At 38.3% G+C, this 144,179-nt stretch overlaps 2 protein-coding genes and 1 long non-coding RNA gene across 5 annotated transcripts; all 3 read right to left on the bottom strand.

Annotated features, from left to right (window-relative positions):
• Nucleotides 1-27,128: 27,128 nt before the first annotated feature.
• Nucleotides 27,129-33,965, bottom strand: LOC118936041 (uncharacterized). Of its 2 annotated transcripts, none has more exons than XR_008995038.1 (2): nucleotides 33,423-33,965; nucleotides 27,129-29,243 (listed from the first exon to the last, which is right to left on the bottom strand). It is a non-coding gene; the product is annotated as an uncharacterized LOC118936041 (long non-coding RNA). The 2 variants fall into 2 exon arrangements; XR_005034096.2 differs by having other exon boundaries at nucleotides 27,129-29,177.
• A 29,942-nt stretch (nucleotides 33,966-63,907) lies between these two features.
• CENPI (centromere protein I) lies at nucleotides 63,908-130,332 on the bottom strand. Of its 2 annotated transcripts, none has more exons than XM_036932813.2 (21): nucleotides 130,267-130,332; nucleotides 128,310-128,542; nucleotides 127,530-127,667; nucleotides 124,156-124,274; nucleotides 123,764-123,871; nucleotides 109,605-109,653; nucleotides 109,290-109,336; nucleotides 105,402-105,491; nucleotides 104,935-105,063; nucleotides 104,533-104,700; nucleotides 104,263-104,383; nucleotides 103,048-103,139; nucleotides 101,428-101,545; nucleotides 101,278-101,342; nucleotides 87,228-87,322; nucleotides 83,971-84,106; nucleotides 82,990-83,114; nucleotides 78,974-79,022; nucleotides 78,628-78,846; nucleotides 65,016-65,057; nucleotides 63,908-64,320 (listed from the first exon to the last, which is right to left on the bottom strand). In XM_036932813.2, exons 2-21 carry the CDS (start codon nucleotides 128,527-128,529, stop codon nucleotides 64,219-64,221), a joined length of 2,232 nt encoding a protein of 743 aa, XP_036788708.1. In that variant the 5' UTR covers nucleotides 128,530-128,542; nucleotides 130,267-130,332; the 3' UTR covers nucleotides 63,908-64,218. The 2 variants fall into 2 exon arrangements, with proteins under 2 accessions (XP_036788708.1, XP_036788709.1); XM_036932814.2 differs by having other exon boundaries at nucleotides 130,180-130,310.
• A 1,492-nt stretch (nucleotides 130,333-131,824) lies between these two features.
• Nucleotides 131,825-143,224, bottom strand: TMEM35A (transmembrane protein 35A). Its single transcript, XM_036932812.2, has 2 exons — nucleotides 142,961-143,224; nucleotides 131,825-133,628 (listed from the first exon to the last, which is right to left on the bottom strand). The coding sequence occupies exons 1-2, from the start codon at nucleotides 143,078-143,080 to the stop codon at nucleotides 133,209-133,211; spliced, it is 540 nt and encodes a 179-aa protein (XP_036788707.1). The 5' UTR covers nucleotides 143,081-143,224; the 3' UTR covers nucleotides 131,825-133,208.
• Between the last annotated feature and the right edge of the window lie 955 nt (nucleotides 143,225-144,179).

Raw genomic sequence — 144,179 nt, 5'->3', positions numbered from 1 at the left:
ATCTACTGATGGACACTTAGGTTGCTTCTATATCTTGGCTCTTCTAAAAAGTGCTGTAATAAACATAGGGGTGCATATGTCTTTTTGAATCTGAGAAGTTGTATTCCTTGGGTAAATTCCAGGGAGTGGGATGCCTGGGTCAAATGGTATTTCTATTTTTAGTTTTTTTGAGGAGCCTCCATATTGCCTTCCACAATGGTTGAACTAGACTATATTCCCACCAGCAGTGTAGGAGGGTTCCCCTTTCTCCACATCCTCGCCAGCATTTGTTGTTCTTAGTCTCTTTGATGCTGGCCATCCTTACTGGTGTGAGGTGATATCTCATTGTGGTTTTAATTTGCATTTCCCTGATGATTAGTGATGAGTATCTTTTCATGTGTCTGTTGGCATTCTGAATTTCTTCTTTGGAGAACTGTGTCTTCATATCCTCTGCCCATTTGTTAATCCGGTTATTTGCTTTTTGGGTGTTGAGGCATGTAAGTTCTTTATATATTTTGTATGTTAACCCCTTGTTGGATATGTCATTTACAAATATATTCTCCCATACTGTAGGAGGCCTTTTTGTTCAGGTCAATGGTGTCCTTTGCTGTGCAGAAACTTTTTAGTTTGATTTAGTACCATGAGTTCATTTTTGCTTTTGTTTTCCTTTCTTGAGCAGATGCGTTCAGGAATAAGTTGCTCATGTTTATATTCAGGAGATGTTTGCCTATGTTGTCTTCTAAGAGTTTTATGGTTTCATGACTTACATTCAAGTCTTTAATCCATTTCAAGTTTACTTTTGTGTATGGGGTTAGACAATAATCCAGTTTCATTCTCTTGCATGTAGCTGTCCAGTTTTGCCAACACCAGCTGTTGAAGAGGCTTTCATTTCCCCATTGTATGTCCATGGCTCTTTTATCACCTATTAATTGACCATATATGGTTGGGTTTATATCAGGGCTCTCTAGTCTGTTCCAGTGGTCTATGGGTCTGTGTTGAGCCAGTACCAAATTGTCTTGATTACTGTGGCTTTGTAGTAGAGCTTGAAGTCAGGGAGCATAATCCCCCCCGATTTTATTGTTCCTTCTCAGGATTTCTTTGGCTATTAGGGGTCTTTTGTGCTTTCATATGAATTTTAGGATGATTTCCTCTAGTTCGTTGAAGAATGCTGTTGGTATTTTGATAGGAATTTCATTGAACCTATAGATTGCTTTAGGCAGGATGGCCATTTTGACAATATTAATTCTTCTTATCCATGAGCATAGGATGTGTTTCCATTTATTGGTATCTTCTTTAATTTCTCTCATGAGTGTCTTGTAGTTTTCAGAGTGTCTTGTAGTCTTTCACTTCCTTGGGTAGGTTTATTCCCAGGTATTTTATTCTTTTTGATGCAATTGTGAGTGGAATTGTTTTCCTGATTTCTCTTTCTGATAGTTTATTGTTAGTGTATAGGAATGCCACAGACTTCTGTGTATTAATTTTGTATACTGCAACTCTGCTGAATTCAGATGTTAAATCTAGTAGTTTTGGAGTGGAGTCTTCAGGGTTTTATATGTACAATATCATGTCATCTTCAAATAATGACAGTTTAACTTCTTCTTTACCAATTTGGATTGGTTGTGTTTCTTTGTTTTGTCTAATTGCCATGGCTAGGACCTCCAGTACTATGTTGAATAACAGTGGGGAGAGTGGGCATCCCTATCTTGTTCCTTATCTTAGAGGAAAAGCTTTCAGCTTCTCGCTGTTAAGTATGATATTGGCTGTGGGTTTGTCATATATATCCTTTATTATGTTGAGGTACTTGCCCTGTATACCCATTTTGCTGAGAGCTTTTATCATGAATGGATGTTGAATTTTGTCAAATGCTTTTTCAGCATCTATGGAGATGATCATGTGGTTTTTGTCTTTCTTTTTGTTGATGTGGTGGATGATGTTGGATTTTCGAATGTTGTACCATTGTTGCATCCCTGTGATGAATCCCACTCAGTCATGGTGTATGATCCTTTTGATGTATTTTTGAATTTGGTTTGCTAATATTTTGTTGAGTATTTTTACATCTACGTTCATCAGGGATATTGGTCTGTAATTTTCTTTTTTGGCCTGGTCTTTGCCTGGTTTAGGAATTAGGAAAATGTTGATTTCATAGAATGAGTTTGGGAGTATTCCCTCCTCTTCTATTTTCTGGAAAACTTTAAGGAGAATGGGTATTATGTCTTGTCTGTGTGTCTGATAAAATTCCGAGGTAAATCCATCTGGCCCAAGGGTTTTGTTCCTGGATAGTTTTTTGATTACCACTTCAATATCCTTCCTGGTAATTGGTTTGTTTGGATTTTGTGCTTTTTCCTTGGTCAGTCTTGGAAGGTTGTATTTTTCTAAGAAGTTGTCCATTTCTTCTAGGTTTTCCAGCATGTTAGCATATAGGTTTTCATAGTATTCTCTAATAATTCTTTGTATTTCTGTGGGGTCAGTCGTGATTTTTCCTTTCTCGTTTCTGTTTCTGTTGATGTGTGTTGATTCTCTTTTCTTCTTAATAAGTCTGGCTAGGGGTTTATCTATTTTGTTTATTTTCTCAAAGAACCAGCTCTTGGTTTCATTGATTTTTTTCTATTGTTTTATTCTTCTCAATTTTATTTATTTCTTCTCTGATCTTTATTATGTCCCTCCTTCTGATGACTTTAGGTCTCATTTGTTCTTCTTTTTCCAATTTCGATAATGTGACTTTAGATTATTCATTTGGGATTATTTTTCCTTCTTTAAATATGCCTGGATTGCTGTATACTTTTCTCTTAAGACTGCTTTTGCTGCGTCCCACGGAAATTGCGGCTTTGTGTTGTTGTCATTTGTTTCCATATATTGCTTGATCTCTATTTTAATTTGTTCATTGATCCATTGATTATTTAGGAGCATGTTGTTAAGCCTCCATATGTTTTTGGGCCTTTTTGTTTTCTGTGTACAGTTTAGTTGTAGTTTTATTCCTTCGTGATCTGAAAAGTTGGTTGGTAGAATTTCAATCTTTTAGAATTTACTGAGACTCTTTTAGTGTCTTAGTATGTGGTCTATTCTGGAGTATGTTCCATGTGCACTTGAGAAGAATGTGTATCCTGTTACTTTTGGATGTAGAATTCTATAGATGTCTATTAGATCCATCTGTTCTAGTGTGTTGTTCAGTGCCTCTGTGTCCTCACTTATTTTGTGTCTGGTAGATTTATACTTTGGAATGAGTGGTGTGTTGAAGTCTCCTAAAATGTATACATTGCATTCTATTCTCTCTAGTTCTGTTAGTATTTGTTTCACAAATGCTTGTGCTCCTGTGTTGGGTGCATATATATTTTAAATGGTTCTATCCTCTTGTTGGACTGAACCCTTTATCATTATGTAATGTCCTTCTTTATCTCTTGTTACTTTTTTGGTTTTGAAGTCTATTTTGTCTGATACTAGCACTGCAACACCTGCTTTTCTCTCCCTGTTGTTTGCATGGAATATCTTTTTCCATCCCTTGACATTTGGTCTGTGCATGTCTTTGGGTTTGAGGTGAGTCTCTTGTAAGCAGAAAATAGATGGGTCTTGCTTTTTTATCCATTCTATTACTCTGTGTCTTTTGATTGGGGTATTCAGTCCATTTACATTTAGGGTGATTATTAAAAGATATGTACTTATTGCCATTGCAGGCTTTTAGATTCGTAGTTACCAAAGGTTCAAGGTTAGCTTCTTTAGTATCTAACTTAACTGGTTTATTGAGCTATTATAGACCCTTTCTGGTGATTCTTTATTTCTCTCCCATCTTATTCCTCCTCCTCCATTCTTTATATGTTGGGTGTTTTATTTTGTGCTCTTTTGTGTTTCCTTTGACTGGTTTTGTCAGTATTTGATTTTATTTTTTGCCTTTATTTAGTATTTTGTTGGTCTGCTTTCTTTGCTGTGATTTTATTTTCTCTGGTGACATCTGTTTAGCCTTAGGAGTGCTCCCATCTAGAGCAGTCCCTCTAAAATACCCTGTAGAGGTGGTCTGTGGGAGGCAAATTCCCTCAACTTTTGCTTGTCTGGGAATTGTTTAATCCCTCCTTCTTATTTAAATGATAATCGTGCTGGATACAGTATTCTTGGTTCAAGGCCCTTCTCTTTCATTGCATTAAATATATCATGCCATTCTCTTCTGGCCTGTAAGGTTTCTGTTGAGAAGTCTGATGATAGCCTGATGGGTTTTCCTTTGTAGGTGTCCTTTTTCCTCTCTCTAGCTGCCTTTAAAACTCTGTCCTTGTTCTTGATCTTTGCCATTTTAATTGTTATGTGTCTTGGTGTTGCCCTCCTTGGATCCTTTCTGTTGGGAGTTCTGTGTATTTCCGTGGTCTGAACGATTATTTCCTCCCCCAGTTTGGGGAAGCTTTCAGCAATTCTTTCTTGAAAGACACTTTCTATCCCTTTTTCTCTCTCTTCTTCTTCTGGTACCCCTATAATGTGGATATTGTTCCTTTTGGATTGGTCACAGAGTTCTCTTAATAGTGTTTCATTCCTGGAGTTCCTTTTATCTCTCTCTGTCTCAGCTTCTATGTGTTCCTGTTCTCTGGTTTCTATTCCATCAATGGCCTCTTGCATCTTATCCATTCTGCTTATAAATCCTTCCAGAGATTGTTTCACTTCTGTAATCTCCTTCCAGACTTCATCCCTTACCTCTTGCATATTTCTCTGCAGGTCCATCAGCATGGTTATGACCTTTATTTTGAATTCTTTTTCAGGGAGATCAGTTAGGTCTATCTCCCCAGATTCCTTTTCAGGGGAGGATGTCTCGGTTAGTCTGGTCTTTATCAAATTCTTCTGCCTTTTCATGGCGATAGAGGTAGTTGTGAGGAGCTGGCACATGTGTTGGCTGGGAGAACGTCTCTTCTTGCTGGTTTGTGGCTTCCTCTCCTGGGAGAACGGTGACCCCTACAGCTTGTGCTGGGCAGCTGCCCGCAGATGGGGTCTCTGATTCTTGTCCAGCCACTGTGGTGTTAAGCTCTGTGGTCACTCTGGGTGTGGCTGGCCTGTGGCCGCTGCTCCACTATGGCGGAGCAGCTTCGGAGGGGAAATGAGCCAGAGGTTGTTTATCTCCATGAGGGGCCTCCACGCTGTGCTGCCACCCAGAGGGTTAGGGTGCCTGGAGTTCCCCAGGATTCCCAGCTGCTGGGCTAAGTGTCCCAGGACATTTCCGTCCAGCTGTGAGGTTCCTGTCCCTTTAAGTCTTTCAAAAAGCACATGCTTTTCTTTGTCCCAGGGGCACTGGCTGCGAGGACCCACTCACAGGTTTTACTGTCCCGTTTCCCTAGTATCCAGCACCCCAGGCACTGTGTGTTTGAGCTCCCAGTGTGGATGGCTAGGGTATTTAGCAGTCCTGGGCAGCGTCTCCCTCCCTTCTCTGACTCCTCTCCTCCTGCCAGGAGCTGGGGTGAGGGACACTTGAGTCCCGCCAGGCCACGGCTTGTATCTTACCCCCTTCACGAGGTGCTGGGTTCTTGCAGGTGTAGATGTAGCCTGGCTGTTGTCCTGTATCTTCTGGTCTCTCTTTTAGGGATAGTTGTATTTGTTGTATTTTCAAAAATATATATGGTTTTGGGAGGAGATTTCTGCCACTCTACTCTCGCCGCTATCTTGGCTCTGCCCCCCCCAGTTTGCTAATATTTTGTTGCATATTTTTGCATCTATGTTCACCAGGGATATTGGTCTGTAATTTTCTTTCTTTTGTGGTGTCTTTGCCTGGCTTTGTATTAGAATGATTCTGGCCTCATAGAATGAGTTTGGAAGTATTCCCTCCTCTTCTATTTTTTTGGAAATCTTTAAGAAGAATGGGTATTAGGTCTTCATTAAATGTTTGATAAAATTCAGCGGTGAAGCCATCTTGTCCAGGGGTTTTGTTCTTAGGTAGTTTTTTGATTACAAGTTCAATTTCGTTGCTGGTTATTGGTCTGTTGAGATTTTGTTTCTTCCATGGTCAGCCTTGGAAAGTTGTATTTTTCTAAAAAGTTGTCCATTTCTTCTAGGTTATCCAGTTTGTTAGCATATAATTTTTCATAGCATTCTCTAATAATTATTTGTATTTCTGTGGTGTCCATAGTGATTTTTCCTTTCTCATTTCTGATTCTGTTAATGTGTGTAGACTCTCTTTTTTTCTTGATAAGCTTGACTAGGGTTCTTTTCTCAAAGAACCAGCTCTTGCTTTCATTGATTCTTTCTATTGTTTTATTCTTCTCAATTTTATTTATTTCTGCTCTAATCTTTATTATGTCCCTCCTCTTACTGACTTTAGGCCTCATTTGTTATTCTTTTTCTAGTTTCATTAATTGTGAGTTTAGACTGCTTATATGGGATTGTTCTTCTTTCCTGAGGTAAGACTGTATTGCAACATTCTTTCCTCTTAGCACAGCTTTGGGTGTGTCTCACAGATTTTGCAGTGTTGAATTATTGTTTTCATTTGTCTCCATATATTGCTTGATCTCTGTTTTTATATGGTCATTGATCCATTGGTTATTTAGGAGCATGTTGTGAAGCCTCCATGTGTTTGTGGGATTTTTCATTTTCTTTGCGTAATTTCTAGTTTCATACCTGTGTGGTCTGAGAAACTGGTTGGTACAATTTCAATCTTTTCGAATTTACTGAGGCTCTTTTTGTGGCCTAGTATATGATCTCTTCTGGAAAATGTTCCATGTGCACTTGAGAAAAATGTGTATTCTGCTGCTTTTGGGTGTAGAGTCCTATAGAAGTCTGTTAGGTCCATCTGTTCTAAAGTGTTTTTCAGTGCCTCTGTGTCCTTACTTTTTTTCTGTCTGGTGAATCTGTCCTTCAGAGTGAGTGGTGTATTGAAGTCTCCTAGAATAAATGCATTGCATTCTATTTCCCATTTTAATTCAGTTAGTATTTGTTTCACATATGTGGGTGCTCCTTTGTTGGGAGCATAGATATTTATAATGGTTATATCTTCTTGTTGGATTGACCCCTTTATTATTATGAAATGTCCTTCTTTGTCTCTTGTGACTTTCTGTGTTTTGAAGTCTATTTTGTCTAATACAAGTACTGCAGCTCCTGCTTTTTTTTCTCTATTATTTGCATGAAATATGTTTTTCCATCCCTTCACTTTTGGTCTGTGTATGTCTTTGGATTTAAGTGAGTCTCTTGTAGACAGCATATAGATGGGTCTTGTTTTTTTATCCATTCAGTGACTGTATGTCTTTTGATTGGTGCATTCAGTCCATTTACATTTAGGGTGATTATCGATAGGTATGTACTTATTGCCATTGCAGGCTTTAGATTCATGGTTAACAAAGTTTCAAGGTTAACTTCCTTACTATCTAAGAGTTGAACTTAAATCACTTAATATGCTATTACAAACACAATCTAAAGGTTCTTTTCTTTTCTCCTCCTTTTTCTTCCTTCTCCATTATTTATTTATTATGTATCATATTCTGTACTCTTTGTCTATCCGTTGATTGACTTTGGGGATAGTTAATTTAATTTTGCATTTGCTTAGTAATTAGCTCTTCTTTCTTTACTGTGGTTTTATTACCTCTGGTGACAGCTATTAAACCTTAGGAACACTTCCATCTATAGAAGTCCCTCCAAAATAGACTGTAGAGATGGTTTGTGGGAGGTAAATTCTCTCAGCTTTTGCTTATCTGGAAATTGTTTAATCCCTCCTTCAAATTTTAATGATAATATCACCGGATAAAGTAATCTTGGTTCCAGGCCCTTCTGCTTCATTGCATTAAATACATCATGACACTCCCTTCTGGCCTGTAAGGTTTCTGCTGAGAAGTCTGATGTTAGCCTGATGGGCTTTCCTTTGTATGTGATCTTATTTCTCTCTCTGGTTGATTTTAATAGTTAACATTTGTTGTCTGTGAAGCTCCATGGCCTGAGAGACTGTCTCCTTCACCAGACTGGGGAAGTTTTTAGCCATTACCTCCTCAAAGACACTTTCTATCCCTTTTTCTCTCCTGCTTCTGGTACCCCTATAATGCAAATATTGTTCAGTTTGGATTGGTCACACAGTTCTCTCAATATTCTTTGATTCGTAGAGATCCTTTTTTCTCTCTTTGCGTCAGCTTCTTTGTATTCCTCTTCTCTAGTTTCTATTTTATTTATAGTCTCCTCCACTGTATCTAATCTGCTTTTAATGCCCTCTGTTGCGCTCTTCAGTGATTGGATCTCTGACTGAAATTCATTCCTGAGTTTTTGAATATTTTTCTATACCACCGTGAGCATGTTAATGATTTTTATTTTGAACTCCCTTTCAGGAAGATTCATGAGGTCCATGTCATTTAAATTTTTCTCAGGAGTATTATTAATAATTTTACTTTGAACCAGGTTCCTTTGCATTTCATATTTGTATATGGCGCCCTCTAGTGCCCAGAAGCTCTACTCTCTGGAGATGCTCAGCCCCTGATGCAATGTCGGGGGTCACAGGAGAGTGGTATTGGTGCCTGGGGGGAGGAAAGCTGTTTCTTGCTTCCCAGCCGCTATGCCTGTCCCCACTGCCTGAACCAGTGGGCCAAGCACACAGGCATAAGCTTCTATGCCTTGTGTTTTCAGTTGCTGTAGACAGATCTTCCCTCTGGCTGGCCTAACGCCAGGATACTATTTGCTGGTTTGCGAGCCAGGTGGGGCTGGCCGGGAGAAAGGCACAGTAGCCTGCCTATAATGGAGGGGGTCCCTGGAGCTTTGTAGGCAGCCAGGGATCTGGAGCACCTCAAAATCGTGAAAGTTCCCACCCTGCTGGGCAGAGTGCACCTGGACAATTTTGTCTACCTGTCCTTTCTCCTGTGCAGTAAGCTCTGTGCAATCCTTGTCCCTTTAGCAGCCCTCCTGCTAAGGGCTTCCTTGTTAGGAAGTCTCTTAGACTGCCTGCCCTTCCTTTGTCCCAGAGCAGCCAGATATGGATCCCTGCTTTCCACAAGCGGCTGGAATCTCAGTCTCTCCAGGAATTTTGCCTGTCCTAGCTTTCTAATCTCCCAATCACGAGAGTATCATGAAAGCACCATGAAATGTAGGTTTGTCTCCCAGAGCAGATCTCTGGAGTTAGGTATTCAGCAGTCCTAGGCCTCCACTCCCTCCCTGCTCTGTTTCTCTTCTTCCAGCCGGTGAGCTGGGTTGGGGGAAGGGCTTGGGTCCCACCGGGCCACAGCTTTGGTACGTTACCCTGTTCTGTGAGGTTTGCTCTTTTCTCCAGGTGTACTCAGTCTGGCACAGTCCTCCTTCCTGGTGCTCTTTCAGGATTAGTTGTATTAATTATATTTTCATTTTATATGTGGTTTTAGGAGGAAACCTCTGTCTTGCCTCTCACACTGCCATCTTTCCTACTGCATTCTTAGGGTACATTCCTAGTAGTGGAATTCCTGGGTCAAATGGTATTTCTATTTTGAGTTTTTTGAAGAACCTCCATACTGCTGTCCACAATGGTTGAAGTAATTTACATTCCCACCAGCAGTGTAGGAGGGTTCTCCTTTCTCCACAACCTCACCAACATTTGTTGTTGTTTGTCTTTTGGATGGTGGCCATCCTTACTTATGTGAGGTGATATCTCATGTGGTTTTAATTTGCATTTCTCTGATGATTAGCGATGTGGAGCATCTTTTCATGTGCCTGTTGGCCATCTGAATTTCTTCTTTGGAGAAGTGTCTGTTCAGATCCTGTGCCCATTTTTTAATTGGCTTATTTGCTGAGTTGTGTGAGCTCTTTATATATTTTAGATGTCAACCCTTTATCAGATCTGTCATTTATGAATATATTCTCCCATACTGTAGGATGCCTTTTTGTTCTATTGATGGTGTCCTTTGCTGTACAGAAGCTATTCAGCTTGATATTTCATTCCTTTGTATGGCTGAATAATATTCCATTGCATGGACAAACCACATTCATTAGCTGTTTCCACATATTGGAAACCCACTACTTGGTTTATTTCCACTTTTTGCCTGTTATGAGTTTTGCTGCTATGAATGTGTGTGTACAATTTTTGTATGACTATACATTCTCAGTTCTTCTGCGCATATACCTAGGACTAGAATTCTTGGGTTATATGGTAACTCTGTGTTTGACTTTTTGAGGAATTGCCAGACTGTTTATCCCACAAAGTGGGTGTACCATTTTACATTCCCACAACACTAATTCTTATTATTGTCATTTTTATGACAGCCATCCTACGGGGTATGACATAGTATCTCATTGTGTCAATCTTTTTCTGAAATATCAAATATCCAATTATTTTAAAAAAATCTTTAATACCTCCATTTGGCTGGTTTCCTAAGCGCATGCTTGATCTGCCTATTATCAAGCCACCCAGGAGTGGGATCAAGTTGAATTTATTTGGTTCCTGAGGTTGCAGGGTATGAAAGTGAGGGCCTGACATGTAAAACATTTCCAACACAAAACCAAAATACAAAAATGACTGAGCCACAATCCTTGTGTACTAGGGGAGGTAGACGCCTACTCAAACAACTAGAAAATGGCATAGAATGAGAGAAGGGCTGTAATGAGGCAATGGAAATACATAGGGGCGTTAGGGCAAAGCACATGCGGTTCTCCCAAAATACAGTGCAAGATGGCCCCAAACGTCTCCAAAGCAGCCAGCCCTGCTCTCCTCCCCCTGTCCAGTCACCGCATGAAACCAGAGTCCCCTTGGGAACAGCTCTAAGAGCCAAGAACAAGGTTCTTAGAGATACACTGTACTGGGCCTGAGAGGTAAATTTGTCATTTTCTCATTTCAATCACTATTTGTACTTACTGCCCACTGGCTGACTCTTTCAGACTTGGCCTCATTACTTCTAGTCCTATGTCAAATTGAAGGGCTGCACTGAAGAATGGCTATAAAGTGCTTTGTAATTCTAAAGTATATTATAAATAATCTCCCATTGCAGCCTTCTTACCAACAACAGTCAAATCCTACTCCAGCAGTTCCTCGTTGCCTCCCTCTGATTTACTATTTTACCGGAATTGTTCCTATTACGCTTCTTTGCTTCTGGAGATAATGCATACAATCAGCTAAACCCTCCGAGAGCTTTTACAGTCTTAGAAGCACTTTGATTCAATATTTTGCTCTGGAAATAGAAAGCAAGCTAGAGAGATTGTTCTGATTTTGTAACAGAGATGTTGCTTTCTATTTCTAGAGCAAAATATTGAATCAAAGTGTTGAGGCATATAGCGATTAAGTGACCCAATAATTTAAAATAAATCATGTTATCAGACTGAAGTTCTGTGTACCTTACCCCCACCTCTACCCACGAGAAAGCTGCAGCTACTAAGATTATGAGTTTGGGGAACCTATTATACCCCAGGTTTAAAGTGTTTCTCCTGAGAGTAGCTACGAGTAAGCAGGCTGCCTGAGCCCAGCTAACTCATGTTCAACAGACCAAAGAAGGTAATTTCACTTTCAAATGGCTCTCCACTTTTCTGAAGTGGGACTCAGTTGTGCTTGAAAATGTCAAGCACAACCTGATTGCCCTCCACCATCTGTCTAGACCCTGCTCAGAGCGATGTGCCAGGGCAACGTAAAAACATGCAATTCTGCCTGAGGGAGGCCTTGGGGGAAGCCCTTTAAAAAATAGAGGTCTCTAATCATTTATTTACTTATTCAAATACTTATTGAGCACTTACTAATTTTAATACTTCAGAATAGTAATAACATCGTGGTTAACAGCATGGGTTCTGAAGGCCAACTGCCCAGGCTCAAGTCCTGACCCTAATGCCTGCTTATTGACTTCAGTTTCCCTCTCGGTAAAATGAAAATAATCAAATTACTGATGCCATAGGGTAGGTATGAGGATGAAATGTGATGTGAATGGGAGGTGCCAAGCACATTGCCTGGCACATGGGAAGTAGCCCATAAATGTTAGCTATTATTGCATTCACACAGAATCAGAGCAAACCTGTCAGGGATCAATGGGTAGAAGTAAAATTTTATCACCCTTCAGCCAGTTTCATGTGCCCGTTGTTGGAAGTGCTCTGGGGAAAAAACAAGTGCTGAGGAAAGTGGTAAGCGATGTGACATGACAGGAGAAGATAAAATCGGATTCACACTTGGATGCCAGAGAACTGCTTGCCACACTACTGAAGTTTCAGAAGACTAGCGACACAAAAGAGGAAATTATTGCATGTCAGTATACTGTGTTCTAGGGGAAAATTATTCTTGCTGACACAGCTGAGCCCGTACAGGTTCTGTTTTCCATCCCACAACAAAGAACTGGCTTAGGGCAGTGGTTCTTAGGTGCATAACCCAGAACCTAATAAATTATTCTTTCTCCCAGCAGCTTTTTTCTTGGAATTAGTTCTGCAAGTTGGGGTGTCCCAATTAACCCCGAGAAAAGTCCGTATGGTGACAGAGAGAAAGTCCAATTGACGAGCTGAAGACAGGACTGATTTGGGACTACTTTGAGTGGGTAGGCGGGCTCTTGCTGGGGCAAAGCTCAAAAGGAGCTGGGGAGAGTGGGAAATGAAGGCAAGAATACTGTTTTGACTGTGCCCATGGCTGTCAAGCAGGAGTTCTTTAATCCCATTCCCGGCCCTCAGGCATATTGCATCTACGCTGCGCACAGTAGTGCTGACCATTGCAAGGGCCCCAAAAGAAGTAACAAATAAGCTTCCTGCTTTCAAACTGTGATTAAGCTGAAGTGAGAAAAACATTCTGCATTTTCTGCCTGTAACTTAATTCCAGATTGGAGAGTATAATGGTAAAGCTGCACTAACTGCTTTTATTTTACATACAGAGCTTAAAGTGGGGCCCTCTTGAACTCTGTTTACAAAGTGACATAAAACCATGCGTGGGAACTTCTGTTTGTTATAGGATTGCAGCCAGAATTGTATAAAATTCTATATTTATGTTCTCTCACTGGACTGGCATTCCATAGTCTTTAAACAACAACCAACTCAAGGAAATATCTCTGGTCCTCCCAGGGAAGGGCTGGAGGGCCCAAGGGTGTACACGCCGTGGGTTGACATCATTGGCCATTCCTGTGCCAGCTCTGCTGTTTTCTCTCCAGTCCCTTTGCCATTTGAAGGCTCTGTTTTGTTTTCCACTCTTGATGGACTGAACCTCATAAACAGTGGGCTGCTGAACAACATTTGTGAACAATCTAATTGTGAGGGAGCCAGGGCAATGGCAGGCTGAGCAGAATGAGCCCTGAGCACCAATGAGCTACCAATCCTAGGGTACACTCTTCACATTCCTGGGCTGAGTCCCTCCCACCTCCCACTTCGGGTAAAAAGACTCACAGTGAAGGGAAGTACCAGGCAAGACAAATAATTCTCTATGATTATTTTTCTCCTCTATAAGACACTTTCAAGAAGTTCTCCTTTGCTAGTCTGGGGGTGGGGGGGTTAAGGGTAGTTCTGTTGAAAGCAGAAATGGCCCCTTCCAGCCACGTGCATCTCCTGCATTCTTCCTGACTCCCACAGAGATGAGCCAGGTTTAGAGCCCATGCTGTCTAATCTTTTCTGCTCTTCAAACTGCTAAGCGCCAAGCTACCCAAAAGCTCTCCGCTTATTGAAAGCTTGCTGTTACTGCTCTCACTACTACTTTTATCACTGTTTCCTCCTCTTAGGGAAGCTTAGCCTGATAGCAGAGCCACAGGCAAAGCAATTCAGACCCTAGAGGGAAAAAGTCTCTGAGTCTTCCAAGAGGGGCTGCTATTTAAACTGGTCACCAGGAGAAGAAGGGTGTCCCAGCTGAGAGAGCAGGATCAGCAAGGGTGTGGAGGTATGTAAGTGCATGGCATGTTCAAGCAAGTGAACGGCTGAGTGAGGAGACAGTGGTGGTTATCAGGACAGTGAGTGATAACCAAGAGATTGGAACAAGGTAGAGTGGGGCAGACTGTGAAGGGCACTGAATGCCATATTAAGGGGAGTGACTTACTTCTCTAGGCAAATGGCTTGTATAAGCAGATAAAACACAATCCAATCCACATTTACAGAGACAGCACTGAAGGGAGCATGGAGGCTTGATAGGCAGAGGTAAGGAGGCCATTTAGGAGGCTCTAGCAAAAGGCTGATAAGAAATGAGAGCAATATCTAGTAGAGAGGTCGCGAACTGAGAGGTGGCAGATTTGAAGAGCACTAAGAGGCAGCAGTGTGCTGGTAAACAACTGGATCTCAAAAAATGAAATAACATAGTCCTAATTTATAGTATTTGTTTATTACTATGGTGTAAATACTTCCCCATGGCTGATTTCAAGATACCAATGACATCACTGGATGTAGAGTTAGGAAGAGAGGTGCTCAACTGGCTCACTAGAGCCAGTGTGAGCCAGCAGACCACTATGAAGTGACTAATGAGATGTGGAGAAAGAGAGAGGAAAAAAATCAAAGATGATGGATGTGTATAATTTGGATGACTCCTTAGATGTTAAGTTAATGGAAAGTGGTAACCTAGGAAGAAAAAATAGACTTGTTTGTTTTTCTGGGGTGGGAAGGATTAAGAGGTAAGAGGAGGGAATATTGACTTTGGTCTGGACATGTTGAGTTGAGAGTGCTAGCCCTGGAATTCAATTTTCAGTGAAGCTCTGACTTGTGGCAATAATTCACATTAATGGAATACTTACATTGGGCTAAACACATTATGCATTTTCATGGTCTTTTAGCTTTACAACAACCCTATGGGTTGAAGCAGAATAGCTGGTATATAGTGGTTGCTCAAGAAATGTCTACTAGATGAATGAATGAATTAGGTACTCTTGTTTTCTTTCTTTTACAAAGAAAGAGAAATGAGACACAAATTGGTTAAGCAACTTGCACAAGGGCACACAGCTGGGATGCAAACTCAAGCCTGTGTGATTCCAAAAAAACCACTCTGCTATCTATGTGTGCTACAGAGACAAACCACGGAAGGGACCTTCTTTTTTATCTTTATAACTCTAGTCTAATCAAAATGCCTATACATAGTGTTATGAACTGAATGTGTTCCCCCCCATCTCAATTCATATGTAGAAGCCCTGACCCCCAATGTGACTGTATTTAGAGACAGGGCCTTTGCACAGGTGATTAGGGTTAGATGAGGTCATATGGGTAGGACCCTGACCAGAGGAAATTAGTTCTTATAAGAAGAGAATGAGAAACTAGAGCTCATGCTCTCTCACTCTCTAGCTCTCTCTAACCATGCACATGAACCAAGGGAAGGGCATGTGAGGACAGTGCGAGAAAGTGGTCATCTGCAAACCAGGAAGAGAACTCTCACTAGAACCTGAATCAGTCACCACCTTGATTTTGGATTTTCAAGCCTCCAGAACTGTGAAAAAAAAGTCTATTGTTTAAGTCACCTAGCCTGTGGTAACTTGTTATGGTAGGCCAAGCTGACTAATGTAAGTACAGGATCAGTAAATATTTGTTGAATGCATAAGGACGGATTCTAACCTAATATTTCTATTGGAATTGCTATTTTTCAGACATAAGGCCTAATAGGACATAAAAAATAAATAGGGGTAAAAAGAGGCCCCACATGAAAGATCTTTGGTGGTGGATGTTCTCTGATGGAAGCTTTTCTCTGTGAGGATAGTGAGGGGTTTCTTACCACAGTTTACAGAAATAGCACTAGCCATGCCTCAAAAATATCTTTTCCTGAAGATCTTCATATTCTGCTTCCTTTAGTTTTGATTTACTTATGACATGAAGAATGCAATGGGAGAATTAGAAAAGTATTTAACAAATACGTATTGAGTATCTTCTGTGCTATACAGTATGGCCACTCTAGTATTAATATTTTACCACAAACCTGGGAGGTAGTTCATAATTGTCCCATTTTGCCAATGAGCCAATTGAGATTAGTAGTGGCTAATTTGCTCAAGGTTAATTTATAAGTGGACTTACACGTATAAATTCATGTCTGACTTCTTAAAAAATTATCTTCTCTCTTTCTTTACTCCTACTAACCAGCAGGGTGCATCCTCTCCTCAATAATCTTTTCTCTGCCTCTTGGCTTCCACTGATTTCCACCCCAGGGGTACAGTGTCAATTGTTCTATATGCATTCTCTTATTTCATTCTCACAACAACCCTAGGCATCTAGCCTAGTATCTGTAAGTATTCAATAAATACTTTTTGGAAGGATGATGGTGTAAGATAATAGGAACTAACATTTATTGAGTTTTCTATGGGTCAGCATCCGTTTGAAATACTTTACATGCACTGACACATTTAATTTCCACAGCACCATGATAAGGTAGTGAATATTCCTATCCATATTTTAAATATACCTTCTCATTATAACTTATTGGGTGTTTCACAGATATCCAAATTCAACATGCTTAAAATTGAGTACCTCTTTCTTCCCCATAGCTCCTTTCCATACAGCGACCCTTCCCCCTACATCCTGCATCTTCCTGGCCTAGCTTCTGGAAAAAATATGCATCATTCTTTGGGGAAATGGACCCCTCCCACACATCATTAGTTCTTGTGGAATTATGACTCATACTACCCCACCTCACAACCACAGTGGTGGGCATTTGATCCAAGCAAGGTCAGATTCTCTTTCTTAGGAATCTGAATCTTAAGTGCATCTGAAGATGGGAGTTGGCTAGGGCTCAGTTATTTAATGAGAGCACCCTAAGGAGAAAATTTCCTGCTGCAGAGAAACCCCTAGTTGCTCTGATCTTATCCTTTCTAAGGTCTGGTAGGTCACAATTGAAGGAAGACATGAGCTATCTTACATCCTTCCAATATATCCTTTTTTGTTTGTTTATTTAAATCAGTTAGAACCTTTTTGGTTTTTCATTTTTATTTCTGTTTTTTGCTATTTGCAACCAAAAGACTCTGATTAAACCAAACTCAGTGAATGGCACCATTTCATTTGCCTAATAGCTTGGTTAGAAACTGGAGAATACTAGGCTAATAACACACTCTTATATTATGAGTCACAAAGTTTGATGTTGTTTCTACTTAAATCTTTCTAATCTTTATTTATTATTACTGCTACTGCCTTGATTCAGACCCTTGTCTTGCCTTAACTGTGCGAAAAGCCTCTTAGGTGGTCTTCACGCTACCAGTTTATTCCCTTCCAATATATTCACGCGACAGTGCATACTTTCTGAAAAACCAGATTTGGTCATGTTACTCTACTCTTTAATACCCTTTCTGGTTCCTGATACCATTTAAGATGAGTTTGAATTCCTTAGCTTAGCACAAAAGGCAATTTATGGGAAGGATTAAAGATGGCTGAATAGGAAGGCAAGATGGAAACCTCCTCCCAAAAACACCCAAAAGAGGAAAATTCAGCAAGTGCTACTAGACCTGAAAATGACCTGAAGACTGCAGACCATACCACCTACACCAGAGGAAGAAGAGAAGACCACACCCACACAGAAAAGGATTGAGAACTCTCGGGGGCCCCAGATGCTCCATCTCCCTGGCTGGCAATGCAGTGCCAAGGCACCTCCCTGCACACACTGCTGACAGACAACGCACTTGACCCAGCAGCAGCATCAGACTTTGCTGCCTGGCAGGCAGAGGGAGACTCTCCCAGCTTGCTTGGCTCCATTTCAGCCCAACCGGGAAGGTGCCCAGAAGAACCAGCCCCAGGAGCTCCTTCCTCCCTGCAGGTGTCCAAACCTGGTGCTGTGTGTCCGGCTGGGGAAGAGCAACACATCAGTTCACCCAACCCATTAACCCTGCAGCAACACCATTGCTGCAGACCTGGCAGAGGGTGGCCCCACCCACGGTGAGCTCAACAGAGATTCCTGAGCTGATCACAAAAGCAGCAGCTCAAGCAATCTGCCTGCTCAGACTCAGACCACTACAGAAGCCACACAGAAAGGCAGTAGTTTAAAAGACTTGCCAGCAGTGGGGAGGGGGTGGGTACCAAAGGAGATGTGGGTTGGACATAACTCTCTCCTCAGGAGAAAGGACAAGTGGACCACACCTCCCTACTCCTCCCTTGGCTGAACAGGCCATGAATTCTCAGGAGCCCCAAAAGGTGCCATACCCCTTCCTGGCAATGCAGCCATGAGACTCCATCCTGTGTGCACTGCTGACAGATAACACACTTGGCCCAGTGGCAACATCAGACCTTGCTGCCTGGCAGGCAAAATGAGACTCTCCCAGCTTGCTTGGCTCCATTTCAGCCCAACCAGAGAGGTGGCTAGAGGAGCCAGCCCCAAGAACTCCTTCTTCCCTGCAGGTGTCCAAGTCCAGGGCTTTACATCCAGCTGGGGCATATGGGTCCACCCACCCCATTAACACTGCAGCCCCACAATTGCTGCAGGCCAGGCAGAGGGTGGCCCCACCCACAGCGAGCTCAACAGAGATCAGAGATTCCTGAGCTGATCACAAAGGTGGCAGCTCCAGCAAACTGCCTACCCATAGACCACTACAGAAGCCAGACAGAAAGGCAAACTTGCCCATGGCATGCCAATGGCTGGGACCCCCTCAAAATAGAACCAGGGACTAGAGAGTAAAGAATCTTGACCTTCTGGGCACCATAGCACACTGTCTTCATAAAGCTGTTACTATTTAGACCAGAAAGCATAGCAGAGACATCTAATACAAAGGAACACAGAATCCCTGACAAAATGAGCAGGCAGAGGAATTTGATGCAAACAAAACTACAAGACAGACCCTGATAGAGAGGGCTAAATGAAACAGAGATCAGCAATCTTCTTGATAAAGATTTCAAAATAAAAGTCATAAACATGGTCACAGATTTACAGAAGAGTATTGAGGATCTCAGCGAGGACTTTAAGAAAGAGAAAGAAAGCCTGAAAAAGAGCCATTCAGAGCTGAAGAATACAGTATCAGAAATGAAACATACAACAAAGGGATTTGAAAGTAGATTATATCATGTAGAGGAGATGGTAAATGAAATATAAATTAAAGAACAGGAAAACAAAGAAGCTGAGGAACAGAAAGAAGAAGGATCTCTAGGAATGAAACAACAATAAGAGAACTATGTGACCAACCCAAACAAAATGATATTTGCATAATAAGGGTACCAGAAGGAGAATAGAAAGACAAAGGGATAGAAAGTCTCTTTAAGGAAATAATTGTCGAAAATTCCCTGAATCTGGGGAAGGAAATAGACACTTAGGTCACGGAAGTTCAGAGAACCCTTACCAAAAGGAACCCTAGGAAGACAACACCAAGACATATAATTAAAATGGCAAAGAGCAAGGATAAGGAATGTTGAAAGCCGCCAGAGAGAAAAAAAAGATTACTTATAAAGGAAATCCCATCAGGCTGATACAGACTTCTCAGCAGAAACTCTACAGGCCAGAAGGGAATAGCATAATATATTTAATGTACTGAGACAGAAGGACCTTCAACCAAGAATCCTGTACCGAGCAAGATCATCATTTAAATTTGGAGTAGGTATTAAACAATTTCCAGATAAACAATGTTGAAGGAATTCATCACCACTAAGCCAGTCTTACATGATATGTTAAAGGGTTTGCAGAAGATGAAAATGACCGTAAGATGAAATAGCTGTTAACAGTGAAAATAAACCAGTAGTAAAGGTAGTAGACCAACTAATTACCAAGCAAGAACCAAATTAAAACAAAATAAAAGAAGCAAAATCAACTATACACAAAATCAGTCAAAGGATACACAAAAAGTGCAGATTATGACATCTAACACAAAAAATGTGGAGGAAGGAGAAGACAAAGGAAAAAAATTCCTACAGATTGTGTTTGAAATCAAGTAATTAGCTATTTAAGATAGTCTATTGTATAGTAAAGAAGCTATCCTTGAACCTTTGGTAACCACAAAACTAAGGCCTACAGTAAATACACACAAACAAAAATAAGTTAATTTAAAAAGAGAGAAAAATCCAATTACAACGTGAAAGAAAAAATCAATAACAAGAGAAGAGCATAAGAGAGGAAGAAAGGAACAGAAAGGAGATATAAAAAAACAGCCAGAAAGCAATGAATAAAATGGCAATAAGTACATATCTACCAATAATCACCTTAAATGTAAATGGACTGAATGCACCAATCAAAAGACATAGAATGGCAGAATGGATAAGGAAACAAGACCCATCTATATGCTGCCTACAAGAGATTCATTTCAGATGCAAAGACATACACAGACTAAAAGTGAAGGGATGGAAAAAGATATTTCATGCAATTAATAGGGAGAGAAAAGCAAGAGTAGTAGTACTTCTATCAGACAAAACTGATTTTAAAATAAAGAAAGTAACAAGAGACAAGGACATTACATAATGATAAAGGAATCAGTCCAACAAGATGATATAACCATTATAAATATCTATGACTCAACATAGGAACCCCTAAATATGTAAAACAAATACTAGCAGAATTAAATAGAGGAAATAGATTGCAACACGTTTATTTTAGGAGACTTTAACACACCATTCACTTCAACAGACTGATCAACCAGACAGAAAATAAATAAGGACACAGAGGCACTGAACAATACATTAGATTGAATGGACTTAAGAGATATCTACAGAACACTCCACCCAAAAGCAGCAGGATTTTTCTCAGTTATACATGGAACATTCTCCAGAATAGATCAATACTAGGCCATAAGAAGCCTCATAAATCCAAAAAGATTGAAATTTTATCAAGCACCTTCTCAGACCACAGTGGTATGTAACTAGAAATAAATCACACAAAGAAAACAAAAAGACCTACAAACACATGGAGGCCAAACAACATGCTTCTAAATAACCAATGGATCAATAAACAAATTAAGACAGAGATCAAGCAATACATGGAGAAAAATGAAAACAAAAACACAATAGCCCCAAATCTGTGGGACATGGCAAAGCCAGTTCTAAGAGGAAAGTACATAGCAGTACAGGCTTACCTCAAGAAACAAGAACAACCCAAATAAACAGTTTAAAATCACAATTAAAGAAACTAGAAAAAGAAGAACAAATGAAGCCCAAAGTCAGTCGAAGGAGGGACATAATAAGGTCAGAGGAGAAATAAATAAAATAAAATAGAGGAGAATAAAAAAATAGAAAACCTCAATGAAACTAGGAGCTGGTTCTTTGAGAAACTAAACAAAATAGATAAACCCCTAGGCAGACTTATCAAGAAAAAAGAGAGTGTACACACATAAACAGAACCAGAAACAAGGAAGGAATAATCACAACGGATACTGCAGAAATACAATTATTACAGAATACTGTGAAAACTTATATGCAAATAAGTTGGACAACTCAGAAAAAATGCACAACTTCCTAGAAAAATACAACCTTCCAAGATTAACCCAGGAAGAAACAGAAAATCTGAACAGACTGATTACAAGTAATTAAATCAAATTGGTAATCAAAAAACTCCTCCAAAACAAAACTCCAGGCACAGATGTCTTCACAGCTGAATTCCACCAACATTTAAAGAAGAGCTAATACCCATTCTTCTTAAAGCATTCCAAAAAGTAGAAGACAAGGGAAGTTCACACTCATTCTATGAGGCTAGCATCACTCTAATACCAAAATCAAAGATACCACAAAAAAAAGAAAATGACAGACCAATATCCCTGATGAATATAGATGCAAAAGTCCTCAACAAAATATCATCAAACTGAATCCAAAAATACATCAAAAATATAATCCATCATGACCAAGTGGGATTTATTCCAGGGATGCAAGGATGATACAATATTCATAAATCAATCAATATCATATACCACATTAATAAAAAAGGAGAAAACCACATGATCATCTCAATAGATGCTGAAAAGCCATTTGACAAAATTAAACATCCATTCATGATAAAAACTCTCAACAAAATGGGTATAAAGATTATGTATCTCAACAAAATAAAGGCCATATATGACAAACCCACAGCCAACATCCACTTAATAGCAAAAAGCTGAAAGCTTTTCCTCTAAGACTGGGAACAAGACAAGGATGCCCATTCTCCCCACTTTTATTCAACATAGTTCTGGAGGTTCTAGCCATGGCAATTAGACAACACAAGAGATAAAAGGCATCCAAATTGGTAAAGAAGAAGTTAAACTCTTTTTGCAGATAATGTGATATTATACATAGAAAACCCTAAAGAATCTACCAAAAAACTACTAGAACTAATAGCTGAATTCAGAAAAGTTGCAGGACACAAAATAAATACACAGAAATCTGTTGCATTTCTATACACTAACAATAAACTAGCAGAAAGAGAAATTAGGAAAACAATTCCATTCACAATTGCATCAAAAAGAATAAAATACCTAGGAATAAACCTAACCAAGGAGGTGAAAGACCTATACTCTGAAAGCTATAAGACACTCATGAGAGAAATTATAGAAGACACCAAAAAATGGAAATATACCCCATGCTCATGGATAAGAAGAATTGATATTGTCAAAATGTCCATGCTGCCCAAAACAATTTAGAGGTTCAATGCAATCCTTCTCAAAATACCAAGAGCATTCTTCAATGCACTAGAACAAATAGTTCTAGGATTCATATGGAACCACAAAAGACCCCGTATAGCCAAAGCAATCCTGAGAAAGAAGAACTAAGCTGGGGGGATTACATTCCCTGACTTCAAGCTCTACTACAAAGCTACAGTAACCAAAACAATTTGGTACTGGCCCAAGAACAGACCCATAGATCAATGGAACAGAGCAGAGAGCCCAGAAATAAACCCACACATATATGATCAATTGATATATGATAAAGGAGCCATGAATATACAATGGGGAAATGACAGCCTCTTCAACAGCTGGTGTTTGCAAAACTGGACAGCTACCTGTAAGAGAATGAAACTTGATTATTGTCTAACCCCATACAGAAAAGTAAACTTAAAATGGATCAAAGATCTGAATGTAAGTCATGAAACCATAAAATTATTAGGAGAAAACATAGGCACAAATCTCTTGGAATTAAGGATAAGCAATTTTTTCCTGGTCACATCTCCTTGGGCAAGGGAAACAAAATAAAAAATGAACAAGTGGTACTAAATCAAACTAAAAAGCTTCATGTACAGCAAAGGACAACATCAGTAGAACAAAAAGGCATCCTACAGTATGGGAGAATATATTTGTAATGACTCATCTGATAAGAGTTAACATCCAAAATATATAAAGAACTGATATGCGTCAACACCCAAAAAACAAATAACCCAATTAGAAAATGGGCAGAGGACTTGAACAGACATTTCTCCAAAGAAGAAATACAAATGGACAAAAGGTACATGAAAAGATGTTCCACATCGCTAATCATCAGGGAAATGCAAATTAAAACCACAATGAGATATCACCTCACACTGTTTAGAAAGGCCACTATCCAAAAGACAAGAAACAACAAATGCTGGCGAGGATGTGGAGAAATAGGAACCTTCCTACACTGTTGGTAGTACTGCAAATTGGTGTAACCAGAAAGCAGTAGGGAGGTTCCTCAAAAAACTAAAAATAGAAATACTGTTTGACCAAGTATTTTCACTTGTAGGAATTTACCCAAATAAAACAAAATCTCTGATTCAAAAAGATATATGCACACCTTTGTTTGTCACCTCACTGTTTACAATAGCCAAGATAAGGAAGCAACCTAAGTGTCCATCAGTAGATGAATGGATAAAGAAGAGGTGGTACATATATATAATGGAATACTATTCAGCCATAAGAAAGAAACAAATCCTACCATTTGCAACAACATGGTTGGAGCTAGAGTGTATTATGCTTAGTGAAATAATCCAGCAGAGAAAGACAAATACCATATGATTTCACTTCTTTGTGGAATATAAAAACAAAGCAAAACAGAAAGAACAAAACAGCATTAGATTCATAGACACTGAGAAGTAACTAGTGGATACTAAAGGGGAGGGGAATGGGCAGGGGTGGGTTGGAATGGGAGTAGGACTGTTCAACCACTGTGATGTACATTTGATACAAAAAAGGCAATTTATGACTAAGCCCCTCCTCATAATTGTCCCTCTTGAATAAAAGAAATTAAAACAACTATTTTTGTGTTTATATTCACTTATCCCCTCCCCACCACCACACCATACACACCAATAGGCAGAAGATATTTTCAAAATATGCCCCCAAAAGACATTAACTCCTAGAGGGGGGGCAGACTATGTTTTATTCATCTTTGTAATCACAGTGCCTATTCAGAATATAGTAGAGACACAATACTTAATGCCCTTCACTCTCTTTTCCATACTGGATATCCTGCCCACCCCACCCCCTGGCCAAATTCCTTATTGCCACTATTTCACTCTTTTGTTGTTTCTTTGACTCTTCTGTGCAAGCCAAATTGTACACATTTTTATCTTTTCTTCTTGTGGTGGTCCCCTAATGGGCCTGTGCCTCCCTGTATTCATGCCTTATGTGACCTTCCCATATTCCTCCCTTCCCCTTGAATCTTGACTGGTCTTCTGACTTTTTGACCAATTCATAAGAGTGTCTATGTGAATGTTGAGGTGAAGTCAGAAGCCCTTATAGTTTCTACCTGAGCCACCTGGACTAGTCCCTCTCAGAACCCAGCCATAATGGTGTGATAAGCCTAGGCCACATGGGATGGGCACCTGTAGTTGCTCCCATTGACAGCCCCAGTGGAGTTCCCAGTCCACAGCCAGCATCAGCTGTCAGTGACGTGAGTAAGCCCCCTTGAACATTCAGCCCAATCCAGCCTTTTGAGGACTCCAACCCCAGCCAAGAATTGCCTAGCTGAGCCTCGTTATCCAACAAACATGTGAGACAAAAATAGTTTTACCTTTGGGGTGGTTTGTTATACAATAGATAATCAGAACACTTTCCTCATTCCACCCCTTATATAAAAAAAAAAAGAAGGGATCATAGGTAAACTAGCTTATGTTGTGGGACTGAACTTTTCTTTCCTGGTCATACTATCATCTAATCTAACTTGTTTTTCCTCCTAGGACAAGCATTTAGAAAAACTAACCTACACGATTCAGCTTTAATCTACATCTGCCACAGTCCTGAGTTTCTCTTTAAAAGACTGAATATATTCATATAAATGTTTAATTAGTGAAGTATTTTGACATCCATCCTAAGTAATGGCCATGTACTTTTTCTTTCAACTCTAAATGTATGCCTTATAAACTCCTCTGTTGTTAGCTATCGAACACAGAGACATCTACTCCTATGTGTGGTCTCCAGGAGCAAATCCCTCTTCTGTTTGAATAGAGGATACTTACATAGAAATATATATATTTCTATAGAAAGATACTTATTCAACAGAAAGATACTTAACAAGAGTAAATCATTGATATCTTGTTTCCATTTCCAATGCTTCCCTTTCCTTTTTTTTCTTAGTGGCTAGTCACTGAATTGTCCATTATATTTTTACTTGGTGCATTTTTTCTGACAGTATGTATCAATGGCAACCATTAACAAGAATCAAGTTAATTATTTTCTCCATCTCACCACTCCTTCCTGAAAATCCTCAACATCTTCTTGTCTAAAGAGTCTCACCCCAAAGGAAAATTTCTAGGTAAGGAATACTGAGTCCATCAGTTATTATCATTTTAAGCAAAACGTTTCCTTCAAAACCAACTGGATGTAGGAAAAATGAAAGTGTATTGCCTTCTCCATGTTATCATTTAATGGTGGTAAATTGGGTAAAGAAGTATTAATAATAATGGTTAATATTCATCATGATCATTATTTCCTAAACAATGTTCTAAGCACTTTACATAATTAATTCATAAAATTCTGTAACAACCTCAAAAGGAAGGTGATATTATTACCCCTATTGTACAGATATCTGTAATCTTTTTTTTTTTTTTTTAAATAATTATTTTTTATTGAAGGGTAGTTGACGCACAGTATTACATTACATTAGTTTCAAGTGTACAACACAGTGGTAGAACATTTATATACATAATTCTAGGTTCCAGCTATCACCCTACCAAGCTGTTACAATATCTTGACTATATTCCTTATGCTATACATTACATCCCGGTTACTTATTTATTTTACCATTGGAAGTCTGTCCTTTTTTTTTTTTTTTTTTGTGAGGGCATCTCTCATATTTATTGATCAAATGGTTGTTAATGACAATAAAATTCTGTATAGGGGAGTCAGTGCTCAATGCACAATCATTAATCCACCCCAAGCCTAATTTTCGTCAGTCTCCAATCTTCTGAGGCATAACAAACAAGTTCTTACATGGAGAACAAATTCTTACATAATGAATAAGTTACATAGTGAACAGTACAAGGGCAGTCATCACAGAAACTTTCGGTTTTGCTCATGCATTATAAACTCTAAACAGTCAGTTCAAATATGAATACTCATTTGGTTTTTATACTTGAAAATATCTGTAATCTTAATCTTTAAAACATAAAGACATTAAATAACTTGCCTAAGGCCACACACCTAGAGGGCAGCAGAGTCTAGATCTTAACCTAGGCAATCTAGCTTCAGAGTCTGCTCTCTTAACCACTACGCTATTAAGTCAAGTTTTTGTTCAAAGCTTCCAGACACTCAAACTTTAAAGAATGAACTAGAGAAAAAAGAATTACCCATATCTATTTTACTTCTATTTTCTCTGTGTTAGAAAATTATTATTGATTGGTCTGGAAAGGGTGATGAGTTAAGCAACTCTTCAGACAACATCTCAACAATCTGTAAAAATTAAATTTTAGGCACCTGTGTCTGGTCCTTCAACCCATTACCCATGCCCCTCAGCTTTACTCTTATCATTCTATATTTTGCTCTGTACATTTTCCAGGCTCTCTTGTCAACTTAGCTTGCTCTTACAGTCTGCCAGGTGGAGCCACTGGCCGATCAGAAGGCAGGAGGATGAGAGATGCTTCCTACTTTGGGCTCTCAAACGTAGCAGTTGCTGACAAGAGTTACAGCGGCACCAAAAGTACAGTTTCTAGCCCTGGTTAAGGTGATACTACTTTGACTAACTTAGATTTGATAGTAATAATGTCTCTATCAGGGCAGTAGTAGGTACAAGCTTGTGAGCTTTGCTCCAGGAATATTAATTTCTGATCTCCAGGTATTATCTCTTCTTCCTTTTGCCCCCATCCCTTCTTCCTTTTGTTCTATCATTCTTTTCAAAATCTTTCTAATTAATTCTTTTTATTAAATTCCCTGTTTGAAACACCAAGAGTAATTTCCCTTTACCTGGCTGGACCCTAAGACCCTAAAGAACTTACAGATGAGACTGTTGGATCTCTATCTAGGATATTTGTAGCATGCTGCACGTTTTCTTTGGGTGACATGAGAGAACAAAAAACACAGACAACACAGACAGATAGACAATGGCTGCAGCCCCAATGTGGCGCAGCACCTTTATTTTTATACTGTCTTTCTCGGATCTCAGCCAAGTGCTATACTCATCTTTCCCTTCTCAGCGGGGGCAGGCCAGAGCACCTTGTTGATTTTCTTAGAAACTGCCTAGTAAGCAGGGGTGGTGTTTTCACATGTCCTCAAGGTCTCCCTATTTTCAGAGTGAGGTGTCTTGGCTCGTCTTTGAGAACAAGATATGATTTTGTGGGCAGATAACTTCCCAGAACTGCACCGGTTGTTCTCAAGCTGGTGCTTTCCCATGCTGCTTTCAGACATGGGGGAAGGTGCTTTCTCATTCTGCCTTCAAACATGTGAGAAGACAAAGGCCTTCCCCTACATCTCCTCCTTTCTTTAAATATTACAGGGCTGAGATTGAACATGTCGATAGACATAATTTGAATATATATATAGGTTTTAACAAACTACTAGTTAAATTGCATACACACATTAACAGAATAGGAATACAGATACATAACAAAGGCAGACTTACAATTACTAGTTATATCTAATGAAATTAAGAAAACCAGTTAGATAGCTCAGGCATTTGTAAAAACTTATTGACAATATGATGGATATCATCTAATTGATTTTGGGTAGTTTGAGAAAAATCAGACAAATTGAAACAGCACATTCTTGGAAACTGCTTACATCTTTCATGTTCTTTTAACAGCAGACAATCTATAGTAGCGTGATTCTGGAGTACCGCAACTCGCACTTCTCCCAGTTCTTGGTTGAGTTCAGATAATATAGAAGCAGTCAAATTTGTTGTTTTGCTATATGCGCAGGCCAGCTTAGATATCTCCTTTAACATTCTAACGACAAGTCCAGGAACCTGCAGGAGGAATGCAGCTGCAACTGCAATAGCGGCAGGATCTGAAAGTTTCAAGTTTTCATCACAATCAGATGGCAGAGCTCGGAGAAGTCTATTGGGCTTTTATCTTGGATGATTTATTATGGCAGGAAGAATGTATCCCACACCACAAACACCTTGATAGTGTGGAGAGAGGGCTTGATATGTTTCATTATCACACAAAGATACCCAACCATTCAGAAGTCTATATCTAGAAGACCAATTTTACATTGATTGTAGAATCACAGTAAGACGGTACATGAGTACAATTAATACATACACAATCAATAATTATAGTAGTACTAACAGGTAAATTTAATTGGGCATCAGGAGCAAGCACTTTAGGGGGAAGAGTGATGTTTATGCCTGATACATTAGTGAACACTGTAAGAGGAAGTCTTGTGCCTATTAAATTCTTCTTCAGCAGTTCACTGATAGAGGAATCTCTTGCTACACAAAAAGATGACCTGTGCAACCAACCCTTAGCGTGCGAGTTGTTGTAACCACAAGTTAAGTGAGGAAAAATTATTTTCTGGCATGAGTGATATATTTAAATACACATAATTACTCTATGATAGGAGTTCTTTTTTGAAACTTTTCACAGGTGTAGTTGCCAATATCTTCTCTGGATAAAACTGCTTTATAAATATCACAATGATCACCATCTCTAACAGACCGATCAGCAATATCATTCCATCCAAGTTTTCCTCCATCATTTGTCTCTATATTTCTTCACCATTCTTTTTCCATACTATAGGGCCTACAGGAGTGGAGCAAGTAGATAAGCAATACAGAGCTACACCACGGCTTAAATAAGGGGGGTTGCTTACACTTGCTGTTATAATGCAAGCTTGTGTAGTATGTACATATGTAAGTGCCATTATCGGAAATAAAAACAAAGATACTATTATTTAGTTGGGCTTCAGTTTTCCATGTCTGATGTGCAGACTTTTGTTGAGGTTTTTTGATGGTCACCTTCTGGAATGATTCTTCTAGAGGATGTTGATGTTGGAAGTTCTTCTTTATATTGTATCTGAATTCATTCTCTGGGTAGCTAGATCAAGCGTTGATCCTCTGTAACAACACAGCAAACTCTTTGCCCCACACCTTGATATGACTTTTATGCCATAGTGAAGAACCCATTGGAGATTACCACACAGGAACTGTTGTGGTTTCAGAAAAGGAAATATTATCAGAAAAACGTATTTCCACTGCTGATCGTCCGTCACCTTTTAAAAGATCAAAATTAAGGATATGTAAAGCATGCATTGATCGTCAATTTGCAATTAATTTTATCATATCGGGGAGTAATCCCCCCTCTTTGTATTAATTAATAATGTTTAAGAGTAAAATGACAATAGTCAATGAGAGCTTGGCCTGTAGAATTGTATGAAATGCCTGTTTTATGAGTGATGTTATATAGCTGAAAAAATGTATGTAACACAGAGGAGAGGTAAACTGGAGCGCTGTCAGTCAGCGTAAGAGAAAAAGCTTAAAACATTTTATCAGCAACCCTTGAAACAAGAAGCTACAAAATCATTTTTCTTTAGTTTACTTAATTTTAGGTAACTAATACCTATTCTGCTGAAATCTAGTTCTTTACTAGCTTAGGAGTAATTAAACAGTGATTATAAACAAGAAAAGATTCACAAATGACAATGGTTAAACATCTGATGAGAACTTACTGTAAAATAGTTGATATGTGGAAGTTTGGATATTTATGTAACATAAAACACTCAGTAATAAAATTTAGCATTATTCCTTTTGATAGCCCTTGATAGTCCTTTGATATATCAGGTAAATAAGCCAAATTAGTCAAATATTTTCCTTGATGAGGAGAAGGAATTTCTCTGACATGTTCCAGGGGCCCTTTGGAAAATATCAGAGTTAACTAGAGGTAAAAATACTTTTTTAAATTTGGTCTTGGGAAGTTGTCAAAAGTTTTTAAGGCACTTGCTTAAATAGAATTATAGTTATTAAATAACACTTGTTATTTAACTAGAATGATAATAAAAAGGTTTAAAAGCAAATACAGAGCGTTACATAGTTAACAACACTTAGCTTAGTCTTTTTAATATTGATCTTATTTTCTTAAATACACAGACAATTCATTAAGTCTTTAAGCATAAGAAACTATTTTAATAACTAATTAGAAAACTTTCTACAATCTTTCAACATTAAATGTAGTGTAATAAACTTTTGTTCTTTTAACAAACAAAAATTCTAGTCTTGCTATGTACTTGATATCAATATTTCTTTGCTTTAACTTCACATAGCATGATTATGTCAACCTTTTATAAACCTTTTACAACTTTTCTCTTACATTCAGTGTTTTTTTCTTGAACAAATAGCTGTACTTTTGAATAGTTATCTTTTTTTACTTTCAACACAATGCATTTCTATTCTTTATACCTTTTCTTATTAAAACATACATTCTTAGCATACAGAAATGTTTTCCTTATTATATTAAGTCATTTTAATTAGCACTTAAAACTATTTGGTACCTTAACCTTCAGTGAACACTGAAAAATAGACTATTGTAAACTGTTACACCAGCATTCTTCAGATCGATACATTTATGAACATATTTTATCATTTTTGGCAATTGCCTTACAGGACAATTTCTCATTAAGTACAAAATATGTCTATATAACTTAGCAAAACTTCAAGAATTTTGGTTACCACAAAAATTCTCAGGCTGTTTGCAGATATATACGCTGTTATACATTAATACAGTATTATTATTAAGATGTTCATTTGCTACACTTGTTTCCTTATTTTTAGCAACCATGCTAGATTACTTACAACTTTTACTACACATCAGACAAAGTCAAGCTTTTCTTTAAGCATCTTCTTGAAATGTTTAACAGGTAACATCAACTTAAATGACTTTAAGTAAACGTTGGCACCTGATAACTATAAGGGCATGTCCATTTCAGTTAACTTAAATTAGCACTAATGCTTAATATTTTTTATTAGATTTTCTGGAAGTTTTCGAATGCTCAATTTCCACAAGCGCTTGTTTTTAAATCAATTTTTATTAATACCATCCTGAGGTAGAAAATATTTTTTTTTTACACACTTAGACACACAAACATACAGACTGAGACATAATGACTACAGTTAGCAACACTTTTCATATAAAAACATATACACAGACAAACTGATATAAAGATTTGAGTTACTAATATTCAATTGTCTTCTTTCTTTTTAGCTTACTTGATCAAAGTACTTCAGTTTTCAAGATTACACTCTAAGGGCGAGCAGTTTACATTACTGGGTTAAGGTTTAGACAGCCCCAGTCCACGGGGCTGGAAATAAAATGCATGTACAATTCTAGAATGAGTTATTTATAGCCAGGCTGTATTGTAAAAGATAAATTTCTTCTATCTCAGGGACTCTAGTTTAAAACTTCCCAATTTTCAAAGATAATGATGAACCTAGTAAGTAGAATAGATTTTCACTAAAAGAATTTAGAAAACTAGTTCTATATTGTAGTAGTTCATGGGACTTTTGACTACTTTCCTTGTGGCAAAATATATTTAGCTACATAACATTATATTGTATACTTCTTTCAGGGGCCAAGCCTCTCTAATCAGAGTGTTTGTATTGAGGCCAGGTTTGTGTGCAGAAGATAAGACACTTCCTTCTTAGAGTTTAGGGATTGAATTACACTCAGTTTTCCTAGTTTTTTCTGTCCTAGCTTTAGTCATTTCTTGAGAGCCCCCTGCCTATCTGATAAGTGTAGGGACCATGTGACCTCTTACTGCTAGAGCCTTGATTCGGGTTACAAGCTTGTTTCGCTTCCTTGGGGCTGCAGACAAGGAAATGCCTAGCTCTAGGACGACTGCCTCTAAGGAAAGGAGTTTATAGAATAGAGCTATTTACATGTTGGTTTGAGGGTGTAGCTTGATTATTTTACAGGCTCTATTTACATTACCTTAGACGCTTTTTGTAAGAAATTATATTTTCTGTTTTGCATTCTCTTCTTATATGTCCACTTTTTCCACTATTAAAACAAGTTAGTTTAGGAGTACTTTTTTGAAGTGCAGCAGCAAGAATTTCAGCTTGATAAGCAACTCTGCCTATGCCAGCACAGGCTCTTATAAATTCATCAACTGGAGTGCCGCTAACTTTTAATGGGCAAAGCGCTTTCTGGCACTCTGGGTTTGCATTTTCAAATGCCAGTACTTGAAGAAGCGTGTTAGCTGCAGGACTATCTCCTAAGCTGCGGAAAACAGCATCCTTTAAATGAGATAAAAAATCAGTATATGGTTCCAAAGGACCTTGGGTAGTTTTTGTGAATGAAGGGGCTATCTTTTCCTGAGATTTCAATTTTCATCTATGATTTTAACACTATGGACTTCACTTCGGTTAAGGCCAAATCACTAAGTCTAGCTTGAGCTTCCAAGGAGGCATGAGGCACTGCCCCGGTGAGTTCAGACTCCACCGGACCAGGAGGTTGCAGAGTGGCATTCCTCCTAGCTTGTGAGGTAGCTTCTTCATACCACCAGCTTTTTAACTGAACCATTGTGACCCTTCTAAAACAGTTTTACAGATATTTTCCCAATCTAAGGGTAGCAACAAATTTTCTGCAGAAACAGTCTTAAGTAGGCCTAACACAAAAGGAGATTGAGGGCCATAATTTTGGACAGCTTGTTTTAACTCTTTCAGGACCTTATATGTTCCTGGGAGATAATTTACCTCAAGTCCTCCTTGAGGGAATTGGGCATTAGAAGGGATCTCTCGTCTAGTGATTGGGAAGACAGAACTTCATCCCAAGCACCAGGACCAGGTCCTTTGGGAACAGTAAAGGAGCGTCCAGCAGCTGGCAGCGGCGGTGGAGGTGGGAGAAAAGTGGGAAAGGCAGAAAGCGGCGGAGCAGAGCGTGAAAGCCTGGGGGGAGTGGTAGCTACTGTCAGTTTCTCTAAACTCCGTCAATATATTGTCTTCCTTATCAGACTCACCCCCACCCTCGTCAGGGGGAGGTGGCAAACTCAAAACCTCTGGAACATCTTCATATAAGGACTATGTTTATCAGAGACAGCAGAGCGAGCATCTCTCTCAGAGTCCGTTTCTAACAGCTGCAAAGCTTGAGAAATAGAGGTAGAAAGGGACCACAAAGTAGCAGGCATTGTGTCCCCCTGTTGATGAGCCTGGCGAAGAGTTTTAACAACTTTACGCCATGCTTCATTATTTAATTGCACCTCTGACTGAAAGTGAAACCAAAAGCAATGCTTCCCGACCCTGGTAAATAAATCTTTCAACAGCTTGTCTTTGGCAGTTAAGCCAAGAGAATACAGAAGTCCCTGTATGAGCTGTTGATACTCCCTCTCAAAAGAGGGAGAGTTCCCCACTAGTACTCCTTATTTCTTCCAGAAGTCCAACTATCGCGGTTGTCGGCTTACCCGATGTTGGTCCCCTTCTGGGTCTCAAGTCACCCCTGGCATCCCCTCTCCAATTTCTTCAGGGTTGTGAGGTCCTGCCTCACAGTGGGGTCGTCCACTCGAGCCCCACGTTGGGCACCAGATGTAGCGTTCCACACGTTTTCTTTGGGTGACATGAGAGAACAAAAAACACAGACAGCACAGATAGGCAATGGCTGCAGCCCCGATGTGGCGCAGCACCTTTATTTTTATACTGTCTTTCTCGGATCTCAGCCAAGTGCTATACTCATCTTTCCCTTCTCAGCGGGGGCAGGCCAGAGCACCTTGTTGATTTTCTTAGAAACTGCCTAGTAAGCAGGGGTGGTGTTTTCACATGTCCTCAAGGTCTCCCTATTTTCAGAGTGAGGCGTCTTGGCTCGTCTTTGAAGACAAGATATGATTTTGTGGGCAGATAAATTCCCAGGACTGCACCGGTTGTTCCCAAGCTGGTGCTTTCCCATGCTGCTTTCAGACACGGGGGAAGGTGCTTTCCCATTCTGCCTTCAAACATGTGAGAAGACAAAGGCCGTCCCCTACAATATTCGAGAAACTGAAAGCAGAAGAACACTGTCCTTTTTTGAAAAACCTCTTCTGTTGTAAAGAAATACACATACAGAAAAGTGAGCACACAGAAATACGTATCTCAGAGGTTTTCAGAGAATCAGCCTGGTAACCAGCACCCCAGGGTCCCCCTGCCAATCATTAAGTCCTCTTTTCCACAGAGGTAACCATTAACCTGATTTTTATGAGAATCATGTCCTCATCTTTCTTTATAGCTTTACCACCTAAGCATGTATTCCTGAACATTAACGCTTTAGTTTTTCTGTTTTTTGAATTGTTATATACAGGAAATCAAACAGTATATGTTCTTCTGTTTCTGGTTTCTTTCACTCAACATTGTATTTGTGAGATTCATCCATTCTGATTCAAGAAACTGTAATCCATACATTTTATTGCTGTATAAATCTACTGTATGAACCAACATGCCTATCAAACATGGTGCTTGAGACTGTATTAATAATGTAGGTAACATTAGGTAAAATATCAATGAACTAGATGGCATGCTGTGAAGAATGACCAACACAGTACATGTCTAGTTGTTTATACTGGTTTGGAAAAAGAGGTTTGGGGAATATAAGAAAAGGGAGCCACAGCTGCCTTAAAATTTTTAAAGAGCTACCATGTAGAAGAGAAATTGAACTTATTCTCTGCCTTTTCAGAGGGCAGAATTAGGACCAATAGGTAGATGGTATAAATAAGTACATTTCAGCCATCTTGTCACTATATTCTTGTCCTTATCATCCCATAAAGTTCTTGGAGATAAGCTGGTCAGATAGGCAGGCCATAACACCTATCTAAATATGGAGAAACTAAAATGATCTGCATGGCTATTTGCCTAGGGTTTTCAAATGCAAAATATACTTATAGACATAACCCTTATCTCAGCATTCTCTGCAAGCTTTCTGTTCAGAGAGCCTTTTCAGCTGGAGCAAGCAGAGGCAAATCAATAGAAATGATGGGCTAGGAACTGTAGTAGATACTGACCATATGAACAATGAAAACTAAATAATGTGAAGACCTGAACTGGAAAATTAGGATGCCATTTGGGTTTTATGCTAATCTTGAAAATCAATTCCTATATAGGTAATGTTGGGAATTTTTCCAAGGTGACCTGAAATATATGAAGTTAGAGGAAAGACAGCAGAAATTATGTGGTGCCTCTCTGTGTGTAAATGCTATCCGCCTTACAGAGTTACAAAGTTCAAATAAAATTAAGTAAATATAAGCACTTGATGAACACCAAGGAGCATTAAACTAGAAGATAAGCTTTTAGAAAAACAAGGTTTCAAAGAACTCTCAGAAGAACCAGGGTTTAGTCTGAATAATTTTTCAGAAATGAGGGTCCTAAAAATTTCCTGATGAGATTCTTGAACAGAATTAAAGATGCAAGAAGAATTAACCTCTAGAGTGGGAGTTAATTTTGTGAATATGAATAAACACAAAAGGGTACATATACCATCAGGCTTTAGACCCTTAGGTCAAAATTTTGCTAAGAAAAAGCCTCTCCTAGTCTACCACCTCCTTAAATACTCTACCAGGGGTTTTTCTTTTATAGGTGACAAAAGCATTAAAGTTGTTGCTTAAATGGTAATTGCAGAGAGATAACTGTTAACCAAAGTGCTTTTGCTAAAATGTATTCCCCTGATATAAGTGTATTAAAGAAAGAGATATGGAATCTGATGTCAACAGTAAATGGTAGAATAAAAAAGCTATCTTACCTATCTTAAGCTATCAGATTCTATCTTAAGATTTTGGTGGAGAATTTTAGTCATTTGTAATAATATGAGTACAATGATTTCAATTTTACCTCCCTCAACCTACTATTAGCCATCACATGATGTCTCATTGTATTTAGGTGTGGGGGAAAATGGAGATAGAGAAGGAATACAATAATTAAGAGAAATCCATGTCTAATAGGAAAGCCAAGTAGATGCAGTCGTGTATTTTTTTCTTTTTTTAGTTAAAGAAAATGAAAAGACAGAATAGAAATAAAAGAATGTTATTTAAAAGTTGCAGCAGACAGAAAATTATAAAATATTGCTGAAATTTAAAAAAGCTCAAATAAATAGATTGATATATTATGTTCATGGGTTAGAAAACTCATTATTTTTAATGTGTTAATTTTACCCAGATTGATATATAGATTCAATACAATCTCAACAGAAGTGCCAACAAGTTTTGTTGTGGAAATCAAGATGGTTCTAAAATTTATATGGAAATGCAGAGGTCCTGGAAGAACCAAAGCAACTTTAAACAACAACAAAGCTGGAGGGCTTACACTATCAGATATGAAGACTTGTATTATAATGCTACAGTAATTATGACAGTGTGGTATTTGTGCAATGATAGTCAAATAGACCAATGGGAAATGACATCAGCAAGAAGGCCATGTAAGATGCCCTTTACTCATATACTGCTCTCAACATCAATTTAGCACCCATCTAGAGACAAAAGTGCCTTTGTGGGAGCTCTGGATTCCAAGTAAGAAATTGTGAAACCCTGATACAGTCTAAGAATGCAGAGAACCATTTTGAGAAGACAAGCTGCTGACTTGCCTACTACAGCCCCAGCTATAGACCCAGAAACAGCTCTGTAACCCTGAAGACTCAGCTACAGCCCCCATTTAGCTTTGATTCAGTTACCAGCACCATCCTCCAAGGGACTCAGAAGGAGTCTTACCCATCTGTAAGTCAGATAATAGGCATACAAATCTCAGTCCAAACTGTGGCCTGTGGAATGAGTCTAGCCCCTCTTGACTGCAGTCTGGGAATCCCTAGAGAACATAACTTGGAAAATCACCCACGGAAAAAAAAGCCTTTGTGAAAGTGTAGAAGTCTAGAAGAGAAGTTCTAGCACACCACTTGAACAAAAAAAAAATCCAAGATTGGATACACTGGAGAAGGTAAGATGAACAATATGATTTTACTTGTATTACCCATACCTGCAGGTAGCATAGTTCAGTACCAAGAGAGCACTGCTCAGCCTGTGATTCCTCCCACAGGGGAAAATGAGAAAATGTACATAAGCACCCAGTTTCCCCAGCTATGCAGGACCTACCAACAAGGCCCATTTCTCTTTTGGCCCACCCAGAGTACCGAGGTGTGAGTTTGAGGTCAGTGATGAGCTGGAAGAATAACAGCCAGGGCTAAGAATGGAATATGAAAGAGACATGAATCCTAATAACTGTGTCAGGAATTTTCCACAAGCCATTAGGGACCACTCACCCAAGATCACCCTGACTGGCCCACAGGTCCACAGGCATGCCCATAGCTCCATGCACCTCATAGTCATGCTCCTCCCCCCAACCCTTGGCTGGCTCCCTGAGCAAGCCCCTGTTGACAGTGAGATTGAGTTTTTCCGGACAGCTAGGGGGCATGTGCAGAAAGCCAGAGCAAATCTGTGGGCCTGAGAGAGACCTCCAACTTGAACATTTAGAACCAGCCTTGGGAAAGCAAAAGGCAGGCTGTTAGTACATGGCCTGATGCTTTGCAAGACCAAGGGAAGGAATATAAGCTTAAGAATTCTTCCACAAGAGGGAGCAAGAGGTGTAGAGTGGGCATATCTTTAGAAGGTCTCAGAATCCCTGACAGAAGTTATTTCTCTCCTGAAGTCACTGCAGGAGCGAGTGAAGGAGGTGAGAACTACTTCAAATGTGAAGACAGTAGTGCAGGACTTCCAGGAACGTGAAAAATCAAGGAAACATGATACCGCTAAAGGTCAATAGTTTTCTAGTAACTTACCCCAAAGACATGGAGATCTGCAATTTACCAGATAAAAAATTCAAAATAGCTGTTTTAAGGAGTCTCAATGAACTTCAAGAGAACACAGAAAGACAATTAAACAAATTTATAAAAACAATACACAGAAGAATGAGAAGTTTAACAAAGAAGTAGAAATCACATAAGAAACAATCATAGAAATTCAGAAGCTGAAGAATACAATGAATTACATTAAAAATGCAATAGCATTAAAGTCAGAATGGATCAAACAGAAGAATCTGTTAAGTATAATTATAGAATCTTTGAAATTATCCAGTCAGAAGTGAGCAAAGAAAAAAGAATGAAAAAGAGTGAAGAAAGCCTACCTGAACTATAAGATATCATCAAGAGAAATAATCTGTGAATTATTGGAGTCCCAGAAGAAGCAGAGAGGGATAAGGGGGCAGAAAGTTTACGTAAATAAATAATGGCTGAGAACTTCACAAATCTGCGGAGAGATCTAGACATCTGAGTTCATGAAGCTAATGGGTCACCTCAAAATTTCAACCTGAAATGATCATCTCCAGGACACATTATAATAAAATTACCTAAAACCAAACACAGTTTTTAAAGCAGCAAAAGAAAACAGTCCTTCACATACAAGGGAACCCCCATAAGGCCACCAGTGGATTTCTCAGCCCAAATTTTGTAGGCCAAGAGAGAGTAGGATGACATATTCAAAGTGCTAGGAAAAAGCCTTCCAACTAAGAATACTTTATCTGGCAGTTATCCCTCAGGAATGAAGGAGAGATAAGGACTTTCCCAGACAAACAAAAGCTGAGGGAGTTTGTGGGTAAAATTGTAATATTTCCAGAATATCTTGCCTGGCTTTAGTATATCTGCATATCAACAGGTGTTCAGACGTGGAAAAAAGTATGGTTTATTGCATTTGCATATCCTCAGAGGCACAGAGAAGTTTGTCTCCATATCAATGGGTAATTACCTGGGCAACGGAGTACTTATCTGTACCTGAGAGGTGAGAAGGAGGGCCGGTTTTGCTTCCATTGGAGCAGGAAAGAGAGAAGAGCCCGGACTGCAGTTTGTAAGCAATAAATGGGTTTTAAACTTTATTTCTCCCTTTGACCGATTTTGGTTTTTAGAGGTATTTCGCCCCGGGATTTCCTCTGCCCAGACTTACAGAGTTCATCACCCTAGACCTACATTACAAGAAATGTGATGAAGAATTCTTCAGGCTGAAATTAAAAGATACTAATAAGTAATATGAGCATATAAAACACACTGGTACAGGTGAATATATAGTCATATTCAGAATATTCTAATACATAATATGGTATTGTGTTAACCACTTAACTCTAGTAAAAAGGTTAAAGGGCAAAAGTATTAAAAAATAAATATAGCTACAATAATTTGATAATGAATACATAGTATAAAAGGGGGGCAAATTGTGATATTAAAAACAAAATGCAGGAGGGGGCAATAGGCTAGAGTTTTGTGAAAACACTAACTCAAAAAGATATCTGTACTCCCATATTCATAGCAGCATTATTTAAAATGGCCAAGACATTGAATAAAACTTAGGCAAAACTGAAGTGTCCATCAATGGATGAATGGATAAAGAAATTTATACACACACACATACAATGGAATATTATTCAGCCATAAAAATAAGGAAATCATACCATTTGCAACAGCATGGATGGACCTTGAGACATTATGCTAAGTAAAATAAATCAGAGAAAGACAAATATGTATGATCTCACTTACATGTGAAATATTAAAAAAAACCTAAAAAAATAGAAAAAGAGATTTGACAGATGGTTAAGAAGGGTGGAGAGTGGGAGGAGGGAGAGCTGGAGGAAGATGGTCAAAATGTACAAACTTCTAATTGTAAGATAAATAAATACTAGGGATGTAATGTACAACATGATGATTATAGTTAACACTGTTGTGTGATATATAGTAAAATTGTTAAGAGAGTAAATCCTAAGAGGTTCTCATCACAAGGAGAAAAATTTTCTTTTTTCTTTTATTTTAATTACATTTACATAAGATGATGGATGTTAGCTTAACCTATTACAATAATCATTTCATAATATATGTAAATCAAACCATCACACTGTACACCTTAAACTTATACAGTGATGTATGCTAATTATTTCTTATAAAAGTGGAAAAAAGAGATTTGAGTTTTTGTGTGCTAAGTTAAGTTGTTATCAGTGGAAAATAAACTGTTATATCTGTAAGATGTTTTATGTAAATCTAATGGTAACTGCAAAGCAAAAACCTACAGTACATACACAAAAGATAAAGAGAAGGGAATCAAAGTATACCACAATGGAAAATGCTCTACAGAGGACAAAAGCAAGAGGGAAAAATGAACAAAACAGCCAGAAAACAATGAATTCGTAAGTCCATACCTATCAATGATTATTCTAAAATTTAAATGGAGTAAATCCCCCAATCAAAAGGTATAGAGTGGCTGGATGAATTAAAAAACAAGACCCAGCTATATGCTGCCTACAAAAGACTCACTTCAACTTTAGAGACACACACAGGCTCAAAGTGAAGGGATGGAAAAAGATATTCCATGCTAGTGGAAACCAAAAGAGAACAGGGTAGCTATGCTTATAAGAGACAAAATAGATTTTTACTCAAAAGCTGTAACAAGAGACAAAGAAGGTCATTATATGATGATAAAAGGGTGAACTCATCAAGAAGCTGTAACAATCATCAATATATATGCACCCAACATCAGAGCATCTAAATATATTAAGAAAAGACTAACAGATCTGAAAGAAGAAATAGACAACAAGATAACAACTGTAGGATACTTCAGTACCCCATATTCAATAACAGATAGATCATCCAGACAGAAAAATAATTACAAAACTTTAAATTTGAACTATGCTGAAGACCAAATGGACCTAAAAGACATATACAGAATGCCCCATCCAACAACAGCAGACCATACAGTCTTCTCAAGTGCACATGGAATGTTCTCATGGTAGTACACATGACAGGTCACAAAACAAGTCTTAGCAAATTTAAGAGGACTGAAATCATACTATCTTCTCTAACTACACTAGTATGAAGTTAGAAACAAATTACAGGAGAAAAATTCACAAATATGTGAAAAAATTACACTCCTGAACAACCAGTGGGTCAAAGAAGAAATCAAAAGGGAAATCAAAAAGTATCTCAAAACAAATAAAAATTGAAGCACAACATACCAAAACTTATGGGATGTGGGAAAAGCAGTTCTTAGAGGGAAGTGATAAATGCTTACATTAATATGTAGAATGTAAAAAAATAAAACAAACAAAAAACAGAAATAGGCTCATAAACATGAGAACAAAGTGGTTGAGATTAGGGGAAAGGAATGAAAGGGTGAAATAGTTGAAGGGGATAATGAGGAACAAACTTAAAATTATAAAATAAATAAGTCATAGGGATAAAAAGTACAGCATAAGGAATATAGTCAATAATATTACAATATCTTTGTATGGTGACAGCTTGTAACTACACTTTTATGGTGAGCTACACTAAGAAAAAAAGAGAAGACTCAAATAAAATCAGAAATGAAAGAGGACACATTACAACTGACACCACAAAAATATATAGGATCATAGAGACGACTATGAATATTTATATGCCAACAAATTGGATAATCTAGACAAAATGGATAAATTCCTAGAAACATACAACTTACCAAGACTGAATCGTGAAGAAATATAACATTCTGAACAGACCAGTAACAAATAATGAGACTGAATTAGTAATCAAAAGCCTCCCAACAAAGAAAATCTCAGGACCAGATGGCTTCACTGATGAACTCTATCAAATATTTAAAGAATTAATGCCAATCCTTTACAAAATGTTCCAAAAGATAGAAAAGGAGGGAACACTTCTTACCTCATTCTATGAAGCTAGCATTACCCTCATATCAAAACCAAAGATATCACAAGAAAAGTACAAACTACAAAATATCACTTAAGAATATAGATGCAGCAAATCCCCAACAAAATACTAGCAAATAAATCCAGTCACATGTAAGAAGTATTGCATTCCATGACCAAGTGGGATTTTTCTCAGAAATGTAATGTTGAGTCAACATAGAAAAATCAATCACTGTAATTCATGGTATTAATAAAGAACAAAAACCAAACCATATGATCACTTCAACAGATGCATGCAGAAAAATCACTTGACAAAATTCAATACCCTGTTATAATAAAATAACTCAGCAAATGAAGAATAGAAGGAATTTCCTAAACTTCACAAAAAGCATCTACTAAATATCCATAATCAGCATCATATTAATTCTGAAAGACTGAAAGCTCTCCCTCTGAGTTCAGGAACGAGAAAAGGAAGTCTACTCTCCCTATTTCCATTTACCATTGTACTAGCAATTCTACTAGACAGTATAATTCAGTCAAGAAAATGAAATAAAAGGTATCCAGATTAGAAAAGGAGTAAAAAGATCTCTACCTGTGGATGATATGATCTTGTATATAGATAATCCAAATAAATCCTCTAAAATGTATTTGAGCTATTGAACGAGTTTAGCAAGGTTGCAAGGTACAAGATCAAATACTAAAATCAGTTGTATTTTGGAACTACTACAACTCAATAGCAAAAAAAAAAACCCCAATAACATGATTTTTAAACAAGGGCAAAGGAACTGAACAATTTTTCCAAGGAATACATACAAATGACCAACAGGTATGTGAAAAGGTGCTCAAACATCATTAATCATCAGGGAAATGCAAATCAAAACCACAGTGAGATATTACTTCACACCTATTGGGATGGCTATTACCCAAAAAACAAACAAACAAACAAAAAGATAGCAAATGTTGTTAAGGATATGGAGAAAAGAGAACCCTTGTAAACTGTGGTCCAGGAATGTAAATTGGTGCGGCCACTATAGAAAAGAATATGGAGGGTCTTCAAAAACTTAAAAATATAATTACTATATAATCCAGCAATCCCACTTCTGGGTATACATGCAAAGGAACTGAAATAAGGATCTTGAAGAGATATCTGTTGTCCCATATTCATTGCAGCATTATTCACAATAACTGAGACATGGAAGCAACCTAAATGTCTACTGATGGATGAATTGATAAAGAAAATATGGTATATACCCACAATGGAATATTATACAACCTAAAAAAATGAAATGCTGTCATTTGTGACAACATGGTTCACCACTGAGGACATTATTTTAAGTGAAATAAGCAACACAGAAGGACAAATACTACATGATATCATTTCAATGAGGAAAACTGAAAAGCAGTCAAACTGAGAAGCAGAGTAGAATGGTACTACCAGGGGTTGTGGGGAGGCGGAATGGGGAGGTAATGGTCAAAGAGTACAAAGTTTCAGTAAAAATAAAATTAAATTAAAACCTGTAGTATTTCCATATATTTGTAATGAACAATGTAAAAATGAAATTAAGAAAACAATTCCATTTACAACAGCATCAAAAAAGATAAAAGACTTAGGAATAAATTTTAAAAGAAGTGCAAGACTTATACACTAAAAACTACAAAACATTGTTGAAATTAAGCAAAGCAGATCTAAAGAGATAGAAAGATCTTCATGGATTGAAAGACGTAATTGTTAAGATGGCACCATTCCCCAAACTAATCTACAGTTTCAATGCATTCCCTATCAAAATTCCAATTGCCTTTCTTTGCAGACACTGATGAGCTAAAGTTCATATGGAAATACAAGGGACCCAGAATAGCCAAAATAATATTGAAAAAGAAGAACAAAGTTGGAGTATTCTATTCTTGATCTGAAAGCTTACTACAAAGCTGCACTAATCAAGACAGTGTGGTCCTGACATAAGAACAGACTTACACATAGAGGTCATTGAAACAGAATTGGAAGTCCACAAATAAACCTATACTTCTATAGCTAATTGTTTTGACAAGGATACCAAGACAATTCAGTGAGGGAAAATAATAGCCTCTTAAATAAACGGTGTTGGGACAAATGTATATCTCCAGGCAAAAGAATAAATTTGAACCTCTAACTCACACTATCAAAAATTAACTCAATATGGACATTTCTCCAAATAAGATACATAGTGGCCAACAAGATACAAAAAGATGCTCAACATAATTAAGCATTAGGTAAATGAAAATCAAAGCTACACTAAGATACCATTTCACTTCCACTAGCATGGCAATAGTTTAAAAAAAAAAGAAAAAGGACAAGTGCTAGCAAGGATGTGGAAAAATGGTACTCTCATACATTGCTGAAAGAAATGCAAAATGGTGCAGACACTTTGGAAAACAGTTTGGCATTTCCTCAGTAAGTTAAACACATAATTGTGATGTGACCCTGTAATTCTGTTCCTAGGTATATACCAGAAGGACTGCAACACAGATGCTCAAATAAAAATTTGCATATATAAACGTTCATAGCAGCACTGTTGATAATGGCCAAAGGTGGAAACAACCCAAATGTGCATCAATTGATAAATGGATAACAAAATGTGGTATATCCATACAATGGAATATTATCCAGCCATAAAAAGGAATAAGGTACTGATACATGCTGCATAATGTTGAAAGCATTATGCTAAGTGAAAGAAGCTAGACACCAAAGGCCACATATCATATGATTCCATTTATATGAAATATCCAGCATATGAAACTCCATAGAGATGCAAATTGGCGGTTTCCTGGAGCTGGGAAAAGTAGGAGAAGTAAGCAACTGCTTCATGAGCATGGAGCTCCATTTTGGAGTGATGAAAAAGTTCTGGAACTACATATTGGTGCTGGTTGCACAACACTGTAAATGGACTTAATGCCACTGAATTAATTGTACACTTTAAGATGGTTAAAATGGTAACTACTATGTATATTTTATCAGAATAAGAAAAAGTAGTAAAACAAAAAACAAAATGTCATCTTTCCAAAACTAGCCTTAAAAACTGCTTAAAGAAATCTAATAATAAGAAAATACAAAATATGAAATGCTTAAGAAGTCAAATCTATTGGTGATACAAGACAAAATGCAAAGAAAAAATTAATGCCCATTAATGTTAAGGAAAATTCTGAGATCTAGGTTAAAAAGAGGTAATGTAGTTATTAGCCAGTATGTCTACTCTTATGTAAATGGCTGATGCGGCAGAATTTTTCAGTAAGTGTGGATCCCAGCAAGACTCAATTATTGTCTGACCTCCCAAAACCTCAGTCATAGGCCAAAGAACTTCAAGCTCTTTCCTTCAGTTTAATTTCATTCCTAAACACAGTATCATGACCCTTTGAAGTCAGAAATGGCAGAAAAATCAGAATAATTGTACTTTAGTTTCCCCTTCAGTTCAACACACTCATTTTCCCTACTCTAGCTTTCTCTGCACTTCCCTGTAGTTGGGGAAAATGTCCAGCAGGGGGAGATGCTAGGTTATCCTAAATTAAGCAAGAACATGGGATTCTCAACATGACTAAGACTTTTACTCAGAGCATCCTAGAAACTGGGTTAAGATTGAAATAAGCCTGATTTTTAAAATTCTCACCTGAAGTTATACAGATTAATACTTTTTTATAATTATCCATGTAAAAAAGCAACATTTCCCAATTACATCTAAAGTATATTTCTCTTTGGCTCTATCCTCATTCACAATAGGGGAAATTAAATATTGTTTTAGAATTCTCGTTGTGCTTTATTTGTTTGAATACAAGCATGGTAGCTATATTTTATATTTCATTCTTGGTAGAAAAATATGCAAATACCTCTGAAATCAATAAAAACCTTTTTTAAGATAGATAATATTATAGTGATTTTTACCTAAATACAATTTCATAACCTACTTCCACTTCCACCTGCATTTTAGAAAATTATTTCAGTGTATGCATTTCCCTTGCTGACCTTAAAATGTCTCAAATAAATATGTAAATCTGCTATTTGCCTTTAAAAATACTTGAGAGCTGCACAATTATCACATATAATTCTCTTTGCATATTCTTACTTTCCTTGACTGGAAGAGGACAAGGTATGAGATAGAAGAGCATCAAATAATGATTTTGTGAGTATAATTTTTATAAATTTTTATTATACAGTTAATAATCATTATGCAAACACGAAATCTTTATGATTACTAATCTCATCTTTTTCCAAAACAGGACTGGAAACAGTCCTTGTTTTTTTAAACAGCTTTAGAAATATAATTTACTGACATAAAATTCATCCTTTTAAAATAAAATAAAGTGGATTTTACTATATATTTTTACAGAGTTTAGAACACTTTGATCATTTGAAAAAGAAACTTCATACCCATTAGCAGACATGCCCTATTTCAGTCTTCTGGGGCCTCTATAACAGATTACCATAGACTGGGTTGCATATAAATAACAGAAATTGAATTCTCACAGTTCTGGAGGCTGAGAAATGCAATATCAAGGTGCTGACAGATTCAGTGTCTGATAAGGGTCTGCTTTCTGGTTCACAGACAGCTGTCTTATTGCTGTAACTATATCTGATGAAAGGAGCAAGGGAGCTCTCAGGAGTCTCTTTTATAAGGGCTCCACCCTTCTGGCCTAATTGCCTCCCAAAGGCCCCACCTTCAAATATCATCTGTGGGTAAAATTTCAGTATTTCCAGAATCTCCCGCCTGGCCTTAGTGCATCTCCATATCAATAGGTGTTTCCAAGGGGTGGACAGAAGTAGTCCATGTCCATATCAATAGGTAATTACAATGGCAAGCAAGAGCATATCTGGACCAGAGAGGTTTGGTGGGGCCCCTACTTCTGCAGCTGGATCATGAGAGACACGGGAGAGCAGAAGAGGACAACTACTTGTAAGAAAGAAACGGGTTTCTCCCACTTTATTTCTCCCTCTGACTGATTTTGGTTTCAAAGGTATTTTGCTCTGGGATTTTTCCCCCTGGGGTTTTATCTGGAAGTAGTCGGCAGGACCTTTGAACCTGAAATCTATCTACATGAATGTGGCCCTTGGGCAGGCTTCCCTAGAGATGATGGATGGTGGGGAGGCCCCATGGCTGCAGCAGTAGAGGGTGTAGCTTCACCTGGGAGCCCCGTATCTGTAAGGCTTCTAATTGGGGAGCCCCTAGTGGGGAATTGGCCTAGGGTAATGTAACTCCTAGTGGGGTGAGGCCTTCCCCAGATGGGGAAGGGTGGAAACACTGGAAGCTGCAGAATTAGCCCTAGGTTAAATAGAAGACTGCTTAGAGGCCCTGAGTGGCCATGTAGCAGCTGGGATTGTGGGATGCCTTTTCTTCGAGATAGTGGAAAGGGTTATCGAGAAGAGAGAGAGACTTGGGCAGGAGAGAGATACACTTCAGCATTGCTTGGAGGAGCTGGGCAATGACTTACAGGATGCCCTTAGAAAGAGGGACAGTTATTGAGAAGATGGGTTGCACTCCTGGAAGATACGTTAACAGTGAGCGAAGAGGCAACAGGAGAATCCATGGGAGGGGGAGGAAAGAGCAGTGCCTTCAGCCCTGGAGATGGTAGAGAAAATGTTAGAAGTTTAGGGGGTGGGGCCCAAGGGCGGGTCTCTTGTCAAGGCCACTGCTGGAGGCACCAGCTTCTCCTGTGTTAAAGACCCACCCAGTTGTAATTAAGAAAATAAAAGCACAACAACCATGGGATCCTCAGGGGGAGGAGCCACCCCCTCCCCAGGTTGTGGAGCACTCCATGCTTTGCCCCTATATCCAGGATGAGCTGGTGGACATGAGTGTTCAGGATCGGCAGAAGCTGTCAGAACCTCTGCCTTGGAGGCTTTTGCGTCTTTGGGATACGTGAGTGGAAAACATTGTTATGTCGAGTTCTGACATGTGTAGACTGGCTTCCCTGATGATTCAGCCTTCCCTCTGGCAGTGGTTGCAAAGTGCCTGTCACACCTGAGGGAATCAGGCACTTCTGGATTGGCTGACAGCAGCCATCAGGATAGTTTGGCCTAATCAGGGTGATTTACCATACTTACTAGTTGGAAAACTAGTTTGCAGAGCTCCAGGAGGTATTATGGGAGCTGGGCATGAGGAATACCATTTATAGTATGGACCCCCAGGGCCTCGATGAGGAGATTTTCACTGTAGGAATGAGAAAATCTGGTGCTCCATACAGCTCCCCCATCTCTCTTTGGGTCCCTAGTGACTATTTCTGCCCTCCACATAAGGCAACTGATAAGTGATGCTACTTGTACAGATTAGCAAATCTGGGGGAGGTTGAAATGATAAGAGCACCGAAGGAAGTTTGGACTATGACTGAAAGGAGAGGTGCAAAGGGCCCTGTGAAGGTCTCAAGGACCCGAATGTGGGTTGATTTGATGAACGACAGGGTAGTGAAAGAAAAACTTGATGGGCAGCCCAATAGAATCTTGTTAGAACTGTGGCACTAATTAAAGCCAGAGCAGCAGTTCCAGTCGCTGAAGTCCAGGACATGGAAGCTGGAGTCAAAACCCCATGTCCAGACTGTGTCCCTGCAAGATTTTCTGGGGGACCAGTACTCAGGCTCTGCCTGGGCCCTCACCTCCACAGGATGATTGGGCATCGTCGTTCAACTGAGGGGAAGGTCAAGGTCTCCACCTTGGGGGACATGGTGGGGACCAGGGGCCACATGTAGAATTAGCAATTCATTGGTCCCCTGTGAATGTACAACATGTCTTGGCACTGGTGGACACAGGAGCTGAATGTTCTCTGACTTAGAAAGATTCAGGTTCTCAGGCAACCTTGAGTGTTTTCCTGGGAGCCCTGCTGTGATAGATGGCTATGGGGTAAGGCAATTAGAAGGAAGAAAGCCCAAATCCCATTGGGGATAGGGCATTTACCCCCAAAGGAGTATACTGTGTAAATTTCTCCCATCCTGGAATATATTGTGGGGTGGATATCTGGCAGGGCCTGTGGCTACAGACCACTGCAGATGAGTTCAGACTGAGGGTATGTGTGGTAAAAGCAGTTCTGAGGAGACATGCTAAGCACCCACCTGTAGCTCTCCTGAATCCAGGTGAGTGACAAATACTAAGCAGTATAAATTGCCTATAGGGACACAAGGAAATTGGAGAAAACTCTACAGGAATTGGAGAAGGTGAGCATCATAAAGCCTACCCATAGTCCTTTTAATTCCCCAGTGTGGCCAGTGAAAAAGCCAGATGGCACCAGGCGTATGACTGTGGAGTATAGGGAATTGAATAAAGTCATACCCCCTTTGCACGCTGCTGTCCCCTCAATAGCAGCCCTTATGGACACACTAAGTCATGACCTGGAGACATATCATTATGTTGTGGATCTTGCTAATGCTCTCTTGTCTAATGACATAACACAGGAAAGTCAGGAACAGTTTGCCTTCATGTGGGAAGATCAGCAGTGGACATTCACTGTCCTTCCACAGGGATACCTCCACAGTCCCACCATTTGTCATGGGCTTGTAGCCCAGGACGTGGCCACATGGAATAAACCGTAAAAAGTGTGGGTATATCAGTACATTGATGATATTATGCTCACATCTGATTCTCTTGCAGATTTAAAAAGGCCAGTTACTAGATTGCTGTAACATCTACAAGAGAAAAAATGGGCTGTGAATAGCACCAACATTCAGGCAACTGGTTTGTCAGTAAAAATCATGGGAGTTGTCTGGTCAGGTTAAACTAAAGTTATTCCTGAAGCAGTTATAGACAAGGTCCAGGCTTTCCCCACCCTTACCACTGTGGCAGTATTACAAGAGTTTTGGGTCTTGTGGGCTACTGGAGAGTGTTTATCCCACACTTGGCACAAATTCTGAAGCTCTTATATCAGTTGGTATAAAAGGGTATCAGGTGGGACTTGGATGAAACATGTGCAGATGCTTTTACTGCTGCTAAGGCCATACAGGCCTTGACTGTAATGGACTCAAGCCCTGTGAGCTAGATGTTCATGTAACAGAAGATGGTTATGGATGGGGTCTTTGGCAGTGGCTTGAACGGTCATGCCAACCTATTAGATTCTGGTCACAACTATGGAAAGGAGCAGAGGTCTGGTACACCTTGATAGAGAAGCAACTGGCTGCTGTGTACCATGCCTTGCTGGCTATGGAGCCCATCACTGGAATAGCTCTGACCAAGGTAATAATCACCTATCCCATCGCGGGGTGGGTGTGAAATTGGACCCAAAGGTCACAGAGTGGCGTGGTACAGACACCTACACTGGCCAAGTGGGGTGCATATTTACAGCAGCGTAGTGCCCTGTCTACTAGCCCCATAAGTGGAGAATCCCAACGCTTATTGGGGCCAGTGACATATACCAGTGGAAAAAGGAAGAACTTGCTGTTGAGCCATTGGTAGCCAAGAGTCCTTATCAGGAGGGAAAAGCCCCTATACCTGAAGATGCTTGGTGTACAGATGACTCCAGTCATGGGCAGCCCCTGAAGTGGAGGCTTGTGGCTTTCCATCCTAAGACTGAGACAATATGGATGGAGGATAGAGAGGGGAAGAGAAGCCAATGGGCTGAGTTGTGGGCAGTATGGCTCATGATCACCCAGGAGCCCTCCCCTATAGTTATCTACACTAACAGCTGGTCTGTCTATCGGGGCTTGACCCTGTGGCTACTGACAGGGTACCATGCAAACTGGATGGTTGGTCACCAGCACCTTTGTGGGCAAGAGTTGTGGCAAGACCTATGGGCCTTTGGTCAGACTAAGACTGTTAATCATATATCATGTGACTGGCCATTTGCCTTTGGCATCCCCAGGGAATGATGAAGCAGACACATTGGCCCAGGTGCACTGGCTAGAAGGAAAGACTGCCTCTGATGTAGCCCAATGGTTAATCAGAGTTTGTTGCACATGGGGCAAAAGACAGTGTGTGCTGTAGTCTGTCGGTGGGGCTTGTTGTTGACCTTTGAAGTCAGCAGAGCCCTGAAAGAGTGCCTTGTGTGCTCTCAGAGGGACTTATGCCGAGTCCCACAGCAACATGGGACAATAGTAAAGGGGCCAATACTCCTTATCAGGTGGCAGATGGACTATACTGGGCTTCTGCCCATATCAGAAGGATATTGGTATGCCATGACTTATGTGGATACAGCTACTGGCCTATTGGTTGCTTTTCCTGCACATTGTGCAGATCAGCAAACCACCAAGAGGGGCTTAGAGTGTCTCTTTCCAGCCTATGGCTGACCACAGGTGATTGAGAGTGATCAAGGCACCCACTTTACTGGACATGCATTCCAAGAATAGGTGCAGCAATTAGGAATAAAGCAGAGGTTTCATGTACCATAAAACCCTACTGGGATAGGCATGATAGAGAGGTAACAATGGTCAGTTCACTTATGGACGGTGCTACAGCATTTGAATGAGAAGCTCCAAAAGGAGCCTTGCGCTCTGCGGATATGCTAACACACATTGCTGCCTCTCCTATACAACTATATGTGCTAACCAAAGAGGAGTTATTGAAACCAGGATGTGGCCAGCAGAGTAACATCCTGCTGCCAGCCCCAACTGCATTAAATTTTGGAGACTGTTGAGTGGACATGGTCCTGGACATTTTGACACATAGACCAGTAATGGCTGGCCCTTCTTGTACCTTGGGGAAAAGGCCTGGAAGCTGGCTTTCTGTGTGTTCCTGGAGTAACAGCAGAGTGGCTCCCAAAGATCACAGTAGTGTACCCCAAATGTACAGGAGGTAAGAGCATCTTATGGGGAAGTTTTATTTTATCTTTATTGACAGTGCATGTACCTCCCATTGCCCTATATATTAACTCACCTGTAACTCCCACAGGGAGGGGGGTGAAGCTCTGGTATACTAGATCAGGACAAGATCCCATTCCTCCCACTGTCCTGTCAGGACCACTCTCTTGCATGCATCCTACCTGATGGACAGTTTAGGTAATATATTACAGCAGCTATTGATACTGATTGTCATTGTTTCAGGGTTTGTTATTGTTTAGTAACTTGGCTGGACTAATTCTGTGAAGTCTGTTCTCCCAGTGTGCAGCCTCCAACTTTCCCACTTGGATTTCCACTTGTTTTGATCTATAAATCTGGCTTCCTAAGGGTCATCCCTGGGTCATTACAGTTTAGCAGTCAGCCACTGATCAGAGTTGTGCTTAAGTCCCACTAAGCTTAAAGGTCATTAGGTTTTCATTTTTTGTTTGATCTGTGTGGCTTGGCAACTGCTTTCACACTTGGCTTACAAATTTGTCCCACATTTAGTCAAGGACTAAAAGCAAAGCAGTTTCCCCTCATTTCTCCTGAGTGTGGCCTTAGTTATGTGCACATTCTTCCATATCACCAGGTTTCCTTTGCTGTCTTTATCTGATCTCTGTTAAACTTCTTGTTGATCTGCCTCTATTGGTCTACCATGGTTTTGTCCTCCACTGATTTTTAGCTGGTTTTTTGGGACAATTCCTTGGAGGCCTAAATTGCTCCACAATCCAAATAAAGTCAGGTGCCCCAGGCAGGGCCAGGATGTTGACAGTTTGAGGTTTTCTCTGACTCCCTCCCTGGCAGAACCTCTGTATTACGGAACAGTTTCTGCAGTAGATGGGAGCTGCCACTTGGCTGCCGAGCCTACTGGAATACAATTCTACAACAGAGTTGGGTAGAAGGATGCGTAGAGCCTCCTGCTCAGATATTATAGCCTCCTACTATTACTATGACTGAGTTCTGTAGATTTTGAATAAATGGTTGTCAGTTGTAAATCCTTTTAACATTCTCCAGAGTCTTTGAATGATTGTCTTTGCTAATTTTGAACCATTAGCTATTTCTCTGGGGAGATCTTTTGAGTTCTTCACATTGCCATCCAGAAATCCTCCCCCTTATAATTTTCAACTGACTATGCCAACAGGTAATCAAGTTTGTAAATTTAATCTACATTTAGTCTACAAAGTTGATTATAAATTTTCAAAAATGGTTCTAGCTTTTAAAAGTTAAAATTTATGTTTGGTTTAAAAAAGTATATGCTCTTACTACACTGATGGACAGTGACTGCAGTGGGGTATGTAGGGGGGGACTTGATAATATGGGTGAATGTAGTAACCACATGCTGCTCATGTGAAACCTTCATAAGAGTGTATGTCAGTGATACCTTAACAAAAACCCAGGCAGTTCGCCTGGCAAAATTATATATAGATAGATACATATGTGCTATGTTCTCCCTCAATATCCCATGCAACAGAGTTATCTACAAATGCATATAAGGTAAAAGTACAACATATAAAAAACTGTCTTGTTCAATTTCATACATGGTATTAGCTGTGTTATTGTATCCAGGGCTGGCACACTCATAAATGCCCAGGATGTCAAAAGCGCTCATTCACTTTAGTTTATTGTGAATAAATAATATTCACATAGTATATGTGCTTTTTTTCCTGAAAGGCTTTTTCCTGAAAGGCTCAGGCAACCTCTGGTCACCCAGAAGGTAAAATACAGAAAATGCAGATTATTTCAGTAAGCTACCACCTTCTGGGATAGTTTTCAATTGTATTCCTGCAAGTTATACTCTGGTTAGATATTCTTCAAAGGTAGGAAAAACTGATATCTTTCCCCCCATTTTGGCTTTTCAATGAAATTTTACAGATTTTCTATTATTTTATAGGCCAAACCTTTAAAAGATAGACATTAGAATCTAAATTTTAGCAAAGAGGGAATCAAGGGGCAAAGTACTTCGGTGACTGCCAAGGTCATGCAATTCATTAATGATAAACCTAGAACTAGAAACAATGGAAGGACTCCTTATCATCTAGCCTTCAGCTCTAGGCAGCAAATCTAGTTAGATAAGCTAATATTCTTCCTGGCAAGCTGACAAAATTGCTTTCCTCTTACATACTTGAAAGTGAACTTTAATTCACATGCTTCTTAGGAAGATATCCTTTTCTGAATATCATAAAAATACAGCATTGCTGATGCAGGTCATCAGTGTATTCTGTTAAACACTGCTGCCCATTGTCTCAGTCAGATCAGGCTGCTATAAAAAAAAAAAACATAGACTGGGTGGCTTAAAAAAACAAACTCTGACAATTTCAGGAGGCTAGAAGTCTAAGACTGGGTTACCAGCATGGGTGGGTTATGGTGAGAGCTCTCTTCCTAGCTCGTAGAAGGTTTTTTTCTTGTTGTATCCACACAGGGTAGAAAGATCATACCTCTCTTGTCTCTTCTTATAAAAGCAATAATACCTCTCATGAAAGCTCTGCCTTCATGATCTAAATACCTCCCCAAACCAACCTGTTGGGGGGAGTTAGGGCTTCAACGTATGAATTTTTGAGGGAACAGTCCACAGCATCCATCTTTATGAGAAAAAGAATTTTTTACATGACCAAAATATAGGCTCCCTATATCAAAAAAACTAATAATTTAAATGAAGTGAAAAGTAGTATCAATTGGAAAGAGATCATAAAAATTTAATTTTAGACAAGAATTTTTTTCTTATAAACCATTTTGTGATATAAAATGTATGTGATGTAAAGAGAGAATCTCTACTATGTTAATTAAAGTTATGTGAGGGAACAGAGACATATCTACTTTTCTTTCCAGACTGTCCCCAAGACCAAGAAGGAGAAGTTAGGATACAAAGGAAAACAAAATGTTAGAATTCTAATAGGAACTTTAGTATTGAACATTAAGTCAATATTTATAACATCAATTTTACATAAATACTGTTTAAAGAAAGTATTTTTTTGTACAATTAGAATAAACTAAATTTTTTCTTTTCTAGACATTTTTTTGCACTGAAACAAAATAGTTATTTAAATCTTGTTTTTCTTTGCCATGAAGAGCCTTGAAAAAAGTTTTCAAATAGTTAGATTTGGTTTATTGGCATAGTCATATATCTAATCTTCCATACATTGAAAAATTGATCAAGAGAAGAATGTGGAAAAAAAGATACCAAAGAATCATTATTTATCAAAAAGACAAACCTAAGAGGAAAAACTTTTTTTTACTGGAACAAAAACTTAAGCTTATAAGTTTCTCCCATAATCTCAAGATTGTAATGGGTTAAAATTCATGAAAAATAATCAAATCCCATCTCACAATTGAAAGTTCTACATGATTGTTAAGGACCAAAATATCATGTTCTGAAGAACAATATGAGAAGTTACTTAGAAGACAAACTTAAAAGAAAAGGAGAACTCTCTAAATGAGAAAGGTTACCCATTGGGGAAGCTATCACATTTACTTCAAAATACCTAAGGCTTTTTTCCCAGATATATAGGCAACCTTCCACACCCTTTCACTTTTTTTTGGCACTTCTTTTTTAAATTTTATTCTGCTATCATTAATCTACAATTACTTGAGGAACATTATGTTTCCTAGACTCCCCCCATCACTAAGTCCCCACCACAAACGCCATTAGAGTCACGGTCCATCAGCATAGAAAGATGTAGAGTCACTACTTGTCTTCTCTGTGTTGCACAGCCCCTCCCCGTGCCCCATTGTACATGATAAACATAATGCCCCCTTTCTCCCCTCCCCCTTCTCACCCATCCTCCCAGTCCCTTTCCCTTTGGTAACTGTTAGTCCATTCTTGGGTTCCTTGAGTCTGCTGCTGTTTTGTTCCTTCAGTTTTTGCTTTGTTCTTATACTCCACAGATGAGTGAAATCATTTGGTACTTGTCTTTCTCTACCTGGCTTATGTCACCGAGCATAATACCCTCTAGCTCCATCCATGTTGTTGCAAATGGTAGGATTTGTTTTCATTTTAAGGCTGAATAATACTCAATTGTGTATATGTACTACATCTTCTTTATTCATTCATCTACTGATAGACACTGAGGTTGCTTCCATTTCTTGGCTATTGTAAATAGTGCTGTGATAAACATAGGGGTGCATATGACTTTTTCAAACTGGGCTGCTGCATTCTTAGGGTAAATTCCTAGAAGTGGAATTCCTGGGTCAAATGGTATTTCTATTTTGAGCTTTTTGAGGAACCTCCATACTGCTTTCCACAATGGTTGAACTAATTTACATTCCCACCAGCAGTGTAGGACGGTTCCCCTTTCTCCACAACCTCGCCAACATTTGTTGTTGTTTGTCTTTTGGATGGTGGCCATCCTTACTGGTGTGAGATGATATCTCATTGTGGTTTTAATTTGCATTTATCTGATGATTAGCAATGTGGAACATCTTTTCATGTGTCTGTTGGCCATCTGAATTTCTTCTCTGGAGAAGTGTCTGTTCAGATCCTGTGCCCATTTTTTTTTAAATTTATTTATTTATTTTTATTTTTTTGAAGAATATTATGTTTACTAGGCTCTCCCCTACCCCAAGTCCCCCACAAACCCCATTATAGTCACTGTCCATCAGTATAGTAAGCTGTTGTAGAATCACTACTTGTATTCTCTGTGTTGCAAAGCCCTCCCCTTCCCCCACCCCCCACATTATACATGCTAATCATAATACCGCCTTTCTTCTTTCCTGCCCTTATCCCTCTCTACCCTCCCATTCTCCCCAGTCTCTTTCCCATTGGTAACTGTTAGTCCATTCTTGAGTTCTGTGAATCTGCTGCTGTCTTGTTCCTTCAGTCTTGTTCCTTCAGTTTTTGCTTTGTTCTTATACTCCACAGATGAGTGAAATCATTTGGTATTTGTTTTTCTCCGCTTGGCTTATTTCACTGAGCATAATACCCTCTAGCTCCATCCATGTTGTTGCAAATGGTAGGATTTGTTTTCTTCTTACGGCTGAATAATATTCCATTGTGTATATGTACCACATCTTCTTTATCCATTCATCTACTGATGGACACTTAGGTTGCTTCCATTTCTTGGCTATTGTAAATAGTGATGTGATAAACATAGGGGTGCATCTGTCTTTTTCAAACTGGAGTGCTGCATCCTTAGGGTAAATTCCTAGAAGTGGAATTCCTGGGTCAAATGGTAAGTCTATTTTGAGCATTTTGAGGAACCTCCATATTGCTTTCCACAATGGTTGAACTAATTTACATTCCCACCAGCAGTGTAGGAGGGTTCCCCTTTCTCCGCAACCTCGCCAACATTTGTTGTTGTTTGTCTTTTGGATGGTAGCCATCCTTACTGGTGTGAGGTGATATCTCATTGTGGTTTTAATTTGCATTTCTCTGATAACTAGCGATGTGGAGCATCTTTTCATGTGTCTGTTGGCCATCTGAATTTCTTCTTTGGAGAACTGTCTGTTCAGCTCCTGTGCCCATTTTTTAATTGGATTATTTGCTTTCTGTTTGTTGAGGAGTGTGAGCTCTTTATATATTTTGGATGTCAAGCCTTTATCGGATATGTCATTTACGAAAATATTCTCCCATACTGTAGGGTACCTTTTTGTTCTATTGATGGTATCCTTTGCTGTACAGAAGCTTTTCAGCTTGATATAGTCCCACTTGTTCATTTTTGCTTCTGTTTTCCTTGCCCGGGGAGATATATTCATGAAGAAGTCACTAATGTTCACATACAGTAGATTTTTGCCTATGTTTTTTCTAAGAGTTTTATGGTTTCATGACTTACATTCAGGTCTTTGATCCATTCTGAATTTACTTTTCTGTATGAGGCTAGACAATGATCCAGTTTCATTCTCTTACATGTAGCTGTCCAGTTTTGCCAACACCAGCTGTTGAAGAGGCTGTCATTTCCCCATTGTATGTCCATGGCTCCTTTATCATATATTAATTGACCATATGTTTGGATTAATATCTGGACTCTCTATTCTGCTCCACTGGTCTGTGGGTCTGTTCTTGTGCCAGCACCAAACTGTCTTGATTACTGTGGGTTTGTAGTAGAGCTTGAAGTTGGGAAGCAAGATCCCCCCCTCACTGTATTCTTCCTTCTCAGGATTGCTTTGGCTATTCAGGGTCTTTGGTGGTTCCATATGACTTTTTGGACTATTTGTTCCAGTTCATTGAAGAATGCTGCTGGTATTTTGATAGGCATTGCATTGACTCTGTACATTGCTTTAGGCAGGATTGCCATTTGGCAATATTAATTCTTCTTAGCCAAGAGCATGGGATGAGTTTCCATTTGTTGGTGTCCTCTTTAATTTCTCTTGAGTGTCTTGTAGTTTTCAGGGTACAGGTCTTTCACTTCCTTGGTTAGGTTTATTCCTAGGTATTTTATTCTTTTTGATGCAATTGTGGATGGAATCATTTTCCTGAGTTCTCTTTCTGCTAGTTTATCATTAGTGTATAGGAAAGCAACCAATTTCTGTGTATTAATTTTGTATCCTGCAACTTCGCTGAATTCAGATTATTAGTCCTAGTAGTTTTAGAGTGGATTCTTTAGGGTTTTTTATGTACAATATCATGTCATCTGCATATTGTGACAGTTTGACTTCTTCTTTACCAATCTGAATGCCTTGCATTTCTTTGTTTTGTCTGATTGCTGTGGCTAGGACCTTCAGTACTATGTTGAATAACAGTGGGGAGAGTGGGCATCCTGGGCTTGTTCCCAATCTTAGAGAAAAAGCTTCCAGCTTCTCGCTGTTAAGTATGATGCTGCCTGTGGGTTTATCACATATGGCCTTTATTATGTTGAGGTACTTGCCCTCTATACCCATTTTGCTGAGAGTTTTTATCATGAATGGATGTTGAATTTTGTCGAATGCTTTTTCAGCGTCTATGGAGATGATCATGTGGTTTTTGTCCTTCTTTTTGTTTATGTGGTAGATGATGTTGACAGATTTTTGAATGTTGTACCTTCCTTCCATCCCTGAGATGAATCCCACTTGATCATGGTGTATGATCCTCTTGATGTGTTTTTGAATTCGATTTGCTAATATTTTGCTGAGTATTTTTGCATCTATGTTCATCAGGGATATTGGTCTGTAATTTTCTTTTTTGGTGGTGTCTTTGCCTGGTTTTGGCATTAGAGTGATGTTGACTTAATAGAATGATTTTGGAAGTATTCCCTCCTCTTCTATTTCTTGGAAAACTTTAAGGAGAATGGGTATTATGTCTTCTCTGTATGTCTGATAAAATTCCACAGTGAATCCATCAGGCCCCAGGGTTTTGCTCTTGGGTAGTTTTTTGATTACTGATTCAATTTCATTGCTGGTAATTGGTCTGTTTAGATTTTCTGTTTCTTTCTTGGTCAGTCTTGGAAGGTTGTATTTTTCTAGTAAGTTGTCAATTTCTTCTAGGTTTTCCAGCTTGTTTGCATATAGATTCTCTTAGTATTGTCTAATGATTCTTTGTATCTCTGTGGGTTCCATCATGATTTTTCCTTTCTCGTTTCTGATTCTGTTGATGTGTGTAGATTCACTTTTTCTCTTAATAAGTTTGGCTAGAGGCTTATCTATTTTGTTTATTTTCTCAAAGAACCAGCTCTTGGTTTCATTGATTTTTTCTATTGTTTTATTCTTCTTAATTTTGTTTCTTTCTTCTCTGATCTTTATTATGTCCCTCCTTCTGTTGACTTTGGGCCTTGTTAGTTCAATTTTTCCTATTTTAATAATTGTGATTTTAGACTTCATTTGGGATTCTTCTTCCTTCTTTAAATAGGCCTGGATTGCTATATACTTTCCTCTTACAACTGCCTTCACTGCGTCCCACAGTAGTTGGGGCTTTGGGCTGTTGTTGTCATTTGTCTGCCTATATTGCTTGATCTCTATTTTAATTTGGTCATTGATCCATTGATTATTTAGGAACATGTTGTTAAGCCTCCATGTGTTTGTGAGCCTTTTGTTTTCTTTGTACAATTTATTTCTAGTTTTATCCCTTTGTGGTCAGAGAAGTTGGTTGGTAGAATTTCAAACTTTTTGAATTTACTGAGGCTCTTTTTTGTGGCCTAGTATGTGGTCTATTCTGGAAAATGTTCCATGTGCTCTTGAGAAGAATGTGTATCTACTGCTTTTGGGTGTAGAGTTCTGTAGATGTCTATTAGGTCCATCTGTTCTAGTTTGTTGTTCAGTGCCTCTGTGTCCTTACTTATTTTCTGTCTGGTGGATTTGTCCTTTGGAGTGAGTGCTGTGTTGAAGTCTCTTAGAACGAATGCATTGTATTTATTTCCTCCTTTAATTCTGTTAGTATTTGTTTCACATATGTTGGTGCTCCTGTATTGTGTGCACATATATTTATAATGGTTATATCCTCTTGTTGGACTGACTCCTTTATTATGTAATGTCCTTCTTTATCTCTTTTTACTTTCTTTGTTTTGAAGTCTATTTTGCCTGATACAAGTATTGCAACACCTGCTTTTTTCTCCCTATTGTTTGCATGAAATAGCTTTTTCCATCACTTGACTTTTAGTCTGTGTATGTCTTTGGGTTTGAGGTGAGTGTCTTGTAAGCAGCATATAGATGGGTCTTGCTTTTTTATCCATTCTATTACTCTGTGTCTTTTGATTGGTGCATTCAGTCCATTTACATTTAGGGTGATTATTGAAAGATATGTACTTATTGCCATTGCATGCTTTAGATTCGTGGTTACCAAAGGTTCAAGTTTAGCTTCTTTACTATCTGTCTAACTTAACTCACTTATTGAGCTATTATAAAGACAGTCTGATGATTCTTTATTTCTCTCCCTTCTTATTCCTCCTCCTCCATTCCTTATATGTTAGGTGTTTTATTCTGTACTCTTTTGCGTTTACTTTGACTCCTTTTGTGAGTAGTTGATTTTACTTTTTACCTTTAGTTACTATTTGGTTGGTCTTCTTTCTTTGTTGTGATTTTATTTTCTCTGGTGACATCTATTTAGTCTTAGGAGTGCTTCCATCTAGAGCAGTCCCTTAAAAATGTCATGTAGACGTGGTTTGTGGGAGGCAAATTCCTTCAACTTTTGCTTGTCTGGGAATCATTTAATCCCTCCATATTTAAATGATAATTGTACTGGATACAGTATTCTTGGTTCTAGGCCCTTCTGTTTCATTGCATTAAATATATCATGCCATTCTCTTCTGGCCTGTAAGGTTTCTGTTGTGAAGTTTTATGATAGCCTGATGGGTTTTCCTTTGTATGTGACCTTTTTCCTCTCTCTAGCTGCCTTTAAAACTCTGTCCTTGTCCTTGATCTTTGCCATTTTAATTATTATGTCTCTTGGTGTTGTCTTTCTTGGGTCCCTTGTGTTGGGAGTTCTGTGGGCTTCCGTGGTCTGAGAGACTATTTCCTCCTCCAGTTTGGGGAAGCTTTCAGCAATTATTTCTTCAAGGACAGTTTCTATCCGTTTCTCTCTCTCTTCTTCTTATGGTTCCCCTATAATGTGAATATTGTTCAATTTGGATTGGTCCCACAATTCTCTTTTCTTTCATTCCTGGGGATCCTTTTATCTCTGTCTGCCTCAGCTTCTCTGTTCCTGTTCTCTGATTTCTATCCCATTAACAGCCTCTTGCACCTCATCCTGTCTACTCAAGTCCTTCCAGAGACTGTTTTATTTCTGTATTCTCCCTCCTAACTTGATCCTTTAGCTTTTGCATATTTCTCTGCAGGTCCATGACGTTTATTTTGAATTCTTCTTCAGGAAGATTGGTTAAATCTATCTCCCCTGCCTTCCTCTCAGGAGTTGTCTGGGTAATTCTGGACTGGATCAGATTCTTTTTTCGTAGCAATAGAAGTAGTTGTAGGCAGTTTGAGCATGTGTCAGCTGGGAGAACAATGTCCCTGTGCCTTGCCCTTCTCTGCTGCCGGTGCCATTACCCGCACATAGGGAGCAGCTTCCGGTTTTATTTCCTGAGATGCTGCAGGCGGGGTAGCCATCGGGGCAATCCAGAGCCCTGTGGGGAGAAGCAGGTGCGCTGGGTGTGTTCTCCTGTGAGAACAACGACCTTTTGCACCCTGTCCTGGCTTCCTCTGTCTGTTCTGGGTGCCACGCACCAGCGGGGCCTGAGTTTGGCCTGGGCGGCTGCGGAGGCTGTAGGCAGCTGCTGTGGGCACGGCTGCTCCCAGGCTGCTCCCCTGCTATGGCGGGGCCATGCCGGAGGGGGAATGCATGGGAGGCTCTTTATTGCCGTGACGGGCTTCAGAGCTGCACTGTCACCCAGGGGGTTAGGGTGCCTGGAGTTCCCCAGGATTCCCAGCTGCTGGGCTGAGTGTGCCAGGATGCTTCCGTCCAGCTGTGAGGCCCCTGTCCCTTTAAGACTTTCAAAAAGCACTTGCTTTTGTTTTGTCCCAGGGGTGCCAGCTGCGGGGAGCCGCTCGCAGATTTTACTGTTCTGTTTCCCTAATATGCAGCACAGCATGCAGTATGTGTCTACGCTCCTGGTGCAGATGACTAGGGCTGGGTATTTAGCAGTCCTGGGCTCCCACTCCCTCTCCGCTCTGACTCCTCTCCTCCCACTGGGGAGCTGGGGTGGAGAGAGCACTCAGGTCCTGCCGGGCTGCGGCTTGTATCTTACCCCCTTCATGAGGTGCCGAGTTCTTGCAGATGTAGATGTAGTCTGGCTGTTGTATTGTATCTTCTGGTCTCTCTTTTAGGATTAGTTGTATTTGTTGTATTTTCAAAAATATATATGGTTTTGAGAGGAGATTTCCGCTGCCCTACTCATGCCGCCATCTTGGCTCTGCACTTCCTTTCTTTTTGAAACACTTTGTTCACTTGACTTCCAGCACACCAGTCTCCTGGCTTTTCTTCTAGCTACTAGTGGATGTTTCTTAGTCTTTTGCTGGTTCTTCCTTTTCTTTTGTACTTCTTAATGTTGAGCATACCCCAGGGCTCAGTCTTTTGCCATCTTCTCTTTTCTAGCTGCACTAAGGTATCTCATACAAAGTCATGGCTATTCACTAATAATGCCCAAATTAATTTCATCAGTCTCAACTTGTACCTGAAGTCTAGGCATACAACTGCCTACTTAGCATCTTCAACTTAATATGGCCAAATTAGAACTCCTGATTCCACACTCCTCCAAATCTGCTCCTTCTCCAGTATTCCTCATCTCTGCATCTGAGAATTCACCCAGTTGCTCAAAAACTTAGGAGTCACTCTTTATTCCTGCTTTTCCCTTTCCTCATATTCAAGCTATCAGCAGACCATATCTTCTCTACCTTTAAAGTAGAGCCTGACCTCCCCAGCCTCTACCACACTAGTGTAAGACTATCCTGGAACACTGTAATGACCTTATAGTCTCTGATTTCACTCTTTTTTTCCTCTTCAGTCTAACCTTCACAGTACAGGTCCACATAGGTAAATCAGACAATATTACTCCTCTGCTCTCAATCCTTCTAATGGCTTCCCATTACATATCTATTCCAGGCTATAAGGATGTTCATGACTCTCTGGATTATTCCCTATTTCATTTCTTACCATTCTTTTCCCTTAATTGCTATGTTGTAACTTTAGTGGCCTCTCTGCTCTTCCTCAAACATGCCAAGTTAACATTTTTAAGCCTTTTCACTTGCCTTTCTCTCTGCCCAGAATGCTGTTCCCCTAAATATTCATAAGCCTCATTACCTTTTTCATTACGGCCACTGTGAGGTGACCTCAAATAGGCGTTCCCTAGACACCTTATTTAAAGTAGCAACCCTCTCAATATTATGTCCCTATTCCTTGCTTTTTCTTTATAGCACCTCATATTATATATTTATTTACATTTTTACCATCTGTCTTCTCCAGTGAAATATAACAAATTCCACAAAAGCAGTACTTTGTATTGGTCACAGCTGTTTAACCAGCACATGGAAGAATATCTAGCACACAGTAAGCTCAATAAATATGTATTGAATAAAAAAATGAATGAATGAATGAATGGCATTCTAGTCTGAATGCATTCAAATAATAACATAGCTGTTTTGCTCTAAAAAAAAATCACAAAAATACCCTTAAAAACAAAAGTAAATTCAGCTTAATTTCTCTCAAATGAGGTGAATTTTATTAAAGGGGAGTTATTCAGCAAGATATTCTAGCTATTATAAAAAGTTTTAAAAGCTTCAGAATTATCCCTGAAAAAAAGGCCGCAGTTAGTTTATTTGGGCCTAAATACTTAAAAATGGAATATATACATATATACACATACACACACACCAAATAGAGCAAATCAAACTGACATAAATAGAAATGTCTTGATTATCCCACAATTCTCCCCACTTTCTTCCCTCATCAAATTGCTACCGGTGAAAGCCCAAGAAGCTACTCATCACTTAGAGCCAGCTTTTAGAGCTAAAAATGCTATATCCTATTCACTTGTACTGCTGCTATTGTTCACATTAAGAAAAACAGCAATATCCACAGAGGTTTCACAGAGGCAAAGGAGCATTTTGAATGAGGATGTCTGTGGCTTAACTGCCTGTGTATATTGCCTGCTCTCTTCCATCAATGCAGCTTATAGTTCCCACAAGAATGTGAAAAATCCCACCACATAATGGATGTATTTCTTCATGTATAATTTGGTAGAAGGTGGAGTCTGATGATGAAGTCATTTTTCACTAGTGGGCTCAAGAATCTAGATCCTGAAAAAATACAATTAGGTATACGGAGGCTCTCCAGAGTCATGGATAGAAGGCCAGTCCAGGCCCTCCCCAAAGATGGCAGTCTATTGGTTAAAAGAATATGGAAACAAAAGTTGAGCTGCTTGGCCTTTCCAGCAATGAGTAGGGAATTTAGGCTGGTATGCTGTTAGTTTCTATCAATATTCATTTAATGTTGATCATGTTGCTTATACCCTCAGGTCAGGGGACAGGAGAACGATGAATATTACTTCTTATGAAAAGTTTCAGGCCTTGTAACCCCTCTGAAAATAAATAGTCCAAATACCAGTTCCATTTCTTTCCCTGCAGGCACAAAAAAGGGAAAGTTACTGATTGACTATTCACTACATTTATTCTCTTCTTCCTCTTCTTTGCCTAGGAAAAGTTCCCAGTATTCTAGATACACATACCAAGAGTCAGCTCCAAGGGCACAGGTTCACAACTGTAACTCAGTCACTAAGTATCATTCAAACCAGAAAGTACCCAAAGTTTAAGGGCTAAACATTCCTTTTATTATATTGCCAAAAAATTTAGCTGTTTAAATGAACAAGTACTATGAAATGTAAATGGGTCATCGTTCCCATACTCTAGGAATTTAACACCTAAAATGAATAACAAAGAAGCAGACATTATTATATTACTGACTGTTTGGGTATGTACACAGCAGAGTTTTTATAATGAGACAACTGTCTGGTTTTGTTAAATCAGCCTCATTACAGTCATACTTTCAATACATGCAACTATGCCACAAAATGAGATGATGCACAGGCACAACAGCAAGAGTCAAACTATGAATAGTTATATCTTAGAGAAGACTGTAGAGGGTATATGCCAATAAATTCACATGAAAGTCACTGTAATGAATCTAGGAGGAAACAGTTCACTTGACTTTGTGGAGGCAGCAGACTTCAGACTTGAGAAAAAGTAAAGCTATAAATTCTTTTGATGATATGAAGTTGTGTGGAATTCCTGAACATGATGAAAATAAATTTATTTACCTGAATAGAGTTCATGTTTACTGTCCTTTCTTCTGGACATTCCTTAGAAAACAAGAACAAAAAAAGGAAGTGGGGGAGATATGGAGACAGAAATACTTGGTTAGCAAAATTACCAGAAAATTAAGATGACTCTTCACTGTCTGATTCATTTGTTACATTCTATTCCTCCCATCACTCTAAGATTCCTTTTGAATAAGCACCTGCTATAACCTTCCATATTCCTCCCTAGAAGTACAAAGAGAAGGAAAATAAAATCACAGTAAATAAAGTAAGAAACATTTTGCTAATCTATAGCCTCATTTTTAAAATTCTGTACTCAGCTACTGGAGATGGAAGATGTTAGAGAAGGCTTTATCTGAGAATATGATACCCAAACTGAGTCTTGAAGAGTGATGAAGTCTATCTAGTGAGGCAGACAGTGTACATAGTAGACTTCTGTGAAACTGTAATTCTTTATGAAAACTCAGACCTAGGTGATCCCATTTATTCTCTGGTTTTAAATATTACCTATTGTACTTTATTACTTTTAACAAACAACATTTTTAATATATCACCAAGATAAAACTCTGCCTATTAAAGTATGCATAGCTCAATGACTTTTTAACACTTAAAGTTTTTTACTTTATGAAAGAGTTTTAGATGTAGGCAGATTTTGATCATATATCATCTTTATAAACGTGAAATGGTAAATATAAGCAAAATTAAGTGTGAAATTATTTCTAAAACTCCACATTCAGAGTTCAAATCTTGTGAATTACTTTTGTAACTCAACAGTCGTAGATATCTATGTCTTCTTCACCCGGTATCATCCTCTGTGCCAGACTGTTGATGATGCAGCACTTCTTAAAAAGAACTAAAAGCTACTGGTGCTGCTGGGGTCCCAATTACATAGACCTAACCTACTCTTGGCTCCTGCTTTAAGGGAAAGTCCGTAACATGTATGGTTCACAATTCCCTTCCCCTTTCTCCAAGTCATTTGGCTGCATGGATTTAGAACAGTGCTCCAGTCCCATCTCCAAATTTTTCTCCCCAGGCTGCTGACAACCATTCTGCAAGGTCTGGTTCTGACAACCTGTCTGTGCCCACTCAAACACAGCAAATGACAGCCATTTCATGATTACCACCTGGCTGACATCAATCACAAGATACATCCTGATCTCTGGTAAGTTAAAAAGTGAAAAAAATGTATGTTTTTGGCACTGATGAAATACAGTCCACGCTGATAAATTCTATATTTACTTCTCTAGCTCCAACCTCTCCCGTGAGCTCCAATCCTCTATTTCAAACCACCTTATACTTCTTGGATGTCTTACAGGCAACTCAAACTTAAGTAGGCCAAAACAGGACTTGATTCTCAACTTGCCCTCCTGAAAATCCAAAATAACCTCCCCTGTTCTTTCATCATTATTTCTCTAAGAAATGGAATCACCATCAACCCAGTTACTTAATTCAGAAACCTCAAAAGTCCTTTTCATTTCTCATTCTCCCTTCTAATCAAGCTATCAAGACCTGTTTGTTCTATCTCTGCAATATATCTCAAATCAGTCCACTTCTATCCATCTCCACTATTACTACATGTACACAAATCATTATCACTGCCTCTGTTTAGACTCTGTTAATAGCTTCCTAACTGGCACCCCTGCTTCCACTCGGGCCTCCTCTTATAACTCTACCCTTCTTGAAAAAGCCAAAGTGATCTCTATTAAACATCAGTTCAGACCATACTACAAGCCTGCTTAAAACTTTCAATTGTTTCCCATTGTACTCCTAACAGACCTGTAAGATAGATGGCCCCTGCATCTCTCCAACCTTATTTCATTCCATTCTCCCTCTTGTTCCTTAAGTTCTAAGCCACACTAGCTTCCTTTTTCCCTTGAACCCTTTGAGCCCTTGTACTGTTCCTACTGCATGGAACACTCTTCCTTCAGCCATTCCTAGGCTGGCTTATTCTCATCTTTTAGAAGAAATCTCAGATCAAATGACACTTCCCCAAAAAGGCATTCCTTAAACACACATCCCTGACAACTCCCCAGTTACTTTCTCTCTCACCCCACAGTTTATGTCCTTCATAGCATTTCTCAAAATTTTAAATTATCATGTCTACTTATTTCATTACCTGTTTATTTGTCTGATTATAATATAAACACTATTTGGGCAGAGATGGTATCTATCTTCTTAAGCACTACATTCTCATTGCTAGAAGTATAGTGGACACCAAATAAATAGTTGTTGGATGAATAAACAAAACATCCAGTTAATGATTCAAAGGTAGTTTATGATAAGAAAACCTAGAGCTTCAGAATTTCCTGAAATGTAGGCTCTACAAATGTTAAAAATATTTCAACTCATTAACTGAGCTGAGCTCTTTGATACTAAGAACTGATTGGACAAATTAAATTCACTAAAATTATGTTTTCTTAAATTGGCTACTGGAAATATTTACAATGTGATAATTCAGTAAAATAAAATTGTCAGAATTAAACAATACTACCATGGCATCAGAGGTTATTTTTACCATCTCAAAGGTAAGATTCTTAGGGGGCAGTTAGTTGGTGATGGGGGACTCAAAAGGCACTCTTTGAAAAGAAAGATTGACATTAAAGCCTAGAATTTTCAGAACCATATAGAAACATCATCAGTTACAAAAATGGCAGCTCCACATTTGGCCAAATGTGCTCTGTGCCACTAGAACAATACCTTCCAGCTAGAGCCAACCTTCCTTAAACACTTAAAATCAATTTTCTGATTTAAAAGAATATCTCAATTCCTGATCCTCCGAAACAAGTTTGCTTACCTATGTTCAAGGTAATGATATTTACTACTTTAGAAACTGAGTCTTATAACAAAGATGCACGCATGTGCGTGCACGCATACACACACACACACACACACAGTCTAGAAGAAAAAATAAATAACTGACTTATGAAAATATCAATTCTATTCTATGATTCATTACATGCATTTCCAAATAAGAACTGGATGAAACTATGTTGACAGGGTATAGAGAAACAGACCCCGATTAATAGTTAGTGGTAACGTAAACTGGTATAACTTCTACTGAAAGCAGTTTAACAATATCTAACAAAATTAAAAAGATAAACCCTTTAAAAGCAATTCACTTGGAGCAATTTTATCCAACAGACACATTTGCATATGTATGCAATGATGTATATTAGTTCAAGAATATTCCTTACAGTATGATTTCATGACAAGATTAGAAACAACGTAAATGCTCAACTTATGTTAGAGCCATACAGAGGAATACTATGAGGACATCAAAAAAGAACAGGCAGGCCTTTATATTTACAAGTGAAACAAAAGCCAAGATATTAAGTCAAAAAATTAAGAGGTAGAAAAGTATGTATAATGTATGGAGTTGAAAAAGATCATTTACAAAGAAATATATAGTATGTCTCCGGAAGTATATTCAAGAAACTTAGTGGTTGCTTTACAATAAAAGGTATCCATATGGACTTCTACTTGCAGGGTGAGATCATGAGGAGTTCTGTAGACCCACTCTCCAGCAAAATGAACACAGCTGACAAAAACTGCTTTAAAAAACCCAGCATTTAAAGTAACTGAAAATTGTCCTAAGGTCATATAGCAAATATGAAAATATTTATTCAAGAAAATCTACTAAAATTCCATGAGAACGTACAGTTATCTGTGGCATGTGAGCCATGATCTGCTCCTTCCTAGTGAATGTGGCAGAGGGCTCTGCAAATAACCCAAGAAAATGGGCAAAGGACTTGAACAGACATTTCTCCAAAGAAGATGTAAAGACGGCCAATGAGAACATGAAAAGATACTAATAAAAGGAATTAAAGTTTAATAAATAAATGGGAAGACATCTCATGTTCATGGACTGGAAGAATTATTATTGTTAAAATGTCCATATTAGTCAAAGCAATGTAATTCAACACAATCCCTATCAAAATCTCAATGGTATTCTCTACAGAAGTAGGAAAAAAAATCATAAAATTTATATGGAATCACAAAAGAACCCAAATAGTCAAAGAAATTTTAAGCAAGAAGAACAAAACTAGAGGCTAATTATGCTTCCTGATTTCAAAACACACAACAAAGCCACAGTAATTGAAACAGTATGGTACTGGTATAAAAACAGATACATAAATCCATGGAACAGAACAGAGGGCTCAGAAATATACTGATGTGGATACGGTCAACTGATCTTTGACAAGGGTGCCCAGAATATACAATTGGGAAAAGACAGTCTCTTCAATAAATGGTGCTGGGAAAACTGGGTATCTGCATGCAAAAGAATGAAACTGGATCCCTACCTTACACCACTCACAAAAATTAACTCAAAATACATTAAAGACTTAAACATAAGACCTAAAACCATAACACTCCAAAAGGAAAATAGAGAAAAGGCTTCTAGATATTGGCTCTGACAATGATTCTTAGATATGACCCTAAAAGCACAAACAAAAAAAGTGAAAGTAGACAAGTGGGATAATATCAAACTAAAAAGGTTCAGTAAACGAAAAAAAATCAAGAAAATGAAAAGGCAGCCATACTTAATGGAGAAAATATTTGCAAACCATGTATGTGATAAAGGGTTAATATCCAGAATAAATAAGGAACACTACAACTCAACAGTAAAAAAAGAGATAAAAAAATGGGCAAGGGAACTAAAGAGACATTTCTCTAAAGAATACATGCAAATATTGTTCCATTTGGATTGGTCACAATTCTTTCAATATTCTTTCATTCCTAGGGATCCTTTTTTCTCTCTGTGCCTTGAAAGGGTATCTCGCTGCAACCCTCCTTACCCCAGAACGACTCAGGAGACACGGGCTCACACAAGAGATTTTATTATCTGAAAGAGAAAATGGCTGCCTCCAGAGAGAGTGAACAGCAGCTCATGGGTGGGGAAGCATGTTTTTAAGGACTAGGGATAGGGTGCGTGCTGCATTGGTGATTGGATCTTAAGGGATGGGCGACCATCTGGTCATTGGTGACTGGATCTTAAGGGGTGGGTGACCATCTGGTCGGTGGTGATTGAATCTTAAGGGGTGGGGGTCTTAGCGTGCCAGAATTTGCCTTCATTTCCATCTTTTTCTTTTCTTAATTGGGCCTCTGGGGAACTGGGTGTAGAATCTGATTCTCTAGCTACTTCCTGCTGGAAGGAGGCGCAGACTCTGGGGTTAGCAAGGCCATTGTTGTAGAGTTGGGGAAGGGTGGGCATCCTGAGATGATTCGTGATGTCATCTAGCTGGTTTCATTATTCTTTGTGAGAAGGCCTTGATAGCCCTGGATGAGTATCTGATTGACAGTATGGTTAGAAATTTTCAAAATTTGATTTTGAATAAATTTTTCAAATAGGTTAATGAAGCAGGGAAGGAAAAGGAGAATAATAATAATAAAGGTAATAGGGGCTAGGAGGGGCAGGTGCCAAGTGAAGGGGTAAGGGAACGGATTGTTAGGGAAGCTTTCTAGGAGTTTGGAGGCTTGTTCATGGAGGTGTTTTGCACCATCCCGGACGAGACCGGATTTGTTGTGTAGAAGCAGCATTGTTCTTGGAGTAGGGCACATATGCCGCCTTACACAGCAGTATGGAGGTCCTGTTTGGGTTGTAGAATAGATTACTGGAGGATTTTTAGTCTGTGGAGTTGAAGGTGTAAGTGGCCCCATTGGGATGGAAGAGAATCGTGAAGAATGCATTTTTGAGGTCAAGGACGGAGAAGTAAGTAGAAGAGGTGGGGATAGCGGATAACAAAGTATAGGGGTTAGGGACTACTGGATGGATTGGAATAACAGCTGCACTGATAATTCTTAAATCTTGAACTAGCATATAAGAACCATTAGGTTTTTGATAGCCAGTATCAGGGTGTTGTAAGGGGAACTGGCTGGTCTCAAAAGGCCCTTTCGTAGAAGGGGTATTGAGATTGTGAGTGGAAGGAGGTAGGGTCTTTGAGTTTGATGGTTACGGATGGTCAGGTGGCGATAGAGGAAGTAGAGGTGTCCAGACTGTGGGGTTTACTTGGAAAGGGGGTAAGGGAAAAGGGGAAGGAGGTGGGTCTGAAATGGTTTGGAGAGCAAGTAGAAAAGGGAACAAAGGTGAGTGGGGTTGAGGCGTAGGCCAAAGGTAAAGGAGATAGGAGCCCCTAGCTTGGATAAAAGGTCTCTTCTCATAAGAGGAACCGGACAATGGGGAATCACTAAAAAGGAATGAGAGAGAGTAATGCCCTAAAAGAGGCAGTGAAGCATGGGAGTTTGTAAAGGTTAATTAAGTGTGCCCTCTACCCCGACTATAGATCCAATTGAAAAAGAAAATTACAGACCGATATCCATGATGAACATAGATGCAAAAATACCCAAGAAAATATTTGCAAAATGAATTCAAAAATACATCAAGAGGATCATAGACAATGATCAAGCGGGATTCATCTCAGGGATGCAAGGACGGTACAACATTCGAAAATCCATCAACATCATCCACCACATCAACAAATAGAAGGACAAAAACCACATAATCATCTCTACAGATGCTGAAAAAGCATTTGACAAAATTCAGCATCCATTCATGATAAAAACTCTCAACAAAACAGGTACAGAGATTAAGTACCTCAATATAATAAAGGCCATATATGACAAACCCACAGGCAAAATCATACTTGACAGCAAGAAGCTGAAAGGTTTTCCTCTAAGATCGGGAACAAGCCCGTGATGCCCACTCTCCCCACTGTTATTCAACATAGTACTGGAGGTCCTAGCCACGGCAATCAGGCAAAACAAAGAAATACAAGGCATCCAGATTGGTAAAGAAGAAGTTAAACTGTCACAATATGCAGATGACATGACATTGTACATAAAAAATCCTAAAGACTCCACTCCTAAACTACTAGACTATCTGAATTCAGCAAAGTTGCAGGATACAAAATTAATACACACAAATCTGTTGCTTTCCTATACACTAACAATGAACCAACAGAAAAAGAAAGAAGGAAAACAACTCCATTCACAATTGCATCAAAAACAATAAAATACCTAGGAATAAACCTAACCAAGGAAGTGAAAGACCTATACCCTGAAAACTACAAGACATTCTTTAAGAGAAATTAAAGAGGACACTAACAAATGTAAACTCATCCCATTCTCCTGGGAAGGATCAATATTGTCAAAATGGCCATCCTGCCTAAAGCAATCTACAGATTCAATGCAATCCCTATCAAAATACCAAAAGCATTCTTCAATGAACTGGAGTAAATATTTCTAAAATTCATATGGAACCACAAAAGACCCTGAATAGCCAAAGCAATCTTGAGAAGAATAAAGCAGGGGGGATCTCGTTTCCCAACTTGAACCTCTACTACAAAGCCACAGTAATGAAGAAAATTTGGTACTGGCACAAGAACAGAGCCACAGACCAGTGGAACAGAACAGAGAGTCCAGATATTAACCCAAACATACATGGTCAATTAATATACAATAAAGGAGCCATAGACATGCAATGGGGAAATGACAGCCCCGTCAACAGCTGGTTGGCAAAACTGGACAGCTACATGCAAGAGAATGAAACTGGATTATTGTCTAACCCCATACACAAAAGTCAAATCAAAATGGATCAAAGACCTGAATGTAAGTCATGAAACCATAAAACTCTTAGAAGAAAACATAGGCAAAATCTCTTGAATATAAACATGAGCAACTTTTTCCAGAACGCATCCCTTAGGGCAAGGGAAACAAAATAAAAAATGAACAAATGGGACTACATCATACTAAAAAGCTTCTGTACAGCAAAGGACACCATCAGCAGAACATAAAGGCATCCTACAGTATAGGAGAATATATTTGTAAATGACATATCTGACAAGGGGTTAACATCCAAAATATATAAAGAACTTACATGCCTCAACACCCAAAAAGCAAATAACCCAATTAACAAATTGGGCAGAGCATATGAAGAGACAGTTCTCCAAAGAAGAAATTCAGATGGCTAACAGACACATGAAAAGATACTCATCACTAATCATCAGGGAAATGCAAATTAAAACCACAATGAGATATCACCTCACACCAGTAAGGATGGCCAGCATCAAAGAGACTAAGAACAACAAATGCTGGCGAGGATGTGGAGAAAGGGGAACCCTCCTACACTGCTGGTGGGAATGTAAACTAGTTCAACCATTGTGGAAAGCAATATGGAGGTTCCTCAGAACACTAAAAATAGAAATACCATTTGACCCAGGAATCCCACTCCTTGGAATTTACCCAGAGAATACAACCTCTCAGATTCAAAAAGACATATGCACCCCTATGTTTATCACAGCACTTTTTACAATAGCCAAAATATGGATGCAACCTAAGTGTCCATCAGTAGATTAATGGATAAAGAAGATGCGGTACATACACACAATGAAATACTATTCAGCCATAAGAAAGAAACAAATCCTACCATTTGCAACAACATGGATGGAGCTGGAGGACATTATGCTCAGTGAAATAAGCCAGGCAGAGAAAGACAAGTGCCAAATGATTTCCCTCATTTGTGCAGTACAACAATGAAGCAAAACTGAAGGAACAAAATAGCAGCCGACTCAGAAACTCCAAGATGGAACTAGTGGTTACCAAAGGGGAGGGGTGTGGGAGGGTGGGTGGGGAGAGAGGAGAAGGGGATTGAGGGGTATTATGTTTAGTACACATGGTGTGGGGGATCATGGGGGAAAACAGTGTAGCACAGAGAAGGCAAATAGTGAATCTGTGGCATCTTACTACACTGATGGACGGACAGTGGCTGCATTGTAGTATCGGTGGGGACTTGATAATATGGGTAAATGTAGTAACCACATTGTTTTTTCATGTGAAACCTTCATAAGAGTGCATATCAATGATACCTTAATAAAGAAAATAAATACTAAAAAAAAAGAATACATGTAAATGGCCAAGAGATGTATGAAAGGTGCTCAACATCACTAATCAAGATAAATGCAAGTCAAAACCACAATGAGATACAACTTTACACCTATTAAGATGACTTTTATAAAAGAAAATAACAAATGTTGGAGCAGATATGGAGAAAAGCAATCCTTGTACACTATTGGGAATGTAAATTGCTCCAATTGCTATGGAAAACAGTATGGAGGTTCCTCAAAAAATTAAAAATAGAGCTACCATATGATCCAGCAATTCCACTTCTGGGTATATATACAAATGAAATGAAATTAGGATCTTGAAGAGGTATCTTCACTGCCATGTTCACTGCAGCATTACTCACAATAGCCAAGACAATTAACAGATAAATGGATAAAGAAAATGTGATATATACATATAATGGAATATTATGCAGTCTTTAAAAAGAAGGAAATCCTGATATGACAATATGAATGAATCTGGAGGAAATTATGCTAAGCGAAATAAGCCAAATGCAGAAGGACAAATACTACATAATACCATTTATATGATGACTAAAATAATCAAGCTAATAGAAGCAATGTGTAGAATGGTAGTTGCCAGAGGCTGAGGGGAGGGAGGGAAAGGGGAGGCATTAAAAAATAAAAGCACAAGTGATAAAAGATAAAGTTCATGAATTAGAGCTCATCAAAATTAAAAACTTTTGTCCTTCAGAAGATACTAAAGAGACAACCCACATAATAGAAACCTATTAAAAATCATGTCTGATAAGTGATTTGAATCTAGAATATAGAAATGACTCTTATAAGTCAATCGCACTAAGATAAATAACCAAATATAAAAATGGGCAAAGGATCTGAATAGACATTTCTCCAAAGAAAATACACAAATGAGAATAAACACATGAAAAGATGCTGAATATCAATAGCTATCAGGGAAATGCAAATGAAAACCACAATGAGATACTACTTCACATCCTCTAGGATGGCCAGAATAAAAAAAAACAGGTAATAACAAATCTTGGGGAATATATGGAGAAATTGGAACCCTCACACACTTCTGTTGGGAATGTAAAATGCTACAGCTACTCTGGCCAACAGTCTGGAAGTTCCTCCAGTAGTTAAACAGAGGTGGCATAATAAGGATTCCCACCCTTAAGTATAATTAATACCCAAGAGAAATGAAAATATATGTCCACACAAACCATGTATATAAATATTTACAGAAGCATCATTCATAATAGCCAAGAAGTGGAAATAACCCAAATGCCCATCAACTGATGAATCGATAAGCAAAATGTAGTGTACCTATACAAAGGAATATTACTTGAAAGTAAAAACAAATGAAGTACTAATACATGCTGACTTGGGTAAACCTTGAAAACATGTTAAGTGAAAAAAGCCAGTCACAAAAAACACATATTGTATGGGTTTGTTTTTTTTCTGTTGTTGTTTTTCTTTTTTTTATATATGGGCTCGTTTTTATGAATTTCCAGAATAAGCAAATCTACATATCAGATGAGTGTTTGCCTAGGACTGGGGAATGGGGAGACTGTGGAGTGATGGCTTAGGGGTATGGGGCTTCTTTTTGGGGTAACAAAAATATTCTAAAATAGATTGTGGTGATGGATGCACAACTCTGTGAATATACTAACAACTATTAAACTGTATCCTTTAAATGGGTAGATTGTATTATATTTGAGTTATATCTTAATAAAGCTGTTTAAAAAAGGAAGAGACAAATTTTTTAAAAGTGCCCATATCTTATCCAGGTATATAATGAAACATTTGCAGTAAAATTGTAGAATATTTGGTGTTTGCTTCAAAATAATTGGGTGAGAGGAGGCTGTAAAACTGGGTGGGAGAAGAGACCACTGAGTGATGGGATGGGGGTTCATTCTACTATTTCTACTTTTGTATGTTTTAAATTTACAAAATAAAGTTTTTTTTATTAAGGTATCATTGATATACACTCTTATGAAGGTTTCACAGAAAAAATAATGCGGTTACTACATTCACCCATATTATCGAGTCCCCCCCAAACCCCATGGCAGTCACTGTCCATCAGTGTAGTAAGATGCCACAGAGTCACTACTTGTCTTCTCTGTGCTACACTGTCTTCCCCGTGACCTCCCTCACACCATGTGTACTAATCACAACATCCTTTATTCCCCTTCTCCTTCCCTCCCCACCCTCCCTCCCCCACCCCTCCCCTTTGGTAATCACTAGTCCTTTCTACAAAATAAAGTTTTGTAAAAAAAAAAAAAAGTAACAAAGAGTTTAGGTTATGGTGAGTAATGCCAAAATCTTAAACCACAATATAGAAGATGACAGACAGCTAAACCTAATTCTCAAAGTCACTCTTGGCTTGAGAGAACTTTCCAATTCAGAGGAATCAGCTGCAAAACCAAGCTGCACTTCCATAGCCTCAAAAGGCTAAGATGACTAAAGTCAAAGCATAGGATAGGTCAAAAGTGGGAACTCTTATAAACCAACCCTCACATTAAACTAGAAACACAAAGGGCTATGCCTTCAGGGAAAGAGTTCACCAGAAGTAAGTTAGCCTTCTCACAGGCTTGCAGTCTGTCCACGATGGTCCAGGGAATCTCAGGCATAGAATTTGGATTAGGGTAGTCCCAAACAAAGAGCTCCCCTAGGTACTTGTGAGATACAATTGAAAGTTTTCTCTGCTGAAGATATCATTCTAATCTTCTGATTCTTTCTACAAATAATATTGCAGGTATCTAGCTTATGATCAAAGATAACCAGACACACAAAGAAGACAAAGAGGAGAAGCAATGGAGGAGATGAGGATGGAGGTGAGATTTCTACAGCTTAGTATTTGGAATCATGTAAACGTTTTACATAATCTAAAAATTAAATTAAATAAAAAAGAAAAAGCAATCTCTAAAGCACAAAAGCAAAGTGAAACAAATGTACCTAACTGTATATGAAATACTGTTATGTGCACTGTACATTTTTAGTAAGATTTAGTCCAGGGGCCAAAAAACTATTTCAAATTTCACCCAGTAGTCTCATTATTAGTAGTAATATTAATACTATTAATTTAAAATGAGTTTTATATATTGTATGATAAATCAGGCAAGTTATTATGAAGGCAAGAAAAGAGAAAAAGAGAAAGGAATATCAGAAAATTACTAAACTGTATGACCTCTGAAATTCCTTTATGTACTTAAAAATGTAATTTTTATTCAAATATTGAAATAAATCTATTGAAATGTTTTTGAAGGACTACATATTACTTTTTTCCCCATCTGGTCCTTGACTACATTTCAAAACTTCATCTCCTACTATTCTATAGTCTAGCCCAGTGGCTCTCAACCCTTGTATATCAGAAGAATTACATTAAAAAAGCAGACCCTGGATGTCACTCTAGAGTTATTAAATCAGAATTTCCATGGGAGCAATCAAGGATGTTTACTTTATCTACTTTGGAAAAACATCCTAGTTACTCCTGCTACTCGGTCAGGGTAGAATCTGTGCTCAAACCCTACAATTCAACTTAAGTTTCTCAAACATGGCAAGCTCTAACATAGGGGTCAGCAAATCACAGCCCACACCCAGCCCAACAGCTGTTTTTGTAAATAAGCTTTTACTGGAACACAGCTATGCCCGTTTGTTTAACCACTGTCTGTTGCTGCTTTCACATATAATGGCAAAGTCCACAGAGACCACATGACCTGCAAAACCTAAAATATTTATAATCTGGCCCTATAACAGTAAAAGTTTGTTGTCTCCTGCTCTGTCTTTGCATTTTTCCTCAAATATGCTCCTGCCTTGACAGGCTGATGCTCATCCTTCAAAACTCTGATTAGTATCACTTTTAAAGCCTAAACTAGGTTAGCACCTGGTATATTTGTTCATTGTCCTCTGCACTTTCCCTGTATTACTCTTCATTCTTTATTGTAACATGTCGATTTAATGACTGCCTCCCCAACTAGACTGTATGCTCTATGAGGATATCACCCAGATGTGTCTTGTCCATTACACTGCCTGTTTCATTCCATGCATATATTAAACATTTATTTAATGAGTATCTCTCCCATTCTGAACTTTTTTTTTTCACGTTGTTAGATTTTTTCATGTTCCAAGCTGTTAAGGCAATTATGAACCTGGATTCTATCAGTGTATTTATAATTCCATCCTGTTGTGTCATCCACACATTTGACTTGAACACCATCTGAGTTCTTCCTTAAGTCACTGAAAAATCCTGAAAATGACAGGCCTGATGATAAAGTCCTGAGAAGACTGCCCCTGCTGGCATATTGACATCAATTCCTTAAATCAGTAGTCTCTGGTTAAGACTCCAATTCTAATTGTAATATTATGTAGCCTATATTTTCCATTTTGTTTAGAAGGATTTTAGGAGAGCTTCCACTTCTCTGAAGCCTTTTCTTACCTTTCTCTACCCAAGTAGAACTGAACTAATAATCACTCCCCCATCTTTCTCACAATTACCTTTTCTCACCTGGCCACACTGTATTGTAGTAATGTTTACAAGTCTGTCTCTGCCACAGCCCAAGCTCTCAGAGGATAGAGCCTTAAGTTCACTTTGAATCTCCAGATCCTAGCACAATGCCCATAATTTAGCTGGTACTCAAAAAGTAATGCTTGAACATGTCTTGCAATTCAGACACTCTAAATTCATGGCATTTCCTATTTCTGCAATCACAGTATTCTTATACAAAATCTAAAAATTCTTTAAATGCCCTTACCTGTAGCAGAAAGGAAACAGCGTAACTCAACAGAGCAGGGTGGTGGACTAAATTTAAACTGTTTTTATATTCAGTTACTCCAGCTTTTTCTAAGACTTTGGGGTCAATAGAAAATCCTCTTTGGAAGGGTTTGGATGTCCACAGGCAATCAACCATGGCTGTCAGATAGTAATTAAATTCTTGATAGGTCTTGCTGCTGAAACTGAACTCTGATTTTGTCTATTGGAAAAGAAAAAAATTGTCATGATCATCTACCCTCCTTTTCCTTTTTATTCCAACATATCATATCTATGTACACTCAGTTTTTAAGCAAGGGTGATTTAACACAGAGGTTTATTATCCATACCTTGTGTACCAACTCATTTTTCTTTGCAGCAGTCAAATTTTTACGATACCTAAAAAGGAGATCAAATAGAATGAATTTGATTTTTAACATTAAATGCCTTTGAAATATAAATAAATGAAGTGTACAGTTTAAATGTAAGTATGTGCAGATGTGTACATACGCAAATATTCAGCTGTCTAGTTAAGGTTTTTATCCTTTTGTGGTACATTCTCCTCAAAGAATAAAAATTAAGAGACTACACTTAATTACATGAGCATTTTGTAATGAATAAACTGTAAAATCACTACATTGTACACCTAAAACTAATACAATATTGTATGTCTATTATACTTCAATACAGGAAGAGGATCTGAAAATATGTATTTTTTAATTAACAGAGGCTCAAATATTGAGCTGTACATTTAAGATATGTACTTGGCTGTATATAAATTATACTTCAGTAAAAAGAAAACAATGAAGGGAATGCTTTTAATGCTTCACTACTAAAAAATCAATAGAGTTGCAAAAGCAGTCACTGACACTGTATTTTCTTAATGTAGAAAAACAGGTGCAGTAAAAATGATAAAAGGAAAACAGAACTGTAATTTTTCTCTTGCCTGAGAACTATTATCTAATTAGTTTTTTACATTTTAACCTTGGCATATTCCTACAAATAATGCCAAAAGGGTTTAAACTTATGAACTAAAAGGAGTAATTTCGGTCCATAAGTGAAAGAATGAGAGGGGATCAGAATACTTACAGTTTCATATAATCAGCAAAGCTCCCTTTATTGCCCAGAAAATGTTTTTACTGGAGAAACTACATAGACCTAAACCAGGTATCAGCAAATGTCTAATTTTTCTTTAAGACATGGCAATGAGAATTAACAATGCTGAATGCAGCAGTACCACTGCACAAAAGATCCTTAACTATGAATTTTTAAAATCCATATCCCCAACAGTGACATTTTAAAAACAACACAGTTAACAAAAAACCTAAACAGACCAATTACCAGCAACGAAACTGACTCGCTTATCAAAAAACTACCCAAGAACAAAACTCCTGGGCCAGATGGATTCACTGCTGAATTTTTTCAGACATATACCCATTCTCCTTAAAGTTTCCCAAAAAATAGAGGAGGGAATACTTCCAAACTCATTCTATGAAGCTAGCATCACTCTAATACCAAAACTAGGCAAAGATACCACAAAAAAAGAAAATTACAGACCAATATCCCTGATGAACATAGATGCAAAAATACTCAACAAAATATTAGCAAACCGAATTAAAAAACACATCAAGAGGATCATACACCATGATCAAGTGGGATTCATCTCAGGGATACAAGGATGGTACAACATTCGAAAACCCATCAACATCATCCACCACATCAACAAACAGAAGGACAAAAACCACATGATCATCTCCACAGAAGCTGAAAAAGCATTTGACAAAATTCAACATCCATTCATGATAAAAACTCTCAACAAAATGGGTATAGAGGGCAAGTACCTCAACATAATAAAGGCCATATATGACAAACCCACAGAGAACATCATACTTAACAGAGAGAAGCTGAAAGCTTTTCCTCTAAGATCGGGAACACGATAGGGATGCCCACTCTCCCCACTGTTATTCAACATAGTACTGGAGGTCCTAGCCACGGCAATCAGACAAAACAAAGAAAACAAGGCATCCAGATTGGTAAAGAAGAAGTCAAACTGTCACTTTGTGCAGATGACATGATATTGTACATAAAAAACCCTAAAGACTCCATTCCAAAACTACTAGAACTAATATCGGAACTCAGCAAAGTTGCAGGATACAAAGTTAACACACACAAATCCATTGCTTTCCTATACACTAACAACGAAATAGCAGAAAGAGAAATCAGGAAAACAATTCCATCCACAATTGCATCAAAAAGTATAAAATACCTAGGAATAAACCTAACCAAGGAAGTGAAAGACCTGTACCCTGAAAACTACAAGACACTCAAGAGAAATTAAAAAGGACACTAACAAATGGAAACTCATCCCATGCTCTTGGCTAGGAAGAATTAATATTGTCAAAATGGCCATCCTGCCTAAAGCAATGTACAGAGTCAATGCAATGCCTATCAAAATAACAGCAGCATTCTTCAACGAATTGGAACAAATAGCTCTAAAATTCGTATGGAACGACAAAAGACCCTGAATAGCCAAAGCGATCCTGAGAAGGAAGAATAAAGCAGGGGGGATCTTGCTTCCCCACTTCAAGCTCTACTGCAAAGCCACAGTAATGAAGACAATTTGGTACTGGCACAAGAACAGACCCACAGACCAGTGGAACAGAATAGAGAGTCCAGATATTAACCCAAACATATGTGGTCAATTAAGATATGACAAAGGAGCCATGGATATACAATGGGGAAATGACAGCCTTTTCAACAGCTGGTGTTGGCAAAACTGGACAGCTACATGTAAGAGAATGAAACTGGATCATTATCTAACCCAATACACAAAAGAAAATTCAAAATGGATCAAAGATCTGAATGTAAGTCATGAAACCATAAAAATCTTTGAAAAAAACATAGACAAAAACCTCTTGGACATAAACATGAGCAACTTCTTCATGAACATATCTCCCTGGGCAAGGGAAACAAAAGCAAAAATGAACAAGTGGAACTATATCAAGCTGAAAAGCTTCTGTACAGCAAAGGACACCATCAATAGAACAAAAAGGCATCCTACAGTATGGGAGAATATATTCATTAATGACATACTGATAAAGGGTTGACATCCAAAATATATAAAGAGCTCACGCACCTCAACAAACAAAAAGCAAATAATCCAATTCAAAAATGGTCAGAGGATCTGAACAGACACTTCTCCAAAGAAGTAATTCAGATGGCCAACAGGCACATGAAAAGATGCTCCACATCACTAATCATCAGAGAAATGCAAATTAAAACCACAATGACATATCACCTCACACCTGTTAGGATGGCCAACATCCAAAAGACGAACAACAACAAATGTTGGCAAGGATGTGGAGAAAGGGGAACCGTCCTACACTGCTGGTGGCAATGTAAATTAGTTCAACCATTGTGAAAAGCAGTATGGAGGTTCCTCAAAAACTGAAAATAGAAATACCATTTGACCCAGGAATTCCACTCCTAGGAATTTACCCTAAGAATGCAGCAGCCCAGTTTGAAAAAGACATATGCACCCCTATGTTTATCGCAGCACTATTTACAATATCCAAGATATGGAAGCAACCTAAGTGTCCATCAGTAGATGAATGGATAAAGACGTGGTACATATACACAATGGAATATTATTCAGCCATAAGAAGAAAACAGATCCTACCATTTGCAACAACATGGACGGAGCTAGAGAGTATTATGCTCAGTGAAATAAGCCAGGCGGAAAAAGACAAGTATCAAATGATTTCACTCATCTGTGGAGTATAAGAACAAAGAAAAAAACTGAAAGAACAAAACAGCAGCAGACTCACAGAACCCAAGAATGGACTAACAGTTACCAAAGGGAAAGGGACTGGGGAGGATGAGTGGGAAGGGAGGGATAGGGGAAAAAAAGGGGCATTACGATTAGCAGACATAATGTAGTGGAGGGGCACGGGGAGGGCTGTAGAACACAGAGAAGACAAGTAGTTATTCTATAGCATCTTACTATGCTGATGGACAGTGACTGCAATGGGGTATGTGGGGGGGACTTGATGATGGGGCGAGTCTAGTAAACATAATGTTTCTCATTAATTCTAGATTAATGATACTAAAAACAAAACAAACAACAAAAAAAACCCAGTTAAAACAGCCCCTTATTGGAAGGTCATTCTCAAGAGAAAGCCATATTCCCTACTTCCATAGGTCCTGGCAGAAAATGGATAATAATTTCATTGCATTTAATATTTTATTGTATTATATATAATAAATTTATTGTAGTGTATTTATAAATTATAATTTATTGTATAGTTGAAAAATGAAGATAGAATTATGATGTACTAATTCATAGGATGGCAAAAAGGCTTTGTACCTGTGCATAATGTAACAGAGCTGGTTCAAGATACTGGAATCCAGGCTGAGGAGTGCAGGATAGAAGATCCCAGAAGGAAACAAAACCACCAACGGAAGGTTATAATGTATATATATATCACACACCTTTTGGAAAGAATGATAACATCAATATATAGTTTATTCCCCAGAACCTCTCAACCAAGTTCACCAAAAGAAACATCAGTAAAGGATAAGCAATCACAGAACATCATGCCTGGGCCTGATTCATAAACATAATAGGTAGCTATAAATACTTAAAAATATATCTTATAAAACATCAACCTTGCCATAAAGGATTATTTCTAGAAGATCATTATTAAAATCCTTTATTTTTTTTTCTGGAGAGAGATTTCAGAGTTTAGGACTTTCTTCTTAAGTCCCATTAAGTACTGATTTATCATATTAGTTAGCTGTCAAGCTGGAAAAGAAAGGAGCATGCTTCTACGCAAACATAACACAAGACAACAAGGTATTAGTGAAGGGAAGAAGCCACGAAAACTGAGGTCAGGGTGCCCTTCCTGGATAACAGTTCTGTCCATGTTGAATACTACCAAACAATAGAAGAAGACCAGAATCATAGGTACTGGGAGAAATAAAGCAGTTGAAAGGTAGGAAGAACTGAAGAAACTAGAAGTTATCTGCATTTTTTTACCAAGGGTTGGGATGTACAATGGATAAGCAAAAAGTGATGCTAGAGACAGACTTTCATCTAGGGCCAGCATTAACTCAGTGGAATATCTAGTGAAGTGATACCTAGACTTTACAAAAAAAGCATTTGTTTTTCCACTTTGTTTTATGAAAGTCAGTTATTCAGGTAAGAACTTCAAAATACATAGCTTATTTTAACTATGCTAATAAAGTCATAGCCCAACTTAAAGGTTGTACAGAAAATTTAAAGAATAGAGCAGTACAGTGGATAGCCATCACAAAATCTAAATAGGGAAAAAGGGATGTGTACTACCTTCTCATAGAAATCCAAAATAAAGTGCAGCAAGAAAGTACTGTTGTTTTCCAAGCGCATTGCTATGGTAGACAGCCACCCTACATACCGAATCAGGTCAGACACAGAGTTCATGGAGCCACCTAAAGTTGTCTCTCTGCAATAAGAAATCATGACATTCAGATTCATATTAGAAAAAGTCTTCACAATTTCCAAGCTAAAGCTGGATAATATATAGCAGAAAGTTTTAAGGATTTCAGAAAACAATCAGAGCTCCAATGTGTATATAATTCCCATTTCTTAAACCACAGTAATTAATCAACACTATACAAGCCCTCTAGGGAACGATTAAGACCAATTCATAGAACATCCTCAGCAACCACTCTACTAGTAAATACCAGAAAAATAAAGGATTAAACTCCAGACATTAGACAAATTAATGATGTCCAGAGACGACAGCAATCAGCAAGTTAATTTTTAAGTACACAAATCAAAACCTAGTTTTGCCTGAATTCCTAAGCTAAAATGCTGTTTAAAATATTTTCACTTTAATTTAACTGAAATTCAGTTCAGTCCTGAAGCTGAATTAGTAAAATTTTTGGCATCTTTTGTTCTTCTAGTAAAAGCCAGATCTGGATATTTCATATTTTTCCCAAACCAATGAAGTGTGTCTCTTTAAATCATACATGGGTATAATTGGTTCTATCTATTTATTCACCTCTGTCCTTCAATTCATTGTTGAGTGGATTAGGAAAAGACTTAGAAATGTGATTTCATAGCTTTACCCTCTGACCTAGGTAGCCAACAAATGGTTATGTACAAAGAATAAAGAATAGTATATAGTCATACAGCTTGAGAGAGATGATGACTTTACCACTACCCACTACCATGATGGTTCAGTGTCAAAGTGAGCAGGGAGAGATTAGAGCTTTCAAATAGGCAGACATCCATATAATCATCTGGCTATTTGCAAAACTATATTTTAACTATAATTTTTGGAAGCACTTGACAAAGACATCTGAAATAATTTGAACAATGGCGATTACTCAGAACAGTATCCTTTGAAGTGTTTCTCCATAGGACACTACTGGCATTTTGGATGAAACAATTTGCTTGCTGTTCAGGACTGCTCCTACTTTCTACCCACTGCAGCACATTTAGCATCTCTGGCTCCCACCTTCTTCCCAGTTGCTGTGCCAAGGGAAAATGCTCCTTAGAAAACCACTGCTGAGAATGGTTTCTCAGCCTTCTCTCCTTGTGATCTACACTACAGTTTTCTGCATCATATGATCATGCCATATGACTGTCAAACAGGGAGTAAATCTACAGAAAGTCATTTCTCCAAAGTAGAATTATTTAGAACTTAACAGTTATATTTTATAATGCCAAGCAGTATTATGATAAAGTTATCTGCATTTGTGTACACTTAAGAATTTTAGAAAGCAGAGTTACTTTTTAAATGCCCTCCCAAAATTTGTGACACTAATCAAAATAGGATCCTAGGATTTGGGGGAACAAAATATAGGAACTGTAAGGCACCTACATTTGGGTGCCTAAGACTTACACTGGAAGTTGAGTGAAGATTATAAATGCAAACATATTATTAACAGAATTGAGGTGTTCAAAGAGGTTATTAAGCATTTATATTTTTCCCTTTTTTATTGCAGTACATATAATAAAATGCACAAATCTTAGTGTACAGCTTGATGAATTTTGACATGTATATATACTCATGTAACCATCACTCAGATGAACATATCAAACATTCTGGGGAAGGTTAATCATTTAAATATAATTTCTTTATGATAGCGGCTCTCAAACTTTAGCTTACACCAAATTATGGAAGCATTTGTTAAAACACAGATTACTGGGCCCTACCTCCACAGTTTGCTTTAGTAGGTCTAGGGTAGGGTCTGAGAATTTGCATTTCTAACAAGTTCCCAGGTGATGTTGATGATGTTGGTCCAGGGATCACACTTTGAGAAGCACAGCTTTACAAGATGTTTTCACTACCCACTAATGCCCCATTTCCTTCTAAAAGTGATCAGATATATATGATATATGGAAGCATTATAATAATGAATATGAAGAATTAAAAATAATTTTCCAGGCAACACTCAAGAAGCTTCCATTCTCCATTCTCCTATCAAAGTAAATCACTATAGGGATAAGAACATACAGAAAAATAGGTCTGGGCTAATCTAATCAAGCCAACCACTAGTTATTGGCAACTGAAGCTAAGGGATTCTTATAAAGTAAAAATGTGACTGATGACATAGCAAATTCGTACACTGATTAGATATCTGAAGATATTAAGAACTATCAATTTTTTAGTTGTTATACTGGTATCATTTTTCTACAGTTAAAGTGATACTGGTTTTGCTTAAAATAACCTAGTACAGAGGAAGAGGAATGGGAGGAGTGTTTAGATGAAAAAAGTTAATGAGTTGATAAATGTTGAAGCTGGATGATGCACACATGGGGGTAACATAATACTATCTTCTTTACTTTTATTTATGCTTGCAATTTTCTATAAAAATGAGGCTTAAAACATTAATATTAGAGAATAATGCAGCTAATAACAATATAGGAGAAGCCAGAGATTTTAGGTAGAAAGAGTCAAAACAACCTGAGTAGGCAGTTCCTTGAAATTCAGTCAGTCTTACTTACATTCACCGTGAGGGCAAAGCACACATTTAACAGTTATCAACATAATGGAAATTTGGGGCTCTTGTTTTATTGCAAAGTCAAAATAAATGGATGTATATAACCAAAATATATCAGAGAAACATAACTAAACTGTACAGCAAAATTATAAATTTTTCCAGGTGTCATCAAAATTGACTTTACATCTAAATAAGAAATGTGCTTTATAAAGATAACTAAACTGAATGGGAGCCCACTGAGCTGTACACCGAGACTGGTACATTTTATTGTACATACCTCAATTTTAAAAAAGTGTCCAAAGTAAAAACAAAAACCTGAATGGAAGCCAAAGTTGCAAGTTCTAATGTCAGCTCTCCAGTGCTTTGCTATATTAATTCTTGCAAGCAACCTAGAGACTTAGGAGTGGCTTTCTGATTTATATAATAGAACTTGAAGAATTAATCTTCCTCACAGGATTATGGAAAGAAGAGTGAAAAGTAACAAAAAAAATTTTTTATGAAAGTAAACCTAAGGATTTACATGAAACAATTAGGTCTCATGCCAATTATTAAACTCCACATGCAAACATTTTAGTACACAACACCTCTTGTAGAGGTTGTAAGATAACTCACAGAGGACTGTTCATCACAGGTTTCATTTGGATGTACATAGAAAGCCACAACAGCCAGTTCTGCAGGAGCTCTTTCAGACTCTGAAGAACACTACACTAAGGGAGGCAAAAAAAAAGTATCATTCATAAAATCATTCAGACATACTATAGTGGCTAGAACCAGAGGCTTAGAGGTGGAAGGGACCATGGAGATGACTGCATCCAATTCAGAACCCAATAGTTCTGAATGCTCAAACCTGATCAGTCTCCAAGAGACAGAGGAAGGCCAAGTTCAAGTTTATTTGCCATTTTCTCTTCAAGATTGGCCCCAGCTAATCAGCCCAGGAACAGATTCTTGTTTCTCTGAATTACATTCATTTATAACATATCATCAAATACAGCATCACCCACCCCTGACTGTTTTCCATCAGAGATCCTTTGAAGTTGCTACACATGAGTTTAGCACTCTTTTCACCTTGTGTCACAACTATGATTTACTCCCTTTTTGACAATTACAAAATTTATCTGATCTTCTGTGACTGTGGAAAATGAACAATTCTAGTTTTTCCTTTCTTAGGCCTTGCCTTGATTTTTCAAGGCCTAATTCACAAACAAAAAACATAGTCTTGTCAGAAGTAGGCAGGCCCAGAGCATTTATGAAGATAAATCCTATCTATAAATCTGAAAGCAAATACATACCATCCCAAAACCTAATATAAAAAACCTTTCTTAAACAACCTTAATAAATAACGGCCCAGATACTGTTTGAGTATCCCCAGTTATAGGGTGCTCACTGCTAATTCATAGAACAGGTCAATCAATATACTTTTAGAAACTGACACCTCCCATTCAGGTTATAAATATGTTCAAGTTGAAAGAAACCTTGGAATCACCTAAAACAATCTTCTATTTTGGTGTCAACCAGAAAAATTAACATTTAAAAATGTATCCAATATTACTATGTCATAGCCAGGAAACAAAAATTCTTAATTCCCCATTTACCTACTCTATCCTACCCAGCCTCCATATTAAAGCAAGGCATGAGATTTTTATGTTTATGAAGGGGACAAGGGTTTAAAAAAAAAAGGTTGAGAAGCACAGCTCTACACTATGTATTTCTCTACACAGACATCTCCAATAGACAAGCTATTAAATTTATGCCTGACCTACTTCACCGTTGAGAAATATACTACTTCTTAAGGTCCTTTATTCCATTTTGAGTTTGCTCTACTTGTAAGATACTGCGCTTTATCTTATCCTATCCCCTGCAGCCACAGAGATCTGTTCTTTCCATGTGACAATCCTTCACTTATTTGAAGGGAACCAGAAAATCTTAGCATTTTTTTTTAACTCCAAGCAAAACATCCCCTGTTCCTTTACTGTCCCAAACTAGAAATTTTAAAGTCATTTTGTGCCCTTCATACTTTATTTCTAGTCACTAAATCCTACCAATGCTTCTGTTCAAAATGTCCAGCTCATCCATGTCCTTCCAAGGCCATTATAACTACTCTAGACCAGGCCTTCACATCTTTGGTATAAATCAATATGGACAAAAATTTTAGCCTCCTAGTCAGTCTTCTTTACTCTAGTCTCATTGTCCAAACTCCAATTCTTTCTCCATGGCTGTCAGACCCTTGTTATTTAAGTACCCCACCCACCATATCCATTGTTCTTCAAATAACTTGGATTGAACATCCCTTTGGCAAAGGAATAGCATTATTTACCAAAGTGATAAAAATGTTCAAGCCCTTTCCTTTTATGCAGTGACCTCATTCCTGGAAATGTATGCCAAGAGAATACTTCAAGAGAAGGAAAAAATATCTACATTATGAAGATGATCAATACAGTTACCTATACCTAAAATAAATAAATCAGAAATAATAATAGAAAAGAGATTAAATTATGGTATAATATCCATGGACTATGATGTCTTTTAAAAATATTATGAAGACTGTGGAAACATGGAAATTGTTACACAATAGTAATTTTGCATTCCAATTTTTATATTTATGTCTACTGTTTATAATTATATATAAGATATAAGTCAATATGGGCAAAAGTTGGAAAATTAATATGCCAAAATAAAAATAGCAATGTCACAGTGGATTTGTAGGGTTTTCTCATTCAAAATTCGTCAGTTAAAAAAGTTGTGTGTTGATAGGCACAGCTAGCTAGGCACAAACAAAAACACTGAAAATGTGAACGTACTTTAAAAGATATTTAAAAATATTATTTACCTATTAGATTAAACTGGGTAATCAAGCTATACTACAGCAAGGCAGTAATTAGTTACTAAAAGCCTCAGAAACTAATGGAACTTTTAGTTAATTCTACTACATGTCACATTGCTGTTATACTTAGTCACCTGTCAGAATGAAAGCCCCTTTGGTCACCTATCCTTTCTTGTACTCCATACTTATCTATACAGCTAAATATCCCTGGTTCCTTTACTGTCCCAAGCTAGAAATCTTGAAGTCATCTTGTGTCCTTCATGCTTTATTTCTCCCTTTCACTGATCTCATCCTTCCCAAATCTTTCAGTTACAGTAACCAGAACCTCTATTCCATGGTTATCTAAACCTATATACTTTCATACTCTTCAAAGTATGTTTTCTGTCTTCTCACTCTAATCCTATCCTCTCCCTCATCACCCAACAAGGGGACACTGTTTCCTCTGAACACATTTCCATACCTAACTTCAATACCTGGAGTTAAGCACTGCCCTAGCTTCCCACTGCTAATATGGGAAGAAAATATTCACCCCTTCTTTGAGAAGGTAAATAAAAAATCAGAAATGAATCTCCATTAAGAAGAGAGTCAGCTTTAATTAGAAAGATATATAAAGAAATCAAACAGACCTTCTATTTAATTAGGGGCCACAGAAAAATTACCTTGTTTTATAATATTTCTAAATAGTTTATGAGCTACAGAACCTCATTAGCTAAATTACTGATAACATTAGCTGAATTTGTTAGTGTAAATTTCAGACTGCACTTTGTTATTGTCAGTTTTTCTCATGCATTTGACTATCTTTCGGCTTTTCTGAACACAACACAGAAACTATCTTCAATACTATTTCCAAACTATAACTCCTTCTTCCTTGTGTAAAAAACCCCTTTCTCTTTTGATGTTTATACCATCCAACTATATTACCTTTCACTTTTTATCTTTCCATATCTCTGCTATCTATCTCCTGGAAATTCATCAACACTCACTAAGGACCTTATCACTCTCTGTCTCTTGTCCTGCCATCAACACCACAGTTATGTCAGTGTCCAAGAAGATGATCCTCCCAATATTTTAGCTTCACAATTCCTTGGCTTCAAACCTAATAACCTTCATCTTCACACTACCTTAGTCACCTACTCCCACAGCCACACACTAGACTTTGTCATAACCTGAACTGAACCTCCTCCAAAATCTATTACCTTTTCTTTGTTATTACTTCCTAGTCTTTCAGCTTTCTCACACCCTCAACTCCAACTACAATTACTCTTGCTCTCCAATTTCAGACATGTAATCCCTTGACTCCTTCATTTTGAACCTAATTTTTCAGGTTTTTCAGCCTTCTCTTCACCTCACTCCTTATCTAGACTAGACCACACTGCTGATTATTTACAACTCCCTTACACTCTGTTCAACTAGCAAAACTCCAACTGATTCAAGCTCATAACTCACTTTCTCTGCTCCTGCATCTGAGCTGAAGACAGCACACGACTATACAGATTGGCGCCACTCTATATTTATGGTCTCCAACTTCATCAGGCCGTTAATGAGGATCAATCATCCTTTTGCTTGTTTTCAATCAGCTTGTTCTCTCCTGTTTCTCTCAGTGGCTGTCCTATGTAAGACCATCCTGAAGCCCCTACTCAATTCTATCCTCTATCACGCATTTCCTATTTTGACATATTTAACATTTTTAGGCACAAAGTATTTAAATTTCTTACTCTTTCTTTCAACTGTACAAATATATCAATATATCCAAGTATCTATACATCACTGTCCCCAGTCTTACAGAATAAGTGGTACCTCCCCACCTCCCACCACACATTGAAGCAAATTCTCTACCTAGTCTTAAACTAACACCATCGTGTTTCTTCTGAAACTGCACCATCAATATCCCCACCTTTCTCCATTTTCAAGCTCTCCCTCTCCTCAACTGATTCCTTCCATTCTATCTATGAACATGCATGAATTGCTCTCATTGTGGGGACAAAAACAACAACAAAACCAAAAAACCACAACTTCCCTTGATTCAAAGTCCCGGTATAGTGCTCTCTCTCCCTACCTCTTCATTTTAGACAAGTTTTTGAAATATAGTCTATACTTACTATCTTGTCTTTACTTCTCATTGACTCGTCAACCTCTACAATCTGGCTTCTACTGCTACATTCCACCAAAACTGCTCACAAAGGCAGCCAAAAGGTATGTATTATCAATTTCAAAAAAAACTTTTTTTTGGTCCTTATGTATCTGGATATTCCTGGGATATATGGCAGCATTATTCCTTCACTGCTTCTCGAAAGCCGGTATTCTCTTTGTTTCTTTACACTATTATGTTCCTTGCTTATTTTCATATTTCTCAAAAAGGTTGTTTTATAGACTCCCTTTTCAGCTGAGAATTAAATACTGAGTACTCCCCAAGTTCTATCCTTGGCCCACTGTCTGTTTCTCTTAATTCATCCCTCCACTCTCAAATATAAACATGTATCTGTGTATAAATGTATATACACTTATTAGGTTGGAATATAGAAATTAACAACCATCAAACATCTTTCATGCATAGAAATGGCAATTTCATATGGTTCAATAATATTTACAGATAAATAGCTAATATTTACAGAGAAATATCTCTTTAGATTGGTGGAATAAGAGAAGAGATAAGGAATAACCTAATTAGAAGACTGTAAGAGGATCACAAAAAAGCTGCAAAATGAAGCCAAAAGTATATTACCTGGGGATAAGAGGTGTGTATTGACATGTGAATGATGAATTTGGTCATGTAGTAAGTTGCAAATAATATAAATAAACCTCAGATTCAAGTTAATGTGATTGGTAATTAATAAAGTGCCATTTGATTATGACAAATACCAGGATAACACATTTGTCCTATAAATATGGCCAATAGTAAGTAATTTAAGGTGGAAATAAAAGTTATAAAAGAAACGTTACTTTTATTGCCACTCTTTTGGAATAGTGGCTCTCAAAGTTGGGGAGAACTCCTGAAAGCCACAGTGGTCTTTTTGGAGAACAGTCCAAACTAATAACACATTTAATATTATCATATAAGGCTGGAACAATTTTATTAGCAGAAAATGATTATATTATAAATACATAGTATGACTGTCACAGAGAGTTTAGTTTCCTTTGGTCATTTCTGTATTCCCAGTGGCTAAAAGGGCATCCAGCACATAGTAGGTGCTCAGTAAATATTTGTCACATGAGTAAATGTAGCTACAAAAACATCAAGCACAACAATCAAACTTAAGTATGGTTAAGTATTTCCTAGTTTGTTTTTATTAATACTCATTTGCCACCTGTTCATTTACTTGTCAACCACTATAAATAAAAACAGTTCAGGAAAACTAAAGGAAGCAGTTCAGGAAAACTGAAGGATAAAAACCCCTTAAAGACAGAAAATTCCATGCAATAACTTTAATTAGAGTTAATATAGCATGAAAAGTCAAGGTTCAAGAGAATCCTATTACAAAATCACTGCTGATTTATAGGGTACACGCAGCAGCCCAAATCCTCATGTCTGCTTCCCTGTGCAAAGTGACAGAGGTCCCCACAGCGCCGAACGGCCCATCTGGGCCATGTTCTGTGATTTGTTTTGTTTTGTTTCTGCCCTCACACTGCAGGCACCTGGGAAAAGACCACCAGGAGCCCTGAAACCACCCACTCACAGTAGTATAGAGAGCAGCTCTGCAGTCTCACCATCCCAGAGAAGATGGCGGTGTGAGAAGTGTGGTGGAAATCTCCTCCCAAAACCACATATATTTTGAAAATGCAGCAAATACAACTTTTCCTAAAAGAGTGACCAGAAGTAAGAGTACACCAGCCAGTGTACATCTGGGAGAAGTCAACATCTCATGGAAAAGGGTACAGTAAAAAGCCATGACCTGGCTTATTTCACTGAGCATAATACCCTCTAGCTCCATCCATGTTGTTGTAAATGGTAGAATTTGTTTTCTTCTTATGGCTGAAAAATATTCCATTGTGTATATGTACCACATCTTCTTTATCCATTCATCTACTGATGGACACTTGGGTTGCTTCCATTTCTTGGCTACTGTAAATAATGCTGCGATAAACATAGGGGTGCATCTGTCTTTTTCAAACTGGAGTGCTGCATTCTTAGGGTAAATTCCTAGGAGTGGAATTCCTGGGTCAAATGGTATGTCTATTTTGAGCTTTTTGAGGAACCTCCATACTGCTTTCCACAATGGTTGAACTAATTTACATTCCCACCAGCAGTGTAGGAGGGTTCCCCTTTCTCCACAACCTTGCCAACATTTGTTGTTGTTTGTCTTTTGGATGGTGGCGATTCTTACTGGTGTGAGATGATAAGCCAGGTGGAGAAAGACAAGTATCAAATGATTTCACTCATATGTGGAGTATAAGAACAAAGAAAAACTGAAGGAACAAAACAGCAGCAGAATCACAGAACCCAAGAATGGACTAACTGTTACCAAAGGGAAAGGGACTGGGGAGGATGGGTGGGAAGGGAAGGATAAGGGTGGGGAAAAAGAAAGGGGGCATTACGATTAGCATGTATAATGTGGGGGAGGGCATGGGAAGGGCTGTGCAACACAGAGAAGACAAGTAGTGATCCTACAGCATCTTACTACGCTGATGGACAGTGACTGTAATGGGGTTTGTGGGGGGGACTTGGTGAAGGGGGGAGCCTAGTAAACATAATATTCTTCATGTAATTGTAGATTAATGATAACCCAAAAAAAAAAAAAGCAAAAAGCCATGACCTGTCGGGACACAAGCACTCCACACACCCTAGCTCACTGGCGGGAGGAAGACAATCAGAACAGGGAGGGAGTGGAAGCCCAGGACTGCTAAATACCCAGCTCTAGAAATCTACCCCAGGAGCACAGACCCACATTGCATCGTGCTCTGGAGATTAGAGGGGCTGAAAACCAAAGTCAGAGACTAAGACTGCGAACAGGTTCCCACAACTGGCTGCCCTGGGACAAAAGAAAAGTAGGTGCTTTAGAAGACTTCTCAACAGTCAGAAGGCTGCTAAAGGGGCAAGGATATAGGAGAAAGAACAGATGGACAAAATCGTCCTGGCACACTTAGCCCAATAGGTTGGGAACTTTCAGGAGCTTCAGGCAACCTATCCCCATGGTTGGCAACACTGCCCCAAGGCCTATCACCATGATAACCAGCCTGCCACTCCTTTCAAACCACTGGCACCTGCATGCAAATGCACTCTCCCTGCCATGGCTGCAGACCAGTCAGAGGACAGCTCCGCCTACAGCAAATACACAGCTGAACGCAGAGACTTCTCCCTGTATGCAGCTAACCAGCCAAGACAGCGGAGACAGGCATGGCGCCCAGAAAGCATGAAGGGGCTTTAACCTCCCTGCAAACAACCACGCAGCTTGGCAATGACCCCACCATTGCCCTAGGTCATCCTGAGGGCCGCCCTGCCCACAGCAGCTTAGGGGATTTACGCAGAGCTTCCTCACTGTGGACAGTTAACTGGCACAGACTGTGGAGACAGGCACAACAACAAGGAAGCACGAAAGGATTTCACCCTCATTGCAAATACCCACATTGCTCAACTGCAACCCCCGCCATCGCCTAGGCCAGCAGAAGAGCTGCCCCGCTGATGGCATCTTAGGGGATTAACCCAGAGGCAGCCCCTGCGCGTTTCTAACCAGCCCAGACAGGCACTGCAACCAGGAAGCATGAAAGGGCTTTGTCCTTGTGGCAGAACCTGTGCCGCTCACCTACAACACCCTACAGCTGGCTCCCCTGGGACAAAAGAAAAGCGAGTGCTTTATGAAAGGCTTAAAGAGACAGGGGCTTAACAGCTGGATGGAACCGTCCCGGCAAACTCAGCCCAGCAGGCTGGGAATCCTAAGTAACTTCATGTGCCCCAAACCCCTGGGGGGTAACCCAGCCTTGAAACCCCTCACGCTGATAAGCATTCATTGCCCCAGGCCGGCGCTGCCCTGCCACAGTGGCGGAGTAGCCGGATAGGAGCACCGCCGACAGCAACCACCCAGAATTTCCTCCCAGTGTGCAGCAACCCGGGGCAGAACCAGAGGCTGCCGCCAGCGCATAGCTGCCCAGCACAGAGGAAGCTGAAGCAAGGTCTGGAGGGTGCGCGTTCTCACAGGAGAACACAACCGGCGCAACTCCCACTCCCCGCAGGGCTCTGGGCTACCTCGGCAGCTCAGGGGGTTACCCAGAGGCTGCACCAGGTGTGTGGGTAACCGACACAGGCAGCGGACAAGGGCAAGGTGACCAGCAAGCAGGAAGGGACTTTATTCTTGCAGCTGACACATGCGCCACCTGCCTACGACTACCTCTATTGCCATGAAAAGGCAGAAGAATCTGCTCCAGTCAAGAATCACCCAGACAACTCCAGAGAGAGGGCCTGGGGAGATAGATATAACCGATCTTCCTGAAAAATAATTAAAAATAAAGATCATAACCATGCTGATGGACCTGCATAGAAATATGCAAGAGCTAAGGGATGAAGTCAGGAGGGAGATTAAAGAAATGAAACAATCTCTAGAAGGACTTAAGAGCAGAATGGATGAGGTGCAAGACACTATGAATGGAATAGAAATCAGAGAACAGGAATACAGAGAAGCTGAGGCAGAGAGAGATAAAAGGTTCTCCAGAAATGAAAGAATATTAAGAGAACTGTGTAACCAATCCAAATGGAACACTTCGTATTATAGGCATACCAGAAGAAGAAGAAGAGAGAGAAAGGGATAGAAACTGTCTTTGAAGAAATAACTGCTGAAAAATCCCCAAACTGGGGGAAGAAATAGTCCCTCAGACCATGGAAGCCCACAGATCTCCCAGCACAAGGGACCCAAGGAGGACAACACCAAAACATACAATAATTAAAACGGCAAAGATCAAAGATAAGGACAGAGTATTAAAGGTAGCATGAGAGAGAAAAAAGGTCACCTACAAAGGAAAACCCATCAGGCTATAATCAGAATTCTCAACAGAAACCTTACAGGCCAGAAGAGAATGGCATGACATATTTAATTCACTGCAACAGAAGGGCCTTGAATCAAGAATACTGTATCCAGCACGATTATCATTTAAATATGAAGGAGGGATTAAACAATTCCCAGACAAGCAAAAGTTGAAGGAATTTGCCTCGCACAAATACCTCTACAGGATATTTTAAAAGGAATGCTCTAGATGGAAGCACTCCTAAGGCTTAATACATGTCACCAGAGGAAATAAAATCACGTGAAAGAAAGCAGACCAATCAAATACTAACTAAAGACAAAAAATAAAATCAACTATTGACAAAAGCAGTCAAAGGAAACACAAAAGAGTACAGAATAAAACACCTAATATATAAGGAATGGAGGAGGAAGAATAAGAAGGGAGAGAAATAAAGAATCATCAGACTGTGTTTATAATCACTTAATAAGCGAGTTAAGTTAGACAGTTAGATAGTAAAGATACCTTTGAACCTATGGTAACCATGAATCTAAAGCATGCAATGGCAGTAAGTACATATCTTTCAATAATCACCCTAAATGTAAATGGACTGAATGCACCAATCAAAAGAAACAGAGTAACAGAATGGATCGAAAAGCAAGACCCATCTATATGCTGCTTATAAGACACTCACCTCAAACCCAAAGACATACACAGACTAAAAGTCAAGGGATGCAAAAAGCTATTTCATGCAAACAATAGGGAGAAAAAAGCAGGTGTTGCAGTACTTGTATCAGACAAAATAGACTTCAAAACAAAGAAAGTAAAAAGAGATAAAGAAGGACATTACATAATGATAAAGGGGGCAGTCCAACAAGGGGATATAACCATTATAGATATATATGCACCCAATACAGGAGCACCAACATATGTGAAACAAATACTAACAGAATTAAAGGAGGAAATACAATGTAATGCATTTGTTCTAGGAGACTTCAACACAGCACTCACTCCAAAGGACAGATCCACCAGACAGAAAATAAGTAAGGACACAGAGGCACTGAACAACACACTACAACAGATGGGCCTAAAAGACATCTAAAGAACTCTACACCCAAAAGCAGCAGGATACGCATTCTTCTCAAGTGCACATGGAACATTTCCCAGAATAGACCACATACTAGGCCACAAAAGGAGCCTCAGTAAATTCAAAAAGATGCAAATTCTACCAACCAATTTCTCAGACCAAAAAGGTATAAAAGTAGAAATAAATTGTACAAAGAAAACAAAAAGGCTCACAAACACATGAAGGCTTAACAACATGCTCCTAAAGAATCAATGGATAAATGACCAAATTAAAAGAGATCAAGCAATATATGGAGACAAACGAAAACAACAGCACAAAGCCCCAACTTCTGTGAGACGCAGCAAAGGCAGTTCTAAGAGGAAAGTATATAGCAATCCAGGCCTATTTAAAGAAGGAAGAACAATCCAAATGAATAGTCTAAAGTCACAATTATTGAAAATGGAAATAGAAGAACAAATGAGCCCCAAAGTCAGTAGAAGAGGGACATAGTAAAGATCAGAGAAGAAATAAATAAAATTGAGAAGAATAAAGCAATAGAAAAAAATCAATGAAACCAAGAGCTGGTTCTTTGAGAAAATAAACAAAATAGATAAGCCTCTAGCCAGTCTTACCAATAAAAAAAAGAGTCTACACACATAAACAGAATCAGAAATGAGAAAGGAAAAATCACTATGGACACCACTGAAATACAAATAATTATTAGAGAACACTATGAAAAATATATGCTAACAAACTAGATAACCTAGAAGACAACTTTGTAGAAAAATACAACCTTCCAAGACTGACCCATAAAGAAACAGAAGATCTGAACAGACCAATTAGCAGCAATGAAATAAAAAAGTACCAATTACTAGCAACTGGTAATCAAAAAGTTCCCAAAATACAAAAGTCCATGTACAGATCACTTCACAGCTAAATTCTACCAAGCATTTAAAGAAGAGCTAGTACCCATCCTTCTTAAAGTGTTCCAAAAAGAAGAAGAGGAGGGAATACTTCCAAACTCATTCTATGAGGCCAGCATCACTCTAATATCAAAACCAGACAAAGATACCATAAAAAAAGAAAATGAAAGACCAATATCCTTGATGAACACAGATGCAAAAATCCTCAACAAAATAATACCAAACTGAATCCAAAAATACATCAAAAAGTTCATCCATCATATCCAAGTGGGATTTATTCCAGGGATGCAAGGATTGTACAGCATTAGAAAATCAATCAGTATCTTACACCACACTAAGAAAAAAGATAAAAACCGCGATCATCTTACTAGATGCTGAAAAATCATTTGACAAAATTCAACATCCATTCATGATAAAAACTCTCAATAAAATGGGTATGGAGGGTACATACCTCAACATAATAAAGGCCATATATGACAAACCCACAGCCAACATCAAACTTCATAGCAAAAAGCTGAAAGCTGTTCCTCTAAGATTGGGAACAAGACAAGGTTGCTTATCTCACCACTTTTATTCAACATAGTACTGGAGGTCCTAGCCACGGCAATCAGACAGCACAAAGAAATAAAAGGTATCCAAATTGGTAATGAAGAAGTTAAACTCTCAGTGTTCGTAGATGACATGATACTGTACATGAAAATATTGAAGAACCCACCCCAAAAATTACTAGAATAACTGAATTCAGCAAAGTTTCAGGATACAAAATTAGCACACAGAAATATGTTGCATTCCTGTATACTAACAACAAACTAGCATAGCAGAAGGAGCAATGAGGAAAACAATTCCATTTACAATTGCATCAAAAAGAATAAAATACCTAGGAATAAACCTAACCAAGGAGGTGAAAGATCTATATCCTGAAAAATACAAGGCACGCATGAGAGAAATTAAAGAAAACACCAATAAATGGAAATCTATCCCAAGGTCATGGATGGGGAGAATTAATATTGTCAAAATGACCATCCTGCCCAAAGCAATTTACAGAGTCAATGCAATCTCTCTCAAAATACCAACAGCGCTCTTCAGTGAACTAGAGCAAATGCTTCTAAAATTTATATGAACCACAGAGACCCTGAAGAGCCAAAATAATCCTGAGAAAGAAGAACTACACTGGGGAGATTACAATCCATGTACTTAAAGCTTTACTACAAAGCTACAGTAATCAAAACAATTTGGTACTGGCCCAAGAACAGACCCATAGATCAATGGAACAGAACAGAGAGCCCAGAAATAAACCCACACATATGTGGTCAATTGATATATGATAACAGAGCCATGAATATACAATAGGGAAAAGACAGCCTCTTGAACAACTGATGTTGGCAAAACTGGATAGCTACATTTAAGGGAATGAAACTGGATTATTGTCTAACTCCATAAACAAAAGTAAAACGGATCAAAGACCTGAATGTAAGTCATGAACTATAAAACTCTTAGAATAAAACATTGGCAAAAATCTCTTGAATATAAGTAGGAGCAACTTTTTCTTGGACACATCTCCTTGGACAAGGGAAACAAAAAGTGAACAAGTGGGACTACATCAAACTAAAAAGCTTCTGTACAGCAAAGGACACTGTTAGCAGAATAAAAAGGCATCCTACAATAAGGGGTTAACATCCAAAATATATAAAGAACTCATAAGCCTCAATACCTAAAAAACAAATAGCCCCATCAATAAATGGGCAGAGGACCTGAACAGACACTTCTGCAAAGAATAAATACAAATGGCCAACAGAGACATGAAAAGTTGCTCCACATCACTAATCATCAGGGAAATGCAAATTAAAACTGCATGAGATATCACCTCACACAAGTTAAAATGGCTAGTATCCAAAAGACAAGAATCAACATGCTGGTGAGAATGAGGAGAATCAGGAACCGTCTTACATTGTTCGTGGGACTGCAAATCTGTGCAATTGCTGTGGAAAGCAGTACGGAGGTTCCTCAAAAAAGGTTCCTCAAAAAAACTAAAAACAGAAATACCTATTGACACAGGAATTCCAATCCTAGGAACTTAACAGAAGAAAACAAAATCCCTGATTCAAAGAGATATATGCACCCCAATGTTTATTGCCTCACTGTTTGCAGTAGCCAAGATATGGAAGCAACCTAAGTGTCCATCAGTAGATGAATGGATAAAGAAGAGGTGGCACATATACATGAATGGAATACTATTCAGCCATAAAAAGAAAATACATCCTACCATTTACAAAAACATGGATGGATCTAGAGGGTATTATGCTCAGTGAAATAAGCCAGCATAGAAAGGCAAATACCATATGATTTCACTTATTCGTGGAATATAAAAACAAAGCAAAACAGAAGGAACAAAATAGCATTAGACTCATAGACACTGAGAAGTGACTAGTGGTTACCAAGAGGAAAGGGAGTGGGGGGTGGGGGCAGGAGGGAGTAGGAAGGGACTGTTGAACCACTGTGATGCATATTTGATTAAAAAAAGGCAATTTATGACTAAGCCCCTCCTCATAACTGTCCCTCTTGGATAAAAGAAAATAAAACCACTACTTTTGTGTTTCATTCATACCCCCACCACCACCACAGCGGACATAGCAATAGGCAGAAGATATTTTCAAAATACTACCCCAGCTGACCTTAACTCCCAGAGGGGGCTGTTGGGGAAGATGCAGGGAGAGGAGGAGGGGAACAAAAGGGCCCAGTAAGTTTCAGTCACAATATAAGTTGATCACAGAGACTGTTGAACCATTCTGATGTACATCTGAAACCAACATAAGACTGTATATTTACAATACTTTAATAAAAAAAAAACACTGCTACACTGTGGGCTTGGAATTGTCTACTACCAGTCATAGAATACTTCCTATTGAAGTAGGAAGTTTTTCTTACCTTGAAATAAATGGTTGATGTAAAGAAGAGCTGTGCTAGATGATCAAAAAGAAGTGGTTTCACCTCTAGGAGTTAAAAAAAAGATTATTCAAGATCATTTTAATTAATATTACATTGAATTAAATGATTCCAAATGTTCTTGACACATACCAGAGAAGCTACTAAAAGGAATCCAACTCACAAGTTGAAGGAATTGTGACCGACAAGAGAGGCCATCCCAGAGAGGAACGCTCTTATACAGGAATGCTTCACAGGAATAAAATCCCTCCTGTAACACAAGTTGACAGTAAAACCTTACATGGAACTCTCCAGTCCATAACTATTCTCTAAACAACCACTTAACTTTTTGCTATAGTTGTTTTACTCTTAAACAAATGTTTTTGTCAATATAATAAAAGCATCAGGTTAGGTATCAGACTTCCTCATTAAAAGGACCAGAATATTTGGATACATTATCATCTTTATCAACATAGTTTTCAAATACCATATAACTTCATCAATTGGAAAGAAGGTAAGAAGTCAACTTATGGAATAATTTTAATGATGAATGAAATTGTACTACTTTGGAGTATATATAGTCATTTGAACAGTCAATAAATATATACAATGTTATAAGAGAGCCGGAATTTCATTAGAGGGCATAGACAAAATCCAAACTCTAGGTAGCTCCATATGGAGAAGCCTGAGTGGCTAGGCTGCTTACATTTTCACCAAAGAGAAGACCCAGGGCTTTCCTTTTTCCTTGTGTCACTCTGGGCCTTAAATAGTGGCATGCACCAGGATCCCATATAAGACATTCTCCTGACATGAATTCTCTGGATAATCTCATCCATAACACAGCTAAAACCAACACCTATATCATGTGGGTCCTAAATCTATTAACTGTAGCCCAAATCTAATTCCTAAACTCTAGACTCATTACCTAACTGCCTAATGGATATGACCTCTTAGATGTCCCACAGGTATATTTTAAATAAAATTTATTTTTCCTTCCAAGCCTGCTCCTCTTATAATCCCTTTCTCAGTGAATGCTATCATCCTTACAAGTGAAAATCCTAAAAGTCAAACTAAATTAGTACCTTTATCCTCACCACCATAATCCACACCCAACTTCCAATTCAATGGTTTTACACCAAATCCTTAAGATTTGGTCAACAAACATTTATTGAGCATCTCTTTTGTATCAGATGCCAAATGGAACACTTATAGATGAAGACAAATTAAACATGGTTCCCACCCACCAGGAGCTCACAAGGTATGGAAAAATAGGTGCTGAAAGTGCCTTATACAGGTAAACACTAAGAGCTAAGGGAGCAGAGAATAAACATCTAACCCAGACTAGGCTTCTTGACAGTGCTGATACCTGAGCTGCAGCTTAAAGTACAGCTCAGGTTTACCTAGGCCAAATAATTAATTGGCTGGAACATATTCAACATTCAAAAAATGTTGATTATAAGAACACAAGTAGTGACAGTATGAGATTTATCTCACTGGCTAATTCAATTAATTGACCATTTATAATTGATCAATTATATCTTCAGTTTGTTCTCTCATATTATAGGGCTTTCTCTCTTACTTGCATAATTTAACAAATTCTTTCCTCAAATCCAAGGGTACAAAATAAACATCAGTTCAACTTTATTTATAATGAGTTTTGAAGTGAACAATTACTATTTACAAAAGATGTCAAGCATTAAAAAGGTATTCAATGGATATCTAAATAAATTGTTAAGAAGTGGTGGACTATGTGTGAAGCAAGTAGAATCTTACTTGTAAGAAGCACTCTGCCCTGATGATAGTGTCCAGGAAGTCAGTAAATTCTTCTCCATTTTCATAACTCTTCACCTTGTACCAAATACACTCTGGAGCAGAAAAATTAAACATAAGCATCTGGTTGAACAATAATAGAAATTATACAAAACATAATTAGCATAATACTCTAAACTGACAAATATAAACCAGTCATCAGTCTCATACACCCTAGCCAACTCACACTGCTGACTGTAACATGTATGTGGAGGTGACAGTAGATGTTCCCTAAGAACTTGGTAATATAGGGGGAAGCTTATAGTGAAAAAATAAACTGGTAAAATTCACATACAATGAATGTGATTAGCTTTATGTTACATAGTAATCCAAGAAACTATAAACGTATGGATTGCAAGTTTGAGAATACCTTAAACTTCACTTCGGGTGAGCTGGGGATAATCTAAGAGTGGCAGGATTTTAGTAAGTTATAACCTAATAAATTGTATCATATCCTATCTAAAGAAAAACTCTAAGTAGAAAAAGCAGAGTTAGTCTGGAACTGACTAAAAGCAACTTTAAACACTTGAAGAGTCAGGAGTAGTTTATCCAAGAAACAAACAATCTGGTCAACAGAAATACTATCTCTAGAGAAACAGACCCCGTTGGAAGAATGAAATGATGACCAGGCTTTACTAAAGCTTGGATGTAAAACTCCCTCACTGCCCTTTCCTTCAACTCTATAATTTAAGGAAATCTGCTTGTGACAATTTGGCCCCCATATATACTGATAGCAGAAGTAGAAGGAGGTATTCTAGTTGGCAGACATGAACATTTTGGTCACCACAAAGAATTATTTGTTATGAAATAAAAAGTTGACATTCTGACTTATATATTAGTCTCCTCCAAGTTTGCTTAGGATTAATCTGATGATTCTGGGGGCTTAACAGCAAGTTAACACAAAGATGAAGATGCCTTGAATTGTGATGGTTATCAAAGTGGAGCTACCCAGTGAGTTTTGGTGGCCATCCAGCAGTATTTTCCTTAACACATCTCCTTTTTAACTGTCCCTTAAAATTACAATAAAGGAAGCATTCCAGCTCTGAATTATCAGAGAAATAATTACAGCATATGAAGGTTCCTCCTGTCTAGAATTTGTCACCCTTACAAAAGAAACCCATTTGTAAGCTATCTTGTTCCTTCCTCATCCATCCAATGCTTTTAAGTATTGATTTTTACCTTCTTGCAATGTTTGACTCAACCAGTGATAGAGCCTCAGTAAGACTGACTCATCTCTGACACAGTTAATATAGTGAAGTAGCAGAGAGTTGTTCAGCACTGCACCCATCTGAGAAGGCAGCTGTGAAGACAAAATGGTTGGCCAACTGTAAGTATATGAAAAGTAGATCAGAACAACAAGGAAATCATCAGATAGGAAATATATAACCAAAACAAAGGCCAGGAAGATCAAATGGAAAATGCAAAGAAGCATATGGTCCAGTCACATACCTCTAAGCAATGGATGTTCTGTAAGAGCTGAGGGAAGCTTTTAAGTTGTTCTAGTGGAAATAATCCATTGCTACTGAGATAATCAGAAAGCCTCAACCCTTTTTTTCCACATTCTTTGATGCAGCTACTGGAATTTAGCACTGGTATAACTGAGTGAGCATTCCATTTCTAAAGAAGAAAGACAATAAAACAATCTATCAATGAACTAAACAGACTACAAACTACAAATGTAAAAGCAGTTGTTAAGCTGGTTCAATTAATGGAGTTGAATGTGGTTTGCACAGAATCCTGAGTAATAAAAATATACTTAAATGTCTATAATCTCTTCAAACACCTGAATGGTTATTGTTCAGATTTAATAAAAGAAGGCTGCAGAAGTCATTTGGGGTTTTAGATACTTACTCTTTTTATTGGATGGACATTAGCTGGACCTAACATCAGCTTTAGAGGTTCTGGAGAAGGTCCCTGATTCCTTTGCCTCACAGCAACTAGAGCTGTCTTCCACAGATTCTCTGAATTCTTAAAATAGATCTATAAATTTAGATTAAAAGTACATGAGAGTAGGTACTCATAAACTGTAGCAATATAAAATTCAAAACTCTTCATTAATTGAAAATATATTATGAAGTATTTTGTACCCACCCATGTAAATCTACTTAAAGTTTATTTTTCTGATCAGCATTCCATTAAATACTTCAAATGGAATCAAAATGAAGTACCAATCTCTAAAAAGCTTCCCAGAAACAGTGCCACAATACTAAATCTTAAAACAATATGCAGTAAACATTTTAGTCCAAATCTATAAATTAACCTAATCAAAAATAACAGATTTCAATCTTAACACAACTTGCCACTCCTTAATTCCTTACCTTCTTCCTTACAGGCAAAGATACAGAAATCAAAGTGGGAACAAAGAACTTATATAGTGACAACAAAGCCTGGAGATGAGGCTGCATTCCCTGCAATAAAATAACAGTACTCAATTTTTAATTCTATGGCCAATAAGAAAAAAAAAGGAACAATAAAATAAACACATTAAACATATATTCGGACCCTAATTTTACTAAGAGGTATAGCTACAAGAAGACGGTACATAAAATCAAAGAATGAATAACCAGACATTTAAAGCAACTTTCATAAAATAACCCTTGCCAACCTGTGGTCTTCTCTTTCACTACTTTTCTCCCCTATTTTACTTCTTCCTTATATTTTCTCTCTTCTTCTCTGCCCACTGTTTAGGCTTACCAGCCACACCTGCTTGCATGACTTACTCTCACTGGTAGCATACTCAGGGCTCAAAGTTTACTCATTCTTGATTTAGACAGCAAAGCAGGAGGACAAAAACGGAAGCCAAGAAAACAGAGCAGATGAAATATTAATATCTTATTATCATAATTACTGGAAAATTAATTAGGAAACCTTAACAACTGGTATGCAATAGTTATGTAGCTTGATATAACTGAAACAAGTCTTATCAAAAACAATTTTACAATGACAGAAGTCATTACTGCTGGTTACCTATGTTATATCTGGCTGTCCAGAAAAAGCATACCACTAAAATGAATTCCAAGGAAGTAACAAAATTGTTTTATTACAATTTTTAATCAAATACTGTACAAAAAAAGGGAGGCAGAAAGTGGGGCTTAGAAATATGGTATTCCCATTTTACAAAATTTTCCTGAAATTAAATTTATAACAAAACCAAAATGACCCAGTTTACTTATGTTGAAATATCTTCAGATCTCTAAACTCATTATCAATTAGTGTCTGTGTTTGCTTTGAGTTGGAATATTTTTTGATAGAGCAAATATTTAGTTCTGGAGAGACCTTTATAACTCATTGTCTAGTTAATTAAACCCCTATCTCTGTTGTTAAAAAGTTAACAATCTCTCTTTTTTTTAAAGGGACTTCCAGTTAAACATGGCATATTGAACACAAGTGTTTAATTCCAGGTCCTCCCAAAGCCCTACTAAAAAGTGAAGGAATGAAAAGGCATAAAAGCACAGGTTCAACGAGAACAAGAGAGGAGACCACAGCAAAGGAGATTTCAACAAGATTTTGGAACCTAGATTGAAGATGGATAAATAGTTACAACTTAGCAGAACAGAGAAAACAAAACCTAAGGCAGCAACAGAAAAAGTCTCAAAAGAGCAGATTCATTCTTGAGAACTAGAAAGACTCAGGAATTTGAGGGACCACATACCTCTGAAGTATAGGTGTAAAAGGGGCAGAAAACAGAAGGGTTGGTTGAAAGCCTAAGCAAGAAAAAGCTAGAACCCCAAATTCCTTCATGACACTAACAAAAACAGGGTTTTACCCTCTAAAGATGAAGCTGGACTCAGACAGTAGGCACAGCTGAGGGAGGGTACCAGGACCCTTATTTATCACTTTCCATTGCTTATGTCCCACAGTGCTAATAGCCAGGTTTATATCCCTGTGATGGTTAATTTTATATGTGTCAAGTTGTCTGGGCCACAGGGTGCCCAGATATTTGGCCAAAGATTATTCTGGTTTTTTCTATGAAGGTATTTTGGATAAGATTAACATTTAAATTGGTAGACTTTTGAGTAAAGCCAACTGCCCGTGATAACATAGGTAGGCCTCATTCAATCAGTTGAAGGCAGATGTAGAACAAAAAGACCAGCCTCCCTGAAACAAGAGAATTCTCTAGCAGACCTGCCTTCAGACTTCATCTTCAACACTGGCTGTTCCTAGTATGACAGCAGACTGCCTTCACACTTAAACTGGAACATTGCTCTCCTGGTCTCTAGCCCGCTGGTCCACCTTGCACATTTTGGATTTGCTAGCCTCCATAGTCATGTGAACCAATTCCTTATAATTTATTTCTATATATAAATATACATGGTATTGGTTCTGTTTCTCTAGAGAAACCCAATATAATCCCTGGACAGGAAGGAGGATAATTCCTCTCTGGGAAAAGTGATGCAATCATCTGGGGGGCTCCCCAATGAAACATCAAGGTCCTACCATGAACAAGTTCTGCTAACATGAACAAGTTTCCCATTTTAGTACTTTACTATTAAGAAGACAAACAAGGTTTATTGGGCCTTTGAGAAAAGTCCCTACAGTGCAAGACCAAACAAACTAAAGAAACTCTGGGGAAAGAGACACAAAGCTGGGAACAGAAAAAAATCACAGCCTCAGTCACACAGAATATGCCTAATAGAAGGAGAAACCCAGAAACCATCCTCACCAACCCTCAAGATGAGACCTAACTTCCCTTCCTGTTCCAAAGATTGCTCTCAGTAGGATCTAGTGCGTGTAAGAGAACATGCCTGCTCCACTTCCCATCACTTGCCTGCAGAAAGACAATTTCTGTGGTTTCCCTTATGGATCAGGAGTTATGGTGCATGGATGGGTATAGAGGGAATACATGCCTTTGCAGGTACCAGGAATTCACATATCCAGTATATTTGCTGACATATGTTGATTATACCTGTTACCGTTAGACATGCTCAGTTACATGTGAGCATGGCTATATCTTCCTGGTTTGATATTATTTGGACTTGATCAAATTCACCAAAACCCAGCTAATCAAAAAATTTTTATGAATGTATCTTTATATATAGGTGCTGATAATGGAATAACTTAGTAACATACTATACAGAATGTTAACAATGAAGCCATACATTTAATGTCTGGGTTTTTAATTTTTAGACAATCATGTAGTAAATCATTTTTTTAACTTGAACATACACTGTTGTTTCAGTTAATACAAATGAGCAAGATCTTATTTATGGTAGAAATTTTCTTATTCCATTGAAAAGTTTTGCTGTTAACATGGAAAAGTGTACATCTTTTTCACAATTTCTCTTAATGAGAAATAAAATCCAATTTGGACAAAAACATCATTAATATCCTCAGAGAGCTAAGAGAAGATATTATACCCACAGAACCAAAACAGGAAGCTATAAGACAAGAACAATCATTGAACTATACTAAAGAAAATCTCACACTGAAGCATGAATGTGCACGTGTTTGTTTTTCGTTACATTTAAATGCCTTTAGATAGATCATGCAGGCTTCAGCAGTTAGGCATAAGCACAACTTCTTATTGTTTTATACCCAAAGCTTCACAGATTTCTGTTACCTGGCAGGTATAGTGGAAATAATGCAAGAGAACTGTAAGGACAAGAGATTATGGCCAGGGAATATACTGAAGTTTAAGTATCCAGACAAGAATACTTTCCTAGATTACATTCACAAAAGAAAATAAACTAATCACTTTAATAAAATAAAGTAGTCCTATGCCGATGGACAGTGGCTGTAATGGGGTGTGGTGGGGACTTGATAATACAGGGGAATGTAGTAACCACAATGTTGCTCATGTGAAACCTTCATAAGACTGTATAACAATGATACCTTCATAGAAAAATAAAGTAGTCCTTTTTGACTATTCCCTGACACTTATTTTCTAGCCATACCAATCCAGTTCCCTAAACACTTTCTGCTGTTTGACATTTACATGTCTTCACTCATGCTGCTCCCTCTGCCAGGAATGCTCTTCTGTTACTTCTTTATCTAGTTAAATCCTATTCATCTCTTAAAATTTCCCTCAAGCATCACCATTCCTCTTTGCCCTCAGTTTGGTTCTGATTTTTTTATTTTCTTGACTGAGCTTCCCAGACAATAATAAGTTCCTTAAAGATTATGACTCATTCAATTTTATATTCCCAAAGCCTCATTCATAGCCCAGTACCTAGCTCTGGCCAGTTTTAGGTCTTTTCAGTACTCACCATTCTGGACTGAAGATCAAGCAGCTTTCTCACACGAAATGGTTTGACTAGAAAAGGTAAAAAGAAGAAATACTATGCATGTAGTTTAGAAAAAAAGAAACTGCATGGTTCGTGTAGCTTAAAAAATGTGTGGATATATGCAGACACACACTTTATGTGGCTAAGCCATTAATCAGATGCTCTTAGATAAAAATACTAAAAATCAATTCCCACAAAATCCAGTCATAGAACTAATGCTGATAGTTAACTTTTTTTAAGACAATACAAATGCTAATTCCAGAGTGAATGTAATAAAACTGGAATGAAAATACTCACCATTCTCTTTTCTGGTAAGTAAATACAACAAATGGCAGACATAAGGGCACTGTTAAAAATAAGAATTTTAAAAAGAAAAATGACAATATATCTTGAACAGAGAAGCAAAGCAACACATTTTCCTCAAATGTCAATCTTATACTGATTAAGTAAAAAGGCTTCAGGACTTCACTGAACAAGTTTTATGAAGCTTCCCTTTTTCATGCTACATAGCAGTGATAAAAAACAGTTTTAATTAGCAATCCATTAAGCATTAAAAAAATTATTTTGGATGTAAAAAACTAGAAAGAATCAATGAAAGCAAGAGGAGGTTCTTTGAGAAAATAAAAAAAATAGATAAACCCTTAGCCAGACTTATCAAGAAAAAAAGAGAGTCTACACACATAAACTGAATCACAAATGAGAAAGGAAAAATCACTATGGACACCACAGAAATACAAAGAATTATTAGAGGATACTATGAAAAATTATATGCTAACAAACTGGATAACCTAGAAGAAATGGACAACTTTCTAGAAAAATACAACCTTCCAAGGCTGACCAAAGAAGAAACAGAAAATCTGAACAGACCAATTACAAGCAATGAAATTGAACTGGTAATCAAAAAACTACCTAAGAACAAAACCCCTGGACCAGATGGCTTCACCACTGAATTTTATCGAACATTTAGTGAAGGCCTAATACCCATTCTCCTTAAAGTTTTCCAAAAAATAGAAGAGGAGGGAATACTTCCAAACTCATTCTATGAGGCCAGCATCACTTTAATACCAAAACCAGGCAAAGACACCACAAAAAAGGAAAATGACAGACCAATATCCCTGATGAACATAGAACAAAAGTACTCAACAAAATATTAGCAAACCAAATTCAAAAATACATCAAAAAGATCATCCATCATGATCAAGTAGGATTTATTCCAGGGATGCAAGGATGGTACAACATTTGAAAATCCATCAACATCATCCACCACATCAACAAAAAGGACAAAAACCACATGATAACCTCCATAGGGGCTGAAAAAGCATTTGACAAAATTCAACATCCATTCATGATAAAAACTTTCAACAAAATGGGTATAGAGGGCAAGTACATCAACATAATAAAGGCCATATATGACAAACCCACAGCCAACATTACACTTAACAGCGAGAAGCTGAAAGCTTTTCCTTTAAGATTGGGAACAAGGATGCCCACTCTCCCCACTTCTATTGAACATAGTACTGGAGGTCCTAGCCACGGCATCAGACAACAGAAAGAAATGAAAGGCATCCAGATTGGCAAGGAAGAAGTTAAATTGTCCCTGTTTGCAGATGACATGATATTGTACATAAAAAACCCTAAAGAATCCACTCCAAAACTACTAGATCTAATATCTGAATTCAGCAAAGTTGCAGGATACAAAATTAATACACAGAAATCTGTGGCATTCCTGTACACTAACAATGAACTAGCAAAGAGAGAAATCAGGAAAACAATTCCATTCATAATTGTATCAAAAAGAATAAAATACCTAGGAATAAACCTAACCAAGGAAGTGAAAGACCTATACTCTGAAAACTACATGACACTCATGAGAGAAATTAAAGAAGATTCCAATAAATGGACACACATCCCGTGCTCATGGAAAGGAAGAATTAATATTGTCAAAATGGCTATCCTGCCTAAAGCAATCTATAGATTCAATGCAATTCCTATCAAAATACCAACAGCATTCTTCAATGAACTAGAGAAAATCGTCCTAAAATTCATATGGAACCACAAAAGACCTCGAATAGCCAAAGCAATCCTGAGAAGGAAGAAAAAAGCAGGGGGAATTACGCTCCCCAACTTCATGCTCTACTACAAAGCCACAGTAATCAAGACAATTTGGTACTGGCACAAGAACAGACCCATAGACCAACAGAACAGACTAGAGAGCCCTGATATAAACCCAACGATATATGGTCAATTAATATATGATAAAGGAGCCATGGACATACAATGGGGAAATGACAGCCTCTTCAACAGCTGGTGTTGGCAAAACGGGACAGCTACATGCAAGAGAATGAAACTGGATTATTGTTTAACCCCATACACAAAAGTCAACTCGAAATGGATTAAAGACTTGAATGTAAGTCATGAAACCATAAAACTCTTAGAAGAAAACATAGGCAAACATCTCCTGAATATAAGCAAGAGCAACTTCTTCATGAATGCATCTCCTCAAGAAAGGGAAACAAAAGCAAAAATGAACTCATGGTACTACATCAACTAAAAAGTTTTTGTATGGCAAAGGGCATCATCAACAGAACAAAAAGGCATCCTACAGTATGGGAGAATATATTTGTAAATGACATATCCAACAAGGGGTTAACATCCAAAATATATAAAGAACTTACCCACCTCAACACCCAAAAAGCAAATAACCTGATTAAAAAATGGGCAGAGGATATGAAGAAACAGTTCTCCAAAGAAGAAACTCAGATGGCCAACAGACACATGAAAAGATGCTCCACATAACTAATCATCAGGGAAATGTAAATTAAAACCACAATGAGATATCACCTCACACCAGTAAGGATGGCCAGCATTGAAAAATCTAAGAACAACAAATGCTGGTGAGGATGTGGAGAAAGGGGAACCCTCCTACACTGCTGGTGGGAATGTAAGCTACTTCAACCATTGTGGAAAGCAATATGGAGGTTCCTTAAAAAACTAAAAATAGAAATACTATTTGACCCAGGAATCCCACTCCTTGGAATTTACCCAAAGAATACAACTTCTCAGATTCAAAAAGACATATGCACCCCTATGTTTATTATAGCACTTTTTACAATAGCCAAGATATGGAAGCAACCTAAATGTCCAACAGTAGATGAATGGATAAAGAAGAGGTGGTACATATACACAATGGAATACTATTCAGCCATAAGAAAGAAACAAATCCTACCATTTGCAACAACATGGATGGAGTTGGAGGACATTATGCTCAGTGAAGTAAGCCAGGCGGACAAAGACAAATGCCAAATGATTTCTCTCATTTGTGGAGTACAACAATGAAGCAAAACTGAAGGAACAAAATGGCAGCAGACTCAGAGACTCCAAGAATGAACTAGTGGTTACCAAAAGGGAGGGGTACGGGAGGGTGGGTGTGGAGGGAGGGAGAAGGGGACTGAGGGGTATTATGTTTAGTACACATGGTGTGGGGGATCATGGGGAGAACAGTGTAGCACAGAGAAGGCACATAGTGGATCTGTGGCATCTTGCTGCACTGATGGACAGTGACTGCATTGGGGTGTGGGTGAAAACTTGATAATATGGGTAAATGTAGTAACCACATTTTTTAAAATGTGAAACCTTCGTAACAGTGTATATCAATCACAAGTTAATAAAGAATTAAAAAAAAAAGCAGTGCAGACAATTTGGAAAAAAACCAAAAACACCTAACAAAACTTCATGTATTCTTTCCAGTAGTCCATATTAAAACTTTTTCCTGGTTTCTCACTTAAAAGTACCTTCCCATGCTGTTTTATCTTCAAAATGATCATTTCCAATGGTCTTAATATGCCATAATTTAAGTAACCATTTAGCCCTCAATTTGGCAAAGACCACACACTCAATACATTGTTAAATTACTAAATGACTGGTTCCCTGACACCATTTCACTTTGAGTGTCCACTTGTTTAGGTTTTATTCTAGGTCACGGGTCAGCAAACTACAGTCTACCTGTTTTTATAAATCAAGTTTTATCAGAATATAGCCACACTCATTCTGTCTAAACCTGCCTTCTTATTACAGCAGAGCTGAGTAGTTTTGACAGAGACTGTATGGCCTGCAAAACCTAAAATATTTGCTATCTAGCCCTTCACAGGAAAACTTTGCCAATGTATGTTCTAGATGAAAAGATAGGAGAATATCTTCATGACCCAAGAGTGAGAGTTTTTCTTTCATAAAGGGAAAAAAATGATAGCCCCAAAATAAAACATAAAAGAAACTACCCCTCAAATTTGGAGTCCATTAAATAAGAACATCTATACATCAGACAAGGAAATAAACTATTGTAAGGATGGTTAAACAACAACATGTGGGTCAAATCCAGCCCACTGCTGGTTATTGTAAATAAAGTTTTTATTGTTATACAGCCACAGTCATTCATTTATGTATTGTCTATACCTGCCTTCACTAAGCAGAGTGCATAGTTGTAACAGTAATGGGCTTATAAGCCTAAATATTTATTACTTGGAACTTTAAGAAAAAATTTGCAAACACCTGATCTAGACTGTTAGGAAACTGAAAAAGTAAATTATTTAATGGGACTAGAGAAGGCAATAAAAGCTTTTTTTAAACAAAGTCAAAATATTTTGGTAGTCATGACTGTAAAGTACAGGATTCCATATTGTTTCTCTTCTACTCAGAAATGGGTTCAAAAAGACTCAATGTACTTGTAAGAGCATGAATTTAGATACAAGATCTTCTTTTAAGGGAAAAATACATATTATGACCAAGTCTGCCATATTCTTTGCAAAATATAGTAACTTACAGTAAAAAACTTATTATCTCATATCCCTAGGATAGGAACCATTAGTAACACTATTTAACATGTTGGGTATGAAATGAATCACACAATCACTTGCCTGGCTCCAGCTTTATAGGAAATTTGACATTCTCTTTTAATCATATCTTCAAAGGAAAGGATTATATGCATTTAAGACTTTATAATTGCCTAACTACCGCATTTGAGCCACTACAGAATCAGGCTCCCACCAAATTATATGAAAATAACTTTTCTGTAGTAATGCTTGTAAAGTTCAGCTCCTTATCTCTTGATCTGGGTGATGTTTATACAAATGTGTTCAGTTTATAAAAATTAATTGAGTTGATCATTTATGATATGTGCAATTTTCTGTATGTATATTACACTTCGGTATTTTTTAAAGATAGAAAAAAGAAAAAAAAGGAATAAAGTAGGCCCCCTTCACTTCTGCGAAGCTGAGCAAGAAACTGTCTAGCCAGCATCATGAAAACTGAATTGAAATACTACTCAAGTATATTGCAAATGACTTGATAAAAATTTATGAGCAGTTTCCTATTCATTCATTCACTCATGAAACAAATATTTATTAAGCAGTGAATAAAACAGACAAAAAGGCCTGCTCTTATGAAGTTTGCATTCTATGTGCCATGAATGGTATTATTAAAACTTGGGTTATAAAAAGTTTAGTCCCTGCCTGGAAGAACCAGTCTAGTGAGCTATTACAAGAGGAAAGCATGCTTTATTATTTCCCATCCTTTACAGAGTATGCTTAAATACAGAATTCATTTGTATTTCAACTTGGTCAGTTTATGAACAAAAAAAATATGAGGTTAAGAGAGATGTCAAAGGAAAGGGAGAGTCACTCACATACTACTCATCATTCATCCACTCCTGTGTACCACAGGCAAGCAGGATGGATGAGCATTCTTACTTTTTGACACTTCAAGATCACTACTCTTTCATGTTTTCACAGAAAAAGATTCCCACTGAGACTTAGTCTGTCCAACCCTACTACCTCTAACTTACCTGTGCCCTACCCACTACTAACCTCTTAGTAACTTCCAAAACTTCACTGAGGACTTAGGAATCTGATTCAGTCTTCTACTCTAACCCTAATCCCAGTATCATGCTGGAATACTTTAACATTTATATCAAACAAATTACCTTGGCCTTATAGCTTACTGACCTTCTCAATTCCAATTACCTGATTGCCATTTATAGAAATATTGTACAGTAGATATCCTGAATGACCCTACCTGCTTTCTTACCAACTCAGCAATGTTATTTACATTGCATCCGTCTGGTTAAGTACATTTCTGAGCTGGGATGAATGCAAAGAATCTGAAGTTCCCCAGTACAAAGTGAAAGTGGGAACACTGAATATTGAACAAGCTCTCACCCCAGGATTTTCTGCCAAATCTCAGAAATCTCAAACTTCTGGCTTTAATAGTTACAAAAGGAGGCAGGAGTAGGGTAGGCAGGAGATAGAGCTTAGGGCCCACCCAGTATGTGGAACATGCAAGAGAGCAGAAAACTGGGAGCCCCTAAGAGCTACACCATAAGTGTATGGATATAAAATAAAAACAAACCCCATTGTGCTGAAGAGGACACCATATAAATTTGCTTGTCTTGGCTTTGGGGTTGGGTAAAAGGAAAATCTCTCCCACGAATCTGTAGCCACAAGCTGGCCCTATACAGGTCTACAGTTTGAATTTACACTAATAGTATAAGCTGGAAAATCTCAAGTGAAGAATTTAAAGTGGTTCCACCTTGGTTGTACCTCCCATATAAATCATATATATGATAGGGACTTTAACCTAAAATATAGAAAGAACACATAAACCCAATAATAAAAAGACTACTCAGTTAAAAATGGGCAAAGGATCTAAACAGACATTTCTCCAAAGATATACAAATGGCCAATAAGCACATCAAAAGATGGTCAACATTACTAGTTATTAAGGAAATACAAATCAAAACCAGAATGAAATACCATGTATACCAAGATGGCTATAATAAAAAAAATCAGATAAAAAGTGTTGGTGAGGATTTGATGAAACTGGAACCCTCATAACACTGCTGGTAGGGATGTAAAATGGTATAGCCACTGGGGAAAACAGTTTAGTGGTTCCTCAAAATGCTAACCACAGAATTACCACTATGATACAATAATTCCACTCCTAGTTATATATCCAAGTGAAGTGAAAGCAGGGACTTGAACAGATATTCATATGCCAGTGTTCATGCCAGCATTATTCATGTTAGCAAAAAGGTAGAAACAACCCAAGAGTTCATCAACACATGAATGGATAAACAAAATGTGGTACATACACATAATGGAATATTATTCAGCCATAAAAATGAATGAAGTCCTGATATATGTTACAGCACAGATAAACTTTGAAGACATTATGCTACGTGAAAGAAGCCAACCACCAGAAAGTCTTTAAAAGAGATCATCCTGAGTTGATCCTAATACTTGTCACCCCCTGGACTATAGTTACTGACTGGCAAGCTGAACACTCTTCGAATTCCCCAGGCGCTTCTTTTGTAGCCTGGCAATGCATCTGCCCCCTCTGCATGGTTTATGCTTGAAAAATAATGCTTTTCAATGTCTCACTGGTAAGACATAGGAACATACATATCCCCTGAGATGCTGTGTGAAGATAGCAGAGAGAGAGAAGGACAAGGAGGTGTAGGAGTGAGGATTTGGTTGTGCTGCACCACGGACCTAATGGAATTCTGGTGGTAGGAAGTCTGCAGACAGACCACTTGGGAAAGAGGAGTTTTAAAGTCAGTAAAGGTCAAAGTAAAACAGAAAAGCTAACTCACTCCCAAGACAGTAATCTTATTTTGAGACAAGGTTTGGGGTTTTATAGTGGGCAGTCAAGTAAGACAGAGGGGGGCCAGAGGGTCAGCCTTCTTAGTATTTAAGATACTTATTACAAAAGGATCCCAAATCCTGTCTACACAAGGGGGTTTCTTGATGCCTTAAGTAGCTTTTGCAGATCATAAATTGGATTTGCCTAGTCATGTGACCTCAAAAGAAGTCAGACACATCTAATCGAGAAATAAGTTTCATTTGGAGAAGAAAATGTCCATAAATATAATTTGCTTTCCAGGTTAGATTGGGCTGCAGAAGGAGTTTTCAGTAATGTTTTTTTAACACTGATGATCACTGAAGAGTATTTATGTAATTTATAATGGGCAGGGCTTTCAATTAGGGTGACGTATGGAATGGATTCTCTTGCTGAAATGCAAACATGTAAAATAAAGATTCAATGACAGAAAAAAAGTGAGCTAGACACAAAAGGACAAATATTGTATGATTCCACTTATACGAGGTACCTAGAATAGGCAAATTCATAAGAGACAGAAAATAGGTTAGAGGTTACCAGGGACTGGGGGGAAAAGGAAAGGGGAGTATTTAATGGGTAGAGAGTTTCTGTTTAGGGTAATAAAAAAGTTATGGAAACAGTTAATCATGGTTGTACAACACTGTGAATGCAACTAATGTCAGTGAATTATACACTTAAAATAGTTGAAATGGTAAATTTTATGTATGGAAAAAATATAACAGGTTGAAAAAACTAAGTACTCATACATGCTACATGGATGAATCTTAAAAACATTATGCTAAGTGAAAGAAGCCTGTCATAAAAGACCACATATTATATGATTCCATTTGTATAAAATGTCCAGAATAGGTAAATCTCAAAGACAGAAAATAGACTAGGAGCTGCTTAGGAACCCCCAAATAGGAAGTCAGTGGGTGAGAGCTAAAAAGGGTAATGAAGATGTTCTAAAATTGACTATGTTCATGATTCCACATATATGTAAACATACTACAAACCGTAGTAGTAAATTGCATACCGTAAGTGGGTGGATTGTATGGTATGTGAATTACATCTCAGTAAGGCTGGTTTTTAAAAGTATCCAGAGAGAAAAGAAGAAACAACAGATTACAGTTCAACTGATTCAACGGCAATGGAAAGAGGAGCCAGTGGAATATTGTCAATGTCTTGAGAGAATTTAAGTGTTGCCCTAGAGTTATACACACAGCAAAACCAATATTCAGGAACAAGAGCACAATAAAGACATTTTCAGACAAAGGGAGTTTACCATCAAAAGATTCTCACCAAAAGAATATTCTAAAAGGATATACTCTTAGGGAAAACCATCTCAAGTTAAAGGTCTGAGATGCAAAAACAAATGAGCAAAGATATTGATAAATATGTGGGCAAATCTAAACAAATAGTAGCTGTGAGTAATGTCTACTTCATGTATATTTGGAGCAGGATGGAGAAGTATGAGCTGTATCTAAAACCAGACAATAGCATATAATCTGGTAGGGATATGATCAGAATTAAAGCATTTTAAGGTCCTTGTATTGCTCAAGATGAAGGTAAAGATATTGGTTACCTTTAGACTTTAAGAAAAACCATATTAGCAATAAAAACTGAGAAAGTTTTAAGTGTTTATTAATTCATTAAAAAATCATAAACCCTTTATGTGCTAACATAAACGACCTGTTATGAAAAACTGTATTTTCCAAACAAAAGAAAAATAGTAGAGTGACATTGTTTTATGTTTTACATTATATATGCATGTTAAAATAGGTATAATACCTAAAAGAACACACATAAAATGTGTAATTTCCAAATAAGAATAGAGGAAAACCACAATCAATCCAAAATAAGAGGGATAGAAGAAAAGAATCAGAAAAAAGCAGATCATTTAGAAAGCTCAAAATAGCATATTTGAATTTACTTCTATTATATCAATAAGCACTATAAAGATACATAAATAAACAAATTCTCCAGGTAAAAGCAAAAAAATCATCAAAGAGGATTTAAAAATAAAATCTAGCTATATGTTATTTAAAAGAAGCATCTAAGACATGAGGACAAAAAAAGTTAAAAAAACACAAAAGATGGAAATAAACAAATCAACTACTAGTCAAAATAAAGCCAGTGGCAATGTCAGTATCAGACAAAACAGACTAAAACAAAACGCATTTCTAACAACAAAGGGTTAACTCCATGATAAAAGGTTTGATTCACCAGGACAACATGAAAACTGTAATTGTGCATACACCTAATAATAGAGTCAAATACATATAAAGTAAAAACTGACAAAGCTACTTTCATAGTGGGATATTTTCAACATACGTCACTCAGTAATTGATGGATGGGCAACGAAAACAACAAATCCATAAGGATACAGAAAATTTCAGTTCCAATAACCTTCATTACCTCACTCTACCTCAATAGCTCACCACATGGTCACTCTGACTTTTGTCATCACATTGAACCATATCCTCCTGAAATCTTAAACTCCAATGCTACAACTTCCTATTATTTCATCTTTTAATCCCAATACATGCCTTGAATGTCACCAAGGTATCCTGAACCTCAGCTGTGTGTGCTCCCAATCTGCCCTCTTCTGTCTTCACCTTCTTCCTTTCTCTCTCTAAGATCCTCTGGCTCATCAGCTCAATCACTCTCTTGCCTCCTTGTCTTACCCTGGAGAAATTCCCTACCCTTACATATTAGTAACATCACAAATTTGAGCTCTCTAACCTCATCTGGGTCTTCAAAACTTCTGTCTCTACTCATCTCCTATTCCCACTTCCATCAGGAGCTATTTCAAATTTACTGTCCTCAAACACAATGTTCTATCTTCCCCTCCTCACTCTCAGCAGACCTTGTCTCCTACTTGAGTGAAAAATTGAAAAAAAATCACCAATACTGGGCAGGAAAGGAATTCCAACTGTGTCCCCCACTAACCCATAAATTTAATAACATCAACACCCATCCTTTTTGCTTATTGTCAGAAGAGGCATCTCTCTTCCTGTTGAAAACAAATTCCTGTAACTTTAGCCCTTATCCCTAGTCTTATTTTGATGTCTCCCATAGAACCCTATGGATGCTATCATAGGATTTATCACCCTGTACTTTTTCCTCTACTACATTCAAAGTTCTTTGAAGCTCAGCCTCTTACTGCGTAGCTTAACCCTGACAAAGTTACTTAACTTTTCCATGCCTCAGTTGTCTCATCTCTAAAATGGCAATGATATCATTTCCGATGAATCCTGGCTCTAGTCATGTGACCCTGGGTCATTATTTGGCTCCTCTGTGCCTCCGATTCCTCATCTCTAAAGTGAGGATAAAAGTGTCTATCTTGTAAGTTTGGCAAGATGCTTAAATGGGTTGAAACCAGTTATCTGGTGTGCATCTTACGCTTACAGCACATTTCAGTTTGGCCTAGCCACATTTCCAGTGCTCACTAATCACATGAGGTTAGTGATTGCCCAAGTATAGAAAATTGTAAGTGCTCAATACATTTTTAAAAAATACTGATATAAGAATAAAAAGAACTTTCAGATCTTTGGGAATAGAAAAAAAATACTTCACATAGTCTAAATTTCTTTTTTTTATATTTTAACATCTCTGAAAATAGGACTAATCCTGTAATCAATGTGACAGTTTCAATGGCAGCAGTCTTTTCTAGTAGTTCATAAGATAATGATGCATCTTATAACTGATGGCATCTGAGAATTGATGAAATACTGTGTATATAAACACCTAATATATGGCATGCAAGTCTCACATATATTATGTTTTATTCATATTTGTATTCCCAATACTAGTTCAGTCATTGAGTGAATTTCTAGGAATGCCTTGTAACCTCAACCTTTGTACACCTAAATCCAAACATATTCCCTCCGAAACTACCTCCTTCTCACAAATTTCCTTTTACTGTCAAAGGTACCTTCATTATGAGTCATGCTGACTTACAAACTCAGATCTTCTTCTTCTGACTCTTCCCTTAATCTAGTTTAAGTACCAGGTCATATCAATTCTTCCTTTACAATTTCTCCTAAAATTTGTCTTTTCAGTTTTTTATTCCTACTGCCACCCCCTAAGGCTATGACAGTGATTCTCAAACTTTTAGTCTTGAGATTCTTTACATTCCTAAAAATCAGAGGATCCACAAAGAGCTTCTGTTTATACAGATTATATCTATCAATTTTTTACCATATTAGAAATTAAAACAGAAATATTTAAATGTTTATTAATTCATTAAAAAATAATAAACCCATTATAGCCAACATAAATGACATATTTTGTGAAAAATAACTATTCTCCAAAAAATTGATAAGGTGACATAGTTTTACATTTCTACAAATCTCTTTTGTGTTTCTGACTTAAATGAATATAGCTGGGTTCTCTGCTTTTGCATTGAATTTGTTAAGATATGTTGTTTTGATTGAAGCACAGGAAGAAAATCAGCCTCACACAGTTATATAGTTGGAAAAGAATGGAATACTTTAATAGCCTTTTCAGAAAATTGTGGATATTAGTCTTTGATACTCCACCAAAACTTGTTAAGTGGTAATCTCCTAAGGATTAGCTGCAATACAGAAACTGAAACCTTATCAATGAACTCTTTATACTTTGTTCCATTAAATTTCATTGATGTATTTTACACTTGGAATGGATCTTTACCCATGCATAATTTTATAACATTATACTCAGTCATCTGGAAAATACTGGTTCATTGCATTATACTGAGCTTCTAAATAGTGACACACTTCATTATACAATATCTAAAAATCACATTCATTAATATGGTTACTAATTTCATCAGAAAAGTCTTTAAGTATTGGGATGCTGTTAAGTTCACAGTGGCAGATACAAATTGTCCAAACTTGTAATTTTCACTTGAAAGCTCAAATTTTATTACTGGCAACAAAATATAAAGCAAATGTTGCCAGTTGTTTTCTTTGAAATGACAGGTCTGCTTTGCTCATTTTCAAGAAAACATCTATCAAACAAATACCGAAGTCTGAGTAACACTTTATATGTCAGCCATTCTTTCAAGTGAAAATGGTATGCAGGGGAAAAAAAGCAGCTAGTTTTGCTAATGACTCAATCATATAAGTGCTTCTCCTCAGGACAGCTATTGTAATTTACCATGCAGAAGGGATTTGTTTGTATTTCCAATTTCATCATACAATACAGACTATTAAAGACATGTCTCAAGGTCAAGATTTAATAAAATTAATGAATTAATTTTTACTGCTGCATTTAGGATATTATTCTTAAGTGAAACTAGCATTTTTTTTTACTGCAGTGAAGACTAAAATGACCACTATTACAGTTTGGTCCCACTGACCTGATTCATGCTAAGGGGCCAGCAGTTTTACCAACCATTGCTGCAGAAACCATCAGCGCAAATATCAACACAGTGAATACAGCTGATAACATCTGATATTGCTATGAAAGTAATTTTGACCTCTCAGACCTCCTGAAAGGGTCTCAGGGAGTCTCAGGGGGTCCACAGACTGTATTTGAGAATTTCCAGTCAAGGATTTCATCATGTTATTCCTGGATTATCATGTTAGTTTCCTAACTAGTCTTCCTGACCCTAGCCTCTCTCCTAATTCATAGTTTGTCACTACTAGATACAACTTCCTACAAGGCTGCTTTCAACATGTTCTATCCCAAAATTTTCAGGGACTTCCCCACTGGATAGAGGATAAAGTTTGAATTCTTATATCACATTCAAACACCTATACCTTCCCTCACCCAACTCTTTCAGCCTTACTACCACCACTGCCTGACACCAACAGTAATTAAGTCAGTCTGATCTATTTAAGGTCTCCTAAAACACAATTTATACATCTTGCAACTTTGTGTGAAATATTCCTGTCATATCAAACATTATTTCCTTTTATCAAATCTCAAATCCTAGTCAACCATTAAGGCCCAGCTCAATGCCCACATCCTTTATGATGCTTTTTAAAATCTGGTTTACATTGCTCTCTTCCTTCCTGGAAATATCATAGCAATTATTATCCTAACTTTATCATATACTAATTTAATACTTGAGTTGTTATGTAACTTATATGCTTTCCTTAATTCCCTAACTGGATTATAAATCTCTGGAATACAGAAACTCTCCATTAAACTTTGAATTTTCTATAGCAGCTCAAACAATGCAACAAACACAGTGGAAACATCAATTTTTGAAGATGAAATCAGTGAATGAATTTCCTTCCCAAAAGTAAAAGGAATTCAGTTAGATGAATGGTTCACAAGGTCTGCAAACTACTGATGGTCCTTGAAAGTCTTCCAGGTGGGTAGTAGATTGATTTCTTACAGTTATTAATGTTTTCACTGGGAATAATTATGCTATTTAATTAAAATCAGTCTGTTGGCATAATAATGAAAAGCAATCCTCTCCTCATTAATTCTGATGAGGTTTTTGCAGTACAGATCAAGAAAATATAGAATACGTGACCCAAAGGACCCTGTTGAAGTGGTATAAAAGGGAAAAGATGGCAATCACTGCTCTAGATCGGCAAAGAAACTCCAAAGTGGAGTCAATTCTATCTTCAACATTTTATTTCCTTAAAAGAAAATATAAAGCAAATATGATAAAAAAAAGTTTTATATTTATTAATTTGAGAGACCAGTGTAAGGGTGTTTGTAATGTTATTCTTTGTATTTTTTGCTTGATATATTTTAAAATAAGTAAGGAAAAACACATTTTGTGGCACTCTGAAGCACATATGGTATATCAATATGCAAACACGTACCATTTGATTGATACGTGCTCATGTCCGGTTTTTACTTACCAGTGTATCATCTTGCAATGAAGCAAAAAAGAAGCCATAGAGCAAGTTAATTTGCTCCTTGTGATCAATGAAGTCAAACATTGCAACCAGCCAACGATAAAAAAGTACCTATTGAGAGGCAAAATGCTTATCTTTAGAGAAATATAACTGGCACAGAAGAGCTTAATTCCCCCCTCAGGGCTGTTTTAGCAGCCTCTAGCACAAAGTAGGATAATAGACTTTATTTCTCAGTAAAAATTTCTGTTTGAACAGAGTTCTTACATCAAGCTATATTGTACCAAAACTACAGGCTTTGCACAAAAGGCCACTACCATTACTCTGTAAGTGGCTCTTCCTTGCCAGCCCTTAAGTGGTTCTGAAGGACTTATTATCAAAGTGTTCAAAAAGATTACCTTGGTGCTACCAGAACACTTGCCAACACAAAGCCAGGAGACTGCCTTAACCACAGAGTCCTCTGATATAAGTGTTGCTGGAATCATGCACTTCAGTATCCGAGTGTTTACAGCATTCCCTGGAAAGCAGACAAACTCTAAATTAAACTACACTTTAGTTCTTGATTGTTCCCTTACTATTATTCACTCTTGGTCCTAAAAATCTCTTTATACTTAAGACAATAAAAAACAACAGTGAGTGATAGTAGATTATCTCTTATCACCACTACAAAGAATGGTTTGAAAGAAAAATGTACCTTTAACTCCTAATATAAACTATAAAGCAAATTCTTTAGCTGTAATACTGTATTTAAAAAGGGAAGATAAACATGGAGTTTGGTTTAGGAGATGAAAATGTTTGGTTATCAGTGGTGATGGTTGCACAACTCTGAATATGCTTAAAAAACACTGAATTGCACACTTCAAAAGGGTGAGTTTTGGCGTTAGCGGGTGAATGAAATAGAGGAAGGGAATAAAGAGGTACAAACTTTCAATTACAAAATAATTACAGGGATAAAAGTACAGCATAGGGAACACAGTCAGTAATATTGTAATATCTTTGGTATGATGACAGATGGTAAGTACATTTATTGTGGTGAGCATTTAGTAATGCATATAATTGTTGAATCACTACATTGTACACCTGAAACCAACATATACTTCAATTAAAAAGAGGAAAAAAACTGAACACCAAAGGAAAAAAAGGGTGAATTTTATGGTACGTGAATTATACCTAAAACAAGTCTTTACACACAGAAAAATTTCAAGGACTACTTTTTTATTTTATTATTTTTAGTGGCACAGTAAATTGTCATTTATTTAAAGCTACCAGCAGATTATCATTCTTGAATTAGCTGTTACATTTAATAAATAAATATATTTGTATTCTCCATCCCACCCAAAAAAGCAGGGAGGATAACAGAATGGAACCTCTCCTTGGTATTAGCTGGTAGTAACATCATTCTATAGTGGCACAATCTTTCCATCATGCTCTCTGGCTTCCATGGTATTCTCCTATCTGGTAATAGAAGTAATGCTGCAAATAGCTTTGTATACACTCTACATCAACTTCTGCTTATTAAGGCTTCAAGAATTCAATATAATATCTCATTAATTTCTTGTTTTAAATTTAAACATTGTTTATTTGCATTATAATGTGATCACAACCATTCATTGAAAAAAAACACTGCTCTCAACTTCTCATTCACACAGAATTCTCAAATGGATACATGGGTCTTTAACCAGTATTTTACATGTATTACAATGTGGCAATCACATCTGTTCACTATAATAACACTGTTCTCAACTCCTGCTAGCAACATTGTTAGAAATATCTTATACATGTCTTTAACCACTGTTTTATACACATTACAGCATTGTGATCACATCCACTCACTGAAACAACAGCTCTTAATGTCACCTGCAAGTATCATTCTCAAAACATCTTATACACATGCCGTTTTTTTTCAGAGGGTGAAGACCTCTCTTGCTAATTTACATATTATCTCCTCATGTAGTTACCATTTTTGAGTGTGTGGTGAAAGCAACTGAAATCTACTCTCAGCAAATTTCATGTTCAATACAGGAATATTAACTATAGCCATCATGCTGCACATTAGATCACTGGACTTACTAATCCTCCATCACTGCAACAGAATGGTATCAGTTTCTACCCCATCTTTCTGCGATGCAGGTAATATACTCTCAAATAAAAACCTCTACTTTCCACTCTTGTAGTTTCCTGTTTTTCTCTCTTTTCTCCCCAACTCCCACCCCAGAACCCCTCTTAAGTTTACAACAGTCTGACCACTAACACTTCACACATGTACCAAATTCAAAGGGGGAATTCAATACAGATTCTATTATGTCCCAGTGACTTTTTAACTAATTTCTAAAGAATCTAAAGTCCCTTTGTACCTAATTATGATGACATTTCAAGTATACCTGCTCCTGAATATACATTTCAACTAAGCAAAAGAGCTACATCTAGTAGAATAACTAAAAGAGAGAAAAGAAATTAAGGAGACCACATTTGATGTCACAAAATTTCAGCTTAACAGAAAAGTGAAAAGTTAGACTAGAAGCCAGAATTTATTCTTGGAATCATTATATGTAAGTTTCTACTCTGAGACATGCATTTTGAAAGAGGCTTGCATTTGCCTTAAGACCTGGCAACCATCATGAAAACCTTCTAACCATTAATTTGAGATACCAAAAAAAGAGAAGTTCCAAATAGAAAACACCTATATGTTCTATACATGTTTTAAGGGAGAAAGGAGAGAATTGTTCTCAATAGACACTGATCAAACACAGATTCCTAGAAAAATATTAGAACCAAACAATGTGAAACCATTTACAAGAGCCAACTTTATTAAGTCAAATATAACTTTCTAGGAAAACACAGAGAACTAATTAGGTAACTAAAATACCTGGAAGTCATATATTGAATTTGGCCAGTAATGTGTTAATTGCTTTAAAGCACACACACATCCCTGCAAACATGATGCTAGGGTAACACACAAAGGAAACCAATAGGCAAGAACCAGGAAATAGTATACAGAGCACCAGTTTTGATACTTGTCTTAATGTTCAAACAAAAAAAGTAAAAAATCTGGTAGCAGTGTGGGGGGCAGAAGGGAAGTTAGGAGACCTGAGTTAACACCAGGTAAACACCAGAGGGAAGTTAGGAAACCTGCGTTCCTCAGTTCTAGCTCTGACTGTAAGCAAGTCTCTTTAACCACTCTGGACCACAGTTTCCTCACCTTTGGATAAGAATATGTTAAAAGGTTCTTCTCAAGTAAAAAGAATACTGCCAAATGTTATTTCTTTCTAAGAACTCCCCTCCCTCTGTTATTCCAAATGAATTTAGAACAGGAAAGGAAGCATTTCCATAAAAGAAAAAGCATCTTTACCATTAAAGTCATAGATATTAGAATGGGACAGTAGCAACAAGGACTTGTCATAGGTAACTGAACCTTAAAGGCAATGAACTAGACCAAATGTTCTCTTAAAGTGCCTTCCAGCAACATTATTTAAACTATCATTTATGCCTCTTAAGAGAAAAATGGCTCCCATGTACTAGGTGACAAGAGTCAACATATTTTGTTTATAAAGATAAATGACAACTAGCCATTTTCAGCATATGCACACAGAAACTTCTGGCATAAAGGTAGTTTGAACTGAAGAAAGGTCCATTTTATAATCTTACCAGATTGATTTTATAAAGAGAATAGTAAAAATAACGAACTACAACTGATTCCAAGGAATAATCTAATTCAGTGTTTGGAAGGCAAAACTCAGAGCAAACTGATGATAAATGTTTCCCCTTGACATACCAAATTTGCCACTGAGTGCCACATTTAATAAAATGTCAATTCCTTCTGGAGTTAACCCATTCTTCCAAGCCACATTTTCTACAGCTTTCAAGTGTTCTTCCAAGGTTTTATCTTTACTCTGTGAAGTTTTAATGGGACCTGGAAAAAGGAACAATATTAAATGGTGGGACCTTTAAAATTCTTTTAGTAATCAGCCTCAACAATTACAATTTGGGATACTTAAGAGAAATAACTTTCTATAAAAAAATGTCTTCCTAAAAACCCTTCAAACCCATTAAAACTCTACAATATTTAACAGAAATAGCACCTTCAGTGAGGAAAACTGAATCATGCCCCAGCATCCCTGCTCTAAACTAACTAAAAACACTAAACTCAGACTGTAAGCTGTTTCAAAACTAGGGCAGTGGCTCCCAAATCTTGATGCATATTAGAATCACATAGGGTGCCTTTTAAAAAATCCCAGTGTCCAGGTTGCATCCCACACCAATAAAATTAGAATGTCAAAGTGTGGATCCAGGCATCAGTGTTTTTTTTTTTTTTTAAGATTCTTGTGTAATCCCAGTTTGGAAATGGCAGCAGTTTGGAAACCACTCTGCCAGGAACATGCTTTGTTGTTGTGTCCCTAGTACCTAGCATACTGATGTGTAGTAAGTACTCAGTAAATGTCTATTAAATAAACAAAAGCATGGATGAACAAAAATATGTGCTTTCCTTTAAAAATCCTTAATACAAACTCTGGAATAGTTTTATGACTTTCATAAGGAAAACCACCTTTCTTACCTTTCCCCAAGTAGCTCACTGCTAGTTGCAGAGCATTTTCTGTTAGATCATCAGCAAGTTCATAATCTTCCACTGGATTGTTTTCATGTATTGAGATGCTCTTTGAGTTACTTAGGTCCTCCTTTGTTTTCCAGGCCAAGAGATTAGTCTGGTCATTCTTCCTACCTTGAGAAGTCCTCTTTTGTGCCTGAGAATTCTTAACCTTCTTTTGAGGTGACATTACTGTACATGTTCTATACAGAAACAAGTGTCAAGTTACCATTAATCAGCCAAACCATCACTTTTTACTCCACAAAGACAAGGACCATAATTTCCAGCATCCCCAACATTGAGTACACAGTACCTAGCATACAAGTACACAATTAAAAAAAACCTGACAACAATTCAGGCAGCAAAACCTATAGGTTAACTTTCTCAGAAATAGTAACAGAGAGAACTTTCCAGGGTAACATTCACCAGCTGAACTGGCCTTCCTGTGGGAGGTCAGGGGGGTAGTAAGAGTAAAGGCAACATTGCAAATTCTCTTAAAATGGTTATATCACAAAATGTGAATTTAAAACTAACCCATCTCTTGAACTCACCTTACTTTCTCCACTCACTCCTCTTTTTCTGTCCACCCCTTCTTATTGTTTTTAATCTTTTATGTTCCCTACTTTGTCAGTGCTAAATTAAAACTGCATAGTTCAAAAGTCAAACTGGTGGCCTAAGGATTCTCAGAACAGAAACATTCTCTGTTAAATAATTCACTCATTCAATAAATAACTTAACACCATCAATATGCTAAATCAGGGATAAAAAAATAAAACAGTCAAGGTCTCTGTTCTCATAAAACTTATCGGAGTGGACTAAGGAGGAGTGTGAGTCAGTAAATAACAACTAATAGTGACCACAATACACAGTGATGTGATAGAAACAGGGTGGGAATGTGAAGCTACTTTGGAGTAAGTGTTCAGAGAAAGCCTCTCTGATGTGACCTTCAAGCTGAGATCTGAATGTCAAGAAGGAACCAGCCATGTGAAGATCTGGTGGAAAAGTATTTCATGGAGAGGGAACAGCAAGACATACTAAGACCTTAAAACAAGAGTTTTTTGTGTTAGAGAAATAGCAACAAAGAAGAGGAGGGGGGGGTACTGTGTCATCAAAGAGGTAGAGGGTAATGGGAGACGAAATCAGAAAGGCAGCCAGGGACTACTAAGTTGGGACCTGTAGGTTAGAGTAAGGAGTTTGTATTTTAAGTGTATGGCAACTACGGGGGAAGGGAAGAGTGCTAGAGAGGGGAGTGATACCATCTGATTTATGTTTTAAGACCGTTTTAGCTGCAGTATGGAGAATAGGATGTTAAGGGTCAAAGAGTGGAAACAGACCTATTAAAAGGGTCGCATAAGTCTAGAAGAGGTATGACTGTAATCTGAACTAGGCCTAAGGAATACCGGTAAAAGAGGTAGAAAATGATTTTATTCGATATGTTTTGGAGGTAGTCTGAGCAAGGCCGTGATAAAAGAACTGGATATAGGGAAAAGGAAAGCGAGGAACCCAGAATGACTTCTAAGTTTTGGGATTCAAACGGGAAAAACAAGGGTATGGTCGGAATGACACTTACTCAATCCCACATCCCTAGAACAGATAAGGCCAGAGCAGGAAAGCAATAAGTCTTAGTCTAACCCAGTGGGAAATTCCAGGTTCCAAGTTCTTTCTTATGGTTCTATGAAGAAGGGAGGTTAAACAGCTTCTGATCCTATCCAGCTGAACCTTCCCATAGCTTAAGAATCGGCCCTTTCACAGCCTGCGGCAGGAGAGAACCAGAAGGGCCCTGACGACAGACCCACTGGGCAGATTCCTGGGCTGGAGGAAAACCCGACCCCAGCCACACCTTGCAGAATAGTCCTGCTCAGAAGTCAGGAGATTCCCTTCGCTCTCAGGGCCCCGGAATTTCGCGCGGTATTTAAAAGAACCTCACCTGATACGCTTCTCACTCCCAAAGCCTCTGCAGTCCAAACATTGCCTCCCTGATTCAAATAAACAGGCCCCGCCCCGCGCATGCGCTTCCGCGGAGACTCGGGCGGGGCCTAGGCGGAGCGGCGCGCGTTCTGCTGAAACCTGATTGGTTGAATTATAACTAAAGGGCGCGAGGCGGCGCGCTTGCCACCGCTGTCGCGGACCCAATTCTGAAGAGCCGCCTGCAACCACCCGCCTGGCCCCGAGCGCGGGGCGAGTGGCAGTTGCTGCTCGAGCCAACTGATTGGCTGGCGTTCCCACTGTCCTAATAATGTCCGCATTCGTCATTTTGCTTAAAATGGGGTAATTAATGTCTCGATTCTTAAACTTAACAAGGTCAATTACAGTAATCATTTTGCCCAGATGACCCCCAAATGTTGGGACTTTGAATCTGTAGGAAAATACGAAACTGCAAACTTCGCGATAAAGTCTGCTTACCTTATGTTGGGCGAGAGACTTAAGTCAAAGGATCTGGGATCTCTGAAGCTGTCGCCTTCCACATAGGAAGCTGGTGGGTTGGAGGAAAGACCGGCTGGATCTGCCCTCCCTTTTGGGTATGCATACCTTCCAAGGTTTGCTGGGGACATTTGTCCTGAGCCAGGCATACGTGCAGGTAACCAGCCAGTCAACTGTTAAAGATTCCTAACTTCGAGGAATGAGGGACCTTAAAGAAATGGACTAAAACAGCAACAGGGCTTAATCTCAGACCTGAGTTTAGTCCCTAGTTTAAAGTCTTGCTAGAGATGGAATCAGAGAGTTGGAATGACTCTCACTGATTTTTTGAGGCCAAAACATAGCTATTAAACTGTAGGAAGAAACTTCAATCTTAGGGAGCTGAAAAATCAAAGATTAAGTTGATGTATTTAGGAAAGACTACAGCAGATTTTACCACGTTATATGGTTTTCAGAGTACTTTCATTAACTTTTACCTAATCATGCATGATTTTGAGTGTTTATTTTGTATGAGTAACTGCCTTTCCTCATCTAGTAAAACAAAATTTCTTGAGTCATTTTTCATGCTTCCAATCATTTCATAGACTCAAATATAAATTGGAAGGGATTTTAACCTTTCAATCCCCTTCTTTTTTATAGACAATAAATTGACACCCTGAGTGGTGAAATAACTTGCCCTGCGACATGTCTGTGGCATTGGAAATTATGCCACTTTGTGGACGCCTGTACAGTGAGAGACACTGGTTCACCTTTATTTAACATTACCTGCAATTTTTTCTGAAATCATTCTTCCACCTTCCTTTGGCATCAGCTAATGAATAATTCCCAAACCTGGAAACTGCACTGAGATCCCAATTTTCTGGCTTCCTGTCTTACGTGCTGACATCGCAGAAGTGTGGAGGAACTTAAATAAGATTGGAATGTTGGTAACCTTATTAGTATATTAAGTGAGTATACTCTCCCTTCTCTTTCTTCTCCCTCATCCAGACTCAAAAGTAAAAGAGACTGAATCCCTTAATATGACCCTTCCTTTCCAGATTTTCATTATTTATTCAGACAGTTTCTTCCAAATTTCAAAAATTTTTTTATTTTTAAAGAATGAGAGAAATAAGAAGACAGAGGTATCAATTAACAAGAACAATGACATTGAAGAAAATACAATAATTTGTACTCCCCCCACACAACACCCCCATCCCTGGCACAATGCTTTTAAAACCATCAAAGCACATCTAACAAGGAGAAACAGCAGTATGTAATGAAGAAAACAAATTTTCATACTGCTCAATCCAACTAACCCATGTCCAATGTTTTTCCCCCAGCTAAACTCCACCCACTGGAATGATGAAGAGGTGTAGAGACCACCAAGGGAGTAACTATGATCTCTGCTTACACTAGCAAAGTTCAGTGAAGATTCAATAGGAGTAGTGAATCGGTTTGGCAAGGATCCAGCTCCTCTTGTCAAATTTCAGATGATTCAAGAGAACAGCTAGAGTTTGAGATTCACAGACTTCTAACAGGACTAATCCCTGCTCCCTCAACCACAACAGTGGAGCAGCTGGCAAACCCTGTTTCGCTGGTGAGAACAGTGAAAGAGAGGCAGTTTTTGGCTTAAGAAAACCTGAAGAAGATGTCTGGTAACAGGTTTACTGCTTCAGTTTCCAACTGTGAATAAAGGAGCTTGGTAGGTTGGGTTTGGACAAAGGCAAGGTGAAACTTACCATTTTATCACTTGAACAATTAGGTTCTCTGTGCACTGCATATATTCCTTATTTTAATTAAACTCAATATGGAGTATTTAAAATTTAACCAACTATTAAAGCAGAGGCTGATTCATTTTACATGTAACTCAATGTCTCAAATTGAAGGAACTTTCTCATAAAATGGTAAATTTAAGTTTTCAGCTTAATCTATTGAGGAACTCCCCCATCTCATGGGAATACATCACTTGTTTTATACCAGAAGTAAGTACGATTCTCCTTCCAGGAGGTTTATTTTATTCTGCCTTGGGCTAGAATCAGTCTCCAAAGGGAAAGATACATATGCAGGATTAGTACAAGATCAGAGCCTTCTCCTCTGCATGTGCGTGCATACACACACACACACACACACACACACACACACACACAGAGTAAATACATTTTCCCACACATAATCTCACAGTCACATGCTTGCTGGGAGTCCATCTCACAAATACACTTCAATACTTAGCCATATACATGTACATGCAGCAAGATGTGAGTTGCCCCAGAGTGATTAAAGGTGGTGCACATACGTCTATGTGAGGAGCTCATTTTAGGGTATAGATGTACACAAGCCAATCCATTAACTAGCAAATAATATTTTTCTCTTTCCCCAAGATCAATAAATCAAATGAAAATACACACACTTGACATCTTCCTGGGTGGCATGGAGGCAACTGCCTGGAAGGTCCACTTTTGCACTTCTGCTTTCCTATGACAATTTCATTTTGCCCTGAGGGGCCTTCTCATATAAGGAGGGCTGCTCCTCGGCATTTCCTGCATTCCTGGAGGCATTGCCGGCATTTCCCGGGGGCGATGAGGGCTTTTTCTCAGAAGATCGGTCTTCTGGTTTGCGGGCAATCAGCAGGCGACAGGTGAGCAGGATTCCAAACACCAGGGCATGGGCATAGCGTTTGAGAGGATCACCGACTAGCTGGTGGAAGAAAAGCACAGCCAACACCAGCAAGAGCAGGAAGAAGTTGGCCACATCTTTGGGACGCCCAGGCACAAGGGTCATGACAATGCCACAGGTCACCTCAAGAGCACCAATGCTTTTGCGGAGGAGAATGGAATTGATCCCCATTTTCTTCAGCAGAGGGAGGGCTCGGACATAGCTCTTGTAAGCACGTTTCTAGGGTGAAATACCATAAGGAAATCACTGCATTAACTGTGATGTTAGCATTAGAACAAAGAACACATAAGCAAAGTCCTTCTTTTCCACCATCCACTTTCCACAGCAGCCAAGAGTGTCCCAGTTTTTACTAAGCTCAATAAAAGCCTCAGAATTAAGATAAGAAAAAGGCCACCATACATCTGAGAAACTTGTCATTTAAACCTTGGTAACAGCACCAAGGGTAAGAATTTGGCATTATAGTTTAAAAGCATTTTCTGATTATAAAAAACATTAAGAATTTAAAAAGAAAATTCAGTGGGCCGAAAAAAACCAGTACAGCTTTAGCCCCTCCACATTTTCTAGTGCCTGCCTTATCTAAACCCAGATACATACGAATACCAACCAAAATGAAGTAAGGCAAGGCACAGTAAAGCCTCACTAATGTGGACTTCCCGAATTTGGAATGTGATCATTTAAAAAGCCGTGCACCTTAGTTAATATTTGTAAAATCTGTAAAAAGTTTTTAAAAGTGTGTGTTAAGCAAACAGAAAAATTTAAATAGACAGACATGTTAGCCTTTTATATACATTTAAAATACAGTAAGACAAAAGTCATTTTCATGGGCATTGAGATAAATCCCCAGGTCTATATAAGACACTGCTTTGATCAGCCTGGTTCAAATTCATTCATTTTAATTCAACAGGTATTTCTTGAACACCTACTTTGGATTAGGCAATGGAGATAGAGAGATGAGTCAGACAGGGTCAAGAACCTCTCAGTCTACTGAGGGGAATCTATAAACAACATTATAAAGCAGCATGGTTAGTGGTATAGAGTAGAGATCTGAACAAGGTCTAACTGTAGCCCAAAGGGAGACTTCAAAGACCAGAGAACAGAGTCACTGGATATATTACAAAGTAATAGAATTATATTAACCTTAGAGTAATAGATAATCATATATTTCACTATTCAGATTGGCCTGATTCTTATTTTGTAGTAAATTGATGAGATTTTACCAAGTGTCTTATTGGGTTGGCCAACTGCTTTGTTTTCATTAAGTATCCATTAATTCACTCAATATTAAGTGTCTCCTTGTGCTAGGCACTGTATTAGGTACTCTGGGTACAGATATCAATCATTCAAAGGCCCTGCCTTTCTGAAACTTGAGTTTATGTAAGAAGAATAGTTATATGAATACATATGTGCAGTAAGTGTTATGAGTGTTGGATAAAATTATGTAGTGTATGGTGGAGGCACACCAGAGTGGTCAAATATCCCTAGATGGAGACTGAGAAAAGCTAGAGTGGAATCTTAAAAGAAAAGGAAGTGTTGCAAGATCCATAAGGAAAAGGCATTGTAGGCAAAGAAGCTGGGTGAACTAAGTCCCTGAACACTATTCAGCATAGGTTGGAGGAGGGAGGAAAGAGAGTGGGACATGAGTCAGGGGAGACAGGTATGAATCAGATCATGCAGAACTATTTATGTTGTGTTGTGGAGCTGGACTTTATCCTATAAGCCATGGGGAGGAACAGAATTTGCTTTTAAGTAAGGGCCCTCTGGAGATAGGGTGGAGGATGGATTGGGAGTAGTACACCTGAAAGCAAGGAGACCAGGTGAGAGACCTGGACTAGAGCAAGACAGTAAGGATAGAGGGAAGGGGACAGGGGCAAGGATACTTTGAATGCAAAATCAACAGCATTTGATATCTTATTGGCTAGGGACACTGAGAGAAAGGGAGAAGTCAAGATTCTCTGGTCTTTGTCTTTGATGTCTTGGTAGAAGGGTGTTACCTTTCTCTGAGTTTGAGAATGCATCCAAAGGAATAGGTTGGAGGTGAGGGGCAAGAGGCAAGAAGGAATGAGGAACTCAGTTTGAGTTTTTAAGTTGAAGTATCTCTAAGACATCTAAGTGGAGATACCTAGTAGGCAGCTCAGTAAGAGAGGTCTGTGGTAAAGATACAGAATGGATAGTCATCAGTATGCCCAGGTAGAATGTACACAGTGGAGGAAATTGGGTGAGAGACATCTAAAAATGGGAATAGGAAGAGAGTCCACAAAGTAGACAGAAAAAACTGTGGTCAGAAAAGTAGGAGGGAAACCAGGACAGATGGAGTCATGGCAGACAAGAGTTTTAAGAGAACAGTCTAAAATGCCAGATGCAAGACAAGTATTATAAGAATCAGGCAGAAAGCCAACTTGACCTCTCAGAAGTATCTGGTACTTAGAAGAGTGCCTAGGTTTGGAAGAAATGTTAAATCATTTCTCTCACTTCTGAACAAGTGAGTACACCTTTATTTCATGGATTAATTATCATGAGTGGTACAAGATAATCCTCTATGAGGACTGTTAAAAGACTGATAAGTTAGTGAAAAAGGCTTGGATTTGGGTTCAAACAGACTTGGCTTCAAATCCTATTTCACTTTCTAGTTGGGTGCCCATGCGCAAATTATTTGACCTTTTTGAGCCTCATTTTCCTGAGTAGGACTGGGACTAAGGTGAAGTGAGTGAGGCCATTTGCCTTGAGTACAAAATTTAAGAGGACACCAAAACACTCATTGACTAAGGCAAACAATATCCATGAGAAACAAAATATCAAAACTTAAAAAAAAAGGCAGAATCTGACTCTGTACTTGCACAACAGTGCCTCATTTACCTCTTCCTAATTCTGGCCTTGTCAGATTCTGTCTTCATTTAACTGCAACTCACCCTAGTCCCTACCCTATTCCTGAGCATATAAAGAAATACAAATTGTTAGTCATTCTACTTCCCTCTTCCCATCTTAAGTTAAATCAGGGATTTTCAGAGAGAAATTACAAGAGAGGTTGACCAGTAGGCAGAGTAAAATCCTGGGTTGAACTGAGCCAGACCCACATGGAGCAGAGCAGAGCTGAGAGCAGAGCTGAGAGCGGCACCTGATGGTAAAGAGAAGCCTGCCTGATTCCTTTCACTATTAACCTAGATGTCATCTGCCCACTCTCTCCCCCTCCGCACTCTGGTGATGGTAGCAGAGGGACACTTTAGGGAAAGAAATCTAGACCCAAGAGGCCTCCTTAACATTTTTAAGGACCATTTCTAATTAGCAACACAAAGCTTCCCAAGAGACAGTTCCTAAATCCTAAGTGTATGCTTCTGACAAGATGAACCCAAGAGGCAAGATGAATTTCTCACAGTCATTTGGGAGCCAAGACTTCCAGATGCTGGCTGAATGGCTGGAAATGCTCATTTTGTGGCTAGGGCTAACCACCCATCACCGAAGAACAGATTCTTATCTATACAGTAGTGGAATCTGTAGCCTGGTGCCAAATTCCACATCTTTAATAAAATTCCTATGACTTCAACAATCTTTTGTTCTTCCATTTGGTGTAACTCCATATTACTTTTTCAGTTTAACTAACCTCTTAAACTGCAGCTGTGGATATTTTTATGCAGCTGTGGCCTTTTTCTTTCCTTCCTTTATTAGGACAAAACTACATGTGGATAAGCCGTTTCATCAAATCCTTAGTTCAAAGCTGAGTAGGTATAGATAGCATCTATTCTGTAGGACTCCAGACCGGGAATGTTTAATTTGTTACAGATGGGACTAAGCTTGGATGGGGTCTGGACATTATAGGAAGTCCTTTATTCTCTTTCCTGTGGAGTAGGATAGAGACATCAAAAGAATCCTACTATTGCCAGCCCCATTGATGCTTGATATGGGCCACCTCACTTCTAACAACAGATGGGTCATATGTCTTGAATGTATAGTAACTAGATCTCTATAAAGACTAATTGTTCTGACAGTAGGAATAAAGAGTTGACTGAGTCAATCTCCCAAAAGGCTCTTGCAATTTACTTCATAAGGACTGTTTCCTTTCTATGGCAATGGACCAGACCCCATAACCATAGTTTCTTTCTAGGGAAAAAAAGCAGGAAAGAGAGGTGTTTAGTCAAATGTTTCAAGCCCCTTTAATCAAAGGCAATCATCCAGCAATGTCCTTGGGCTGACATTCTTCAGATAGGCTAAATTCCAAATTTAGTTTTGCCCCTAAATTGCTTGGAGGAATTGCTAAGTATATTGCCTCAGTTTCCCCTCTTGTAAATTAAATGAGTATTCTGGAGATTTAGTCAAAGGCTCATGAATCATGGCATCAACCAAGGGCCAGCCACATTTTATCATTAATGAACCATACAATGAGAAATCCATACGTTTGCAAGGCACAGTAATTAGTTTTATGATAACAATGATGAATCAAGCAGGTCCATTCTTATGAGGAGATATGATTCAAACATGAGTCAAGAGCATATGGAGCATTTGTGTATCATATTTTTTTCTTTTTGTCATTTATTCTTCCTAACACCCCAGGGTCCATGATGTCATATTAATGACATTAAACATGAACAGCTGAAAACTGTCTCAGACTACTCATCACTCACAATTAATAAATGATGTGAAGAAGCAACAGGACAAAATGGGGATGCAGGGCAAGTGGTTTCCTTCACTTTAGTTCACTTATGCCAATTAGATAGAAGAAAATATACTTTGGCTAATATACCTTATCATTCAATTTGTATTAAGTTAAAAAATGGGTAAAACTAACTTTTATTGTAGAAGTCAGGATAGTAATTACTATCTCGTATTGGATAGTATTGCCTCCTTGGGGAAGTAGTTGCTGGATGAAGCCATGAAGGGTGTTTCAGGGTCCTGGTCATGTTCTGTTTCTTAACATGGGTGTTGGTTGCACAGGAGTGTTCTGAAAATTCCTGGAGCTGTATACTTATGTGCTTATTTCAGAAAAGATGTTAGACTTCAATAAGATTTACAGGAAAAAAGCTGTACAAAAGCAGAAGAGAGCAACTGGCAAAAATATATTTGAGCTAAAAATCTCAGCCTGGTTGCTGTCTTAGACCACAAAGGCTATGTACATGCTGCAGAATCTACTGACTCAAGTATGATTCTCCTGAATTTCTGTAGGAAGAAAGAGCCGTGAATCATAGATCACTTCTTAAATGCAATAAAAAGCCATTATATGTTTAATTACCAAATATCCATGTGATTGATAAACACATTTTAAACAATTCTATTTTCCAGTGTCATATAATGCCCACCTGAAAAGAAAGCTGGCAAACCTGGTCCTACAAAGCAAAGCGGATCCCTCCTAGAATGCACCTTAGGGCAGAAATGTGACCTCCTGTCAGTCAAAGGTCGCTCTGAAACAAGCACAGCTGTGGGCCAGTGAGAGGCTATCAGCTCCCTGGCATATGCTCCAAAGTAGTTTAGTTTGGGACACATAGCTGTGCAAACTAAGCAAAGTCACTTCACATCTCAGGGTCAGTTTCCTCTCTGAGGGAATACCCGAACCATATCACCTCAGAGAGCAGTCTAAGCATCAGTGAGTGACCATCTTATTACCTAGTTGGAAAGCAATTAACGGCCGTGATTGGAAGCATAAGAGATCACCTATGGCCATGAAATCAACTGCCCAAATATATCTGGAGTATTTCTCCATGGTTACACAAACAGGAGGGCATTTAGCCACAGATAAGGAAGTCCATCAAATCAACAAACCTTCCCTATGAAGGGAGGCAAAGAAGCAGAGACTGGTCCTTCTTCGTCAGGGACAAAGTCCCTTGGATAGTAATTACTTCACTGTGACAGGATTTTGGTGTTTTCTTACCATTCCATATGTGGCCTTTTGTGTTTACAGAATGGAACCAGTGCTACAAAGAGCTGAAAAAACAAATTTAGATCAAGCCAACCATTCATATGTTCCCCATCACTGCACAGGAAACTGCCTAGCAGCATTTGTAAGTGCTGGCTCCCAATTTCAAGTGGATTAATGAGGGCATTTAGTCAAGAGAGTGATCAGTCATGTTAAATTCATGTGGGCTTTAGAGTGCTCCATAATGACAGTTGCTAAATCTGGAGGAGGTATGGGTGACATACACAAAATGGGCTATTCTGAGAGACATCTGGAAGTTCTGCATGGAAGCCACTGTGCATTACCCAGCAGCAAGGCTGGAGTTTTCAATATTAGCCAATTTCATAAAGGTCTATTCACCAGGGCACAAGAAAATAGCATCTTGCTCTTCTACGTGCCTCATTTCGATCTCTTTAACTGATCATTCAAATTAGTCAGGAACACTGCATAAAATAGAATTAATTATCATCCTCACCCCACCGAGGGTATTTTTTGAACACCTACTATACACAAACTCTGTGCCAGATAATTTCAAATATAATCCCCATCAATATTTACAACAACCTTCTGAGGTAGGAATTATTGTCCTCATTTTATAGATGAAGAAATTGAGGCACTAAGACTGTCAGGACTTGAACCCAAACCTATATGACTGACTCAAAGCCTGGACTCTTTCCACTAACTCTTCTGGGTTTCCTTGGTAGAGACAGAAAAGAAGTTCATTGTTACTGTTTGGTTTTTGGCAGTGATTCTCTGCGGCTAAAGTTGAGGGGGCAACACTGAAGCATAACACTAATGGTTTTAGAACAAGAAAAAAATAGTTGGCAGAAAAGCAAAAAAAAAAAAATTAAATTTGAAAAATTGGCTTCAAAGTGAAACGAAGCCCCAAAGTATGGATTGGGGCAGTTGAACTGTTACAAAAAAATGAGCAAGTATGTGTCAGATAGTTTCAAGAATCAATTGTAAATTCTGACATCCAAATAAGCAGTTGTAACTAATAATGACTACTCTGCTAAGAGTATTGAGCCAGGGACTTGGTTTCTAATCTCTGTTCCAACAACAGCTTACCCTATGATCTTGGATCAGTTTATCCATCAGTAAAATAAGAATAACTAATAAAATGAACCTACTTCACAGAGATGCTCTAAAGAGTAAATAATCTTAAAACAATTACTGCAGTCAATACATGACTTACTCCATCACAGCAGAGGAATCACTCCTAAATGGAAAACAGAATATCCCAGATAATGATCCCAGTTGATCTAGGGTTGGGATCCTGAGGGTCTATTGCCCCCTTCTAAGAAGCAAGAAATGGCTTCTGAACTGCATAATCAAGAGTCAACTGGAGAAATCTGAAGGGTGGTGACCAGCCAAGATAATGCTACAATGGATCATTCATTCAGCCATCCATTCAACAAATATAAATCGAGCACCTTCATTGTACTAGAACTGACTTTCCCCCATTTCATATGAGTTCAAGAATAAAGCTGGGCTAGCCTAGGCTATATGTAGTCGGACCCATGCCAGACAGCCATCTCCAGCCTGGGACCCAATACTCAACACAGGAGGGGACCCTGGACAAGGGCAAACTGAAAAATCCTGCTCAAACTTTATACTACTCTGAAGTCTACCTCCCAGCTAGACATAGTTTTATTTCTTCAGAGGCCCCTGAGAAGAGAACTACATGCATACACACACACACAGGTTCTATACTGCTGTATTAAATTATACCTATTCAAATATGGACAGTTCCACTCCCTAGGAAGAAACCTACTGTAGCTCCATTTGTTGCTGGTCCTCCTGATGAGTTTCTGCCAAGCTGGTTAGGAAGCTTCCCAGTGACTCCGTCTTAGATGGACTGCCTGCAGAGCCTACTTCTGTACTTAGGGTGCTGCTTGGGGGACCCTAAAGCAGCTGAGCAAGGTCTGGGGCACAGGGAGTATCCTGAAGAAGGATAATATATCTCTCTATATTAAAAATATATCTCTGTATATTTTTAAGGGAAACCTTAAAAATACCTAAGGTACAAACACACCAACATATAAATATACATATATATATATATGAAAAGTAAAGGAAAGCGTATTTATTTATTCAGAATCTAACACCCAACTACTACCACCAAGATAAAAGTACTGTGGCATTTTCTCTCCACCCAGTCACTCTGCCTTTCGTGACTTCTGCTACCCCACTTCTCCTCTCCTCCCCAATCAGGTTGCCTTGGGTACTTGGTTTTAACCCGATTTCATTTCCATCTTGTCAAACATGCTGGAAGGAGGGGAGTGAGAAGGAGAAACACATGAGGATTTGCCACTGGGGCTAGACCTAGACCCCTGGAGTGCCAGTCACCCTCCCCGACCCCAGGACCACCCTCGGGTGGGGGAGACATGGAAAGCACCAGCTCAAACCCTGAGACAGAAGCCAGAGCTGCCTGCAAACATTTTCTGAGCACCTACAAATTGCCAATCTCCATCTATTTGCAGCACACGTTGAGGAGTCCTGGAAGGCTCTGCAGTGGGCACCAGGAGTGCTATGTATTCCTGGCACCATGTGGGGCTATTCCTTCCTCCTTGCCTCTGCCCTAATGGAGGAGTCCCTCTTTCCTCTTTGCTCTCTCCTTTCTCATTCCTCCCCTAAGCTCCTTTCCTTCTTGACCTTGAGATCCCAGTAATGGGCTCCCTCCCATTGTTGGCAGTCTGGCAAAGGCAATGAGAAGCTTAAGAGGGAAATGAAGAGGCAAAGTGACAGGGGGTGGGGAGGGGGAGGTAACAGACCGAAAGTGCTGGAAACATCCCCTGCCATCTCCTCGAACTCCACAGCCCAGAAACAAACCCTCTTCACGCCTTTAACTAGGGAAAGCAGCCCAGCCCCCAGGTTGCAGAGGCGATGTTTTGGCCAGTCACCTTCGGTGATACCAACTCTGCAGAGGGGAAAAGCTGCAGAGGGCCGGGCCCTGGACAACCACAGGAGGCAAGGTTGGGATTACAATTGATTTTGCACAAGAGAAAAACCACACTTTGCAGATTAGCCCACAAACAAAACAAAACATTCAGCTCTCCCTTGAAGCAAAGGGAAGAAGCTGGCGCTGAGTGACCTTTATTCGTGCCAGGACTGCTTTGTCTACAGGATACAGACGCACGCCCAGGAGGCCAAGGAATACCATCAGTCTCCAGCCGGGGTGAGGAATCCCTTTCCCGCTCCTAAAAACTGCTTGTTTTAGTAGTCCTTTCTCCCCAGCTTTTCCCCTTTGTTCTTCCCAAGGATAAATAAGCTCTCCAGCGTGCTAAACTCTCAGCTCCAAGGGAAAGAATCAGACTTGAAAACTGGTTGCCCGGACTTTGGGTGTGCTGGGAGGAGGGAAGGGCTCCTGCCAGTGACAGGTATCACGTAGATCTCAGCCTTCTGGTTTACTTGGGGGTAGGAGGCACTCACTGGGCAACCCCTCCCCCAACTGGCATCCAGTGGCTCCAGAACAATTGCTCCCGGCAAAGCCCAGAGATGAAATAGCTCCTGTCCAGCTGCTCCCGCCCAACTGCAAAGTTGTTGGGGCGTAGGGAGATTCCTGGGTGAAGGTAGGTAAGGGCATGGGACCGTGGCCTGGGAAGGAATGAAGGGGAGGGGTATTCGTAATCCCTTGGGCGTGCGCTCCTCACCATCCATTTGCTTCACTTACCATCTCACTGTAGGCATCCTTGCTGAGCCTCGGGGTCAACTTGATAGTTCCCATGAAAACGAAGAAGAGTCCCAGGGCCACTGAGAGGGCCACCACAGTTACGGTTCTGGGGGATGCCATGGGATCACCAAGGCAGGTCCCAACTAATCCTTCGGCTTTGCGCACCCTAAGGCGCAGGCAGTTAGCACAGAGAGAGCTAGAGGGACGCTGCGGAGGCAGCAGGCACCTAGAATGACAAAGGGAGAGGAGGGAGCTCGAGAGAAAAATTGAGAGATTGAGATTCAACCTCTCTCACTACAGCAATCGCTGGGTCCTAATGCCCTACCTCACTTCTCACGGCCGAAAGCAGTCTGGAAGTTAAATGAAGCCCTAACCTGAGGTGGAAACTTCGAGTCTTCAATGGGGAAAGGTAGTTTATGTTTGAGATCAGTCACTGAGCTGCCTCTAGAATGGGGAATTAGGGAAGACGTCCATTCTACCACTTCCCACCAGGCACACTTTTCATCTCAGTAGTCCTCTAGTTATTCAGGCCTTCTTTTCCCTCTATAAAGCCTCTCCTGACCCATTCCCAACTGGATATGATTTCTCTCTCCTCTGATTTCCTGTAATAATAACCAATATTTTTTGACCATTTACTAAGTGCTGTGGACACTGCCCTTTACTTGTATTAACTCATTTAATCTTTACATCAACACTGTGAGCTAGGTATGAGCTCCCATTTTGTGGATGGGCCTTTGAGGCACAGAGAAGCTAAGTAACTTGCCCGAGAGCATATGAATAAGTGCAGAGCCAGAATTCAAACCCAGGCAGTCATTTCCAGAGTCTGGGTTCTAAACTGTTGCTCCACTGCCTCTCCATATAATACTTTGCATCGTAAGTATGGCACTTACCTGAAACTCCTGACACACACACACACACACACACACACACACACGGACACGGACACACACCTTTTCTGGGAGGCAGTATTTATTAAGGGCGGGAGAATAGTTTGGACTCACACTCAGATCCAGGGTTTAAATTCCAGCTCTTCCACTAACTTGAACTTGGATAAGTCACTTAGCTTATCTGAGCCTCCATTTCCACATTTATAAAATATAGATGAAAATTCTACCTCAGAGGTTTGTTGTAAGAATTCCATGTAAGTAAATTGCCTAGTACAGTGTCTAACATACAGTGATACATCAATGGATGTAGTTCTCTTCTTGCTTCCTCTGCC

The sequence above is a fragment of the Manis pentadactyla genome, chromosome X, assembly GCF_030020395.1.
Source record: "Manis pentadactyla isolate mManPen7 chromosome X, mManPen7.hap1, whole genome shotgun sequence".
Classification (NCBI taxonomy): Eukaryota; Metazoa; Chordata; class Mammalia; order Pholidota; family Manidae; genus Manis; species Manis pentadactyla.
The sequence above is the reverse complement of the archived record's forward strand: the minus strand, read 5'-3'. Positions and strand labels throughout refer to the sequence as shown.

Bases quoted from the DNA above. Each gene is read 5' to 3' on its own strand.
- TMEM35A (XM_036932812.2), bottom strand. From the start codon at position 143,080: ATGGCATCCCCCAGAACCGTAACTGTGGTGGCCCTCTCAGTGGCCCTG. The intron at 133,629-142,960 runs GTAAGTGAAGCA...ATTTCACCCTAG, and splicing joins AGGATGCCTACAGTGAGATG to AAACGTGCTTACAAGAGCTA.
- CENPI (XM_036932813.2), bottom strand. From the start codon at position 128,529: ATGTCACCTCAAAAGAAGGTTAAGAATTCTCAGGCACAAAAGAGGACT. The intron at 101,546-103,047 runs GTAAGATTCTAC...CTTGTGTTACAG, and splicing joins GGGCAGAGTGCTTCTTACAA to GAGGGATTTTATTCCTGTGA. The intron at 87,323-101,277 runs GTAAGAAAAACT...TGCCTCCCTTAG, and splicing joins CATCAACCATTTATTTCAAG to TGTAGTGTTCTTCAGAGTCT.